This window comes from Peromyscus eremicus, chromosome 1 (genome assembly GCF_949786415.1).
Source record: "Peromyscus eremicus chromosome 1, PerEre_H2_v1, whole genome shotgun sequence".
Taxonomy (NCBI): domain Eukaryota; kingdom Metazoa; phylum Chordata; class Mammalia; order Rodentia; family Cricetidae; genus Peromyscus; species Peromyscus eremicus.
Window position 1 is genome coordinate 174,093,529 of NC_081416.1, and position 141,266 is coordinate 174,234,794.

General features: G+C 50.8%; 4 protein-coding genes across 8 annotated transcripts; all 4 read right to left on the reverse strand.

Moving 5' to 3' along the window:
• Window positions 1-6,601: 6,601 nt before the first annotated feature.
• Slc8a2 (solute carrier family 8 member A2) lies at window positions 6,602-33,982 on the reverse strand. The gene is made up of 10 exons (XM_059281273.1): window positions 33,886-33,982; window positions 29,479-30,169; window positions 24,936-25,600; window positions 20,253-20,675; window positions 15,183-15,286; window positions 15,035-15,052; window positions 12,989-13,113; window positions 12,611-12,710; window positions 8,977-9,255; window positions 6,602-7,312 (listed from the first exon to the last, which is right to left on the reverse strand). Exons 2-10 carry the CDS (start codon window positions 30,151-30,153, stop codon window positions 6,936-6,938), a joined length of 2,766 nt encoding a protein of 921 aa, XP_059137256.1. The 5' UTR covers window positions 30,154-30,169; window positions 33,886-33,982; the 3' UTR covers window positions 6,602-6,935.
• A 2,893-nt stretch (window positions 33,983-36,875) lies between these two features.
• On the reverse strand, window positions 36,876-46,618 carry Kptn (kaptin, actin binding protein). Of its 2 annotated transcripts, none has more exons than XM_059253581.1 (12): window positions 46,326-46,618; window positions 45,744-45,826; window positions 45,550-45,634; window positions 45,421-45,475; window positions 43,015-43,090; window positions 42,842-42,915; window positions 42,153-42,262; window positions 42,001-42,078; window positions 41,217-41,292; window positions 40,032-40,167; window positions 39,775-39,945; window positions 36,876-37,253 (listed from the first exon to the last, which is right to left on the reverse strand). In XM_059253581.1, exons 1-12 carry the CDS (start codon window positions 46,546-46,548, stop codon window positions 37,128-37,130), a joined length of 1,293 nt encoding a protein of 430 aa, XP_059109564.1. In that variant the 5' UTR covers window positions 46,549-46,618; the 3' UTR covers window positions 36,876-37,127. The 2 variants fall into 2 exon arrangements, with proteins under 2 accessions (XP_059109564.1, XP_059109565.1); XM_059253582.1 differs by lacking the exon at window positions 46,326-46,618 and adding an exon at window positions 46,255-46,299.
• A 3,007-nt stretch (window positions 46,619-49,625) lies between these two features.
• On the reverse strand, window positions 49,626-68,959 carry Napa (NSF attachment protein alpha). Its single transcript, XM_059281274.1, has 11 exons — window positions 68,708-68,959; window positions 59,181-59,260; window positions 57,458-57,574; window positions 54,075-54,121; window positions 53,533-53,610; window positions 53,300-53,355; window positions 53,145-53,229; window positions 52,368-52,472; window positions 51,299-51,367; window positions 50,982-51,032; window positions 49,626-50,297 (listed from the first exon to the last, which is right to left on the reverse strand). The coding sequence occupies exons 1-11, from the start codon at window positions 68,803-68,805 to the stop codon at window positions 50,196-50,198; spliced, it is 888 nt and encodes a 295-aa protein (XP_059137257.1). The 5' UTR covers window positions 68,806-68,959; the 3' UTR covers window positions 49,626-50,195.
• Window positions 68,960-71,509: 2,550 nt separating this feature from the next.
• Znf541 (zinc finger protein 541) lies at window positions 71,510-110,068 on the reverse strand. 4 transcript variants are annotated; one of them, XM_059281281.1, is made up of 17 exons: window positions 109,973-110,068; window positions 108,853-109,001; window positions 97,271-97,344; window positions 95,463-95,865; window positions 91,638-91,878; window positions 88,000-89,854; window positions 86,220-86,296; window positions 85,773-85,932; window positions 84,150-84,468; window positions 77,961-78,024; window positions 77,237-77,379; window positions 76,827-76,930; window positions 75,373-75,448; window positions 74,795-74,883; window positions 72,575-72,715; window positions 72,258-72,439; window positions 71,510-72,168 (listed from the first exon to the last, which is right to left on the reverse strand). In XM_059281281.1, exons 4-17 carry the CDS (start codon window positions 95,767-95,769, stop codon window positions 72,000-72,002), a joined length of 3,927 nt encoding a protein of 1,308 aa, XP_059137264.1. In that variant the 5' UTR covers window positions 95,770-95,865; window positions 97,271-97,344; window positions 108,853-109,001; window positions 109,973-110,068; the 3' UTR covers window positions 71,510-71,999. The 4 variants fall into 4 exon arrangements, with proteins under 4 accessions (XP_059137264.1, XP_059137279.1, XP_059137258.1 ...); XM_059281296.1 differs by lacking the exon at window positions 109,973-110,068 and having other exon boundaries at window positions 86,220-86,278; window positions 108,853-109,966; XM_059281275.1 differs by lacking the exon at window positions 109,973-110,068 and having other exon boundaries at window positions 108,853-109,966.
• Window positions 110,069-141,266: the final 31,198 nt, after the last annotated feature.

Sequence of the window (141,266 nt, forward strand, 5' to 3'; positions counted from 1 at the left end):
GGACGTGGAAGCCAAGCAAACCCTTTCCTCCTGGCAAGCTGATTCTGGTCATAGCGTTTATCACAGAAGTAGAAAGCAAACTGGGAAGGAAGGCGATAGACTAAAGCAACTGGGCAGAGGGAATTCCAGGCCGGCAGAGCACCCAGGCTGCTTTTAGACAGACTTCCGTAGGGATCTGGAGCAGAAAGCGGAGTAGAAGGACTTGAAAAGTGTGCAGTCTGGGTAGAGGAGAAGCACACTGAACGCTGTGAGCTGGGTGTGGTGGCCCACCATTTTAAGGCCAGCACAGCGGGAGGCCCAGGTAGGCCAGTCTGAGGCTATGCATGCTGACCAGACATGGCAGACACCCTAACTCCCTCTCAGCCCTCTTGGGTGCTTTGTTTTAGGACTTTTCCAGGGCAGACTATTTCTATTCTCCACAGACAGAGGGCACCGCCAGCCCCAAGAAAGGAGTTCATCTACGTGCAGCTTGGTAAACCAATAAGTTTAGGGTTACTTCCAGGAGTGTGGATAACTCTCACACAGCTGCTTCTCCAAACAGCGCACCCCAGACTGGGTATTAGCTCACAAAAACTGCATCCCTCGAGTTCCCTGTGCAACAAGCAGGCAGCCCCACTTGAAGAGCCCCATCTCGCCCCAGCAACTGTTCACTGCTTGTACGCCAAGTAGGGGAGGCGCCGGCCTTGTGAGCTTTCTGATTCTTGTGTCTCACGAGTCCTTCTTTAAAAAAAAATTATTACCCAGGTGGTGGTGGCACACATCTTTAATCCCAGCACTCAGGAGGCAAAGGCAGGTGGATCTCTGTGAGTTCAAGCCAGCCTGGGCTACAGAGTGATTTTCAGGACAGTCGGGGCTACCACAGTGAGACCCTGTCTTGAAAAACAAAACAAAAAAAATTTATTTTAATTTTATGAGTGTTTTGCCTATATGTATGTGCACCATGTGTGAGCTTAGTGTCCAGGGAGGTCAGAAGAGGGCACTAGATCACCTGGAACAGGAATTATGGATTGTTGTGAGCCACCACGTGGGTTCTGGGAAATCCTCTTCAAGAGCAAGTGCTCTTAACCACACAGCCATCCCTCCAGACCCTAATTTTAAAAAAAAAATATATTGTATTTTAAATTGTGTGTATGTGTCCGTGTGTGGTTATGTGCATCTGAGTGCAGGTACCTGTGGATGCCAGAAGAGGGCAGTAGGTCCCCTAGAACTGGAATTACAGGTGGTTGTGAGCCTTCTGACATAGATAGGCACTGGGAACCAAACTTGGGTTCTCTGTAAGAGCACTGCACGCTCTTAACGGCTGAGCCTTCTCTCCAGCCCCTCATGTGAGTCTCATGAGCCACCCTGCTTCCTTCACGAGTGCATGTTTCAGTCCCAGGAAACAGCCTGGCTGAGCTCTGCAGGAGTGTGGTGAGAGAGAGGGCCCTTAGATGCATTGCACTAAGACAGTGCCAGGCTGAATAATAGCCCCCAGATGTCCACTCTACAGTCCTCATAACCTGAGACTGTTTCCAAATGTGACCCCAAAAGAATCTGTAGATGTGTCCAATTAAAATTTGGGGGATAAGGAAGAAACATTAACTATCCAAGTGGACCATAAACGCCATCACCAGGGACCTTTTAATTAAGAGAGTGTCACAAGGCGACTGCCGGTACTGACAAATGCCATGACGTGGAAGGGGCTGGAGTCAGGGGAGGTGGAAATGGAAGCTTCTGGAATCTTAGAAACAGATTCTTCCCCCACGTCCCTTGAGAGCGCAATCCAGCTGACATCCTGATTTAATCAGACTTTGAAGAGAGTCTGTGTTGCTTTAAACTGGAAAGCTTGTGGGGAACAGACTTTTAGAAGGTTTCCGATCCTGACTGAGTCTCTCCAGACATGTGTCTCATCTGGAATGAAAGCACATAACTACTTGTTGTCCTGTGTCCAGCTGCCTTTTTACATACACTCAGGATGCCTGAGGGGAGCGTTCTTTCCAGAGAGAACTCGTAAGATTCACTCTCCCAACCTCTGATGTGTCTGGCACGTGACTCAGATCCCACTGAGGTCCTGAGTTCCAAATGTGCACCTTGCAGAAGAGGTCCCTGATTGGATCCATCTGTATGGATGGTAAGAAGAGGAAACATCAGCGTAAGAGGAAACTTGACAGCAATGACAAAGGGTATTGACGATCGGCTGTGCTTTGGAGTGCTAGGGATGGAACTTGCTGCATACTAGACAAGTGTTCTGCCTTTGAGCAACACCCTAACCCCTCACTGGGGGATTCTAGGCAGGGCCTCTACCACTGAACCACACCCCCAGCCCCTCACTGGGGGATTCTAGGCAAGGGCTCTACCACTGAGCCACACCTCCCAGCCCCTCACTGGGGGATTCTAGGCAGGGGCTCTACCACTGAGCCACACCCCCAACCCCTCACTGGGGGATTCTAGGCAGGGGCTCTACCACTGAGCCACACCACAGCCCCTCACTGGGGGATTCTAGGCAGGGGCTCTACCACTGAGCCACACCACAGCCCCTCACTGGGGGATTCTAGGCAGGGGCTCTACCACTGAGCCACACCCCCAGCCCCTCACTGGGGGATTCTAGGCAGGTTCTCTACTGCTGAACCACACCCCCCAGCCCCTCAATTGGAGATTCTAGGCAGGGTCTCTACCACTGAGCCACATCCCCAACTCCTCACTGGGGGATTCTAGGCAGGGGCTCTATCATTGAGCTCCCCTCAAAGCTCTTTCCTTTGGACCCAAGCAAGCCTGTCAGTCCTCACTCCCTTCTCGGAGCCTGGATGGACCTCACTCACCATGTCCCTCTGGAACATTCCCACTGTGCTCATTCATTCTTGCTAACATGGAACTGTTCTTGTCACTCTGCACCGCAGGTCTCATTCCCATCATTCCATCATGAGACCTTGCGTAACCTGCTGCATCTCTCTCAGCCTCAGTTTCCTCTTCTGGGGAATGGCTGCTGGTGGATTTAAGGAGACTGTGCGGTGTGTGTGTGTTGGGGGACATCCTGATACAGGTCCTGGTTCAGGGCGCTCCAACCTCAGCCACCTTCCACTGCCCGGTTCCCTCTCCAGATTTTCTAAAGTGTGGTCTGTGCATCTTGACTCAGTTTCCCAGCTCTACTCACTCCAGATTAGGCCGAGTCCACCGCCATGCTTTCTACCCCGACTCAGACCTCACCGAGCTTCTTCCAGCAAGGTCAAAGCTCAAATGCTTTCTTAAAGGAGATTCTTGCCAGAGGTGGTGGCGCACGCCTTTAATCCCAGCACTTGGGAGGCAGAGGCAGGTGGATCTCTGTGAGTTCGAGGCCATCTTGGTCTCCAAAGCGAGTTCCAGGAAAGGTGTAAAGCTACACAGAGAAACCCTATCTCGGAAAAAAAAAAAAAAAGATTCTGAGATAAGGTCTCCAGGCAGGCCTGGAACTCAGTCCTGCTTCTGCCTTCAGAGTGTGCTGGGATTGCAGGTGTGTGCTAATGGTCGAAATTCTGATGCCGAAGTGTCCCTGAGTCCTGCTTCAAACCCTTCCAACCAGACTTTTCCTGATGAGCATGACCACATCTTGGAAGCTCTCTCGTCACCTGGGTTTCCCTCTACCCCTCTGGTGTCTCCTCTGCCTTCATCTCTCATCCTTCATGCACTCTTTAAATGTCGGGGATACAAGGCATTATTTCTATTATTCCCTGGGCAGCTCATGCCAGCCTTGGCTTGCTGACGAGTCCCAAATCTTCCAGGCAGTCAGTTCCCTCTCCTTGGGGGGCCACAGGGTCCTGGATCTCTCTCCCTCCTGTTTCTTCTGCATTTGACACACCCTGTGTCCCTAGATCTGCCCTCTGTACCCTAGACTGACTGGCATCAGCGTTGATCTCTGGCTTCCCGTTGGGCTGTGCCAGTGGCAGCCGGAGACTGTGGGTCCCTGAGGCTAAGGTCGGTGTGCTAGCTCTCCACCCTGTTACTCTGGGGCTGGAGACCCCGTGTGCATCACCTATGCTACACCCAGCTCAGCTGCGGGTCAGGTCGCTGCAGCCTCTGCTGACCCAGTCCTGTGGCACTGCACTTTCCTTGTCCCTAACCTGGTCACTCCAAGGTCCCTTCCCTAAATTCCCCTCCGTTTCAACTGTCACCTCTTTCCAGCCTTCTTTTCCAGGTCTTCCTGTGCCTTCTCACTGCCCTGATTCGCCATCTTGGTTACCCATTTCTCACCCCCCAGCCCAGCCTCCACCCGGTTTCTCCTGCCTGAGTCCTTGGTTTCCAGCCGCTGGGATCAGAGGAAGCCACGAGGAATGCTTGAAAATATGAATCAGGCTGGGCGGTGGTGGCACACGCCTTTAATCCCAGCACTCGGGAGGCAGAGGCAGGTGGATCTCTGTGAGTTCCAGGCCAGCCTGGTCTACAGAGTGAGTTCCAGGCCAAGCTACAAAAACAACATAGAGAAACCCTGTCTCAAAGGAAAAAAAAGAAAAGAAAAGAAAATATGAATCAGGGGCTAGAGAGTCAGCTTGGAGTTTATGAGCACTGGCTGCTTTTGCAGAAGACCGGGGTTCAGTTCCCAGCATCCATATTATTGTGGCTCACAACTGCCTGTAAATCCAGTTCCCGGGATTCAAAGTCCCCTTCTGGCGGTGGTGGCGCACGCCTTTAATCCCAGCACTTGGGAGGCAGAGCCAGGCGGATCTCTGTGAGTTCGAGGCCAGCCTGGGCTACCAAGTGAGTTCCAGGAAAGGCGCAAAGCTACACAGAGAAACCCTGTCTCGAAAAACAAAAAAAACAAAAAAACAAACAAACAAAGTCCCCTTCTGGCCTCGGCAGGCACTGTATGCCCGTGATGTACAAACATACACTCAGGTACTCATACACATAAAAATAGATAAATCAGCGGACATTAATTGCTGGCCTGCTCCTTTCAAATCTCTTGCAAAGCATCCGTTTGCTTTTAAATATTACGCCTCTCCAGTGTGGTTGTTAGAGGCTCTTATAAACGGTCCTCTGAGGTTTTGCTTCTCACCCAACGCAGGAAGCACGTCTTCCGTTCCTGTTCATCCCTTGTTGCAGCCTGAAAAAGCTACTGCCTCACAGGTCCATACACCTTAACCGTGCCTGTGCTCATTCCTTGGAAACACCCCCCCCCCCCCCCCCCCCCGCTTGTGCACAGGCACATGCAAACACACATCCCTCCTGTTCCATGATTCTGAGAAAGTGGCCTGTTTTATTTAGGAAACTCCATCAACTTCAGCTCCTTCTGGCTCAGGAAAATTAGGGTCCTCCTCTTTTGTGTTCCCACAATACCCTATGAAGAGGAAAAGTGCGTGGCAGGTGAGTGGGGTGTGGCCAACAGAAGCTCAGCGCTGGCGAGGGGGCGTGGCAGTCAGGGCTAGGCTCTTGGCCGATGGGTGGGGGCGTGGCTAGTGGACGCTGTGATCACCCCTGAGCGCGGCTAGCACATCCTGGCCTCCTGCTGTCCGGCCACACTCTGAAGCACAGGCTACCTAGCCTTTCTCCTATTGCCTAGATGTCGGAGCTGTTATCAACCCTCTCCTCTTGCACCCCAACTTCCCACGGGAGGATCGTTCAGGCAGAATTTCAAAGTTTTATGGCAATTTTTACAGAAATCACAGAGAAGGGACAGCGGGTGGCGCTGATGTGTCAGAGGGTGAGAAGGGCAGTGGGTAATGGGTACGATGCACAACTGGACGAGGAAATGCAAAAATAAAAATAATAATAATAATAACTTAGGGGAAGCAGGAGATTATGAGGGCTGTAGGGTCACGAGGAGTGGGGAGCACTCCCCATTCCCCAAGGATGTCTTTTTGGGCAGGAAACATCAACAGTAAGAAAATGCAGGTGGCCTACCAACAGATGTGCGGCCCACAAAGTTAAAAATGCCCACCCAGAACCCCCCACCCTCCCCCCCCACCCCCGCCCCCCAACAGGCAGAGATGTGGCAGCATTTGCTGGCTTGTAGCATTGGTCCTCTGGGACCCTCGGTCTCCTCTTCGAGGGTCCTGCCCGGATTGGCTGGCACTGAGGGCAAAATGAACCTTCTAGAATATTGTCAGGGGAGGTCGGCTGGACTCCCTTTGTTTCTCAGTCTCCTCCACTACGCGGATTCTCAAGGATGAGCGAGTCGTGCTGCCCTCTCGAAAAGGGAAAGTCTGCCGACGCCCCTTCCCCCAAGACATGCACCCTCCCGTGTCCCCCCTCCCCCAAACACACTATATATACACACACAGGCCCCTCCCTCCAAGGCGTGGCTGGGCTCTCAGAGGTAGTGGAGGGCGAGTAGGGCGCTGGAATGTCAGAAGTGGTGGGTTTCAAGATGTGCCTCCTCCGGCTGAGCCTGGGGGACAGAAACTCCAAACGTCCCTTCTCCCTCTCCAAGCCTCTGAATGGGAGAAGTCAGGAAAAATGCGCGCCCGCCCCCCCCTCTTGCACACACCCACTATTCATTCCCCCTGGGGACTGCAGGGAGCTCCCTGAGGGTTGGGGGTAAGGGCGGGGATGGGTAGCATCCTGGGATGGCACAGCTTCCCTCTGAGGTACCTGGGGAGATGTTCTAAGGTCCGGGGGCACAGATAGAAGGTTGTGGCTGGGGGGGGGGACGACGGCGGGGCGGGGGGGGGGGGGACGGAGACACGGGAGGACAGAGTCAGCTGGGTGTCCAGGGAGGCAGAGAAGGTGGTGTCTGGTGGGTGGGTGCCTGGCTTCCGAGTTCAGATGTAACTTACAAGGGATGGGCTGGAGCGGGGTGCCGCTGAGATGGGAAGTCGAGGGATGGGATCCAGGCAGACAGGGAGGCTGATCCCAGGAAGAGGCCTGGCGAGGAGGGAGCCTAGGAGAGGAGTCCCAGGGGGCCCAGGCTGAGTCTGGACAGAGACAGAGGTGGGTCCAGGAGCAAATGCCATCGAGTCCCCAACCTCAGGGCGGTGGCTAGGGCCCTAGAAGCCCCGGATGTGGCAGTAAGCCTCGAGGCTGGCGAAGAGGATATAAAGGAACCAGAGGCCCAGGAAGAGCGCAGTGGTGGCCAGCTTGGGTCCCCGCGGGCCGCCCAGCTCGCCGCCGATGTGTGGCCGGCGCCGGTACAAGAGCACTGCGATGCCCACGAAGGCGAAGACGGTGAAGAGTGTGACCGAGAAGGCCAGCGTGCCTGTACGCACCTCGAAGGGGCGGCCCTGCACCGCCCAGTACACCGCGGCCACCGACCAGGCCACACCCAGACCCAGGAACACGTTCACCGCGTTGGAGCCGGTCACGTTGCCGATGGACGCGTCCGCACACTGGTCCTGCAGCGCGGCCACCTTGCTGGCGAACGTGTCTACAAGGACAAGGCACAGGGGTGAAGAGGGGCCCCCGTACTGCCCCTGAGCCCTCACCCACTTCCCGTGGGCTCTGTCTGCATGCCTAAAGTAGGCTCCACTGTCGGTGGAACACTTCTTTGGGACTTTCATGCAATCAGTAGGCTCCACTGCCTACTTTCAGTGTCCCTCTGTGAGGCTGGCATAGTGCTCTTAATGGGGTCCACGTTTTGATTTTGGAGGGCCTGCCGCTGTCCAGCCGTCTCCCCAACACACCCGCTCTGGAAACAGCTGTGTGTCCCCACACGTGCCCTCCCTGCTGATGAAGGGACAAAGTCTCTCCCATCTTGTCTCAAGGGCGCTTTCCTCACCCAGGTTTGCTGGGGTTGATTTGATCGTGGCCATGGCCTTCAGGCAGAACACAGGACACTGCCCCGTTTCTGTGGCAAGTTCACCCTCCCTGGCCGGACTCTACTCACATCTGAGTTAAAACTCAAAGATTCAGCCAGGGTGGTGTGCACACCTGCAATGCTAGCACTTGGGAGGCTTAAGCAAAAAGATCACCATGAGTATGGGGCCAGCCTGGGCTACATAGCCATCCAGGGCAACTGAAATGATAGATGGAGGCCCTATCTCAAAAAAAAAAAAAAAAAAAAAAAAAAAAAAAAAAAAAAAAAAAAAAACATGCCTGCAATCCAAGTTTCTTGGAGGTGGAGGCAAGACGATCAGGATTTGAGGCCAGACTCTTCTACATAGTGATTTTTGAGACCAGCCTGGGCTATCTGAGACCCACTACAAAAACCAAAACAATGAGCTGGCAAGATGGCTCCCTGGGTATAGCATGAGAACAGGAGTTTGGACCCCAGTGCTCATGTAAAAGGCCAAGTGTTGGGCTAGCAAGATGGCTCAGCAGGTAAATGCACTTGTCGCCGAGCTTGAGGACTGTGGGAGCCCGTTTTCGGGTTCCTCGTGGCTTTACCCAGCAGGTCCCCATAGAGGATGATTAGGACCACTGGCCTGAGTGCAGGTGTCTGAGATGGTCTGCACTTGGCTGTGCTGGGGGGAGGAGGTCTTTTGCTCCACCCCTTGGCGTCTCTATAAATGCCCTGGGGCAGAGTCAGTCGAGGCCCATTGGAAAAGATTCCAGGCCCTCTTGAGGCTATCCTTTATTTTCTATCTGTTTATCTCCGCAAGATTCTCCGCAATAAATCCTTCTATCTAATACTTCCTGCTGCTCACACTCAAGAAAACTCTGGGGAGCTGTGGGGTTGGTGGGTAAACGCCCCACAGAGGACCCAAGTCTGATCCCTGAAACTTACATGGCAGAAGGAGAAGGAACAACTCCCTCAAGCTGCTCTCAGATCTACACACACACACCTCTGAGAATCACTGCCCGGTTCTCACCACCCGGGTCAGTGAACTCACCCGGGGAGGACCTGTCTCTAGGGATCCATCCCCAACAATGGATTCTGTGAGGTTTTCCGGGAACCCTGAGTCCACCCCCAACCCCTGTGGCGGCCTCCCCTTCTTCCTATGGAACCCAAGTCTAATGCTTCCTGTCACATTAGCTCCCGTGACCCTGCCCACTTGCTCTGGGGTAGGGTCCGCCCACACACACGGCACCCAAAGGGCCCCTCCCTGGCCCTCTCATATCTTCCTGCAGAGCCGCCTCCCGGGGTGTTACCAGGGATGGAGGTGCCCAGGGCTACGAAGACCACGGCGTTGACTGAGTCCTTGAGGCCCACTGTGCATCCAAAGTGGGAGGCCAGGTCTCCAATGAGGGCAGTGAGTAGACCAATAACCAGGATGCAGACACCGAAGCAGGCCCAGCCATGGCAGTACTCCGTGGGAGGAACGCAGGCGAACAGAACCTTCCAGAACACCGTCAGGAAGTGCATCACGTAGTCAAAGCAGGATGGCAGCCGCTCCTCCCGAGACCCGTCCTCCTCTTCCTCCTCGTCCCCTGTGGGCACATGACCCAGCTGGGGCATACACCATGCCTCAGACTTCCTTGCTTACACAGCTCCATTGTGTTAGGTTTCCAGACAGTTCCAAATGAACTGCTTTCCCAGCATGCCTTGAAGCTAAGAGAATGTTTGTCTGAGAGGAATACATTTATTTCCTCAGAATCCCTTGCAGCTAAGAGAGTGTTGGGCCCAGGTAAGTGTAATTTCCCAGAATTCCTAGCAGCTAAGAGTATTGGGCTGAGGGAAGCTTATTTGCTTTCTCAGATTTGCAGCTGAGAGAATAAATATTGGGCTAAAGCAAATTCAGTTTCCCTGAATCCCTTGCAGCTGAGAATGTTGGATACAGGTAAATATCCTTACTTTCCCAGCATCCCTAGCAGCTAAGGGAGTGTTGGGACTGGGTAAACACAAACACACTTACATCCCAGAATCCCTTGCAGCTAAGAGTTGGATACAGGTAAATATACTTACTTTCCCAGCATTCCTTGCAGCCAAGGGAGTGTTGGACGGACCTCTCAAAGTTAGAGGAGGCCATATATCCCTTGCTAAAATTACTCTGTGTCTCACAAACCCTGGCTGCTAGAGATGACCATGTCTTGAGCTAAAAATAGTCATTTCTCCAAAAGTCCTCACAGCCACGGACAGCCATCTGTACAGCTAGAAATATTCACTTTTGTGAGGAGTCACCGCAGTGACAGGGGGCTTTGGCTCAGAGGTAGACTGCCTGCCTACCATGTGAGGGGTTCTGAGTTCCATAACCAGGACCACCAACCAAACAAATGCCAAGATCCCATAGTCGGCTAAACACACTGGCTTTCCCAGAGTCTCCAGGAGCAAACAGCTAAAATTAGCCAAGCTCCCAGAATCCCTTGAAGTTAGCAACAGCCACGTCCTCGGATAAAAATATGCCCTCTCCCAGAATCCCCTGCTTCTAGCAATGCTAAAATACATACTTTCCCATAATCCCTTGCAACAGCGCCCCACCACCACCACCACTCTGGCAATGAGACAAAAGGAGAGGTTCTGAAATGTCCTAGCTCCCTTGGTACAGGCACCCCGTGTGTGTTTATTTTCTGAGCTTTGTAGAAAGGCCCAACCTGTCCCTTTCTGTGACCTGATCGGCTTTTAGCACCCAGTGATTTTTGTGATTTGAAAAGTACAGAAGTATCTGGAACCCTCCTCAGCCTGAGCTGATAAGCAGGAGGCGATGAGTGAAAAAAAAAAAAAAAAAAAAAAGCAGCAGGCTCTTGTGTGCCAAGTATTATAGCTGGAAGGGTGCTGATAAGGGAGGTGGCCAGTGGCCAGCAGGCACCAGGCAGTGGGCAGGGAGGCAAGGCAAGGCTAGGCCAGCTGCTGAATCCTGAAATTGCTTGCCAGGACCAACCACAAGTTCCCAAATTTTCTCTCTAAGAAACAGGACACCTGCAGTGGTGGGGGCAGAGCGTGCCCCCTCCCCCCACAAAGGACTCCAGTCACGTCCCGATCTGTCTTTTCTAACTTGCTTAACCACAGGCTTGCCAAAGAAAGAAATAAGCTTGAGTTTGTACTTATCCAAGTGGGTTTTGTGGTTTCTTGGTTCTGCAAGAGCCAAACTTTTAGCCTCAACCACAAGTAAAATGGAATTAGAAACGAAAGTCGGAAACTCAGCAGACACTCTGACCTTTCTGGCTCCCCTAATTTCTTTTTGTTCTTGCTAGGACTTGGCACCTGGAGATGCAGCAGCCATTCGGCAACCATGAGGGTAAAAACCGAGGATGAGAAGGTAACGGAGGAGCCAGATCCAGGCATGGTGGGGCGTGCGTTTAGTCTCAGCACTTGGGAGGCAGAAACAGGAGGATATTGGAGTGTTTGAGGCCAGCCTGGTCTCCAGGAAGAGTTCCAGGCCAACCTGAATCACATAATGAGACTTTGTCTCAATAGACAATCAGATACGTAAACAAAGAAACAAATGAAATGAAACAGTCCGTGGTGAGTTTCGGCCATTCCTGATTGGGTTTTCTGCTGAATTCCTGGTACCTGAACCAGGTCGCAAGACAGCCGAGGCCAGTGCAGACAGGCCCAGGCTGGGACTCAAGGTTTCTCCGAGCTCTGCTCTGCATTGCACTAGGACTCACTACTGCCCTCACATCCAGACTCCTGCTTTCTAGCCTTGGGGCCAACCCCTTCCACATACCCCCAGTTAAATCACCATCTCCCAATGCTCAAAGGCTCGTGTCCTTGCTGCTCCCTCTACCCAGGAGGGCCATGCTTACCTTCCTCCTCCTTGAACACTATGGTCCCCAGTAGAAGCTTTAGCATGGTCCCTTCTAGGAAGCCTTTCCCTCACCTCAGGCTGGATCAGGAGCTTCATGTGGGCTCTCGGGGTCTCTCCTCCTACCTCTGTCTCCCCCTGGGTTGTCACTGTTTTGTGACATGTCTATCTTCTCCACTGTGAACTCCAGCTATTTCTCCATCTCCCTCAGACACATTAAAAGTTGTGGCTTCAGAGGGCTGTGCCAACTAGGCTGGCCTCATATCTCCACAGCCCTGACTTTGAACTGCACTCAACAGTTGTGTTTTTTTTTTTTTTTTTTTTAACATTTATTTATTTGTTAATTGTGTGTGTGATGAGCAAAGGAAAACTTACAGGAGTCAGTTATCTCCTACTGTATGAGTCCTGGGAATCGAATTAGTCTGTCAGGCTGGGCAGCCATTGCCTTTGCCTGCTGAGTCATCCTCCCTACCCAGCATTTTCTTGAACCATAATTCCTTATGTATTAGTCCCTCCAGTTCAGGCCACCCCGAAGGAAACCTGATATTATGTATGGGACGGAGCCCTGAGTTATAGCTCCAGATCTCATTATAAAATCTTTGGGAGACTTTAGGCCACCTCTTTCTCTATCTGAGCCTCAGTTTCCCCATCTGTGTCGCGATTTGTGCGACTTTCCAAGATCGAATCCGTGGATCCCGTTGCTATTGTGCCTCTGGCCACACGAGGGCGCTGCGGGTCCGCGGGAGAACTAAGAAGGGTGAGGACCACAGCAGGTGGGAAAGAACCCGGTGCCCTGGTGACTGTCTCCATGGCAACAGAGGAGCCCAGGGTTGTCCGGGGGAGGCCGGCTGCCATTTCACCTATCTATCTTGTAACTTCCTGATGCTACTACTAGGGTCCCCCACCTACCTCGGGTGGAAGTCAAAGCTAAAACCCACTGCACAGTGTCCTCAACTTTCTCCTTTCTGCTTCCATCTGACTGTGCTCACTCTCTGCCTGTCAGCTGGTCCCCATCTGTCCTCTCCACTCCCCCCTCGGAGTACCTTTGCGTCTCTGTCTCTCCATCCCTTCCCTTGGCCCTCACTGCCCCCTTGACTTACCTGCGCTCACCGTAACTGCCTCTAAAAACTGTTCCCTCCACGAGTGAGTCCCAATCACCAAGGCCAGGTTCGTTTTCTTTATGAGTTTATCCACGGTGTTCTGGGGGGGGGGGGGAGAGTGAACTGTTACCCATGAGTGCCCCAGGGTGGTACGAAGGGGGTCTCTGGGGCTGAGAATCACACCCACACACCCAGTCTAGGAAGGTAGTTAGGTGCTGTCCACCATCCAGTGCTGAAGCTGGCCCTGGAGACTACCCAGGGACCCCACCGTAGGACCCAGCTTTGAGGTTGGCATGTTGACATGCTCTTCCTTTCTTGAGCCGCACCCCTCCCCGACATAGGACAGGCTCTAGGAAAGGGAAGGCCCAGGACAATCACCTTAAAGTCATAAGACTCTTCAATGATGACCTCGAGACGACAGTTCTCCCCAAGAACTGGCTTGCCCATCTCCGCTATTCTCCGAGCCTCCTCCTCCTCAGCAGTCAGCTTCCTGTCCCCATCTCCTGCAGCGTGAGGGGTGGAGGTTAGATATCCAGGAGGCATGCCTAACAGGGTCGGTGATGACTTTACTATCTGTTCTCTCTGGGACATCAGTGAACTTGTCCAGCTCCATCTGACCACCTGTTCCCTCAGCCTATGAAGTTCTAGTAATGGACTCTGGGTTCACACGGTGGAGGCTGTGTGACCTCAGGCAGTGCCTTAGCCTCTCTGTTCCATATTTTCTACATTCGTTTGATGGGTACGGTTATCGCATCTACCTCATAGAGTGGCTGAGTTAAGCCTGGTCCCAAATGTCACTCTAACATCACGCTCTAGTCCTGCACCCTGCACCCAGCCCTAGGCCTCATTCCCAACTCCACTCCTAGACAACATGGCTAGCAACAAACTTAGCCATGTGGCAGAGACAGCTACCAGTTCATCCAAGTCTGTGGGCAAACAGGTGGACTACATTTCCCAACATCCCTTGCATCTGGGCATGGCCACGTGACTAAATTACAGCCAATAGAATGGGGATGGGAGAAGTGATGGAGTGGCGGGCCTCCAGGACCTCCCCTTTGATCCTGGGGATTTTCTTGACTGCCTGAAGGCAGCTGGGGGTCCAGAGAGGACACAAAACAAAGTTCAATGGCAGGTGGAGGCACAGGATGAAAAGGCCCCAGGGGAAACGAAAACCATCTGCTGCATGGGAAGACTGACACACTTTGCCTAAGCAAAAAAGTACTGCAGCAAGCATTTGCTACTTACTGTAGCAAACAGACAATGCTAGGCCTGTTTGTTACAGCAGCTTCATGACTTCTTGATACATCTTAGTCTCAGACTAATCCTAACTGTAAGCTACAGTGTAGCTCTTGCTTCTAAACGGTCACTCTATCCAAGCCACTGGCTCTAACCTCAACCCTGACCCCCAACTTCTAACCTTGGCACCATTTTTGGGGGGCATAGGGGTGGCTGTTTTGAGACAGGGATTCTATGTTTCCCTGGCTGTCCTCCAACCCACAGAAATCTATCTGCCTCTGCCTCCCTCCCAAGTGCTGTGATTAAAGGCTTCAGCTACCAAGTCTGTTTTTTATTTATTTATTTTTTTGATAGCCCAGGCTGGACTCAAACTCTGTGTAGTTGAGGATGACCCTGAGCTTCTTACTCTCCGGCCTTCATCACCCCAGTGCCGGGGATGGGACCAAGGGCTTTGTACGCACTGGGCAGGCACCCCACTGACTGAGCTGTCCTCACCCTGACCCCACTTCTAACCCAAATTCCTCAAACCCCAACTTCAGCTTTAAATTTTTGAATTGTGAGTGTGTGCGTGTGCATGTGCGTGTGCGTGTGCGTGTGTGTGTGTGTGTGTGTGTGTGTGTGTGTGTGTGTTCGCGTGCTTGTGTGCACATGCAGGTAATTGAGGAGGCCAGAAGGGGGCATCAGATGCCCCACAAATGGAGTTACAGGTGGCTGTAAGCAACCCAGCATGGTTGCTGGAACTGAACTTGAGTCTCCTGGAAGAGCAGCAAGTGCTTGTAACGGCCGAACCATCTCTCAGGCCCCCAACCTCAGTTTTAGCATAAACACTGACTCCGGTTCTAATCCAGTCCCATCTCAACCCCTGGCAACCACCTGTTGTGATTCTTGCCTTGGCCTAGTAGGAAGATGGATCTCATAACCCAAACCCACTCCACCCCTGTCCCAACCAATGCCAAACCTGATTCATACAGACCATGCCACAAGCTCAGATCTGATTTCATAACTTAGTTTCTTCCAACTTTGATTACAAACATCTTCCTGAACTCCACAACCCCCTCCCTTCCCAGCCCCAGCTGGCTCCAATCTTCACCCATCCCGAATCCACCTCTCACCTCCAACCTGCCCCCAAGTCCACCCCTGTGGCTCCAGTGGCTCCTCCCCTCCACACCCAGAGGTCCCTTCACTCACCTTGGTTGAGTAGCAGAGCTGGGGAGAGACAGAGACAGGGACACAATGAGAGAGTCGTTTCTCCTCAAAGCTCAGGCTCGCGAGCCCCCCGGGGGGTCCCCAACCCTGGGCCCCCTGCTTCTCCCATAGTCATCTCTTCACCCCTCACCTGAGATGCCCCTCTTAAGCCACTGGGGCTGGCCGAGCTCGATGAAGAAGTTGTCCTTCTTCTCATACTCTTCGTCGTCCACTATCTTGACCTGAAGGGTCTTCCTGGGGGAGGCACAGGCAGAAAAACAGTGTCAAGTTACCCCCACCCCAAAGCCACCTCAAGATGATACTACTGGCCCTTGGTGGAATTTAGGAGGGGCTCTATGAAAATGCAGCCACTCCAGGACAGAGTCATGACTTTGTCCCCATTTCTTGGTAACAACCCTAACCCCAAAGACTTAAATAACATGCATGAATGAAGCTGGGCCCTGGAAGGAGCTTGGAAGATGACTCAGTTGATCAAGCCCTTGCTATGACAGCATAAGGATCTGGGATCGATCCCCAGCACCCATGTTAAAAAGCCTGGCAGGGTGGCGTGTCTGTGGGGTGAAGACAGGCTAGACAGCATAACCTAATTATGAGCTCCAGACCAATGAGATCTGTCTCAAAAGAGGTGGACAGTGCCTCTGTAGATGACATTTGAGGTTGTCCTCTGCCCTCCACACATATGAGTGTGCGCGCGCACGCGCGCACACACACACACACACACGTGTGCACATAAAAAACAAAAAGCTGGATCTGTAATCCCAACTACTTGAGAGGCGGAGGCAGGGGGTTACCATGAGATCAAGTCCAGCCTGAGCTATAGGAAGGAAGGAGGGAAGGAAACAACTAATTAATTAAATCTATTAGTACAAAATATTCACAGCTTCCGCCCTCCATCCTGACCACATTTGGAAAATCAGCCTAATGTGCCCAGTTTCCCCCCCCACCCAGGTTCTCTGTTCCCATGGTAACCAGGGTGAGGCAGGGAATAGCCCAATGATACCTGTCCCCTTAAGGCACTGAACCCACACACCTCCTACCCCTCCTTGCAATCTCCAAGCCCCACAGCAAGGAATGTTCACAGATTGGGTGCCAGCAACTCTTGGCTAGAGGAACAGTGTACGTAGCCAGCCCCATAAGGCCTGGCCCCAGATCCCAGCCACACAAACACCCCACCCACGCAGTCACCAATAGAGGAAGCTCCACCAGTCACCCGCCCACATGCACAGCCATCCGCCCAGCCATCCCCCTGCAGCGCATGATCGCAGGGAACAGATGCCTGTTCGTTTGAGAGACACCCCCGGCACAGCCTGAGGCAGACACTGTCACCCCGTGGGACCCTCCTAATGCTCCTCCATGGACCTTGCTCTTTTGTGATTTATTGCTTTTGGGTTTTGTGAGACCGTGTGTCACTATGCAGCTCAGGCTGGGCTGGAACTCACTAGGTAGCCCATTCTGGCTTGAAATTCACTATCCTCCTGCCTCTGCCTCTAAAATTCTAGGATGGCAGGCATGCACCATCACTCCAGGCTGCCTTTCCTCTCTTCACGTCACCTGCTTGCTGTCTATGTCTCCCTCAGTCTCTCTCTCTGCATGTCAGTGTCTCTGTCCACCATCATCTCCCTGCCACTCTCTGTGCCTTTTATCTCTCTGCCTCCGTCTCTCCCCTCTCTTGGCCCTTCTCTGTCTGTATTCTTTGTCTTCGTCTCTCAGTGGAGCCCAAATGAAATAGAGTTAACACAATCAGGTGGAAGATTCCTAATCAGGCAATAATTCAATCAACACATCTCCACAAGTGAACTCACACAGCACACAGACACGGCCATGTAGGGACAGACACCCACCTCCACTCTGTGGGTTTGAACATTATTTATTCGAGACAGGGTCTCATGGACCCCGGTGTGCCTCAAACTCCATGTGAAGGGCTGGAAAAATGGCTCAGTGGGTAAAGGTGTAGTGGGTAGCCATTCCAGCTTTGATCTGGAAGTTCCAACCCCCATTGAGACTTTGGCAACTGTCACGCCTACAAGATGGAGCCAAGGGAGGTGCCTGGAGACCCGAGATCTGGATGGGCCAGCGCTCTCTCTGGTCCGGGACCCTGGACGGTGAAGGTGGGCCAAGCAGAGCTCCAGAGAACACCGCTGGACTGCGACACACCTTCCCCAGACCCCGCGACCTACCTATCCCTTAATTTGTAAGTTACGCCACTAAATAAATCTCCTTTTAACTACGTGGAGTGGCCTTAATAATTTCACCAATATAAAGGCACTTGCCTCGAAGGCCTGGTGGCCCAAATTTGATCGATAGAACCCATGTAAAAGGTTGAAGGAGAAAAGGGACTCCCCAAAGTTGTCCCCTACTCTCCACATGTGGCCTGTAGCATGCACATCTCCACACACATCATGCACACACCAATAAATAAATAAAAACTCAAACTTGAGGTGTAGACAAAGATGAACTTGAACACCTGACCCTCCTCCTTCACCTCCTGAGTGCTGGGATTAGAGATGTGGGCTACCGTGCTACTGAAACTGGACCCCAGAGCTTTAGGCATGCTAAACACTCTCCCAACCGGGCTGCATCCCCAGCTCTGTCCGTAAAACCAGGTTTCACGCTGTAGCTCAGGCTGGCCTGCACGTAATGGCAATCCTCCAGTCTCCAGCTTCACCTGTTGGGACTACAGGCAAGCAACACCATACCCAATTGGGTTTCAAAATAGTGTGCAGGGGCAGCTGGGGCCTCAGGAGTGCTTTGGGCGCTGTCCGCGGTGCTGAAACACCACATCTGGGAGTGGGGGGTTGGATGAGGAGGTCTCCCAAGACACTCCGGGCTCCTCAAATTCCCAAGCAGACCCAGTGACACACTGACATGGTGGCACACACTTTGTAGTGCGCTCTCCTAGACGCCCCACAAAACGCTAACACACAGTAGCTGATGCTTGGTGACAGGTATGTCAATCAGTGCTCTGACAGGCAACCCAGGACAATTCCAACAGACAGGACATCGAGAGAGTCTCGCGCCAGGGAACGGCTGTCCTGAGATCTTAGGGAACAGCCTCCCTCCCCAGCTACTCTTCCTTGGCTCCCAGGAACTCCACTCTACTACCTCTCACCCTTCTAAGACTCCGGTCTCTCTGCCAACTTGTCTCCCTCTGTCTTGATGACCCCGGCTCTTTGGGTCTGAGTCTCTTCCTACATTCAGCCCTTTCTCTCTCCTCTGTCTCCTTCTCCTTGTGTCTCCCTGTTAAGTCTCTGACTCCTCCAGTCTCTGTGTTGATCCTGCCCAGGCCTCCACTCCAGCCTGGTTGCTTCAAAGCTCCCCTAATTAGCGCCTGCCCGTCAGAGGAAGGATGTGTTTCCCTAAACGCTAATTAGCCTCCTGTTCTCTTGTCTCCTGTAGCCACAGCTGGAAGCTTGGGCGGAGGCGGGAGGTGGGGGAGGACAGAGGGTGTCCCAGGCTGGGGAAGCCGTGTGGGGGAGAAGAGGCCCATGGGACTGCAGCAGCAGGAAGGAAGCAGGTTAGACAATCAGAAGGACCAGAACCATAAAAGGACAACTCTGCCATTCCTTCTGCCTCTTGAGTTTTGGGGAGATGAGGCTAGAGATGCTGATAGAGCTGGTCACTCCAAGCGGCTGTCACATGATCTTCCACCCAGCCCCAAAGAGAAATGTGGACAGCTGTGCAGGTCCTATGACTAAAGCATAACCCGAGACAGCGAGCGAGAGAATCCTGACGACGGAGCCAGGATTCCAGAGAGACATAGCCTGGGAGGTCAGAGATTCAGGGATGGAGAGCCGTCACCGGCCAGATGAAGGCGAGGCGGAGGCCCCAAGGCTGGAGGGAGCGCGTGGGTGGAAGGAGGAGGGAGCCAGCCGCTGCGGGGGGGGGCGGCGGGCGCGGAGGAGCGGCACTGGCTGCGACGGGCAGGCGCGGGGGAGGTGAGCTCGGGCCTCCAGGGACTCTGAGGCGGTGCCAGGGACCAGTTTGCAATGCCCTGTCCGTCTGCGCAGCTACAGGGCACACGTTGCACGCAGGCACCAACCAGTATTCAGGACCCCGTGCCCCAGGACCTCCAAATCGCGTGTCTCTTCCCTGATCCCTGGGCCTCCCAAGTTTCCCAGGTTTTCCCCAGGCTCTTCCCAGGCTCTCTCAAGCCTTACCTCTCAGATCCCTCCCACATCTAAGGCCCCGCCCACCACTCGACCACGCCCCCTCGACTCAGCCAAGCTTTCTCTAGCTTGGCCCCAGTAGGCCACGCCCACCCCAAACACGCCCCTTTCTAAAGATCCTCTACCACCTCCTTGCTTCCACAGCCCAATTGACTCTCCCACCTAAGGTCCGCCCAGGCCCCGCCCCTTCTCAGACTTCTCTCCCTTCTTTACAGTCAAATTCCATTTTCCAGCTTGGCCCATTCAAGTTCTTCTCCTTCCTAAAGCCCTACTGGATCTCCTCAACCCTGTCTCCTCCCTTCCATAGATGAGCCATGATCCTTTCCCGAGCTACTCCCCTTGGCCCCATCAAACTTTGTCTCTGCATAGCTCCTCCCACCGTCAAGATCCTATCCCGTCTCTATCGACCTGTGCTTGGGCTCCACCCCTTGGCCCAGTCAGGGGCCCAGTCAGGCTCCCTTTGTCTGCATGGTCCCACGAACTCCCAGGAAAACCTGCACCCTCACCCTTCACCCCTCACTCCCCTACTCCCACTCCGTCTACACTGGCCCGAACCACCTCCTAGTCAAGTCCATTTCACAGGACCTGCCCTACTCTGGTGCCACACCGGGCCATAGCCCCATTCCATCATCGTTCAGCCGGATGCCATTTCTCAGGCTCTACTCATCTTGGCCCTGCCTATCTCCAGCAAAGACTATTTCCTACACTGCCCACATTAGCCCTGCCCCATCCCTACTCAAATCATTCTTCAACAACAAGCCAAGTCCATCTCTCAACGCCCACCTAACCCTAGCCCCACCCCATTGCCTGTCACAGCTGTCCTCTGTTCTCGAGACAGGGTTTCACTGTGTAGCACTGGCTGTCCTGGAACTCGCGCTCTAGCCTGGGCTGGCCTCGAACTCACAGAGATCCGTCTGCCTCTGCCTCCTGAGTGCTGGGATTGAAGGCGTGCGCCACCACTGCCCGGTTTAGGGCTGTTCTTCAGGCCCGCCCGCCCCTCTCTCAGACTCCGCCTCTCTCCCACCCGCGCTCACATGGTCTCGTCATCGCCGAATTCCAGCTCTCCACAAGCGTCCTCGTAGTGCACGCCGCCGCCACGGGCCGTGCCGTCCACTGTGCGGTAGGGGAGGCGCACGGTGCCGCGCGCACCGGAGCTGCGCACCACGCGCACGTCCACGGTGCCCATGCATTCGCTCACGTGCAGTAGGCGGTCCTGGAAGGAGAAGATGCCCGCGTGGTCGTCGTCTAGGATGGTGACGGTGGCCAGCAGCGGCGTCACTAGCCGCCCCTTGGGCCGCCCGCCGCCATCGGGCTCGAACATGCCCTGAGCATCGCCCACACGCAGGTTCAGTAGCCGCACGAAGAAGTGCTCGTCCTCCTCGAAGATGTCGTCGTCGATGATGCCGATGCGCAGCTCTTTCTGCGTCTCTCCGGGCTTGAACACCAGCGTGCCCTCGCTGCAGAAGAGAACCAGAGGGTGCCACTCTTGTTATGCGCACCTGTGCGTGCGGTGCCCGCAGAAGCCAGAAGATCCCCTGGGGCTGGAGGTTGTGTGCCTCCCTGCATGGGGATTGGGACTCAGATTCGGGTCTTTTGGAAGAGCAGCAGGTGCTCTTAAACCTGTGAGCCATCTCTCCAGCCCCCAGGATGGGCCTTAGGGTCCTACTCAGCCCTCAGGTCCGCTTACTATCTGCTGAAGTGGGAGTGTGGTGCTGGTCGCTCAGCTTCTAGATTCTGTAATTGTAACTAGCTCTGGGGGCTGTGGGTGGTGCTGGGAACAAAAGTTGAGTGGCAGAGATTTAGGGACTTTGGAATAGACCTTGTTGCTCCTCTGATTAAAAATAAATAAATAAATAGGTGGATAAATAGATAAATAAATAAATAAATACATAAAGCAGGGCTGGACAAGATGGTTTCGTGGGTAAAGGTGATTGCCACCAAGCCTGATGGCCTGAGTTTGATTTCTGGGACTCACATGGAGGACAGAGCGCAGAAACTCCCCTCCCCCCATAAATTGTCCTCTGACCTCCACACATGCACACACATGATACACACCCAGACACAAATAAGAAATGTAATTTAAGGGCTGAATCGGCTAAGGGCACTGGCTGCTCTTCCAAAGGACCTGAGTTTGATTTCCAACACACACACACACACACACACACACACACACACACACACACACACGGTAGCTCATAACTATTTATAAAATTCCAATACTAAGGAACCTGACGCCCTCTTGGGACTTCTGTGGGTACTAAGCATACACGTGGTGTGCACACATATACATGCAGGTAAAACACTCATACACACAAAACCAAACAAAAATAACTTTAAAAATGTAACCTAAAATTAAAGTAAAACAAAAAAACTCAAAAGCTGAGCATGGTGATGCAGCCATACCACAGCCCCTCACTGGGGAATTCTATGCAGGTGCTTTATGGATATGTTATACCCTCAGCCATTCACTGAGGGGATTCTACACAGGTGCTCTGTGGGTATGCCACAGCCCAGCTCCTCACTGGGGGACTCTACGCAGGTGCTCTGTGGGTATGCCACACCCCATGCAGTCTGACATGTTAATGAATTCTGAACCCTGCAGATGAGGGGCTCAGTACCACGTTGGATTGGGGCTCTAGGACTGGAAAGTGGTAGCTTCCATTACTATGACCAGCTTTATACAAAGGTTTTCTAGGAGAATCCCAGCCCGGTGGGAGGGACATAGGAAATCCAGGGTCCTAGAACTAAGTGGCAAGATCAGGAACAGAGGGGCAGGGGCTCCCGGTTACTGCAGCCCTTGCCTTGACAGACACTGTCCTCTGTGGCTCCCAGCCAACTGGGACAACCAGCTGCGAGCCCACCTCAACCATGGAGTCAGCTGTGTGACCTCTGACCTCAGTGTCTCAGATGTACAACAGAGCAGCAGATTATCCCATTGCTTGAGGCGGGTTCATTGAGTTCATACAGAAGCAGCTCAATGAAATTTACCTGGATGAGGTGGCTCACAGCTATAAAATTAGCACTTGGGAGGTGGAGGCAGGAGGATCGCCAGTTTTAAGCTTGCCTGGGCTATACAGCCAGGATGGTGTCAAGCAAAATAAAACAAATTACCTAGTGATATTTGCACATTAATGTTAGAGTCATAGAATTCTACAGGCTGGGATTGTGGCTTAGTTGGTAGAGCAATTGCTGAGCAGTCATGACAGGCTGGGTTCCATGCCCAGGACTGCATAAACCGGGTGTAGTGGTGCGTGCCTGTGATCTTACCACTCAGGAGAGGCAGGTGGATGAGGCGTTCAGGAGCACCCTGGGCTATATACAAAGTTCCAGACCAGCCTGAGCAACAGAAGATTTTTACCTAAACAACAAAAACCTGGGAATTCTAAAATAAGATATTTGAAATTCCAACTAAGGGGATGGCAGAACATGGGGATAGCTGCATCTTTATCAAATAATCGAACTGGGGCCTACCAGCAACAAAGGAGCAGACACTGTGTACCTGTAAAGTGCGCCAAGGATGCAGTTTTCCTTCCCTGGCCTCCAGCAGGAAGGCAGCAAGGTAGGAAGGGCACACAACTCCATCTCTTTGGGAGGAAATATAAGGTCAACTCAAAATGCAGATAGTTCTAGGACCTGGCCTAGCTTCAGATGCACAAACATACTTGATGCACAAGCCCGAGGGCCTGTGTTCAGATTCCCAAGGCCCACATGTGATTCCAGCCCCAGGAGGTGGAGATGGGATCCCTGGAGCAGACTGGCTAGGAAGACTAGCCGTATCTGCAAATTTTGAGTTTGATGGGACAACTTGTTTCATGAATGAGGTGGAAGAGAGATCCAGGGTGATTCCTAACACTGCATGCACCCCCACACGGATGCACTGAAACACATTCAAACATTCCTACACACACATATGCACACACCACTCACTCAAACACATGAAAATGGGAGAGAAGAGAAATAGAAACACAAAAGTTATGGTAAGTCTGAGGAAGAGCCAGAATGAAGGACGCCATTGAGATGTGGCATTCAAGTGCCATGTGTACTTTTGGATTTATGGGAGAAAAGGGAAGAGGATATGCCAAAGAATGCCATGGGGACCCTGGGAAATGCAAGCAGGTCCTGGAGAGTCACCATGTCCAGTCTTGTTGTGGGATGTTCTGTATGGCAAATGTGTTGCTGATTAGTCAATAAATAAAACACTGATTGGCTATTGGCTAGGCAGGAAGTGTAGGCGGGACAAGGAGGAGAATAAAGCTGGGAAGTGGAAGGCTGAGTCAGAGAGACACTGCCAGCCGCCATGATGAGAAACAGCATGTAAAGATGCCGGTAAGCCATGAACCATGTGGCAAGGTATAGATTTATGGAAATGGATTAATTTAAGCTGTAAGAACAGTTAGCAAGAAGCCTGCCACGGCCATACAGTTTATAACCAATATAAGTCTCTGTGTTTACTTGGTCGGGTCTGAGTGGCTGTGGGACTGACAGGTGAGAGAGATTTGTCCTGACTATGGGCCAGGCAGGAAAACTCAAGCTACACAGTCTGCTAAATTTTATTAAATTAAACAAAGAAACAAAAGCCCCCAGCATGCTGGGAGGTGGGGGTGCATGCCTTTAATCCCAGAAGAAGCAGAGGCAGGCAGATCTCTGAGTTTGAGGCCAGCCTGGTCTACAGAGCAAGTTCCAGGACAGCAAGGACTACACAGAGAAACCCTGACTTAAACAAACAAACAAACAAACAAACAAACACCATCATGGTCCAGAAATAAGAGGCACAGACAACTTGTGAATGTTAAAGGGAAAATCTCAAAGGCAACTTTGTCTTCCCCAGAATGGTGTCTGGTACATTTCGGGAGCGGGAAAATTGTGACATATGACCAACACATGTCCTCCAGGAGGCCAAGAACTTGATAAAGTTGTAGGCATTACAAAGGTGTGCCTGTGCACCAAGACAGGTAACTGGGGCAAGGTGGAAAGCAGTGTGGCTCCATCAACACATCACCTATAAGGGCATGTGGTAGGCACTCTGTAAATGTATTTAAGCAGCAGGGAAGTCGTTTCCTCCCAGACCGGAGTTTGGGTGTGGCTCAGTGGTAGAGTAGCCTCTGCCTAGAATCCCCCAGTGAGGGGCTGGGGGTGTGTCTCAGTGGTAGAGCCCCTGCCTAGAATCCCCCAGTGAGGGGCTGGGGGTGTGTCTCAGTGGTAGAGCCCCTGCCTAGAATCCCCCAGTGAGGGGCTGGGGGTGCGGCTCAGTGGTAGAGCCGCTGCCTAGAATCCCCCAGTGAGGGGCTGGGGGTGTGGCTCAGTGGTAGAGCCCCTGCCTAGAATCCCCCAGTGAGGGGTTGGGGTGTGGCTCAGTGGAGTAAAGGAATGAATGATGATTGGATCATTAAGGAATGAATGATGAATGAATGTATCCATACACTAATGCTACAGATCTGCATATAGTAAGTAGAGAAGGGAGACACTAAAGGCAGTCCTGAGCTCAGCCCAAGGAGGCACCATGTCTCCTTTCTTCTCATGTGACTTGCCCGGGACCCACCTATACTTGGACTCACTTGGACCTGGGATACACTGTAGTGAGATTTAGGTGGCCCTAAGAACCTCCTGGACCAGGACTCATCTGCATTTGGATCCACCCGGGCCTGAGAACCATCCGGACCAGGACTCACCTTGACGTGGGTCCCACTTGTACCTGAGTCACGTGTACTGGGACTCACCTGTACTCGTAGTCTGACCCTGCCTTGGCCGAGCCGTCCTCTGTGCGGTAGTCCACATAGAAGGTGCTATTGCCCTCCCCGCCCTGGCAGGCCACCGACAGCAGCACCGACCCGCAGTTCTCCAGGCAGTGGTAGAGGCTGGGCTCAAAGAAGATGCGGCTGGCGCCGTCATCCTCATCCTCGGCCGTGCCGTCGTTGGCCCCGGGCCTGCGGGCTGCATCTGCAGCGTGTCTTCGAAGCACGTTGCCCGCGCCTGTCATCAGCCGTGTGGCCTGGATGCGGTAGAAGGCACGGCTCTTCTGCTGGTGCAGCAGTGCGTAGTACTTGGCGATGCCCACCAGCTGCTCCAGGTCCTTGTCCGGGTGCTTCTGCTTCAGGTCCTTAAGAATCTGGATGACCTCACGCCGGCTGGCGTCCAGCTCACGTGCCTCGGCAGGACCCGTGCCCAGCGCGCCCAGCTCACCTGGGATCTCGGTGCCCACGAATGTACCGTCCAGCTCGATGCTCTTGGGCGGGTCGCCCTCTGCCCCAATGATGATTCCACTGCGAGGGTCGGTGCGGTAGCGCTTGTACACGTACTTGTAGAAGAGCAGCCGCTTGTCCGCCATCCAGGCGAACACCACGCACACCGGGAAGAAGACCAGTGTCAGCAGCGCCTCCCACACCTGTAGGCGGCAGACTGTGAGCACTCTGCATGCTGTGTCTCTCTCCTGTCCATATCTGTTCACTTCTGCTTTTCCTGTGTTCACGGTTCTCCACACATATACTCATCTATCAAGCCATCCATGTGTCTACCCACCTATTCATCCATCCATCCACTGACCCGCCCACCCACCCATCCACCCACCAACACATCCACCCATTTGTCCTAGACATCCAACCATCCCACTTTATACGTCTAGCCATCCATCCATCCATCCATCCATCCATCCATCCATCCATCCATGTGTCCACTCACACTTTCACCAACCTATCCATTCATTCCATCTACCCATATATACACCCACTCATCCATCTATCCATCCATCCATCTATCCATCCATCCATCTATCCATCCATCCATCCATCCATCCATCCATCCATCCATCCATCCATCTTCCATTCATCTATCCACATGTCAACCCACCTATGCACCCATCCTATATATCCATATGTCTACTCATCTACCTATCCACCCATCCACTCATGTGTCCACCCATACATCCACCCAAATATCCATCCAACCGTCCTATCCATCCATCCTCCATCCATCTATCCATGTATTCACCCTTCTAACCACCCACCTCATCTATCCATGTGTCCACTCATCCATTTATCCATCCATCCATCCGTCCGTCACCTATACATCCACCCACCTATTCATCAACCCCATCTGTGCTAGCTGTTACTATATCAATTTGACACAATCTAGAGTCCTTTGGCAAGAGGAAACCTCAATTGAGAAGATGTCCCCAGCCAACTGGCCTACGGGCAAGCCTTCTATGCACTTTCTTAATCAGTAGTTGATGTGAGCCAACCTAGTCCGTTGTGGGTGCTAGCTACCTCTGGGCAAGTGGTCCTGGGGTATATAAGAAAACAAATTGAGCAAGCCTGGGGGAGCAAGCCAGTAAGCAGCACTCCTCCACACCCTCTGCATCAGCTCCTGCCTTGTCTTCCTTTGACGATGGACTGTGATTTGGAAGTGTAAGTGTGGTGGTTTGAAAGAGAATGACCCCCATAGGCTCATATTTTTGAATGTTTGGTCTGGGTAAAGATTAGGAGGCGTGGCCTTGCTGGAGTAGATGTGGGCTCATTGGAGAAGGTGTGTCACCGGGGGTGGGCTTTGAGGTTTCAAATGCCTATGTCAGACCCAGTGTCCACCCCACTCCCCTTCTGCCTCTCCAGTGGTCTTTCTCTTCAACTCAGCTTACTTATACTCACTGGCCCTAGTATGAGGCTCCTCTGTGCGGGATGGATGTGCCGCAGCACACACGTTTACTTGGCTCTGTAAGAGCATCTCAGCCTCTCAGTGTTCACTCAACACTGACTTTTGGAGAAGCTAGTTGCATCGATGATTTCATTTGTGGGAAGCAAAGCTCCGTTTACTCTGTTCCAGACACACCGATTCAAGGCCTTCCTTGCAAAAGGATTTCAGTCATCCTTACAGCAGTCCCGGGAACTCAGCACTGGAAAGACCCACAGACAAAGGAACTTGTCCAAGGACATAGAGGGTTTTTAGCAGAGGTCAGATTTGAACCCAGACACTTGGCTTCAGGGTCTATGAACCAAGCATCTTTTTCTATGTTGACCTAGGACACCCCCTTTCATGGCTCAACTGTAAAAATGGAGGCCCAGAGAGGGTATGGGCTTTGCCTGAAGTCACATAACAATTGTGGGGACATCTGGAGCCAGGCTGATCTTAACTGAAACCCAGTCTCCTTGATGCTCCTGGACTCTGAGGGACTCTGGTCACCACTTCTCCATCTGGAGTTCTGCCATTCTCCATCTTCCCTCTGCCCTCTAGGTCACAACTGGCTCTCATGTGTTCTCCACTCTGGCCCTCCCTACCTCTCACCTATAGTGTCTAAAATTCCTTCTTCACAGCTCTCTCTCTCTCTCTCTCTCTCTCTCTCTCTCTAAAATATGTTTGACACAATCTAGAGTCCTTTGGCAAGAGGAAACCTCAATTGAGAAGATGTCCCCAGCTGACTGGCCTACGGGCAAGCCTTCCACGCATTTTTTTAAATCAGTAGTTGATGTGAGACAACCTAGTCTGTTGTGGGTACTAGCTACCTCTGTGTGTGTGTGTGTGTGTGTGTGTGTGTGTGTGTGTGTGTGTGTGTGTATGCTGGGGAAGTGGCTCAGTGGGTAAAGGTCTTGCCATGCAGGCACGAGGACTTGGGTTTGAATCTCAGAACCCCAGATAAAATGCTAGGTGAGGGGGTTGCATCTGTAACCCCAGTGCTGGGAAGGTGTGGAAACAGGAGGACCCCTGAGCTCAAGGGCCAGCATGTCTAGCCAATTGGTGTTCTCCAGGTTCAGAGAGAGACCTTGACTCAAAGCATAAGGTGGAGAGCAACTGAAGAAGCCCCCTGACACTGACCCCTATATTTGCACACATATGCACACTCACATGAAAACCTACACCTCACATACTCACACAAAGACTATTTTGGACCCTAAGCCAGGATACTGTCCTTTTTAAGAGAACCTGAAAACTGTCCAGGGCCCTATCCTGTACTTTTGCCAGGGCTGCTAGGAGCTCAGTATTGTAGCCGTAGTTTAGGTGTAAACTCTCTTTGATCCTGGAGTGTCTTTTTTTCTCTCTCTCTTCCTCTCTTCTTCCCTCTCTCCCTTCCTTCTTCCTTTCCGTACTGGGGATGGAACCCAAGACCTCATGAGGGCTAGGAAAATACTTTACCCCTTAGCTACATCTCCACCTCTTTTTGTTTTTCTGAAACATTCTCACTGTGTTACTTACCCAGGCTGAACTTGAACTCACAGCAAATCCTCCTGCCTCAGCTTTCCTAGTGCTAGGATTACAGGCATAAGCCCCGATGCCCAGATAATCCCTGCAGCCTCCACTTTGATGCCAACCCTAAAGCACTTTTATGTCTGAGTCCTTCCAGAGCAGGATCTATTAAGTGACAGGAGTTAACAGATCACGCACAGCGTGAATGAGTGAGTCTTGGGCACCACAAATAAATTATGCATGTGCAGGAACGAATTAGGCCAGACCCATGAATAAATTATGCAAATAGAGGCAGCCGTCTTAGAATTGTGGGAAATAAATTAACCAAATGTTGTAAAGGAAGCTGAGGACAGGCTGGGGTGCAGGTGAAGACACTGGACGTGGAAGAGGTGGAGAATTGTGGGAATCGGGGTGTGAGCCAGGCAGCTGTGAGTTTTGAGTTTGTCTCGGTGTGGAAATAAATTATGCAAAGTGGACACCGGCCTCTGCTGGTGTCTCTGCCAATTGGATGGGAGTATAAACGACACTGAATCTGAACTGAAGATGAATAATGAATGAGCCGTGCAAACTGCCCCTGTCTCTCCGGCCCTACGGAGAGATAAATTATGCAGATGCGGGTACCATAGATGCCAGTCCGTGGATATATTATGTAAATGTACCAAGTTATTCAAATTGATTTGCGCTGTCAGAACATGGGGTGGGGGGGTGGGGGCCGGCCTATGCCAGTGTAGTGTGAATTATGCAAATAGAGATGTCTTATTGCAAAGTCAGGAATAAATTATGCAAAAGAAGTGCTCTCAGGTAACTATGTGGCAAGCCAAGGCATGTTTTACATGGACCTTGGGCTCTGTTAGCCCTTGCACAGCCTTGGGAATTACCTTCTGGGTGGGCACCACACTCTCTGCTTGCACCTCATCTCTGACTCGGCTGCTTTCGGCTCAGCCCTCCGGTGCAGAGCGTGACTGGCACAGCTGTATCTGGTGGTTCTGTTCACACACACACACACACACACACACACACACACACACACACACACACGCTCGCAGCCGCTCCAAGTCATCAGGCTCCCCTGGGGTGTTGGTCATTACTCACCTGGACCACGCCTGGGGAGAAGACTGCTAGGATGAGATAAAGCCAGACGTAGGCAAAGATGCTCCAGGAGGCCGTAACGAAGAAGACCCTCAGATGCTTGATCTTACGGCTCTCGCCAGCCGGGATGACGTACACACACACAGCAATGACCACAAACATGTTGAAGGCAGCACTGCCCACGATGGTACCCGGGCCCAGTTCACCCGCCTGGAAGTTGTGGCCACAGACCTCGATGACAGACAGCAGAATCTCTGGTGCTGAGGAGCCCAGGGCCATGAGTGTGAGGTTGGACACTGTCTCGTTCCAGATGCGCACAGTGCCCACGCTGGTTTCTCCATTGGCCTTGGTGATGGTAATCTCCTTCTCCTTAGACGTGATGACCTCGATGGACGCCATAAAGCGGTCAGCAATGATAGACACGCCCAGGAACATGTAGACCATGGCCACAAAGTACACCACGGCCCTTGCAGCCTTGTCTCCCAGCGAGGGGTCGTCGGGTTCCCACACAGGCAGCAGCACCCCTGGCTGGCAGCGGTAGGAACCTTGGCAGCCGCCTGGGCTGGCGTCACTGTCGTTAGCAGGGGGAGGTGGCAGGGAAGGCGTTGGAGTGGCCTCCCCCATGCAGTGGGGTGCCCCCAGAAGGAGCACAACCCCCACCAAGGCCAGGGGAGCCATGAGGAGTGGTGGGGTCCTGAGGGGAGGAGCGGAAAATCAAAGTGAGTGGATCAGATGTCTCCCTGTCACTCAAAAGGCACAGTGTGGGCTGGGGTGTGGCTCAGTGGTCGAGCCCCTGCCTAGAATCCCCCAGTGAGGGGCTGGAGGAGTGGGTCAGTGGTAGAGCCCCTGCCTAGAATCCCCCAGTGAGGGGCTGGGGGTGTGGCTCAGTGGTCAAGCCCCTGCCTAGAATCCCCCAGTGAGGGGCTGGGGGTGTGGCTCAGTGGTCGAGCCCCTGCCTAGAATCCCCCAGTGAGGGGCTGGGGGTGTGGTTCAATGGTAGAGCCCCTGCCTAGAATCCCCCAGTGAGGGGCTGGGGGTGTGGCTCAATGGTAGAGCCCCTGCCTAGAATCCCCCAGTGAGGGGCTGGGGTGTGGCTCAGTGGTAGAGCCCCTGCCTAGAATCCCCCAGTGAGGGGCTGGGGTGTGGCTCAGTGGTAGAGCACCTGCCTAGCATGCAGAAAGCCCTGGATTTCCCACCACCAGCACTGTCAAACAATAAAGTCCTAGTTTGTTAGGCTACAAGACAGAGGTGAACTGGGAACCAGCACAGGAGACAAGGAGACTCAGGGAAACACAGAGAAAACCACAGGGACACCCAGAGGAAAAGACATAGGAATGCCCAGGAGAGAGGGGCCTCATGAAATGCTAGAAACCTAAATAAACCAGAATACCTTGGGAGCCTGTGGCCAACCATCACACACTCTATGATTCAGCAGCTCTGTTCCTAGGACAGGCTTATAATCCCGTCTCCCCAAAAGGTCCCCAGGAGAACGTCCACGTCAGCTTTATCTATAACAGAGCCAACCTTGAAAGAACCCAGAGGCCCTTCAACAATTAAATGCAGAAACAGCAGTGGAGTAGTATACTGCCCTGTGCAGGGAGGGAACGATGGCTGGATGTGATGGCACAGAAGAACCGGATCCTGAGACATGGGGCGGAGTGAAAGAGGCCAGGCACAGCGAACGCGGGAGGCCTCTGTGTGAGCCTGGCGCTGGAGGGCAGAAGTCCACCGGCAATGCTATTCATGTCAACTTGGCCCTTGAGGGGGCTGTGGTAGGTTCTGGGTCTGAGTGGCTATTTTTGTCTTTCTGTGTTTACTTTATGTTTTATTACATTTTATTTACTTGGGGGAGGTGGTAAGCACGCCATGGCTAAAGAAGAGGTGTGAAGAGAGAACTGATTCTGCGAAGTTGTCCTCTGACCTTACACGTGCACACAATAATAAGTTAATAATAAGCACCCACGAGCTCCCATCTATCCTCTTTCCAGAGCATTCCACAGCTCCAGTCTCAGAGGGCTGTGGCCCCCTCCCTCGCCTCTATGACCCCTCCCCCTCTCCCTTGCCTGACTGTCCCAGCCATTCTCCCCTCCTCTGTTCCTTGCGCACACCATTCAAGTTTCTCCCTGGGGGCCTCAAGGCCTCTCCTAGGGCTTCATTCATGCGTCACCTTCTCTGACTGTCCTTGCCAAGATGACACCTGGCCTTTGGGGAGGAGCCTTCCACTCAGTTCACAAAGTAGAAGACCAAGGCTCAGAGAAGTGAAGCAAATTTCTCAGGTCACCCAGCATCCACTCTCCCCAGAAGGGTGCCCAAGGTCTGAGCTCCCTTCCCGCCCTCATGTTGCTATGGTAACCCAGTTGCCTATTATAGAGAAAAGGCGGGCCAGGGGAGCTGTCACCTGAGTAGGCTGCCCTCTTAAGAGATGCCTAAGGGGTACCTCCAGCCTCAGGTCTCCAGGAATTTCCACCTTCCATGTCAGCCTGAAAAGTTCCTCTGGGAGTCTAACCCACAGCCTGCCCCGAACTCACACCCACAGACCAGGAGCAGGTTCTCTGGGGGAGGGAGGCAGCATGTTGGCAGAACTTCCCGAAAAGGAGTGAGCAGGGTGAGTGTGTGTGTGTGTGTGTGTGTGTGTGTGTGTGTGTGTGCAGGGGCGGGGAGAGGGGTGATTCTTAAAGGGCCACTGCACAGTTAGCCCCCTAGGCAAGGCCCTTAATGATATATCTAATTAGCAGCCCCTAATTAGCAAACACTCAGGAGTAATTATGAACCCACCAGGATTCCAAGCAGACTCCCCTTTGCTTCCCTCTCCTCCCTCTTTGGCTTTTGGGAGAAAGAGAGAAGACCCAGAAAGTCAAGAATCTATCTAGCCACATCTGACTGCCTCTTTTGGGGAGGGTGAGAAGACTGGGAAGTTCTCCAGGAAGACCAAGGTCAGGGGACTAGTGTTTGCCTGCCCAGGGGCGGGGTCATCAGTCTATTCAATTCCTTTTGCTGTCACCCAGATTTCCCTCCTCTCTTGCTGGGTCTTGGAAGAGGGACCCAGGAGAGAAAGCACTAGATAAATATTTGTGAAACTCATGGACAAGAGGCCTGAGCATTGTCTGTCTATGGCTGGGGCAGCCACACTTTCTGCTCCAGGCTTCCTCTTCCAAGCCTTGAAAGCTAATCTGGGTGTAGACTCAGCGGCAATAGGATCAGGTTGAGTCCAGGAGGAGCCCGCAGGGCAGATGGTAACATCTCAGGGCTTCGACAGACTGAGGTAGTGGCATCCCCAACCTGGTAGGCTGGTGGCCAGCTAGGTTAGTGGTGAGTGTCCTGTTCTACCTGGCCTTCCCAAAATCCCCCTCAAGGCAACCACAGCAGGATGAGGACCTGGTGTGTATCCTGACTGCTGGTGGCGGGGAGGGGTGGCGAGGGGGGAGGAGTGCAATGCAGAGTGGAACACAGAATTCAGAACACACACACACACACACACACACACACACACAGTCTGTCCCTCCATTAGCTACACAGCATACACAGGGTTGCAAATTGCAGAGAGGTAAACTGAGGCTGGTAGGAGAGAGAAAGGACTTGGCCAAGCCAGAGGCAGAACAGAAATGTGGTGTTAAGGCATGAGGCTCCTAACCCAGTGATCTTTTAAGCCATCTGGAGTTCCCACACGCCTGCCACACAGGGCGGGGACCTTGTGGGCATGCAAAAGCTCACCCCAGCTCTGGCCCAGGTGTTGGCCACCACCTCGCCCACCTTCCCCAGAGCCCTTCCTGGGTGAAGGAAAGCGTCGGCTGAGTCCCTCTGTAGAACCCCCAGAAGGTCTGTTTTCCCACCCAACCTTGCAGGTGTGAGGCTGGAGGGATGGAAGTGAGACTGTGGGAAGGACCTGCCTACCCTGACCTTAGAGCAATGCCCAGGAGTACGAAAGTGTCTCAGAGTTGTCCAAAGAATGAATGGACAAACAGTGAGAGGTATGTGAGTTAGACTTTGGAAGGACTGGTCTAATGTTACACAGGTTAGGCTGCAGGCAGGACCAGCCTCAGAATATCAGGGTTGGGAGGATGGGGAGACCTGGGCTAAGGAGGGGTGAGGAGGAGTTGGGGGCACTCCAGGCCCTCGGGGGAGTCCACACTGCGGGGGATCAGCCTCCTTCAGGTCCCTGTGCATCAGGGGCGGAGACAGAGGTGTGTGGGTGTGAATTGGCTGCAGCCAGAGGGAGAGGAGGGGAGGGAGAGACAGAGACCCAGGTGCCCAGAAACGGACAGATAGACACACACCATACACATGGCGCACGCGGAAAGCGGAAAGCCGGGCAGCCAGGACTCGGAGCCAGGGCTCAGGAAGCCCCCCGCACTTGACGATGCGGCGCAGCCTGGGTTCCCGCAGCCCCGGGCGGCCGCGCGGGGTTCTTACCTGCGGTGCGGCCGGTCCGGTCCCCGCTGGGCCGCCGCGGTGGGCGCCTCCGCCCGAGGAGGAGAGGGAGAAAGAGGGAGAGGAGCTGGGGACTGAGGGAGAGCAGGGAGGAGGGAGGAGAGGGGATGCCAGGAGGGGAACCGGGAGGAGGGCGGAGCCCAGGGGAGGGGGCGGGGACAGAGGAGCTGGGGGGCGGAGGGAGGAGTCCCGGGGAGGGGGGCTAGACAGGCGAGGTAGGAGAGTACAGCTCGGGAGGAGGGCGGAGGCCAGGGGAGGGGGCGGGGACAGAGGAGATGGGGCGGGGGAATCAGCGGAGAAGATGGACTGGGTTGAAGGAGGGGGAAGCCGCTGAGGGGAGGGGATGGAACAAGTGAGCAGGGGAAAAGACCACTAGGAGGTGGGAGGGAGGAGATTAAAGAGGGGCGGGGCGGGGACAGGGTAGTTGTGAGTTGGAAGACAAGGAGGAGCTGAAGGAGGAGAGAGGGTGGGCACAGGGGAGCTGGGGAAAGACCACCAGCAGAAGAGTGGCCGGAGGAAAAGAGGGAGGAGCCAGCGGAGGGCGGGGCTTTGGGGAGGGAGTGGGGCCTGAGAGCTCCAGCTAGAGAAACTGCTAAGGGAGGAGCCATTGAGAGGAGGCGTGGCCATTGGGAGCTGGGGGCGGGGCCACAGAGCTGGGAGGAGTTCTTGCAAGAGAGCGGGAGGGAGGAGCCCGGGAAGGGGCGTGGCCAAGGGAGCTAGGGGGCGGGGGGGGGGCCTGACAGTGGGGCTGCAGGTTGCCCCAGTCTCGGGGTTCAGCACTAGAGGCCGAGGACAGCGACGGAGGGCTCAAGTGCGTGCACCTGTCTGCGTCATCCCTGTTCCCCCTTCTGATTACACACGGGCAGCAGCATCCCGTCCATACAAGGGCCCAGGGATGCAGTCATCGCTACAAATAGCCACAGGCTGGCAGACCTGGGGGAGGGGGGGCAGGAATGTTGGGCGGGCGGCAGCTCTTCCAAGTTCACAGGCTCAGCTTGCTCAGGGCACCTCACAGAAGGCGGGAGCTGCCACCAGTGTGCCCAGGTACGATGAGAACTACTCCCAAGGCCCCTACCCCGCCAAAGCACTCTCACTAACAACCCTCAGACGTAGATGTCATCGGCTCCATTTCACCATTTCAAAGGTGGGGAAACTGAGGCAGCAGGCATTAGAGTGTGGCTTTGGGCTCTGTATCCTTAACCACGCACTGCTTCTGGGTGTGGACACGGTAGGAAGGATCAAGGCCACCTGGTGTGGTGACACACATTCCCGATCCCAGCGCTTGGAAGGCTGAGTGAGGCAGGAGGATGGCTGAGTCCCAAGCCATCCTCATAGCAAGACCTAGACCTAAAACAAAACAATTTGCGGGGGTGGGGGTGGGCGTTGAAGATGTGGACCAGTCGGTAGAACGCTTGCCTAACACGCACCAAGCCCTGGGTTCTACCCTCAGTACTGTGAAAACTAGGCATAGTGGTTCACGCTGCAATCCTGGCCACCGAGAGGCGGAGGTGGGAGGGTGAGGAGTTGAATGTCACCCTTGGCTGGAGGCCAGCCTGAGCTACATGAGACCCTGTCTCAACTTCCCCCTCAAACTGCAAAGTCCTGAGCCAAGTGTCCTAGGGTCCTGAAGACAAATTCCCAAGCCTACAGGTGGTTGAACACAACTAGCTGCACTCGTGCAGACACACCCGCAAAGTGTGTACACGCACACACCCTCACCATCACTACCCTCCCAAACCCTCTCCGGGCTCCCTCCCTCCAAAGGACAGGTGACAGGTGCTGGATGCTGGGCACAAAACGTGTAGCAGGGAGAGAAGGCTGCCCCTGCCAGGAGCCGGTGCCTACTGCCAGCCCTGGCGGGACTCTCTGGGGCCTGCTGCCAGGAGGGGGAAGTTCCAGCTCCCTGCAACTTCCCACGCCGGGGCCTGGCTTCTTCCAGAGCTTGGAGCCTGGGGAGTTGGAAACTTGGTATCTGATCTTCCAAGTCCTGGAGGCTGCACCTTTGTAGTGAGGGATGGTGGTCAGATTCACAGGGGGACTTCTCTGGTAGGAGTGACCGGTACCTACCCTACCCCACAAACACATGTGCCTCCAAGGAAGCAGGTGTCCCACTCAAGCCCCACCCCCAGCCTGGATTTGCTCTGAAACTCACCAACCCCACTGATTCCAATTCTATTTCTGGTCTGGGGTTGGGAAGGCAACACTTCCTGTCAGCTACCTTCCTCTGGGCCTTGGGTGGGAGACTCTGCTGGAACCATGGGGTGGTGACTGTCCTTGTCTTGCCTCTCCTGGGCTGTTTAGCTGTGCTGTACCCAGTACCTACTTCAGCATGGCATCTCTTGGAGTCTGCTTTGGTCTATCTTTGACACCTCTTACCAGAATCTATGCTCGATGATATTCTGCTTGGGGCTAGCCTTGGTTCTTGTCCAGTCTAATCACTTTTCTGTGGAGACTTCCTCCCAATTGGACCATTAACATGATCAAGACAACCTTTGGGCCGAGGGAGTCTGCAGACCCCTCACTGCTTAACTGGAGATGCTAAAAAGCAACCCAAATCCCCAAAGATCCCCTCAGTCTCCATGGGTCTCCCTCCTGGTCAGAGTCCTCATTTCCCCGTCACTGCTGATGCTGCATCTGTGGTTCCCTATTCATCCTCGGTGGAGACAATGAACCCAGAAGCCTCTGTCTGGCTCCGGGTGGCCTCAGTGGCATTTGTCTGACACTGTACTTCCTGAGTTTCGTTCACCAGTGCAGAGAAAGGCCCCAGAGCTCTCACAAATGCAAACCGACCGAGACCCCACCCCCTTCATCGTGACTTCCTCTTTCCTCTGGGTCCACTCCTGGACTCTGGCTGTGGAGTTCCCTCTTCAGTTCTTTGGGAGTGAATTCAGGAGAACTTGGCATACAGTAGTGCTCAATAGATGCTTGCCAGGCAAAGGAAATGAAGACAGCTAGGACAGCTTTGTTGCTCTGCATGTATAAATAGTCTTGAGGGGACCAACACCTGATGGGACTGCAGGGGGTTGCTAAGAACACCCCTCTTCAAATGGCTCAGGAAGGGGCGATCAGCTCGGGCTACACAGCACACCAGGGTGGGTCGGGGACTCCCAGCGTCCCCCTCTGGGGAGTCTGAGGGGAGCACTCCTTTTCTGAGATGCTTCCCCCACATCAACGACAGACATGAAATGCCCAGGCCTGAGAAGCGGGGGTGAGGGGTGGGGCGCTCAGGAGGCTGCGGGCTCCTCAGGCCTGGGACCCACTCTGTCCCTAAGGCCCTGCTGATGTTTCCTCTGCTCCACTTGATGACGAAGCCTGGTCAAGACCAGCTCAGAGGCCTGGTTCAGGCTGTGCTGTGGGGACAGAAAAGGAGGGTAAGTGGGGACAGTAGAGGGGCGCACGTCAGACCACACCGGGAGGCCAGGGGCTCAGCCACAGCAGGGCAGAGAGCAGACCACGGGGTGTAGGGTGAGAACGGGTCTCCCAGGTGGAAGTGGGGGCCGGACTCGGGGGCAGGGGCTTGGGTCAGTTTGCTGTGGGAGAGGCAAAGCTGAGACCTAAATGCAAAGAACTGAGAGTGGAAATCAGGAGACGCGCTTGGCAGGGTGTGAGCGTCGCCAAAGCAGGACTGTGAATTCTGGGACAGCCTTGGCTACGCAGTATGACTCAATCTCCCAGACCCACAAGCTGGGAGGACACAGTGGGTTTGATACCAAGTACCAGACACATAAACAAATAAGTGGAGAGAGAGAGAGGGAAGGAAGGAATACGAAAGTAATCAGCGGGAGCGGCAGACGGGGCAAAATGACAAATGACATTAAGGGATATCTCAGGTTCAACTATTTAGAGAGAAGCTGAGGTTAGACCACAGTGGAAAGGACAAAGGTGAGATCAACAGAGCAAGGACCACGTAGAAATGGGAAGCAGGACTTGAGGTTAGACCTCAGAGAAACTCCCCTGGTGTTTGTGAGCTGCCAGCCTAGCTCAAGGTCTAGTAAGAGACTCCACCTCAAGAGAGTAAGACAGAGGAGAGCAGGAACCCTGAAATCTCCCCTGGACTTCACACGCGCGCGCACACACACACGCACACACACACACACACCCCTGAAATCCTCCCTGGCCTTCACATGCACACACACACACACACACACACACACACACCCCTGAAATCCTCCCTGGCCTTCACATGCACACACACACACACACACACACACACACACACACACACACCTGAAATCCTCCCTGGCCTTCACACGCACACACACACACACACACACACACACACACCCCTCTGAAATCCTCCATGGCCTTCATACGCACACACACACACACACATGCACACACACATACACACCCCTGAAATCCTTCGTGGCCTTCACACGCACACACACACACACACACACATATCTGAAATCCTCCCTGGCCTTCACACGCACACACACACACACCCCTCTGAAATCCTCCATGGCCTTTATACGCACACACACACACACACACACACACATACACACGCCTGAAATCCTTCGTGGCCTTCACACGCACACACACACACACACACACACATATCTGAAATCCTCCCTGGCCTTCACACACGCACACACACACACACACACACACACACCCCTCTGAAATCCTCCATGGCCTTCATACGCACACACACACACACACACACACACACACATACACACACCCCTGAAATTCTCCGTGGCCTTCACATGCACACACACACACACACACACACACGCACACACACATACACACCCCTGAAATCCTTCGTGGCCTTCACACGCACACACACACACACACACACACACACACACACACACACCCCTGAAATCCTCCCTGGCCTTCACATGCACACACACACACACACACCCCTGAAATCCTCCCTGGCCTTCACATGCACACACACACACACACACACACACACATACACACACACCTGAAATTCTTCGTGGCCTTCATACGCACACACGCACACACACACACACACACACACACACACACACACACACTCAGGCACTCAAGAGTGATGGAGAAGTCAGAAACTGACCAGTGAGCTGGGGACTAGACTACATTACCAAGGGAAGAGGGGGGAAAGCAGGCTGTGGTGGGGAAGGGTAGGCTGTATCCAAACAGAGACACCTGGTAAACTGAAGGAGATCAAGACCAGCCCAATGACGGGCAGATCGGAGGTTAGCCCTTGGGAATGACTGACCAACAGGATTTGGAAGAAACGCCAGGGGACTACGGGCCTCAGGTGAGAGTAAAGAATAGAGCACATAGCATAGCCAGACGGCACGGCCTGTAGTCCCAACTACAGAGACTGAGGCAGGAGGATTGCAAACTCAAGGCCTTCTGGGCTAGAGTGAAAGCCTGTCTCAAAAAACCAAGAGCTGGGGGTTAGCTCAACAAGAATATCTGCTGAGAATCTCCCAGTGAGGGGTTGGGGTGTGTCTCAGTGGTAGAGCCCCTGCCTAGAATCCCCCAGTGAGGGGCTGGGGGTGTGGCTCAGTGGTAGAGCCCCTGCCTAGAATCCCCCAGTGAGGGGTTGGGGGTGTGGTTCAGTGGTAGAGCCCTTGCCTAGAATCTCCCAGTGAGGGGCTGGGGTGTGGCTCAGTGGTAGAGCCCCTGCCTAGAATCTCCCAGTGAGGGGCTGGGGGTGTGGCTCAGTGGTAGAGCCCCTGCCTAGAATCCCCCAGTGAGGGGCTGGGGGTGTGGCTCAGTGGTAGAGCCCCTGCCTAGAATCCCCCAGTGAGGAGCTGAGGTGTGGCTCAGTGGTAGAGCCCCTGCCTAGAATCCCCCAGTGAGGGGCTGAGGTGTGGCTCAGTGGTAGAGCTTTTCTCCTACAAATAAACAAGTAAAGGCTGGTACCTGGAGGATGTGCACCCCTTTCAGAGACACCACAGCCAGTTCTCGCAGCCCATCCCCAGTCAGGTCCACATGGGCCATGGCCAGCACGGGGCTGGCGAAGGTCCTACGCCACAGCAGGCGGAAGCCTCTGCTGGCCTCAGGCAGCCCGTGGTACTTGTAGCAGAGCAGCTCCTGTGGGCAGAGGTGTCAAGGTCACGCAGGCTGAGGATGGTCACTGCAGGAACACAGATGAGTGACAGGCTCATCTCAAGACCCACCTGTCCGTAGGTGGCCACCAGGACTTCTGGCTGTCCATCTAGGTCCACATCAGTGACCAGGCCACAGAGGACGCTGTCAAACTGGTCACTGCTGGGCAGGAGAAGTTGGTCCTCCAGCCCCCGCTTCAGAAGGTCCCTACACATGGGGGTGAGCCAAGGTCAGATGGCAGGGCCCTGCTGCCCTTGGTTCCAGACTGTAGGTGATGCCCGACCGGCTTCCCCTGAGGTCCAGACCCACTTCCCTGGGGCTGTGCACCTTAGTTTCAATGTGTATAACTTTGAAGTCCCCACACAGGGCCGACCTGTCACTCCAGGGGATGGCCTCCCGTCCGTCCTGCAGACCCCAGTCCTGGATGCCCACTGTGCTCCCAGGTGCACACACCCACAGGTGGTTCTTGGAGACACAGGTGCCCTGGTCCCTCACTAAAGCGCTCGGTGCCTTACGGGGCACGGAGAACTCTGCACTTGCTTCGACATTTTCACCCCCAACCCAGAGTGTGCCAGAACTGGATGGAACTGGCTCACAGGAGCTGATGATGGGAGGTGTGTGCACATGCATATGCTCATACTTGAGGGAGGAGGAAGGTGGAGTGGGAGAGGTGGGGGTGGGCGGGCTGGGGATGGAGTTTAGCTGGTAAACCCATGAATGAAGCCCTGGGTTTAATCCAGCACCACATAAACTGGGTGTAGTGGTACACGCCTGTAATCCCAGTACGCAGGTGGCAGAGGCAGGAGGATTGAGAATTCAAAGTCATCCTTAGCTACGTAGTTGGAGGGCAGCCTTGACTTCGTGAGACACTATCTCACCCCACCCTCAACACACCAGAGCTGACTGTCTTATTTTAGCATTACAATGTCACAATTTGGGGGGGGGGGCTTAAAAATCCAAGATGGTGGAAATATTGACACCACAGAAATTGCCAAGCACTGCATGTCTAGGCCTTCCCAACTGAGTGTCTGCTGGCACCCCTGGTCCACCCATGCCAGGGGTACTGGTATCTTTACGGGTGGGAAGACATAGCCACCCTTAACAAACTCTCTACAAGATCCAGATGTGAGCACTGCCACCTCCGCCCTGATCACAGCACCTCTCCTGACCCTACCCACCCCAAAGGGTTGACCATGTGAGACCACACCACATAGGCACGAGGCTGAGCTGCACCCAGAAGCCCCAGGAGTCCTCACCAGTACACCACTGCAGGCTCCAACATGCTGGCGACAAGCAGACTGTATCCTTCCTGCTGTGGGCTGTCCTCGGTTGCTATGGAGGAGGTAAGAGTTGGAGGGCCTATGGGGACAGGCTCTTCCTCATCCCCTTCCCTCCTGCAGTGAGGAATGAAGGCTAGACCTCAGGGCAAAGACCCAAGATGGTGCCTCACAGGGAGGGTTAGAGGCTGGACTATGAAATGCCTGTGGCCAGACATTAGACAGGTGTTAGATGAATATTTAAAAAAGAAAAAAAAAAGTCTAAAGTTAGAACACAACGGGAGAGACAAAGGTTAGATTGGAGTTGGAGTCTAAGGTTAGACCACAGTGTGAGGATGGGGGGAGGGAGGAGCCCCCGTTTAGAAGGCAAAGGGCAGGTCAAGGTAAATGTCAGTAAAGAACAGACCAGGGTCAAGGAACAGGAAGAAACTAGCACCTGGGAATGGGGTGGGACCATGGCTGACAGAACAGTTGTCAGTCCAAAGGGAGCGAGAAGGCTGGGGTCAGGGGAGTCAGTGTAAGACGATATGAGGAATGAAGGTTAGACCACAAAGTAGAGAAAAAGTCCAAGGCTAGACCACAGTGGGGAGAATGAGGCTGGATGCTCAAAGAAATGATGGGAGTCCAATCTGTGGCACAGCTTGCGGGCTAGAGGGGTTGCCAGGAGGAGCATGAGGATTCTTAGGGTGGGGGAAGCTGAGCCTGCAGAGTGCACTCTCCAGAGTGCACTCTCCAGACTCCACGCCTGGAGCAAAGAGCTCACCATCGGGGCTTGACAGGCTGAACACGATCACTCGGGAGATGGGCCCATCCTGCAGGACTGTCCACGTCTGCAAGATCTCTGTGTGGAGAGCAGGGGACTCAGGGACCTGTCCCCATCCCTGGACTTGTCCCCGCCCCAGGCCTGACCCTTACCTCGATTCTTCTGGTCTACGTGAGCCACACGCACATAACCACTCTGGCAGCCTAGAGCTGAGAGGCGCCGGGATGAGCCAGGCAGGTTGTGGACATCAAGCCAGAGGACACTGGTGGAAGGAAGGATGATGGATGGGCGGACAGACAGGTAGATATCCCAGAGCCCCAGCCCCATCTCTGCTTCCCAGGAGCACCTAGCCCCATCCTGAAGCATCAGGACTCTGCAGCCTGATTCTCTAGGGGGCCAGTCCCTACCACACATGCTCACTGAGCCGCATTCTGCTTGCTCTGGGGACATCCACCCATGAGTAATTTTCTTGAGATCCTGTTGCAACCCAAGAACATGCTACCTAGTTGCTTTTTTTTTTTTTAGACAGGATCTCATGATACAGTCAAGGATGAATTTGAACTCCTGACCCTCCTGTCTCCACCGCCTGAGTGCTGGGGTTACAGGTGTGCGCTATCCTGCCTGGATTTTGTGGTGGTCTGGATTATGGAACCTAGAGCTTCGAGCATGCTAGACAAGTGTTCTACTAACTGAGCAACACCCCAACATGCTTCCTGCTTTCTCTAACATCGTCCCAACTATGTATTGTACTAGAGGGCGGCCCGCTCCATCCGGCTTCTCTGCAGTCAGGGCCCTGGTCCCTTCTTTGGGTGCATGGTGGGTGGGTGGGGTCCCCTCCTACCTACTGGTCAGGTTCGTGAGCTCTGGGAAGAGGTCTTCCACGGGCTGCTCCTCAAACTGATGTAGTTCCTCGTCCTGGGGGAACGAGACCCACCCCAGTCAAGAGCCTCCTACACACAGGCCATCATTGCAGTGGGGGTCCCAGCCAGACTCTGCCCAGCCTGCCCACCTCACCTCCTTGTAGAGATGAATGGCTGGATCATTCCCACTCAGGAGAAAGACGGTCTCCAGCTGGTCCCCAACCTGGACTCTGAAAGCAGAGAAATCTAGAATGTGCTAGGACTTGAGTGGGGTTGACTTCTTCCAGGGATTTAGAAATGCCACTGTCAATTTATTTTGAGATAGGGTTTCATGTACCCCAGGCTGGTGTTGAACTCACTAGGTAGCCACAGCTGCCCTTGAACTCCTGATCCTCCTACCTGTACCTCCCACACTCAGCCTGAAATGTGTGTTTGTAAAACAAAACAAAAACAAAAAACTTTGCCAGCAAGAACCCTAACATTCAGAGACCCAGATGCCCGTTGCACGGCTTGGTGTTCTGCAGACTTCTGTACACCAACCCTTGAGTTCCACAACTTCAGAATCTCAGAGCAGCCAAGGGCAGGTACTGGGAGGCCTGTACTGACAGCCCCCAATGGCTAGAATCTTCACTCTAGGAATAAGGAAGGGTCCTCTAGAATGAGCCTGGAAAACTTCATAGCAAGGGCTGATGAGATGGCTCAGTGGGTAAAGGCAATTCAGGATGACTTGGATTCGATCCCCAGGACCACAAGAGGAAGGGGAGCCCCAACTCCCAAGGGTTGTTCTCTGACCTCCACCCACGTGCCGTGGGACCCTCTTGCACACAATTAAGTATAAAATAATCTCTCTCAGGGCTCAAGAGACAGAGGCAGGTGGGTCTCTGTGAGTTCAAGCCATCCTGGTCTACAGAGGGAGTTCTAAGACAGCCAGGGCTACACAGACTGTCAAAACGAAACAAAACAAAACACCCAGCAAGCTAGTAGCAACAGAGAATCACAGGACTGGAACCTCTTCCCTGTGGGATCCCAGGATTCTGAAGCCCTATTTCTTGTCTCCTCTGGTAGACCGGAACTCTTAGAAATCTCCACCCTGATTATCTCAAATCACACAAATCCTGACATCTGGACTCTTCTGAATTCCAAATCTGGCAGGGTAATGCTTGCCTGTAATCCCAGCACTGGGAAGGCTAAGGTAGGGGAATTTCAAGTTCAAGGCTGTCCTGGGCCACACAGTGAGGTTTTGATTCACAGTAAGGTATGCACACACATGCATGTACACCAGTACATACTTGCATAAGCACATGCATGCACCGCCCCCCCCCCCCAGCTTCATTTTTATAACTCTTACCTGCTAGACCAGAGAGGTTGGCTACTAGGAACCTATAGACCAAATCCAACTCACTAAGTGCTTTTTGTAAATAAAGGTTTTTTTCTTTTTTTTTTGGTTTTTCGAGACAGGGTTTCTCTGTGTAGTTTTGTGCCTTTCCTGGAACTCACTTGGTAGACCAGGCTGGCCTCGAACTCACAGAGATCCGCCTGGCTCTGCCTCCCGAGTGCTGGGATTAAAGGCGTGCGCCACCACCGCCCGGCTGTAAATAAAATTTTATTGGCACAACCCTAGCCAGTCATCCACAGTGTCAACTGCCGTTTGCTTGCTCCAGTGGCAGAACAGCGTAGTGGTGATACTAATTGAATGACCCTCAAAACTTAGCATTTACTAACTTAACTGGGTCTTGACAGAAAAAAAAATGCCAAAAAAAAAAAAATGTTGCCAATCCCTGTTATCTGTGGATTTCTGAATTCCTGGAGTAGAACCCACATGCTTTGGGGTTCTAGAACCTAAAGATTTTAGATGCTTTATATTGTACCTCCTTACAAGTCCTTCTACAGACTCTCTCTCCAGAGCTGCTGGGTTTGGTAAAGTCTTTTTTTTTTTTTTTTTTTTGAGACAGGGTCTACATAACTCAGGCTAGCTTTAAATTCATTATGCAGCCAAAGATGACCTTGAACAAAATCCTGATCCTCCTGCCCCACCTCCTGAATGCTAGAATTAGAAGCATGTACCACTGCAACTGTTTATATGGTGCTGGGGATGGAAGCCAGAGCTTCCTGTGTGCTATACAATAAGTGCTCTACTGCCTGAACTGTATCCCCAGCCCTCAACTGCATCTTTTAAATCTGGTGACCTCAGGGCTTATGACTGTAAAGAAAGACCCCAGGTCTGGGAAGTAGAGATCTAGAACTTCTGGAGTTGAGTTTTAGGTGCTCAATTAACTCTCTGGAATGATCTGCCCGAGAGGTGACGATGTGGTGGCCCCCTAGCCTTGGCTGCATTCACTCTGAAAAGCACCCTCAGAACCAGATTAGTGATGGCAGGTGTATGGGTTGCAGTCTGCTACCCTCCCGTGAGACCCCACTTCCCAATTACACTTCCCATCACTTCTTGGGCTCCTAACAACACCTGTTTCCAAACCTTAGTCTATTGAAGCCTTTCTGTTTGCCAGAGAAGGCAAGAGCCTCAGAGGAAGGTGGGAAAGCATGGGTGCCCGAGGTCACTCACTCTGCATGGCACAACTGGAAAGGTGTGAACTGGAGTTCCAAATTCAGGCAGCTCTCTGCAGAAAGACACAAGCTGAGCTCAGCAGCACCGGCCAGCCCAGTCCACCCGCTCCCCCCAGGCTCCACTCACCTGCAATCGAATCCAGGTTGTACTCTGAGCCAGGCTCATAGTCACAGTAAATGTTAAGAAAAGGACTGCCCTTGTCTCCTGAGTCCTGGGGGGTGGAAACTGCCCTCAGGGAAGGTAGAGGAGGTGAGAGGCATTTGGAGTAGATTCAGGGCACTTGGGACAGAGTTGGTGGGTACGGACAGGTGCTATGGTACCTTTATAAACGTGATGCCCACAACCAGGCCCCGCTTTGGGGGTGACTTGTTGAAGGTGTCGATGGAGACGATCTCAGCATCCACTACGAGTAGAGTTCAAAGTTCACCACCCATCAGGCAGGTCTCCACCCCTGAATCACACTGACTTCCTACCACTGTAGTAAAACCCTCGGGTCTACGGGAGTCCTAACCACCGTTACCATGACCTCTGACCACCAAGCACCAGGCTTTTAACCTCTATGTTCGCAGAATCCTGGACCCTAACTACTTTCAGGCCCTGACGACTCCTGGATCGGACCCTAATGATGATTACTAGGGTATTTTTGTTCGTTTGTTTGTTTTGTTTTTCAAGACAGGATTTCTCTGTGTAGCCCTGGCTATCCTGGAACTAGCTCTCTAGACCAGGCTGGCCTTGAACTCAAGAGATCCGCCTGCCTCAGCCTCCCGATTGCTGGAATTAAAGGCGTGCTCCACCACCGCCGGGCTCTTGATTACCAGTTTTAACCCTAACCTCGCATCACAGTGACCAACTCAGACAGTCTTAGACTCCAGTCCCGCCCCCGACACCACAGCGCCACGCACCGGGGATGTAGTTGAATTGCAGCTCTTTGGCCACAGGCCGGATTTTCTGTCGGAGGTCTTGGTAGCGGAAGCCGAGCACCTTGCCTTTAAGAGTGGCGGCTAGCAACTCCCCTCGCCCGTCGGCTCCTCCTGCCAGTCCGTACACATTGCTCTGCGACGAGAACCGTGTGAAGCTGTCCTCACGGAGTGGACAGGGTCCCGCCGCCACGGCCGCCTCCCCCATCCCGGCCCTCCGCGGTCACTCCCAGCTGGTCTGCGGCTCCCCAACCTGGAACATCCACTCACGCACACTGATGACGTCAGGAAGCTGCCGTCGTTGCCCTCTACAAAGATGGCGTCCGGCTTCCTTCCTGGGCGGCCCAGACAATGTTACCTTTCTGGGTCTCTGTTCTTTCCCATTTCAGAGCTCAGGAAAGGGTCTTCCAGGAGTTGGCATGGGAGATGGCCACAGCTCCTGGCCTTTTTGTAAGCGGTGTGGAAAGTAGAATAAGAATCACCATGATCATCACCGGGGGTGATGGTGTACGCCTGTGATTCCAGCTCTTGTTAAGTGGAGGCAGGTGGATCAGGAGTTCAAGGCCATCCTCTGCTACATAGTTTGAGGCCTGCTTTGAGTATATAGGTAGTTTCCAGGCCAGCCTGTCTACATGAGACACCCCCCAGCCCCATCTCTGTCTGTTTCTCTCTCTCTCTCTCTCTCTCTCTCTCTCTCTCTCTCTCTCTCTCTCTCTCTCTCACACACACACACACACACACACACACACACACACACGCACACACGTGCCTAAAAATATACTTATTCCTCAACAACATCCACCCGAACAAAAAAAAGAACTATAAAACCTAATTATTATCCTTTTGTAGAAGCACATTTTGTTTTTTCAATTTAATTAAAACTCATAATCAAGCTGAGGCTGAGGGACATACCTTTTCTTTTTTCTTTTTAGAGACAGAATCTTGCTTCATAGCCTTGGCTGAACTGGTAATTTACAGATCAGGCTGGCCTCAAACTTGTGACAGTCTTTTTGTGCTGAGAGCACAAACATGTCTTTGTAAAGTAGGTACTCTTATTATTTATCTTTAACATTTTATTTGTGTACATGTTTCTGTACTGCGTTGTTTCTTTATGGGCATGTGTACCGTGTATCATGTCGTGTGATCAGAGAACAATTGTGGGAGTCAGTTCTCTCCATTATGTGGGTCCCAAGGATTGACAGGTAATCAGGCTTGGTGGCAAGTGCCTTTACCTGCCATCTTTCTGGTCCTAAGATACTCTTGCATCTGTTTTACAGGTGTGTAAGTAAATTCCCTAAGACCACACAGATAGTATTAAACCAAAAAAAGTTAACTTCATACTTAAGCAATATCACCTTTTAAACAGTAAAGTGTTTTATCTTATCCCAGGGGAAAGATTGGTTGACCTGTCCATCCTGGTGGCCGATGAGACCATCTCCTTTATTGAACATTCATAATGATAGTCTACAGAACCACTCAGACTATACCTGGTGCCATCACACACTTTTTAGAGTCCCTTACAAACTCATCAGAACTATGCAAAGAGCTTTACAGAGGATGAGCCCGAAGACCAGGGAGAGTAGAGACGCTTCTTGATGATAGAGATGGGTGCAAGCCAGGGGCTCCTAATCTCGAGGCCTTCAGGGGGCCTGGGTTTGCACTTCATTGTCACTATCAAACCTCAGCACCTGGAATACATGGCCTGATACAAAGCAGGCTCGGTAAACATGTTAAAAAACCCTCCAACCATGGGCCGGGCAGGTGGCTCAGATGGTAAAGGTGCTTGTGATACAAGCCTCATAGCAACCCAAGTTCAATCTGTGGAATCCAGATTGAAAAAAGCCAGACGAGGGGATGCACACCTGTAGCCCCGGGACTCCTTTGGAGAGGTGGAGCTGGAAGCTCATGGGCCAGTTAGCTTGGAGTACTCAGCACAGAAGCATAAAGTTACATGGTGCGACCCTGTCTCAAACAATACAAAACAAAAAGACCCTGCCTCAACAAGGGGAAAAGAGAGGATTGACTGGCAACGCCCTCTGACCCACACATGTAGGCCATGGCATGTGTGCATACATAGAGACCTCCAATCGTGTGGTAGGCCCTTGGCCAATGTTAGTACTGAGACCTCACACGGGCAGTCTTCAGAGATAGTGTGGGTATGGAAGTAAGGAGCTGAAGCATTCCAGATTCCTGGTTTGGTGAGGAAGAGCTCCCCGCTGGCACCCAGCAGTTGTTCTGTGAATCATCCAGAGTGAATGGGATGTGAAGGCTGGCGTGGCCTCTCAAGCTTTGCGTCTGTGTATGTAATGAATGTGTCATGCACATGGGAGGATGGGACATCAGCTGTCCTATCACTCTTAGTCCCTTGAGACAAGGTCTCTTGCTGAACCTGATGCCAGGCTTCTGGCCACCTGTGCCCCCCTTTCCTGGGTCACAGGTATGTGTGGTCATGCCAGTGTATTTAAGACAGGGTTTCTGTGTAGCTCTGGCTGTCCTATATGTAAGTCACATAGATCCCCCTGCCTCTGCCTCTCAAGTGCTGGGACTAAGGGTGTGCACCACCATGCCCGGCCGTGCCAGTGCTTTTTACTGTGGTGCTGGGGATGGGATCTGAACTTGGGTCCTCGTGCTTGCTGCGGAAGTCCTTCTGCCCACTGAGCCATCTCTCCAGGCTGTGCAATTTGTTTTCTTCAGGCTGCTTCTGACTCACACGGCAATTTATAATCCACGTTCACACAATTTCCAACCCTACTGTGTATCTGAGCCACTTATGAAGCTTCCAAAACACCAGAAGGGTGGTGACCCTAGTCTAACCACAGAGCAGCAGGTGTGGCCCTGGCTGGTAGATGGGTCAGTGGTTTGGAAGCAGAGCCAGGGCTGAGACTCAGACTTGGGAACGGACAGCAGATCCTCACAGGCCTTCTTGGCAATGCTCATGGTGGACAATGGTCAGTCTCCAGCCTCAGGTTTCTCCAGAGCTGACGACCACTCAAAGTTAATCAACTGACTGAAGCTGTGGGGCACTGGAGGGACAGAGGAGCACAGCAGGACATCTGGAAGGCCACCTTTTTCTGCCAGGCCTGGCTCAGCCAGGGCAATCCCATAGGAAGGGGCTCAGCCCCGGCAGACCCAATGTGGGGTGGTGGGTATGCGGCTCCTGCCATCTCCTTCTGGTAGTGTGAAGGGAGAGGAGTGGGACAGCAATCGGGCCAGTCCACTCTTCAGCTGATTCGGAGGCTCACCTGGGGACAGGACACCACGGGCAAAAGGGACAGCAGAAGAGACTCATGCAAAAGTGGCAGGTTTTATTGTCCTGTTTGGGCCAGCTGCAGCTTCAGGTCAACAGACAGACCTGAGCGCAGGGAAAGAAGCAGGCGTAGGGCAGGGCCCGGGCACTCCCTGTGAGTTCCAGAACTGGGTCTAACCTGAGAGGTTGCCATTGTAGGGGGCAGGGGAAAGCTCCAGGGGTTGAGGTCAGCACTAGCCAGAAAGAGCAAGTCTCAGGGCTACCTGTATTCTTATCTCTGCTAAGGGACAAGGTAGGAGAGAAAACGCCTTAGCATACAGCTGGTAAGGAGATGGGACTGGATGCTGACCCAGGTAGCACACGGAGAGGTCTGTATTGGAGATTTCTGTCCAGGTGGGTTTCCGGGGCAGGAGGACACCTTTGGGGGCTTAAATAAATGGCAGGGTGAGGGATGCAGCGGGCATAGGTGACCATCCAGCCAGCAGAGCCTGACTGGTGCCCTGGAGGATGTGGCCTGCATTGCACCCACTCAGCCTGCAGACTCCTGGCGGAGGTGTTGGGCCCCACCTCTCTGACTGACAGATGGGTGGAAGGCAGTGGCTGGAGGCCTAGCGCAGGTCCTCCTCGTCACCCTGGATGGTCTTCTTGATCCGCAGCAGCATGGTGGTGAGCCACTGGTCCAGCCTTGAGATGGAGTCATATTCCTTCACCTGTAGCACAGGGAGGGTGATCTGTTACACTTTGCTTTTTCCTCACACCCTCCCTGGCCCCAGGCCCAAGGTTTCCAAGAGGGCACCCTGTCACCTTGGTCTGCAAAGCTTGGAGCATGAGTTGGCAGTAAAGGACTTTGTAGCTTTAAGACCCTCCCAGTATCTTGGCTTTGTGGGTGGAACTGAGGCCCGGAGGCACGAAAAGACGGCCTCTTCCATCCCTGTACCAGGTGGGATATGGCCAGTCTGACTTCTGCTCTCAGGGCCACCCAGGGAGAGATGTCAGTGGCCAGTACCAGCTAGAGAACCAGGACAGGACACAGCTGGAAACAAATGGCTTTCCAGAATGTTCAGAGCAGAGTGGGAACGGGAAATAATCCTCCAGGGCAGCCGGGCGCTAAGAGGAGCAGAGGAAGAGCTTGACCTTCGCTGCCCCCAGGGGCTCTGAGGAGTTATAAAGACCTTGATTTGGGGAGCAGAATGGACCGTCTCTGAGGAGTACCAGCCTCTCCTCAGCCTTTGTGCCACTATCTATAAAGTGGGGCAACAGTGAAGGTTCTAGGGTGAACCACAGGGAAGAAAATTACAGCCAGGGCCCAGAGCCTGGAGTTCAAGTAGGGCAGAATTTATGAGAGGCACAGTGGAGAAAATCCAGTGGCCAGAACCCTTGTGCCAGCCACTCACCGATTCTGTGTAGCTGTCCACATTCTGTTCCTCATGGGCTTCCAGCAGCTTCTGCAAACAAGGTCAGGGTCAGCCAGACCCAGCAGATGCTCTGGGGGACCCCAGGCTCCTGGCCAAGGCCACTTCCCTCCACTGTCACTGCATTAACTTATCTCACATAGAAAGCAGAGCAGAATGGCAGGAGAAACCAAACCACACACAGCCCTTTGAGAATGTCTCTAAACAATCTTGTGTGGTTACCCCAGCTGAGACCCAGGCATCCAGGCATCCCTGCCCATTCCACCCCCAGGTCAGGGCGAGCCACATCCAGGACTCACTTTTATCAGCTTGCATTCCCGGGAATCCGAGAAGGCCGGGAACAGCTCCTCATACTTCTGAACAGCAAGCTGAGCGATGAGAGAGGGTGAGAAACGCTAACAAAGACTGGGGCACTGGAAACATCCACTGGCAGTTCTGATTTGGTGCTCTATGCTGTGCCAGGGTCACCTGACTCGTGACTGATGGTGCCATCCCTAACTCGGCTGAATCCAGTTGGCAGAGATGGTTGCGGGAAGGGGGCAGGCTTCCCAGGCAGAGGGGGTGGAGAAGGAGACAAAAGAGCCCATTCCACACACCAAGCCTACAGCTGGGCCTTCACACACAGAACCCTTCTGAGGACCTTGGGTGGGTTAAGTGACAGTGGGAAAACACACACTGAGGATGCTAGGTGAGTGTGTGTGTGGTGGTGGAGGTGGCGGGTGGATCTCTCCTGCTTCTAATTCATCAGTGAGGGCTGGGATGAGGCTCAGCGGCAGAGCACTTGCATAGTATGCACGAGGCCTCAGGTTCCATCCCCACCACAAAAAGTACGAAGAGCAAACTGTTCCACCTCCTCCAAAAAGCAAAGCTGCCAGCTGTACTCAGGCAAGTGGGGGAGACTGTGGAGCAGCCACACATCACATAGCCCCAGTGGTCTGATCAGGAAGCACTAGAAAATTGAAATCTAACACCCAGTTTCCAGATCCTCCCACCAACCACTGCCCTCCCTATCCCTAACCTCTCTTGCCAGGAAGCACTGAAAATCAGTGGGTAGGCATACAGCCAAAGTTAAACCCAGGCCACCAGGAACCCCAGGGCCTGGCCTCAGCAGCTTCCACATTACAACTGAATGGGACAGTCAGGATTTACAGTAGTAACCCACGGAGAGGCCAGGAGCTGGGAACTCACAAAAGCATCCAGGCCAAGGCAGGGACCCCAGGGTGAATAACACCAATGTCACATTATTCTCCATCCTAACCAAAGGACAGGGGCCAAGTGGAGAAACTGTCCTCTAACACCAAGAAGTGACTTGGTCTGGTAACAAACGGACAGCAGCCTGTAAAGGTGGCCTGGCTGGTGTGGGCTCACCTTGGCATTGAGCATGTCAATGCAGAAGTGGCAGAGGGCTGCCTTGAAGAAGTAGTCTTTGGCGCTGTACTTGAGGAGGGGGCTGTCCATGGCGCTGGTCCCTACCTATAGGCACATATCACCATGAGCTCAGGCAGGCAACTCAAGGGTGAAGGTCACTCCAGCACTGAAGTGTGCTAGGAGCTAATCCTGTATCTTACGGGGAGGGCTGGGAACCTCAGGATGACAGCGATCAGGGACAGCTCAGTAAGGTCACCAAGTGTTGCCAGAATGACCAGGACATGATGAGGGTGTGGGTGGAGTAGGGGAAGCCAGGTGTCTGTGGGCCTCGCAGGCAGCTCAAGTCATTTGGGGAGGAGGCACCATTACTAGCCATACAGGAAATTGGCACTTGGTGGGCAGAGGGGTGACAGCTGTAGGAGTATGAGAAGCAATGCCCGCCCCTCTCCCAGGGCCAGCTGCCTGCCTTTTTCTGGCCACAGCCTGGTCCTCCCCACAAGCACTGTGTCACAGGGGCATATGACACCTGCTGTTTCCCATGGATCAGAGTCCCTGCCCTGCTGGTTCTTCTCCCTTGCCCCACTTTTTCTGCAGAGGACACCCAGCTCTGGGGACAGCTCCTGTGTGGAGTGGCAGGAACCATCTAGGACAAGGTGGTGACATGCACAGGTTCTAGGTGAAGAAGCACTTGGTGAGGGTGGCCTGGGAGAGAGTAGAGACTGAGTGGGGTGGGTGGAGGGGGGTGGTGGGAGAAGCTGACAGCCAGGCAAAGCCCACCTGCTCATAGATGTCGATAGCCTTCTGGTACTGCTCCAGCTGTGCGGCATAGCCAGCCACCTTCAGCAGACACTTGTTGGCTGAGCTGTGGGGAGGAGGAGCATGAAGGGACAGTGGCAGGTCCCATAAGGAGGGGCAGGCTAGGGAGGGGCTACCTGTTGGACTCTTCGCCTTTGTAGTAGTCTGCAGACTGCTCGTAGTGGGCGATGGCCTGGGGAGACAGGACAACAGGGTAACCGGAGTGGAGCACAGGGTGCAGCAGAATCTTAGCACAGCTTCCCCACCTTCTGTAAGCACTTGGCAGGGACTCCCTCCCACTCTGAGCATCATGGTGGGTGGGAACAGGAACACCAGAGGCCCCAGCACAGCCAGCCTGATACCAGCTCACCTTCTCCACGTCCACCAGTTCTGTCTCATAGATCTCAGCGATGGAGATGTGGTGCTTGGCTGCAATTGTGAATCTGCCCTGGGGGACACAGGAAAGGAATGCTTATGACCAGAGACGTTTTCCATGGCCAATCTCACCCCCATCCAGTCCAGCATCCTTGGGTTTCCACCTTGGTAAGAGGTCTGACCACAGAGATGGAGGTGACAATGTGAAGGGGTGGACAGTAATGAACTGACAGGAGCAGTAGCCTAATGTGGCCTACTAGCAGCTGTCTCTCAGGACAGTGTCCCTGGAACAGAGGGAGGCTGCGCATTCCTCAGGCTCCTAGGGATACCAGGGCAGGGCCGGGCAAGGGGAAGCTCCTGCATGGGCACTGCAGGAACAAAGGGATGGACAAGGGGCAGAGGCAACATGTGAAGGGGGTGTGTGCTACAGCAGACACCCCATTCTGTAGCCCAGCTCAGTGACCAAATCCCCTGCCTCCCACAGCACAGCAAACAGGATGGGACACTGAGCAAGACAGACCAGCAAGCAGCCCTTACCATGTCTGTATAGATCTCAATTGCTCTCATCAGGCAGTTAATGGCCTCTAGGGAGGAAAGAGAGGATGGAGAAGTCATTACTGCAGGTCCTGGAGACAGGAGGTAGACTGTTCTCCCCAGAGGAGATGACAGGCCTTGGCTTCAGGGCTCTTGGGCTCTCTCAGAGCAACCGGAAGGAGAGGGTGGGAGCCCCAGGCCCCAGGCACCTGGTCAGCCTGGGAGTCTCTGCATACAGAAACATGATGGGCACATCTTCCCGGGGAGGCACTCTGTCCTAGGCAGCCATACTTGCAGCTTTCTAGTAGGATCAGGGCCAGACTCCCACAGAGTTTGAATCAGACTAGCACAGCGCTGCTGTCAAAGGGCAAACTGATGACCAGAGCTGAGCTGGGGCAGAGGCTACCATGCCCACCATCTGTCCTGGAGGCTCTACCTTGAGTAGGTCTTATCCTTGTTATTGGCTTGACTGGCCTCTCTGGCAGAGAGGGCTGGATGCCATGAGCACTGGGACCCCTCTATGGGGGCTCTGAACCCCTAGTGCTGAAGAGCACCGTCCTCTCCTCAGTTCCCCTAAAAGGTGCCAGCACTGCTGGTTGCTCAAATATAAGCTGTACCCAACACCAGGATGGCACCAGGCTACCTTTGTTGTACCATCTCTTCTAAGATTTTAAATTGGGGAAAGGCATTTTTTTTTTTTTTTTTTTTTTTGGACAAGTTATTTGGAGGAGAGAGGCGTTGAGTGGGAGGCATTTTCCAGCAGATGGAAACGATCTCACAGTATCTTTTAACTTCTTTAGTGTATCTCAGGAGGGGAGTACTGGGCAATGAAAGGAGCTGGGGAAGGCACAGGGTCGAGGGTCAAGGTGGACCATGAGGTATGTACTGGGAAGGCTCCAGGTCTGCCCACTGGGCTGACAGTGGACTGGACTTTCTTGGCTCGAGGGGATTTCAATAGCTAAGGCCTGTTGGCATAGGCTCTATTGGTGGGATAGCCCCTGCTGTCAGTGGGGGAGGAAGATGGACTCACAGGGCCTGGTCCTCTCATGCTGACTCCTTGCTCTGGGAACAGCTTGGAAAGTTGTAGGCTGCCAGCTGATACCCTGGCCTGCTCTCACCACAGGGCTTATCTGATGCCACAGACCTCAGTGTACCCCTGAAGGTAAATAGTAGGGCCCTCGGTCTGTTTCTACCCTCCGGGTGCTCAGCCTGTCTACAGCAGGTAGGGAGTTACCCTGAAGCCCCTGATCACATGCAGATCTAAGCAAGCACCATCCACAATAAACTAGGGACAAATTGCAGGCTCCAATAAGGAGGTGGGATGGGTGGAAAGACGTCAGGTGTCTTGTACACAGTGGGCTCCCAGGAAACAACAGTGGGTGTGGGGTGCAGAGAAGACATGTGAGGCTGGACTACTTCCCTGCCCATGCACATTCACAGCAAGCTCCTGCTATAAAAGGGTTAAATTCCCAGGTCTCAGGCAGGCAGCTGCTGCTAATGGAAAGTCTTAGGTGAGACTCCTAAAGAGCTGATGGACCAGACCACAGGGCAGATGATCAGACAGCTAAGGGATGTCCCTCCTGAAGAAACTGGGTGTTCAAGCCTCCACTGGCCACCCGGCTGTTTCCCAGGGCACCCAGCCAGCAGGGAGGCTCTGGGGCCAGGGCTGCCCCCCTGGATGTCAGGAGCTGCTGTGCGCACCTACAACAGCTCTGTGCTCTCTGAGGGGACAGAGCACAGCAGAGGGATGGGCTAGGCGCAGCTTAGTGGGGAGTCATCTGCTCAGGCCACCCAGCGTGCCCTCTCCTGCCTGGTCACTCTTCTGTGAGCCCTGACTGGCCCCAGACAGAGCAGCTCCACCCGTGCAAACGCGTTCCCTTCCCCTCATCTGTGGAACTGTGACTGGGGAGGGCACCAGGGCAGTAGGGCTGGATGCCACATGGCTGTCAGCCCTCCCTGCCCAGCCTGAGTCCCCAGCCCTTAACATCAACTCTCCCCTCACAACTCTGTTTCCCGACCATGGAAGGCAAATCTACTCTCGTCACCTCACACCTTGCCTGTAGCATCCTCAATACACTTTCATCGCAGTTTGCCCTTGCTGAGGCCGGGGCCCATCCTGGGTCCCCAGAGAAAAGGGACACGACCACAAGCTGGGAGGTATAGTTCTGTTCAAAGAGCTCATGACGCTATGGCATCCTGCAGGTTGGCAGCCACTACCACCCAGGAACGAGCCCTCCCGGCCACTCCGGATGGAGCAGCAGCTGAAGGGCACAGATGCCAGGCATCATCTCCAGGCCAACCAGTTCCCCAGGGAGCAGAAGGGAAAGTATGGGGAGGGCGCTGTGGTGGGGAGGACTGCCCTGAGTAGTCACTGGGTGTATCTAAGCCTTACCTAGCTGAGAGGTCATCGTCCCTCTCTGCCTGTCAGGCCTGAGCCCCACCACATCAAAGCTAAACAAACAGGAGTGACCGGTCAGCCTGGGAACAGAGTCAACAGTCATCTCTCTAACTGGGAGTGGTCCTGTGACAATGACGGCAGCTATCCACTGATTCTAGGGAGGGCAGGGGGTGTTTGCCTTCTCCCCAGAGGTAGGCCTTCATCCAAACACTGAGCCTCTCCTTTGGGAAGGAATACTCACTTCTTTTCCACTCCCAAATGCTGGGACGATAGCCATGAACTGCCATGACTGGCTTAGATGGTCAATTAAAACAAATACCTTTGCTTGCTGAAATTTAAACTTAGTAATCTATGTGGCTCTAAGATTTAAAAAAAAAAAAAAACATTCTAAGGACTGGGGACATGTACAGCACACTCTCAGCACACAAGAGGTCCAGGCTCCATCCCTAGCACCACAGAAATAACGAAAGCAAACTCCCCAGCCAGGAAATCCAAGTCTGAGGTCCATGGACTGTGCTTTGGCTGAACCAGGCTCCTGTCCCCACAGGCTGTTTTTAAGGAACTGGGCCTTGGTGACTCATCCGAGGCTTTGCTCTCTCTACTTCTTCGTGGGGTGCAGGGAAGGCAGGTCAGGCTCATTTCTGCTCTACCTGGTTCATCTTGGACTGCCCTGCCCCCTTCTGCACGCTAATTCTGACAACTGAACAGCTTTGCCTGGCTCCCTGGCAAGCAGCGGGTCTGAAATGCAACTCCCACTCCCAAATGCTCGAATCCCAGGAGAGGGTGAGGGTTGCAAACCAGGGTGGGGGAGGTGGGGATACAGGGCAGGATGCCAGTGCCAACCAAGGACCAGACAATTCTCAAGTTAGGGCTTGTTTTGCTCCTGGCCTATCATGTGTCAGCCACTGGAAAAACCCAGGTCTGCAGAGACACCAAAGGATGTGGGGACGTGCTCAGCTCAGCCATCTGTGGCTCACAGAGCCCTTACCTTGGGGGTCGGCTTTCTTGAAAGCGTTGCCTGCGTCCACGAAGCAGGTGGCTGCGTCATGCTTGCTCTGGAGCTGCAGGTGCAGCTGGGCAGCCTGGCAGAAAGCGTTCCCAGCAGCTGGAACAGAGCAGATTGTCCCAGCTTCAATGCGGCTGCAGTCATTGCCCCAAGACTCACAAGAATACAGCCAGAGCCCTAGGCAGAGGCCAAGACCAGCCCACTCCAGCCCAATGGCAGCCTGAACCCCTCACAGAGCTTCCGGGTGGTGCTCTTGGTAGAATGAAGACACCAGGCAGCTGCCTTGGGGAAGCCGAGCCCATGCACAGAAACAGCCAGGGTAAACCCAGTGCCAATCCCATGTCCTGCACCTGGCCTCTGCCAGCCCCTCCAGAGCCATCACTTCCACAGAGAGGAAGGAAAGGCAGGCAGAGCTAAGGGCCGAAAACAGACGAGACATGACGGCCAGGCTCTTGGGCTTAGAGCTCTCCCTTTGGACAGGGAGAGCCTGAACAGAAGGTGGAGATGGGGCAGGGTAGGAGGGGTGCTCTGGAAAGGTTCAGGCGAGATTAACCCCTGTGACACTTCCCACTTGCTCCCTTCCCTAGCCCACTTCTTTCCTCCACAATTCCCCAAAGCTCTCGGGTGCATCCCTGCAATGAGTCCTTGCCTAGAAAGGGAAACAGGACATGGACAGCAAGAGCCAGAGTCCATGCAGACGGTGCTCCCGCCTGAGGCCCAGGCCATCCTGTGCTCGGTCAACACCGTAGGCCCCACACCATTTTGCTCACATACCTCCTCTAGACTGGCTAAGGGGAGGCGGCAGGGTCTTCCCTGCTGTGGGCAGTGCTCCAACACCACCTCAGCTAAGGTGATACCCGGCATGCTCCTCCAGTCCCAGCTGAGTGGGAGCCTCCAAGCTGTGGGACACACAAAGCCTGCAAAAGCTTTGCTCTCCTATTACCTGGTCATTATGATCACCTTGTAGGCCCAGGGGTTGAAACCACACCTCCCAAGTGCCAGGCTAACATTCTGCCCAAACACTGTCATATCATCAGTAACAGTAGTAATATTCATCATTGTCACAGTCGTGCTTTGGTTTTCTGAGATAAGTTCTCTTTTATTGCAGAATCATCTCAAATTCCCAATGTAGCCTAAGAGGGGCTTGAACTCCTGCCCCTCCTGCCCCACCTCTGGAGTGCCAGGATACTATGCTAGGCTCCAGAATTATTTTTAAGAATTCCAAATACTTTGAGCAGGGGACAGATGGACTAAGACTTCTGTTGTGATCATGGGGGGCAGGCAGGACAGCACCTGTGATTAAGTAACAGTCCGTGGAGTGCTGGACTTCGGTAACTGCACTCACAGGATGTGGTAACAACTGAGTCCACCTTGAACCTCTGCAACCCACTGTCATCCCCACCGCGTCCAGAAAGCTCCTCCCTGAGCGCCGAAACCGTCTCTCGCTTCAGTTCCTTGGACCAACCTTGCTGATAGTGGAAGCCATACCACAAAATCAGGTGATGGGCTGCCCCAACAGATCTCATCTAGAGGCCTGGTGGATTTCCTCCCTGCCTCCTTTCCTGAGAAAGGACTGCCCCCCTCCCCCATATGCCCCCAACTTGGGGGCAAAGCATCCCACTGGTCTCATGCTGTGGACTCCTGATGCTGGAGAAGGGACTTCAAGGCCACACTCTGGGCCGGGTTGTGGGTTGAAGGCACGCACCGCTCCAGTTCTTGGCCATCTTGAACATGTTTGCCGCTCTGGCATAGATCTCGCATGCTTCCTCTATTTTGGATGAACCTCTGGGGAAAAGGAAAGGAAGAGGTGACGAGACCATCCAGTCCACTATCAGAAAGCAAACCCACACTCTGCCCTGCCGACAGCCGAGCTGTGTCTTGACCCCTGCATCTAGGCAGTCTGCAGGCAGAAGGCTGCTGGTACTGTCCCTGGAGGGGATGTGTGGATGCCCATGGTAGTGGTGGTGGTGGTGTTTCCTGACCTCCCCTCCTCCACAACCTGACTCTGTGGCCTTTTCTACTTCCTGCCTAGGTAGTAGGTGACCACTGGGACCTAGGAAATCGACAGATTCCTGTTCTTCAGGAGGCTGCAAAGCATTCTGGGGGATCCCCAGGATCCTGATCCTGAACCTGTGCTTTGCAGAAAGACCTCACTACAGTGTGTTGTCACACTTCAGAACAGGGCAGATATGGCACATGTCAGCCATACGGAGAAATACTATCACAAGACATAAATACAAAATGCTCCTGTTTATATAAAAAATTAAGAGAGTGAGAAGAAAAGACACACACATTTATATAAACACTGAATATTTCGGGAAAAATACACCCAAACCTAGTAATAGCATTGTTTCCTGAGGTAGAGCCTGCAGAATTGGGGCTGGTGGGGGGTGACATTCACGGTACATGTTTGCTCTGCTAGTTAGTTTTGTACCATCTGCACATTTTATCTCCTTCAGAAAATTTAATTTATGTATTTCATTGTTTTATTTTTACATAGGCTCTCGTGTAGCTCAGGCTGGCCTCAAACTCTGGATCTTCCTGCCACCACCTTCTGCGTGCTGGGATTACAAGCATGCACTCAGGCCCATGTGGTGCTAGGGATGGAACTCGGGGCCTCGGGCCTGCTAGGCAAGTGCTCCACCAACTCAGCTCTACCTTCAGCCCTGTGTTTTAATATATCAGGACTTATATTTGACCTGCAGCTCAGCAATGAATAACAGCACTAGCAATTTATCCTAAGCCTTAACCAGAAGAGCTGCAAAGGCATTTGGCACAGCATTCTGAAAATGCAAAACCACCCTTCTACACTCACTGTGCCAGGGTAGGAGCCTGGGAGACACACAAGTGGAGGGGACATTTTAGTCTGTTTGCTGAGTCAGGGTCTTACACAGTCCAGGCTGGTCTCAAACTTACAGCACACTGACGGAGGTGACCTTGGACTCCTCATCCCACTGCTGAAGTTATGGGCTTGCACCATCACACTGGGCTTCGGCTTGACAAGCAAGTGTTCTACCACTGAGCTACATCTCCTACCCCAGTGGCTTGTAGTCATTCTAAAATAAAGAACACCTCTTTGGGCTTTACCCTGGCATCTCAACCTCCAAGAGGTTCACATGAACCTCCTCCTTGGACAGGGGGCAGGATGCTTTTTTATTAGCTCAAACTCCTAAGTTCCTTCCTAATTCTGTCTTCCAATGAAGTCTAGCCATGAGGACTGTGACCCAACAACTGTTCAAAACTCTCACCACCCACATCAGCAGTCAAAGAAATTCAATACCCCAGTGTCCTCAAACGGATTTCAAACCCTTCCCACACTGGCAGTGTTTAAAAAACAAAAAGGAACATTTCCCCATGAGAAGGCACAAACATCATCCTCACTACCTGCCCTACATCGACCATGTCAATGGACCCAGCATGGATGACGCTTGGGAGCTTGGCCTTATCACACAGCTATGGGGGTCTGGAAGCTGTTCATGTGTGACCTGAACCAGACCAGAGACCTGCTCAGTGTGGGGTAAGCACCCATAGCCCTGAACAGTGTGAGGCAGCACCCACAGCCACATGCCTGAACACTTGCTCAGCAGGTGGGTGGCCCTGCACTGGGCCTTTTAACCACTCAGGTGATTTGGGTGACTAGGCGAGACTGAACACTGTGCCAAGGCAGCAAACGGCCTGAAGGAGGACTCCTGAATCCACACAGCATCAAGTGAAGTACTTCCTCAAACAGAGTCCACCCTCTGCTCCCAGGCACCATGCTCCTCCCCCACGTTACTGGGACCTGGTTTCCCTTTAGCCACTCCCAGTCATGATGAGGTCAGAAATGTCCATGTTGCTGTTGGCATAGATTAAACCAGAAGGGCCCCTTGGACCTGGATGCAAAACACCCCACAAGGACCATCTTTGGCATGCTCTCTCTGGATGTGCTGGAGATACAAAGCAGGGCCTGGCATGTGCTCAACTGCTCTGCCACTAACAACCCCAGTCCCAGGAATATTTGTACTGTCTCTGACAGGGTCTCACGTACCCTAATTCCCAGGCTGGCCTTCACCCTTGCTACAAGCTGAGGCTAGCCTTCATGCTTGATTTTATGTGGTGCTTGGGATGGAACTTGGGGCTTTGTGCATGCTAAGCAAACTCACTAGCAACCATGCCAGTAATGTTTGTTTTTACATTTATTTTATGTGTTTGAGTGTTTTGCCTACATGTATGCATGTGCACCACTTGGGTGACTGGTGCCCAAGGATATCAAGAGGGCATCAGGTACACTGGAACTGTAGTTATAGACAGTTGTGAGTCACCATGTGGGTGTCGAGAATTCAACCTGGGTCCTCTACAAAAGCAACAAGTGCTCTTAACTGCATCTCTCCATCCTTTGGAATAGTGTCTGAACAGGGCATACTCACAGACATTAACCACAGATCTTTCCATCCCAGTGATCCCCCGGTTCATCCTTTCCTGGTTGGTGGAACTAAGTTCCATATAGCCCCAGACACTCCTGGCAGAGCAGCTGTGTCTGGTGTTATCAAGCACCCTGAGGCAGAGTGGCAATGAGAGCCGTCACTGCTGGCTAGGTTTGATTCAGCTCAGCACAACAGGCAGACTCAGCACAAAGTCTGCCAGCTGCCGGCTGAGACTCTCTGATCCCACGCTAAGCTGGGCTGACCCGTCTACTGCAGAGAAAGCCAGAGGGATTACTGCCTGCTCTGGCCCCAGGCTGCCTCCTGCCCTGATACCTGGTCCTTGCCCTGCCTCTGTGAGGTGACAACAGAAGATCTCCAGAGTCCAAGCTCCTTTCACAGACGGGAGGAAAGTCCCCAGAGGGCAAATCCACTTGCGTAGTTTACCCAACAATCCTGAAGAAGCCATGCACATACTTCCTCTGCTGTGAAACAAGTATCTGAGGATTTAACGATGGCTATTCACAGAGGAGGAAGCCTGTTCTCCACAATATCAACATGCTTGCTCACAGACACTTGGTGTGAGGCCAGGGCTCAGTCCTCAGTGGCCAAGGAGCTGCCCCAGAGGAAGGAGGGGTACTAGAGGTGAGATTCATAGCATGTGCAAAGGCTGAGTCAGAAACATGCTGGAGGAGCGGAGGAAGGGAAGTGGGCTAGTCGGGTAGGGCAGGGCGTGGTACAACTAGGTTGGAGCAGACAGGACACGCAAGAGTGGAGGCCTTGCTCTGACATGAGAGTGACCAGAAGGAAGATGCCCTGAGATTCACCACCCACGCTGCTCCTCTGCTGGTTCACTGGGGCTTCCCATCCCAGCTGGGGGAAGCTGTTTCAGTCACCTGTTTACTGCGGCCTGACTGAACTGCTGACCCCTGAAAGGATGCCTCCTGCATGATGCACCACAGGCTCACTGCCTTCTGACGGGCCTGGGTAGCACTGCATGTGACAGCTGTCAGGCCTCCCCCACTGACCTCCTCCGAGCTGCCTCGGTTGCACTCTTCAGCCCACAGCTCCGTGCCTCACTGGGAATAGAGGGAACTGGTTGGGGCTGGCCTGGTGCAGGCTGTCTATAATTACCGCTCAGCTTTGCTCCCCAAGAGGCGCGGAGGAAGCAGCCTCGGGCCTCCCAGGCACAGCTGCCATATGGAGTGCTGAATGGTGCCAGGAAAGTGCAGGCGCTGTTGGCAGTGGCCGGGGCTTCTGCAGGACAGGCTAGGCCTGCCTACCTCCTGCCTCCGTCCTCTGGACACTCTGGCTCCCAGAAGCATGCCATTTCACTGCTCCTGTGGTCCCCCACCTTGTGTCTGAGACACCTCCTGTCCCTCTGGCATGCATCCACAGCCACCGGTCCCCAGTTCTCTCCTAGGACTTAAGGCTCACTGGCCAGATTATCCAGCCAGGGTACTCAGTTTTCACTAACACGATGGACCCAAGGCCTGCCACAATCATCCATGGCTCCCAACTGGTGATGATGCTGGGAGACCTACAGGAGTGTGCCCAAGCTGACACTGCTTGTCCCTTGCTTAGCACCCCAGAGTCCTCTGGAAAATGAGGAGGGTGCCCAGGTGCATGCTGGCCTCGAGTGTCCACCAGAGAACTAGGCTGCTGAAGGAGGACCCTGCTCCCTGCTGGAGCTGCCATGCATCCTCTAGGTAAGGGACATGTCATCTAGCCAGCCCTCATGGGGTCACCACAGTTAGAAGGACCCAGAGGCTGGGAAAGGATCACCAGCTCACCACTGTGACCTGTAAGACAGTGATGGGCAGGGAATGCTTCAAGCACTTTGCTGTATCTGTGACCATGGGTGAGGACCCCAGAGCCTGCCTCTCCTCAGCTGCACAATGGAGACTGACCTGACCCCATGACCTGGGAGAAATCTGAGAGACAGCACACACTCAGTAGCTGGCCCAGACGCAGCATCCAGTGGGTACTCAGGTGGCCACAAAACCGAGGAAAGAGTGCCCCTCCCACTGGGCACTTTAGAGTGGTTTGTAGCGATGCAGCCTTGCCTTCCCTGTCACAGGGTTAGGGCTCTGCACCTTGCTGGTGAGGGTGTCACTGTCATCAGACCCCACAGAGCTCAGACTCAGAAATGTTTCCCCACTTCAGCAGCTCAGCGTGGGCTCTGAGGCCTCCCCCTTCCGGTGAGCTGTGCACTCCTCTTTGCTTCCAGAGTCCCAGGTCTCCCCTTCCTGCACCAATCTCCTAGTGCTGACGGGGCAGTGGTTTATGTCTTGGGGTCCGCACCCATGGAGTCAACTCATCAGGATCACAAATGTTCCAAAATCCTACACCTGCTCTCAACATGTCCTAGCTCCCCCCCCCCCCCCCGCCCCGTCACTGTTCCCTGAACAGCACAGGGGAACAGGCAATCCTACCACACTGACATTGCATGAAGAGGTGACCTGCAAGTGACTCAAAGGGTACCGGAATGGGGCTGTGTGTAGGTTTATGTAAATGCGACACCCTCTCATGGAAGGGATCTGACTGAGCAGGTGCTGGTGTCTGCGGGGATGGGGTGGGGGTGGGGGGTGGTTAGGGGAGGACCCACTGGGACAACGTTGTACGTAATAGTGGGTCTGCTGTCCCACGAAACTGCCAGCCCAGGGAACGGTCACACAGCCTGGAAGGCCTCCTTTCGGTGTCCTGACAGGATCTCACTCATCACAGCCCAGAATGCCAACATTTGCTTTACTTAAAAAAGTGCTGGGAATGCCCCTGGCCTCTCAGCAACTTCTGCACAGGAGGAACCGGGGATCCTCTGTGCAACCAGTCAGCAGAGGCCATTCTGTGATTAAATCAGGAGCTCTGGGGTTCCTCTAGAAACCTCAGCTGCCCTGTGGACTGGGCAGGAGATGCCAAGCTTTCAGCTGTGTATGTATCCTGGCAGCTGATGCACTGTGGTTCCTACTTGGAAGGATACTGGGGCTTCTGCAGATGGCAGGGGAGCAGATACAAAGTAGAGCCTGTCCCAGGCTCTGCAGAATGCCTGTGGGCCCAGTTGGAGGCACCCTCCCTCCCCTAGTAGTCTTGCTCACTTCCAAAGCTGGCCTTTAGACTCCTAGTGCCTTCAGGCAGTTCAAATGGAACCAGCTTGTCAACATGTCTTCTTGAGGAACTGGCTGTTTGTATACAGAACACTCTGCCACCTCCTCCAGCTTCCCAGCGCCTCCAGCTCAACTTGCAGCAATGATATCAAGAATCACACCGATGAGCATCTCATATACACACTCAAAGTCAACAGTACTCACCATGCTCCAGATCGGCCTGCTTACTCCATAGAAAAACGGTGGGAAGAGGGGTCACTCTAACCTTGTTTCCTAGAGGAAGAAACTCCCCAACAATACTGGCATCCCATACAAAAGGATCTCGCTATGTAGACCAGGCTGGCCTCAAACTTACAGAGATCTGCCAGCCTCTGCTTCCCAAGTGCTAGTGGTCACCAAGACCCACCCTGATTTGTTTTTGAAGAGAAGGCTGCAGGGAGAAGGTAGGTATCAGGAAGAGCCCTACAGAACAGAACTGCCCTTCAGGACATGTTCACTTCCCATGGTGCACATCAGAGGAGCCAGAAAGAGGTAAAGAGTACCCAGACTCTCGGGCAGGAATGCCCATCACCCAGGGAAGGCGCTAAAAAGACTTTGATGGTAAATTTGACTGGTGTTTCAAAGCACCCTAGTGTCTACCAGCCCAGAAATCCAGAAGAGTGAAGATGGGTGAGCACCAAGGCTACCACAGCCCAGATCAGGACAACCTACATGGCCCATACAGCCTGAGCAGAGGCCTCTTAACTTGAGAAGCTGTCACCACTGACATTCCCAAGAGCAGAAGAAGCCTTAGGGAGCAGCTGAGTGAAGGCCACTTATCAAATGTTTACCTGGCAGCCCCAGCGCCAAGAGGAAGGGCCAGAGTAGCGCCCATCTGGTGGTGAAGTGGTTTCTCTCCAGGTGATCTCAAGGTACATCTAAGCCCGCCCCCCACTCTACCCCCAGGTCCAGTGGGCCCTGCTCACTTCCTTACAGTACCTCCTCTATTCTTCCTGGAGGGACCAGAAGAAACCCACCTGTTCTTTCAAACGTTTACAGAAGACTGCTGTGCGGGGAGGCAGCAGTCAAGGGAGGCAGCACTCCAAACTGGTCTGTCATGCCCTCCTACACCGGGTGTCCACAGTAGGCATGAGTGTCTGGGCTTCAGAGGCACAGCACCAGGCTAACGGACCGAGCTGTGGAACTACATGGACCAGGTCTGACTGCCTGGTGCCTCCTTTGCTTCCTGCCCCCTTTATCCTTTACCCACCTCCACAGTGATTTTGTGGGGACTAAATAAGGTTAACTGCCTGACCCAGGCAGGGCTGAGCAGCAGAGTGAGCAATTGGCAGCCATTATCCACCAACACTGTAACAGGTTCCCACATTACTGTCCCCCAAACAGCTACTGCAGTTCTTTCTAAAGGGTAAATAAAGAGCAACCCACTGGGACTGGCCTCCAATGAAATCCTGCTCACAGGCCTCATCTACATCCAGCCTCCCCTCCCCTTCTTCCCTTTTAAGGTCATAGTCTGACTAGGAACTCTTGTCTGTACTAACCCTTCAGCACGCAGGCTTCTGGGCCTTTTCTCAAGCTTGTCCCTTCTGCTGCTCCCCAACTGAGAGAACGCCCACATCTTCTGCTCAGCCTCTGGATGGGAACCTGTCCTCTAGGAAGCCATCTCTGTCCCTGTCCCATCCTTCTGGGCAGAAACTCCTCTCACACCAGACCTTTGTTCCCACTGTCCCTGCTGCCTAGATCGCCCTCCCAGGCTTCCGTTCCCTGCCTCACTCCTTACCAAGAGCCTCCTTCAAACCTTCCTGTCAGCTCTGGAACTCTGTGTGAACGACACAAGCTGGCCCTTACCCCCGACAGTTCTGCTCTATCAGTGGTTGAGAAGTGGAAAACAGGTGGAACTCACAGATGCTCCCCTGGGAGCAGTCCAACTCTACACTTATCTCTCTGGGCCAAAGAGACCAGACACAGAGCCATCAGGAAACCTACCGCTGAAAACTGAGCCCGAGGCACCACCCCAACACTGCGCCTGAACTCCTGCCCTTGTGCAGGCTGAAGAAACACTCACACCTCTCCAGTGAAACATTCCTTGTGTAACTGACACAGCCCATCAGAACACGGATGTCTTTCTGTGCGGCAGGTACAAACTGCGGGCACAAACGTTCTGCAAGTTCCTCTGCTAGACATTATCTGACCTCAAACAACAAGGGACGGCTTCAAGTTCTCCCTCCCCTTCATTTCCTTCTGTCCTCCACCCAGCTCCTGACAGTCTCCCCTGGAATCCAGGCCCTTCTCCTGTTATGCCCAGACCGCGGGGATGCCCAAAACACCCTCATGGAGGCTGAATCCCCTATGTAAAAGCAAAGAGCCTTTATTCAAGCTTGAGCTTGGACTCTCCATCTGTCTGACACAGTGGTGAGAGCAGAGAGCCCTAAACCCAGGTGGGGTAGGGTTTTTTTGTTTTTTTTTTTTATCATAGCAGAGGTTGGGGTGAGGGGATTTCCAGGGTTCAGGACCCTGACTGGCTGACATTTGTCAAGGGGTATAGGTGTGTGCAGGGAATGTTTGGAATGTCAGGTATTTCTCCTGAGATGCTGGCCCTCCCTGGGTGGGGTCAGCTTATGACTTTTTCTGGGGACTGGGTGGCACCTGCTAGTAAGCCTGTCATGGCAGCTGTGTGGTCAGGCTGTTTTGTGCCCCCCACATCTCTCAGCCTTTCCCCAGCTTTCTGGCAAGCTCTTCATTCTTCTCCAGTCCTTGCTTCTGAGGATTCTGATTCTGTGCCCCACCCCTAGCACGAAGTTCTTCCTCACAACCACCTGCCTGGGCCCTTTCCCAATGTGCCTCTCTGACTGTTTCTTCAGCACTCTTGCTGGCTCCTTGTACTGTTCTCTCCCCCTACCCCTCCTATATCCCAAGGCATGGGGCCCTCTCCCCTTCATAGCCTTTCTCCAGATCCTCTCAGGCTCTCCAGTCTCCACATCAGCCTCTTACACTCTCTGAGTCTGCTTCCTCCTAGCTAGTGAGCCTTTCAGAGCTCTGAGCCCACACCAGACTCAGTTCTGAGCTCATTACACATAGTTCATACTAACAAAAAAACTTCCGCAGTTAGTTTTTAACCAATAAGCCCTTTCATGAAAATAACTTCCCTGCGATAAAGAAGCCTCCGAATCACATGCCAAGCTTGGGCTCTGCTGCTTCTAAGTTAATATGGCTGAAGAGGGCCAACTTGCATGAACTTTGTGTGAGGTGCCTGCCACCTCCTGGGCGTGTGTTCTGACCCCAAACTTGAAAACCACCCAGTAGGCCTCTATCCTACTCTGGTTCTCTTGGGTGCCTCATCCTCCCATCGCCATTTCCGTGGCCAAACCAGTGTCACCATCCGTTCATGCCCTCCCCTGGGGGGCGGGGGGCTGGGTCTCCATCTTTCAGGCCAGGCCTCCTGGCCATCAGTCATTCTTAGCCAGAGCCACACTCACACCTCATACTCCGTCTCATCATGCCCAGGGTCGCCCCAGCCCGGGTCCTCTCGGTCTGATGTCCTTACCCCGGCAGCCTGGGCCGCAGCACAGACCCATGGGCACCAGCCTGGGAAAGGCGCGCCCACCTTCAGCGGGTGTGGTCGGCCTCAGGGCCCGGCCAGGGTCTGCAAGGCCGTAGAGGGGCTTCCAGAGTACAGAGGGCAAGCGAGCCCACTCTCCCCCGCCGCGGGCCCAGCATCGCCCGCCGCTTACCCGAAGAGGCCGGAGAAGAAGGACTGCGAGTTCTTCACCTTGCGCTCCGCCTCAGCCAGCAGCGCCACTGCCTCAGCCTGCTTCCCGGAGGTGTCCATGACGCCGCAGCGCTGCTCGGCTCGGCCCGACACAGCCGGGCGACTACTTACAGGCCCCGGACACCGCGCACTAGGCACAGCTCCGCCCGCTGCGTTGACGTCCTCCGACCCTGCTGCGCCACGTGACCCGTGCGGACCAACCAGCGGGCTCGCGCTGCGAAGCGCGCCCCTCCAGCCACGCCTCCTCCGGCCACAGCACTCCGCCCCTTGACCCGCAACATAAGCACACGCCCGCCGACTGACGCCACTTGCTTCCTAAGAGCCCCGCAGCGCACTGCCACGTGATAGCACAAAAGCCAATCATGATCCCGCACTGCCAAGCACTCTCCCCCCCCCCCGCCCCCCAAGCGCGACCTTTGACTCCTCCAACCAATCAGCAGGCGTCATGGACTAGTTCCGCCTCACCTCTGCGGAACTGGGACACACTAGTCAGCTGACCAGTGACGCGACGCTCACGTGACGTCTTAAGGTTCACGCTCCGGGTTTGACAGATCCAGCAGTTTAGCTCCGCCTCCTGCTTCACCTCACTTCAGTCACTTGGGAAAGGCTTTGTGGTTAAAAAAAAAAAAAGAAAGAAAAAGCAAAAAGAAACTTCGTACGCCCTCTGGCGATCATCTCTGGAATTGGCTTGGGAGTCCAGAAGGTCTCAATTTCTAGCTGGCGGGCTGATGAGATGGCTCAGCTGATAAAGGCACTTGCTACCAAATTTAAAGACTACAGTTTGATTCCTGGGACCCACAGGGTGGAACGTGAGACCTGACTCCTGCAAGTTGTTCTCTAACCTATACACACGAGGTTGGGGCATACACAGAATGGCATGGGTATGTCAAAGGGGCACAGGAGCAGCTGGGGAGATGACCTCGACCCACGTAAAAAGCTGAGTATGTCAGCGTGTATCTGTAACAGCAGCAGTGGGTGGGTGGGAGACAGGCATATCCATGGAGCTTGCTGACCAGCCAGTCTAGCTGAATCAATGAGCTCCAGGGTCAGTGAAAGACCTTGTCTTAAAAAAAAAAAAAAAAAAAATAAGATAGAGAACAATCGAGAAAGACTTCTGACATCAACCTCTGGCCTACACACACACACATACACACACACACACACACACACACACACACACACACACACACACACACAAACACACGAGACAGAGACAGAGACGGAGAGAGAGAACAGAAAAAAAACCAGTTTTAAAAATTAGTGAGCCGGGCGGTGGTGGCGCACGCCTTTAATCCCAGCACTCGGGAGGCAGAGCCAGGCGGATCTCTGTGAGTTCGAGGCCAGCCTGGGCTACCAAGTGAGTTCCAGGAAAGGCGCAAAGCTACACAGAGAAACCCTGTCTTGAAAAACCAAAAAAAAAAAATAAAAATAAAAAAAAAAATAAAAAAATAAAAATTAGTGAGAACATCTAAAAGCATGGGCAGTCAGTTAATAGTACTGACAATGGTTCAGTATCTGTAGCAAATACACTATGCTATAGTATGAAACTGGCATGTGGAAATTATTGGTACTATGCTAGTTTTCTGTAAACCTACAGTTATTCTAAAAGTCTCATCTAGAAGATCAGCCTCCAGGGCTCGGCCCACTATGATTCTAGTCCCAACAGTGTGGTGTGGCGCAGGAACCTGTATTTCTTCTTTACTGCACTTTACTGCTTAGCTAGCAGAGAACATTTGAGGAAAGTGTTATTCGAGTTGGGTGTTAGTGACAAGAAAGGGCAAAAGACAGCTTCCCATGACCCTTTCCCACTGACCTCTTGTCTGAATGTCCTTATGCTCACCACTGTATTCTGACCACAGAGCTGGTGAGTCTGGATGGCCATAATCAATTCTAGTTCCACTTCCATTTGCTGCAAGGCATCATCTTTTTTGAGCAATGTGCTATGCAGCAGTAGATGACTATATATCCTCAACCCATAAAGCCAGGCTTGCATTTCCACTCTCGGAGTTGGTCACTCAGAGCAGAGCAGTGGAGTGCTCACTGCATAGCCATGCTCAGGTCACTGGGAACACCCACCAAAAAAGTGCATTTCCTCATTTACCAGCTACACATATTGGAAAAACATGTTCAAGCAGGAAATCAATTCGTAGATTACTAGGAAGGAAGAGGGGCAATTCTGGTTCCTGGGCTGCCCTGCCTACCCTCTCAAACGGCATCTCACCAGCTCCAAAATAAACTCCCTCCCTGCCTTTAATCTTTAGCTGAGATGTGGTCCCTTGCTGAAACCTTCTCTGTAGTGCTGGGATGGGGCCTTGAGACACAGGAGGTGAGGCAGGGCTCTTCTCTGTCCTCTTGCAAGTTGAGGTTAGAGCAGAGGTTCCTGTTCTTACATGGGCTGCAGCCAAGGTACCATTCTGCCTGCTGTCATTTCAGGTTGAGCAGCTGTATCCACATGTTCTTCTGGCTTCAGTCTAGCCACCCCTTCCATTATCATGGCCAGAGCATGCCTACCATCACCGCCTCCTCACCTGTGTGCCCATTCACAACTGCTACAAGTCCTCTCCTAAAATGAAGCTCTATGAGGAAGGGGCTTTTTCTTCTGTGTATGTGTTACCATCTATAGCCTGGGAACTGCTGGTGTATGCTGCTCAACAGAGCACAGCTACCTGCACCCACTTTCTCCCCTCTCTCTGCTCACCTCCTGGCCCCAGCTGTGGCCCTGAAGCTTTGGCAGAGCACACAGGCTAGAAAGTTGTAAAACAGCTGTTTAAGAACCCAATTTAATAAGATACAAGCAGACACATAAAAAACACACCTAACAATATACAGTCATTGCAAGACTAGGGATGGTGGGAATGCAGGGAGGCCCCACCCAGAGGAGGGCCCAGCTCACTGGATCTCAGGTGTCCTCACTGATTCTCTCTAACCAATGTCAGTCCCATGCCTACAGCTCAGATCTAAAAGCTACCTAGACCAAACCTTCTGCTTCCCAGGGTCCCTTGCTCCAAGTGAATGGGACTGCAAATAAGCAACTATTAACCAGGAAAGAATGGAGCCTCTGGTCACCTACATGACTTCAGAGCTACCTGTGACAGCTTCTGCCTGTTCGTGTCCAAATGCCAGCCAAGCTTGCTAGCAAAGCTGGGCATTTAGAGGACAGAGAGGGTAAGGGTGCCCCAAACACTTCTGAGAGACCCAGGGCACTGGCGCAGGGCTGGATCCTCCCTCCTTGCAAACCAGCTTCCAGCAAGGAGTCACCACTGCAGAGGGCCCATGTCAGCCCCTAGCTCCTCCTCTTCCTCCTCCTCTTCCTCCTTCAGTGGGTAAGGCTTCACAGGCCACTTGACCCTGACAGGTTCCACGTGCTCCTGGAGGCGGTGGCGCTTCATGTGGGCATTCCGACTCTTGATCTTGTCGAACACTCTGTGGAGTCACAGGATGTGAGACAGAGCCAGAGGAGCTTGGGAGGTGAGGCAACCAAGAGGGTGGTAGTCCAGAGGGAAGGCTGGTACCTCTCACACTCTCTGCAAGGGAACACGCCTTGGCTCTCCACACTCCCTGGAGGCTCAGGGGTACGCTTCGGGGCTGCACTTGGGCTGGAATGAAGGATAGACTCCCTCCTGTAACTCTTGGTCTTTATCTTTAACTCAGGAGTTGGGCGGTGGGTGGGTCTCTCCCGAGGGCTGCAAGTGACCTGCAGAAGGGGTAAAGATGACTTAAGACACTAGTGTGGCAACATCCTCTGCAGGGAGACCTTCCCTTGGGAGCCTCTACCACCCTCTGGCTGAACCACAGATGCACCCAGGCCACTCCTTCATGCATCCTCTACCTTGTCTTCAGTCCTTTCTACCTCATCCAGCTCTCTCCTGCCCCTCTTCTCCAGCCCAGGAGCTCGGCCACAGTCAAACTTAACCATCTTTTTCCAGATGTAGTAGTATTCAACGCACTGTGCTACACTCTTAGTCTGGATCTGGTGGGAGAAGACATAGAAGCAGGCTGTGGGCAGTACCTGACATGTGAACTCCACCCTGGAAATCTCTTCCCTAACACCTCTGCCCATGGCTGGGCAGAGACAGGGATCTTGGTCCTTCTAGGTGGTGAAGGATCCAAAATGAAGCCACATAGTAGCCACCAGCACTAAGTCCGGCATGCTTCTTCCCTGTAGGAAGACACATAAAGACCCACAGGTGAGGAGGCTCACTGTGATGTTACAGCAGGCAACAGCCACACTTAGTGAGATTGTGACTAACATAGAATGCTCTTCCTCTGTGGTGAGCACACAGCCATCACAACTAAACAAAGCCTCAGAAGCCCTCCAGGGAAAGTGGCCACATGAGAAGGACAGCTCTGAGTGCTATGGAGTTGAGAGTACTCAGGCCCAGCCCCTTGCTCTTGTTAACATATGACTCCTGGGCTGAATGTGGTGGTGATGTCTTTAATCCTCTGGAGTCCAGGCAGGCTGGACTACATAGTAAGTTCCAGGCCAGCCAGACTATGTAGAGTGACCCTGTCTCAACAAACAAACATGACTTCTGGAGCCAGGTACAGTGAGTGATGTGGGACTGTAATCCCAGATCTCAGCAGGCTGAGCAGGAGGACTGAAGAGTCTGAGGCCAGCCTGGGCTACACAGTGATGCTTTATCTCAAGAAAGAACGAACCTCTGGGCGGGGGAGGGGTGAGGAACACTAACAAAACGGAGAGCTGGAGGTAGGACCTAGTGGTAGAGAGATTGCTTACTATGAAAGAGGATGTGGATTCCCTTCCCAGCACAAGAAGACAGGGAGGAGGTAGGAAGGAAGAGAAAGCTGAGAAAGCTAAGCTGCTCAGAAGGAAACTCTCAAGAAATTAACTGGTCAGTGAATGCCAGAACACACTTTCTCTACATGAATCTGAAACTGCTTGCGTGTTGTCGAAAACTAGGAGTCAAGGCAGCATGTCTTCTGCTTAGGAAACAGTACCAAATTAAAAAGAAAAGGAAGCTCACTTCTGCTCCTGAACAAGATAAAGCAACAGGAGCAAATTCACCTTCCAGCCAAAAAACAGTGAAAGAAGCAATGCTGGGAAGTGAACTCTGAGAGCAGACTTTGTACATGACACTCACAACATCTTTATTTGATAATTGCCCAAACTGGGAACACTCAAATGTCCATCAACTGATAAATAATTAGATACAACTGTGGTACAGCCATGCAGTAGACTATTATTTAGCAGCAGCAAGGATGAACTATTAATAAATTCAGTACAAAGGAACTTCAAAGTAAGTATGCTGAGTATAAGCAGCTAGATGAAGTGTGGAGCACATGCTGTCTGACTGCCCTAGTGATACAAAACACCAGAAAGTGCAAACTTTCTTACAGATCAGGCTGACCAGGGACATGGGGAGGGGCACAGTGGCATGTGTAATAGCTGCCAGGAAAGTAGGAGGTACTGGGCATCACAGAGAAGTTTACTGTCTTGTCTGTGGTGACAGTCCCATGGGTGCACACATATGTAAAACATACTCAGCCTTGTACCTTGTTTATGTGTAGTTTCATGTACACCATTTTTTTTAAGAACAGAAGAGAGAACTGGGCAGTGGTGGCACACATCTTTAATCTCAGCCCTCAGGAGGCAGAAGCAGGCAGGTCTTTGTGAGTTCTAGGCCAGCCTGGTCTACACAGTGAGTTCCAGGATAGCCAGAACTACACAGAGAAACCCTGTCTCAAAAAACCAAAACCAAAAAAAAAAAAAAAAAAACAAAAACAAAAAACCAACAACAACAACAAAAAACCAACAAAAAAAACCCCACCACCACCACCAAAAACAAACCCAGAAGAGAGCATTAGGTTGTATGTTCCTGTGTGTTTCCACACCTGCACACGTGATAAATCAGGACAGATAAAGGCAGCAAGTGCTGAGCTGGAGTGATCAGCACTTACTGACCAGAAGCAGGGCATCAGCAGGACATCTGAGGTAACAAGCTGCTTACAAGGTGCTAAGTGTGCTGTGGGCAGGTGAGGGGCAGTTGTGTGAGGCAGAGCTTGCTGCCCCAGCCCTCTGTCATCTTACCGTCTTGTGAATCAGGTAAAAGTCCTTCTTGTGGGCACAGAATGCCTTCTTGAAGAGCCTCTTCTCCATGGGGGTCCAGATGTCTGAACCTGCCAGGGGGCACAGCCAGGGAAGGGGAGGTTTTTCCTCAAGGGACCACAGTCTGACTGACATGTGGACCACGTTTTAGCACTGTCATTATGAGCATCGATAGTGTACTAATCTCAGACAGTCTTCCCAATCCCACAAAGCTGGAGTCTCACTATTCTCATGTTATATATGTGGGCAACTGACTGGGGCCTTGGTGGCCAAGGGTGGGTGGGCCCAAGCTGCCTGGCTTTGCTGTGCTCAGCTGCACAACCTGAGTCCACATCCCTTGCCCCGGTCAGGAACGCTAATCTTGCTGGGACGAACTCTGAGGGAACGATGCAACAGGGCTGGTGGGGTCTAGTGAACTTAAGGCAGAGGCTGCAGAGTACCTCTGGAAAGAACAGGCCCCTTGATAAAGTCAGGCAAACGCCCTGAAAAGAAGGCCGAGGGGCAGAGGTGGAGGTGGAGTTTCCTAGGCCTCAGTGTCCAACAGCCCTTTCTCCAGTTACCTGTGTAGCGATAGTCAGCTAGCGGGTGAGTCCGGGGCTTCTGGGGTCCTCTGAGTAACAGAGTCTCCAGGGCAACCTGGAAGGACAGCAAATGTGGGCCACTCACGGGGCATGGGAAGTGGGAACTGCCTCCATTCTTCTTTCATTGAAAAAACATGTCTCTAAAGTCATCTGGTTCAAGGCTACCTACAAGTGCTTGGTCCTTGGGCTGGTGGACAGTCTGTGGGCCCATAACCTCACTGAGCACCCCTGTGAATGCCATCTTTGCCTTCAAAATATGACTTTTTCCATGAAGGACACAGTAGGTGGGTTTGTGAGGCACATACTCTTGCCCCTCCAGAGCCTGCTGCCTAGAAGAGTGCCATCCCACCTAGCACTACATTTTATTCCCTCTTCTGCACTCCTTGCTAGGGTGCTTTTACCTTTCAGCAGTGCTGGGGATGGAGCCTGGGCCTCACATGAGAGTTACACCACTAGCCTTTGCCTTTCTGAGACAGAACCTCATACTGTAGCTCAGGCTGTTCCCAAACTTATTACCTCCTGCTTTAGCCTTCCAAGTGCTGGAAGTACAGGTGTGAGTGACTGCACTCTTCAGCCAATACACTTACACAAAAACTGTCTCTCTTATACCCTGTGAGGGTATGGACCACTCTAATCCTAGTAAGAGCCAGACATGGACTTTCTAGGGTCTGGTACAAAATGAAAATGAGGATTTCCACTGGGTGGCACACACCTTTAATCCCAGCACTCTGAGTTCAAGGCCAAACTGGTCTACAGAGCAAGTTCCAGGACAGCCAAAGCTACACAGAGAAACCGTGTCTTGAAAAACCATAAAAACAAAACAGGATTTCCACTCAGAAAGTCTGAAGAATCCCCAGATGAGGACAATGAAATATTAAATCAAAGACAGAGCCCTGACATGATTGACCTCCAGTGGGTGTTCAATATACATGTGCCAGGTACTGCCCCTCAGCTTGGCAGAAAGCATGGCCCAGGATTGAATCTCAGGTCTTGAACACTGGTCCTCTTGCACTGCCCCAGAATCCCTTCTCTTGGAGCAGTGGCTCTCAACCTTCCTAATGTTTTGACCCTTTAATACAGTTCCTCCTGTGGTGACCCTCAACCATAAAATTATTTTTGCTGCTACTTCATTTTGCTACTGTTATGAATTGTAATGTAAATATCCATGTTTTCCGATGGTCTTAGGTGACTCCTGTGAAAGGGTTGTTTGAAAACCCCCCCCACACACAAAGGGGGTCTTGACCCACAGGTTGAGAATCACTGTCCTGGAGACTTCACTAATTAACAAATCCTGTAACTGAGCGGCTTTCACTCCCCCCCTCTGCTATGCCAGCCTCAAAGGACTGAAAACATGGACCCTCACCTTCCGTCAGACAGGTAATCCAAGGCCCAGAATGCCCAGCCCTAGGAGTGCAGGATGCCGAGGGTCTCACCTGAACACTGCCCTGGGCTTCATGCAGGCAGTGGAGGGCAAGCTCTAGGTTGGTGCCCCCTCCTGGCATTACACTGGAGCATGCCACATTGCAGAGCTCTATCACTGTGGTCCCAGCAAAGCCCAAGAGCATTAGGAAGAAGAAATCGAGTCAGGCCATGCAAGGGAGGTAGCCTTCCCCTTAGCACAGGGGCTCCTGGTCAACTCCCCTTTCCTTATATCCCCAGAGAGGGCAGGCTAAGTAAATGGAACAAGGAGGAACAATAGGAATTCAGGCCTGGTACTTGCACTGGCAAGTGAAAGGTGGGGCAGGGCAATGCAATGTGGAAGAGAGATGCTGGGCTCAGGCACAATTCCTGGAGTTGGGTGGGAAAGGAGGGGTCTTGGGATCTGACCCAAAGCCTCAGCCACCTCTGTCCTGGGTCTCTGGGTTGGTCATCACATCTCCCCATGGCTTCCAGACCAGAGAAGCTACATTCTCATCCACTCTGGCCAGCGGCCTCTCCTGCAGTTCTGGGATCTCCGCCTGAAATCTGCTTCCTACGTTGATGTGTCTGAAATGAGGCCACATATACACATGGGGATTCAAAGGTGACTAAGCCAGGAAACAGCAGAGAGGTACTATGTTCCCTGCTCACAGTCACAGTCTGCTCCATGGCAGCTTACTGCCATCTCTCAGACATGGTGGCTGCTCATTACTTTCATCACCCAACTGACACAGGCATTTCAGAACACTCTTCCTATCTTCTTCATTTCTGATTTCTGATTTCTGGCCTTGGGTGCCTCTCCTGGGGTCCAGGACAAGGAGCTACTTGCTGACACTGGCCACCTGTATCCAGCCACATCCCATAAATGCTCTATCCTCCTACACTATGCTGTCACCACTTCTGTCTAGAAGCCCAGGTCCACCCAAGAAATTCTGCCCCCACCCCAAGCTCATCTGTGTGAGTTCAGACAGAAGTAACACAATGGGAACTTTTGACCTACTCCTAGAGAAGACCACAGCTTCTCCAGAGAGTATCTGCATCTGGCCTACCCTCCCTGGGAAGACAAGCCTGGAAAAGGAGACTTTGGAGCCCAAGCTGATGAAAGCCCCCTCACTAGAAGGATTTGTGCACAAAGTGTCCCAACTCACGGTTCAATGCTGATTTTGGTGTCATCCTTCACCACACAGATGCCAAAGGAGCCGTCCATTTGGTCTAGAAAACACACAGAGAAGAGCCTCAACAAGACTGACCCGATAGGACCCTCAGGATCATCTACCTGCCTTTGTGGACATAGAAGAAAACAAAGCTGTATGGCTCCGAGGAGGGGAAAGATTTCTGAAAAAAGCAGAGAAAGAAACTCAGTAATTTAAAACAAAACAAAACGAAAACTATTTTCCTGGCATGATGGTGAGTTCCAGGCCAGCCTGGTCTACATAGTGAGTTTCAGGCCAGCCAGGACTACACAGACACTGTCTTGGGAAAAACATCCAACCAAACAACTGATGAGGCTGCTAAGAGGGCTCAGCTGAGAAAATGTCACCGAGTCTAAAGAGCTCAGATCAATCTCTGGGGCTCACATGGTGGAGACAGAACTGACTGTTGCAGGTTGTATTCTCACCTCACATGTGTACCCACAGACAGACCAGACGGACGGACGGACGGACAGACAGACAGACACACAAATAAGTAAATGTAAAAAACTGATAAAAAAAACCACACACAGTTATTAAACAAGGAAGTTAACCTGCTAGTGAGATTGCTCAGGGGTAAAGACACTTGCCCTAGACCTGACAACTTTGATTCAATTCCCAGGACCCATATAATGGAAGGAGAGAACTGACTCTCACAAGTTGCCTTTTGACCTCCACATGTGGCACCCATGAACATATGCTCAACACATAGAATCAATCAATAAATGTAAGATTTAAAAATTAAAAGGGGGGCTGGAGAGATGGCTTAATGGTTAAGAGCTCTTCCAAAGGACCTGGGTTCAATTCCCAGCACCCACATGGCAACTCATAGCTGTCTGTGGCTCCAGTTCCAGGGTATCCAATGACCTCGCATGGACACACTGCAGGCAAAGCACCAATGCACATAAAATAAATAAATAAATCTTTTTTAAAATTAAAAAAAAAAACGACTTCCTCTTGATAAGATTGAGAGTCCATCACTCCTAAGCAAGCTTGACTTTCTTCCCCATATGCTCCTAGCTTGAGTAACTAAAGCTCATTCCCAAAGACTCCACATGAAGAGGAGGCTACCTCACAACACACAGCTCATAGGCTTAAGAAATTGCAGAAGGGCCTGTTAGATGGTTCAGTGGGTGAAGGTGTTTGCTGCCAAGCCTGATGACCTGAGTTTGATCCCTAGGACCTATGTGGTAGAGGAGGAGAACTGACTCCTACAGGTTGTTCTCCGACCTCCACATGTGCTCCACACAAATAGATGTAATTTGAGAAAATGAATTTTAAAAACTGTACAGTTTTAAAAAGCAAGGAAACTAAAATGATGAATTCCCATCAGGGAATAACTTTAAGAGGTGGAAATTCTGGAGTTAAAAAGTACAATGACCAAAGTTAAACTCAACAGGTTTGACTGAGTTGGTAGAAAGAAATGGTCAACAAACCTGGAGGTGAATGAATAAAGAACCTGAAGAGGGAAAAGAATGGGGAAGGGTGGACACCACTAAACACTGAAACCACATGCAATGGATGCACCAGGCAGAGAAGAGCAGGAAATGGAAACATATTTAAAGAGAAAATGGTAGAAGGTCCCCTGGATTTGGTGAGAAACAATATGCACATCCAAGAAGCACAGCGATTCTAAATAGGACAAACACAGAGGCAAAGGTTCAGACTTCAAAAGCAAAATGAGAAAAACAAAACCACCTCACCCTACGCAAGGGAACTTCAGTAAAACTTACAGTTGACTTCTCGTGAAACTGGTGGTCAGAAGGTAGGGGCACATATGCTGAAAATAAATGTCAAACAAGTCTTATGCCAGAAAGTTAACCTTAAAAAGTAAAATGAGCCGGGCACTGGTGGTGAAAGCCTTTAATTCCAGCACTTGGGAGGCAGAGGCAGGTGGATCTCTGTGAGTTGGAGGCCATCCTGGTCTACAAAGCAAGATCCAGGACAGGTACCAAAACTACACAGAGAAACCCTGTCTCAAAAAAAAAAAACACAAAAAAAAGTAAGATGAAAAAGATTCCCAGATTTAAGGAAAATTGAGAAAAATCTGTTGCTACCAATCTTGGCTTCTGAGAAATATTACAGGGGGGATATTCTTCACCCTTAGGAGAAAGACTGAGACATCCTACAGCCCAGATGGAATCTGAACATGATGGAGTGAGGGAAGCCAAGCATAAGGAACCACATACTGTGACTCCATGTGTTTGAAACCTTTTAAGCAGCCAACACTACAGAGAAAGAAAGTGGATGAGCTCAGCTCAAACCTGGGCAAGAGGATGGGAAAGGAGTGGTGGCAGAGAATGGAGTTTCTTTCTTACGTGAGAAAAACACCTAAAAAGCAAGTATACGATGATGGTCCTGTATCATTACTAAGAACCACTGAGCCATTATGCAGTTTAAAATGATAAGTTGTGGGGCTGCAGTGATGGCTCAGTAGTTAAGAGCACAGATTGCTCTTGCAGAGGGCCTGAGTTCAGTTCCCAGCACTCACATAAAGTAGCTCACACCCACCTGTAACTGTAGCCCCAGGGGGTCCAAAACTCCTATCTAAACTATACAGGCATCTCCCCTCACATGTGCATATAATACCCTGAAACACACACACACACACACACACACACACACACACACACACATCCACATAATTAAAAAAATTAAGCTAGGCATGGTAGTGCATACTCTTGATCCCAGCTCTCAGGAGGCAGGAGCAGGCAGGTCTCTTCAAAGGTAAGGCCAGCCTGCTCTACACAGTGAGCTCCATGCTAGCCAAGACTACACAATGAGACTTTTTTCTCAAAATAAACAAGGATAAATTGTAGAATATGAGAATTGTGTGCCTTAAAGCTACGATACCTTTAAAAAGAGATTGTAAAGAGTGCTCAGGCAGTGGTGTGGTTCCACCCTCTTAAAGTGAAGTGCTGGCAGAGATGATTACTCAGGTAATTATAAAAGGCAGTGTAATTGTTGCAGTTTATGTTCTTTTTCTAATTAATTTAACGATCAGCCACATAAGGCAATGTTTATTATGGGCCTATAACATTTAGAAATATATGTTACAGTAACAGTACAAAGGAGCACAACTGTGCTTCTGTGGAGACGGTCCAGTCAGTGAGAAGACCTCAGCTCAATTCCCAGAACACCTATAGAAAAACAACAGAACATGAAACAAAACAAAACAAAACAAAAAGCCCTGTGTGTCATGGTGCATATTTGCAACCCCAATGGTGGAGAGGCAAATAGAGTCCCTGGGCCCACTGGCCGGCCACCCAGCCTACTCTGCTGGATGAGCTCTCGGCCAGTGAAAGATCCTTTCTCAAAAGAGCGAGCCATGACAGTCGCTGTTGTTGTCTAGCCTCCGCACACACACGTGCACCTGTATACACATTAGAGTGCATACACACATACAAAAGGAGAATAGCCCCTGATGGTAACGGGCTCACAGGAGTTACAGAAAGGACATGGGGTGGCAGCGAAGGGTAAAGCAAACGCTGCAGGCAGTGCTTGCTTTCTTCTACTCCCTTGGCTTCTTCATGTGACCAGATCTATAATATTGTGTGTAAGGTAGTGAGGACAACAGTGAAGAATGGGGTCTACTGACACATCTGCTTAGGAAACAGCTGAAGCAGGAAAAACCCATCAGATGGAGAGCACAGTGTCTCTGCTCTTCACCATTACTACACGAGCACAAAGCTGAATGGATTCTGCTAAGGAAAGATGTCTGCTGCGCAACACATGGCGGCATGTGCCTGCCACTCCACCACTTTGGAGACACAGGTAGGAGGATGGTGAGTCCCAGGCCAGGCTGGGCTGTATAGAGATCCTATCTCAAAAAAGCAACAAGCAAAGATACGTGTGACACACGCTCACAAAAATGAGACAGTGCCACAAGACCTAAATAAATGGGAAGATGGTCCATCACAGATAGAAAGGACTAAATTATTTAGGATGGTAATACTTCCTAACTTATCTACATATTAAACAGAATAACTATCAAAATCACCACTCATCCTAAAATTCTACAGCAATGCAATAGGCCTGTCGCAGCTAAAACAATGCTGGAAGACAGAACAACATGGGAGAACTCAAATACATCTATTTAAGAGCTTGCTACAAAACTACAGTGGTCAAAACACTGTGGTACTAGCATAAGAATAAGCATGCACACCAACAGAAAAGAACTAAGGAGCAAACCCATCCACTGTTGGTTAATGGGGGTATGTGTCTGTAAGTGCAAATGTATGCAGATAAGCATGCAAGTGTGTGTGTGTGTGTGTGTGTGTGTGTGTGTGTGTGTGTGTGTGTGTGTAGGCCAGGGGTAAATGTCACGTGTTGTTCCTCAGATAGTCCCCACCTTGATTTTTGAGACAAGATCTCTCAGTGGCCGAGAGCTCACTAGGCAGGCTGCACTGGCTGCCAGACAAACCGCAGGGAGGCACCTGTCTCCCTAGTGCTGGGATTACAAGTGCATGCCACTACACTCAGCGTTTCTTACATAGGCTCTGGGGACTGAGCCCAGTCTTTGTGCTTGTATAGCAAGTGCTTTATCAGCTGAGCCATCTCCCCAGCCTTGGTCACCTGATTTTAATAACGGTGCCTAAAACAATTCAATGGGAATGATCTTTTCAGCAAATGACTGAAGCAAGCGGAATCCATGCAAAATAATGAACTTAGATACTTACCTCATACAATATCAAAAAGCTAATTGGAAACTGACTAAAGATGTAAATTTAAAAGGCAAGATTAGGGGCTGGAGAGATGGCTCAGAGGCTAAGAGCACTGGCTGCTCTTCCAGCACCCACATGGCAGCTCACACCTGTTTGTAACTTCAGTTCCAGGGGATCTGACACTCTCACACAGACATACATACAGGCAAAACATCAATGCACATAAAAATAAAAACCATAAAAATAAAAATCAAAAATCACTTTAAAAATATTTTTAAAAAAGAGTCAAAATTAAACTCCTGAGGTGGGGCATTGTAAGACTGAGGCAGGAGGGGTGTAAACTCAAGGCCTGCCTGAGCTACAGAGAAAAGGAGAACGTCCCTTTATGAGCCCATGCTAGCCACCTTGTCACATAAAACACCCGGAACACAAACTGCCAAGGGGCTCCCAGCAAGATGCTTGGCACCAGTAGCTGTCAGGACAACACAAATCCAAACACAGCAAGAAGCACCTTTCACCTGACAGGATGGTTTGAAAGAAGCACAGTCTATAAGTGCAGGCAAGGAGCAGTGGTATCAGAACTCCCCTGGATTGTTGGTGGGAATCCAAAATGGGACAAATACTCTGACACATAGTTTGGCAGTTTAGAAGGTTAAATAGAATTTCCATGTGACCCAGCACTTCATTCTAGATATTTTACACAAAAGGAATTAGCACATAGACTCCCCACAGGAAATTGTTCACAAATGTTCTTACAGCATTATTTACAATAGCCAGAAGGAAAATAATACCCATACTCATCAACTGATGATAAAAGAAAAAAGTGTGGTCTTGCCATCCAGTAGATTATTACTCACCAAGAAAAAGAAAGCTCTAACATATGCTACCACCTGGTAAACCCTGAAAACATCAAACTAAGTAAAATGAGTGAAACATAAAAGGCTGCAAGTGTATGATGTCATTTATATGAAATACCTAGCATAAGCAAGTCTGTAGGGACAGGAAGTAGATGAGGGGCTTCCTGAGGCTAGAAGGTGCATAGGACTGTAGGGATGACAGCTGGGAGGGTGGTAGAGCTGCCAGGAGCACAGGTTTCTGGGGTGGTAAAGCCCTCTAAAGAGAGCATGCAGGGAGGCTCAGAGCCCTGAGAGCAGCCTCAAATCACAAGCTTGAAATGGCCGATCTGCATGGCAGGCATGCACAGTATGTGCCTCTGTCTCCATACAGTGGTTATGAAAACAAACAGAGGGATGATTGAGCTAAATGGCATCTATGTGTTCTTTCTGACTGTTTGAAAAAAAAATCTAGAAGGTTCTTATCCAAGAATGGTCTTGGTATGTTTCTGAATAGCACGGAGTCCCCCAGAGCAGGCACATACAAGGTTGGAAAGAACGGCTGGACCAGATACCACAAGATGATGTGATTATGGGCCATAGGAGATGCAACCTAGCCTGGATCAGAGTCATGCTCTGGCCTCACTCACCAAACACAGGGCTGATGAGATGGGGCCCAGCCCGGGACGTGGAGCAGAGGGTGTTGAAGTACAGGCCAGAGCCCTCCCGGATGGGGCTGAGCATGGGTGGTGGTGTGTAAGGAGAGCATTGAAACAAGCCCTTCAGGAGGTGGTCCACCAGGAACACAGGAGAGCGTAGGCAGCTCTGGTGGCACCCTCCTGGGCCTGGCTCCCCAAGGGCAGAGGGTGCAGGAGGGGCAAACAGGGCCTTGGGCTGGGGCCGCTTCTTCCGCTTTCTGTTCTGGTTGTTCTCCTTGCTGTCTCTCTCTTCCCCATCTTTCTCTTGTCCCTGAAGAGGAGAGGACAGAACCACAGGTGTCACCTGAGGCCACCTGCTGTACAAACTCAGTCTTCAGCTTGTTCAGGGATAGGAAAATGGAGCTGGTCATGGTGACAGAGGGAAGCAGGATACTTATGCCTGCCATGGCCATATCCAGGCCTTAGCATAGAGGCTGAGCAGAACTTTCTGCTCACAGCCCAACCCCACCTGAGCCAGAGCTGACCAACATACTGAATATGGTGAAATCCTGAGGCCCAGAGCCTCCTCACACACTCACACAGCGATGTATAGGGGCAGTGCAGTGGTTCAAATGACAAGCATTCCAAGAGTGAGGGCCAGATACAGGGTGCATTGTTGGTACATGCCTTTAATCTCAGCACACAGGAGGCAAGTGGATCTCTGTGAGTTCAAGGCTAGCCTGGTCTACATAGCAAGCTCGAGGTAAGCCAAGGCTATATAGAGATCCTGTCTCAACAAAACAAAACATATATATAAAAGGAAAAAAAGAATGGGAGCCAGAGACATAGTATTATGGTGTGACAAAATAAAAATGTATTTTCACAGATGCCAGTGGCTCTTATGAGCCAACAGTAGCCTAGCAGTGACACAGGAACTTCAGTCCAGGGTCCAACAGTAAAGAGATGAGCTTCAGAGACCCATCACAATGACCCCTCACATCTTCCATTGCTCCTTCCTCCCTGCCAGCCTTCCTGCCTGGCCCCTCAGCCTTCCTCGGTTCCTTCTTCCCCCATATCCCAGCCCTGCAAACTCTGGGCCAGTGCTAGCTGGGGTCAGGGCCTGGGCTGACAAGGTCATTGCTGTTGCCAGCACTCAAATCGTTAGGCTTGACATGGGCTCTGCTAGTGTTAACTGTGAGTGCAAACCGAGCCTTCTAGAGTAAGGACTTCTGAGTGCTTCTGGTTTGGGGTTTTCCCAGGACTTCCACAGCAGGTGAGAAACACCACCTGGAGAAGCACCCACCTAGGCCATGTTCTCCAGCTGTGGCTATGCTGACCAAGGACATTTTGGCTTCCGGGGGACCCCATCCCCATCAGGCCTCAGTGCAAAACTGTGCCAATACCTGAGCATGGAGAGTTGGCAGCTTTAAAAGAAAGAGCAGCCACGGAGAAGAAACTGCCCCTGATGATATAGAAAGGCCAGGAGGCTGGTGCAAGGGCCTGCACAGATGGTCCTGGCACTCATGTCACCCCCATCATCCCTGCCAGAATGCTGCCTTGAACCTGGATGGATGACACTGTCCTTTCATCCATTCCCCAAAGCCTGTCCAACCCTGTACCACAGAAGTCCTTCACCTGCTGCTCCTGCTTTCCCCGAGGAGATGGCCACTGGTCACTGTGGAAACACATGTGGCTGCTCAGCCCTTTCTCGGTATAAAACATCTGGCTGCAATTCTTGCACACAAAAGTGCTCTTTGACTCCATCCAGTCTGTGGGACCCCCATTTGGCTGATGGCTGTGGGTAGAAAAGGCAGGGGGCAAGAATGGAAGCATGAGACTCTACCACTGACTGCTGCTGCTGTTGTTGTTTTTGCTGTTTGTTTGTTTATTTATGTAACCCCAATCCACTGACAACTCTTACTAAACAATGAAAATGGAAGACCATATTCAACTTTCCAAGGGCTAAAGTGCCCTCTGCAGGGCTGGAGGCATCTGGCTCCTTCACCCAAGACAGTGCAGAGAAGCCGGAGGACTTGCCAGGGGCAGTGCCCTCCCTGGTGGGGCATGGGCTTCTGAACTTACCAACCGCCTGTCAAGCTCTCTTCCTTCACTGGATGGGGGAGCCTGTAGATGTTTCCACCCTGGAGATGAGAGGATATCTGAGCCAGCAGAGCCCAGACAAGGGAATAAGAAATACGGCATTGGGGAAACCTGCATGATGGTGATTGGGCAATGGTGTCTCAGGCTTGACACCAAAGCAAAGCAGAAAACCCATCAGACACACACCGGATTCACTGAAACTGAAAGCTTCAACCCCACAAATATTCACACATACGATAAAAAGACACCCCACACAAAGGGAGAAAGCACTTTATACATATACATATATATCTTTGCAAGTTAGTAAGATAACAGTTCCCAAGTGGCCTATAAGCACATGGGAGGATGCAAACTTCAGCAGCACCAGGGCACAACAGTGGCAACACAAGCAGACACCACTGTACATCCAGAGTTACTATGACAGCAAAGAGCATGGAGAAACCAGGACACTTGTGCACGGCAGAGGTGCTGGAAAACAGTGCTGCTCTTTAGAAAGCAGTCTGGCTACTCTTTAAACACTGAGCAGAGATTCTAGGATCTGGTGATTCCAGGCCTAGGGTCTAGCCAAGAGAAACGAGAACATGCACCCACACAAAAGCTGCACACAGCCTTCCCAGCAGCTCACTCACAAGAGTCAAAGAGTGAAACAGTCCACTGATGCTCAGCCAGAAAAGGAATGGAGTAGGGTAGTAAGATGGCTCAGGGGGTAGAGGCACTTGCTGCCAAGTCTGATGATCTGAGTTTGATCTTTGCAACCCACATGGTAGAAGGAGAAAACCAGCTCCTACAAGCTGTCCTCTGATTTCCACATGAGCTCTGTGGCATGCTCATGATCATACACACACACACACACACTGTGCCAAGTGTGGCGGCACAGGTCTTTAATCCCAGCACTTGGGAGGCAGAGGCAGACTGATCTCTGTGAATTCAAGGCCAGCCTGGACTACATAGCAAGTCGCAGGCCAGCTAATGCTACATAGTGATACCCTTTCTCTAAATAAGTAAGTGTAAAAATTGTTTTTAATTTCTAAAAAAAATTATGAAGTACTGACAGATGCTGCCACATGGATGGACCTTGATCATGTAATGTAAGCAGACAGTGCTAGACACAAACTACCACACAATGTGTGACTCTGACATGAAATTCCCATAGCAGTTAGGCCACAGAGACAGGTCTGTGGGTGGAAGGATAACGGTAGAGGGACCAAAAGACTGGCGTGATAACTAAGGGATGCAGGGTATCTTCTGGTAGTGATGAAATGTTCTGGCCAACAGTAATAGTTGTGCCAGAACCTGCAACTATACCAAAATCTGCTAAAGCACAAAATTTGAAAGGATTCATTATACAACATTTGGCCAACAAAAATGTAAATGTTTACAAAATAGTAGCTGTGAGATGGTGGGAACGATGCTGCTCTCACAAGAGGAGTGGCTAAGTGCCACTGCATACTACACAAAGGACCCAGGTTCTGTGCATGCGTGTGGAATGCACAGCCATCACATGCAGTTAACAGTTAAGGGAGGAGGCCTGTACCTTGATCTCCTCTCAAGAGTTGAAGGAGGCAAATCTAGGAAGAAGTAGGAGGCAAAGGAAGGCAGGGAAGAGAGCTTAGTGAACAACAGTGATCAGTGCTTTTCCTGGTAAATCACGTCTGAGGACTCACTGCAATGGGGGAAGTGCCTGCACAGTTAACCAATGCTATACATCCAAGGACATACACACACCCTGCCACAGCATAGGGTGATAGAGGGGTACAAATACCTGGATTCTGTTGAAGATTGTCAGCTTAGACTTCATGTCCCGGGGGGGATCTGCCAGAGGCCCAGCCGATGAAAAGGAGGCCATGGCCACCTGGCTGGGAGAAGCTGCACAGCACACATCCATCTTTACTTTTTCCTTCCGGAAACCAGAGAATCTCTGGGCCCTGGGGTGGCCTGAGAAGAGCCTGTAGCCTCCGCCTCGTGGGCAGGCTGGGCCCTTCTCACCTCTCATGGCCCCCGGAGCCAGGGCATTCTCACCTTGCCCCTGTTTCCCAACCAGTTGGGTTCCAGCTGGCTCATCTCCACCTAACTGGGACTGCCGTGAGCCTGCACTGGGGAGAATGTCCCCCAGGTCCAAGGTCCCTTTGGCCAGAGAAGAGCTGTCTGGATTCCGTGATGGGTGCAGAGCTGGCCCTGTGAGGGACGGTGGTGCAGAGGCCACTTTGGGTCCTCCTTTTGTGTCTCGCCTCGGGCCACCAGGAGATGCTTCTCTGGACACTGCAGGCATGGTTTTCCTCCTGCGGACTGGGGATCCCTCTGGCTCTGAGTGTCCAGGGCCTATCTGGAAGGAGTCCACAGCAGGTACTGGTGGCAGGGCCTGTGGTGGCCATGGCCCCTGCAATGGCTTCAGGGCTGACTGCTTGCCCTCCGGCCCTGGTCTCTGGGCTGAGGCTGTAGCCACCTGGGTGTGGGAGAAGATCCGCTGGGACTTGGCAATCATTTGGAGCACCTGCATCTGCTCGTGGCTCACCAGAGACTCCTGTGACTTCATGAACAGCTGCCGGAAGAGGGGCGTGGCATCTGAGGGGAGCCCACCTGGGTTCTGTGTATCTTGGAGCCCAAGCTCTGGGGGGCTCTGCCATGGGAATGGCTCACAGTCGGGTTTGCTCTTCTTGGGAGCCCAGCCATCATCTTCCCCGGCTGTCTGTCGGACGTCACTGGAGGTCTCACCAGGTGCCTTCAGGAGTGCAGGAGGAAATGGCAGCAGGTCCTCCTGGCTGGTGCCCAGGCTGGGTGAAGGCTCCACTGTGGTGGGGATGCTGCTGGGCCCAGGGCCCCCCTCAGAGCCCTCCCGGGATGGCACTGCAGGGGCCTTGTGGACCATAAACACATTGCTGCTGCCTTTGTTCTTGGGACAGCCAGGCAGGTTCCGGAGCCATTGGAAGTTGTGGCTGGATGGCTGGGATCCTGAGGGAACAGAGTGGCCGCGGAAGAGAGGCAGGCAGGCAGGAAGGGAGCTGCCCTCCGGCCAGCCCTCCAGGGAGGATGGCCGTTGAAGCCGTGGAGACTCTGACTCCAGCTCTGACTCTGGTGGGTCAGGGGCACCATTCTCAGCCACCCTTGACTGGACAGCTGTGAACACTTCAGTGGCAGGTTCCTTCCGTGGGGGATGAGTTTCCTCAGGAACTTCAGAGCCCAGGGTTCCTGGGGCCACTGGGGTGCTGGCTGGTATACAGGATGATGACCCCAGTGAGGTGGGGCAGGCACAGGCCGAGCTCCTTGCCTCAGTGTCAGAAGGACCCACTGCTGGGCCAGGAGAGGGAATCTTCTGGTGGACAATGCTGCTTACAATACAGCGAAGGAGGTCTCGGTTGGGCAAGACAGAGCCAGGGGATCTAGCTTCTGGAGGTCCCAGGGACCTCAGGCCACTGGGTGGAGGCTGGTTGGCCACATCGTGGTTGTGGGTTGGGTCTCCATAGCCCTCCTCTTCTGGTGGGGCCTCCTTCAGGATGCATACTCCATGCTGGACCTCATAGTGGCGGCGCAGGGAGCGGTAGTCACAGTAGCTTTTGCTGCAGCCCTGCTCAATGCACACAAAGGGCTTGGTCTTCTGGTGGGTGAGCATGTGCCCGGTCCTGCAGTGAGACATGGAAGGGAGATCACTAGGCAAGCCCCACACCCCAATACAAGAACTGCTTGGGTCCCTTACTCTGTCTAACCAACTGCGAGAGACTCAATTCCCTGCCCTTACCACTAACAAACCCTGTGGGAAAAAATAAGTCCCACGAGAGCCAGATCAGGTTTCCCCAAAGAGGGATCCCAAGGGACAACAGTTCTCTAAAGGTGAACCCTGGGGACCCGGGCACGGCTGGGATGTGTTAAAGCATGCATTCACCCCCCCAAACACACACCCCACTCTACTCTTTGAAGGTTCAAAAGCATGTGGGGGGCATGTGGCGTGTTTAACCTTTACTTTCATATAGTTCCACCAGCATTCCTGAGAAGCAGAGCTCTGGAGAATACATTTGAGGAGATGCCAATCTGGAACTACCACAGGACTGTCTATGATGACAGTTTCCTGGAATCCCCCCCTACCCCACAACTCCAGCCAAGAAACCAACTTACCAATAGTCAATAAAACCTTCCTAGAGCCAAAAGACTAGTATGTCAATAATCAGTGCAAGTGTAAATGCATGTTAATGTGTGTTGTGTCCACTCCTGCCTATGTGGACTGTGACACAGCCAACAATGAGCCCTTACCCTCGGGATCCTGACAGTCTAGCTTTGAACAATCCCAGGGTTATATGGCTAGGACATTTTAATGATTACTGTCTTTCTACAAAGAATGTCGATGGTCTTGTGAGGAAAGGACTCAGAAGACCTAAGTACTAGTCCTAGGAGAAAGCTACCTGCTTTGCCTGAGGTGAGGACGGACCAGAGGGTGAAGAGAAAGCCCCTCCTCCGTCCACCCAGCACCCTAGCTAGGCTCTGTCCTCTCCCACTTTTGAGCCTCACAGCAACAAAACTTGTTATTCTTAAGGCATTAACTACAAGGGAGCTTGCTCTAAGCTCCTTTTTTTTTCCTTTCCTTTTTTTTTTTTCTGGTTTTTCGAGACAGAGTTTTTCTGTGTAGCTTTGTCTGTCCTAGAACTTGCTGTGTAGATCATCTCAAACTCACAGAGGTCTGCTTGCTTCTGCCTCCTGAGTGCTGAGACTAAAGGTGTGCGCCGCTGCCCTCACCACCACCACCACTGCCCTCACCACCACCACCGCTGCCCTCACCACCACCACCACTGCCCTCACCACCACCACCACTGCCCTCACCACCACCACCACTGCCCTCACCACCACCACCACTGCCCTCACCACCACCACCACTGCCCTCACCACCACCACCACCACTATGTGGTCACTCTAAGCTTTTATACAGACTTTTTTGGAAAATCCTCAGGGGTTGCAGACCCAGTGTCCTTAGACACCTGCCAGGGACTTGGGACATCTCTTTACCAAGTTAGCCAAACTCATTTGTATTGTTTTTTTCTCTCATGTAATCCAGGTAGACCTCAAACTTGCTATGTATGTAGTTGAGGTCAGTCTTGGACTCTTGCTCCTCCTGCCTCCACCTCCCCAGTGTGTCATCATGCCTGGTAATCAATCACATTTATAAACCACAAGAGTCATGTCTGCAAATAGAGGCAGAGATTTCCTCACTGGTATAAATTTGGGGGCTCAGTAAAGAGACCTGCCCCAGACAGTAGCAGTGTGAAGAGAGCAGAGTCCACACCAGAGGATAGGGAACACACATCTGGGTAGCACAGAGGTGGGAACTCAACAAAGGACAGGATGGGTGGATGAGAGAGAGCATAGAAGGACAGGTGCATGCCCCCTGCCCTTCTCCTGACCAGACTCTTGACATACAGGTGGTCCTGGCGCTTGAAGGCCTTGCTGCAGACTTTGCACACGTGTTTCCTCTCCTGGCTGTGTGTCAGGTAGTGCTTGCTCAGGGAACTGGCGCTGCTGAACACCTTCCCGCACAGGCTGCAGTCCAGGAGCGGGTTCTGAGGGGAACTGTGCTGCCGCTTGCCTTTCCTTGTACTCCCAGTGGCCCTGCCTCCTTCATCAGCCTCTTTAGGTACCTTGAGTGCTCCCAGCCCCAGGTCTAAACAAAGGGAGAAAGCACAGATTATGTCAAGCTAGGGTTTGGGAGTCCTAAAGCAATATAGAGCCTTAGCACGGAGCCCTGTCCAGGTTGCCTGAGACCCCTCCACGTCAGCGCTCTGCATGGGCAGAAGACAAGGCACAGCTGGAAGGGAACCAAGGTCCCGAACAGGCCATATCTATAGGACTGCACCTGGTCTTGGTGCAAGATGTGGAGGGCTGGGGATGGCACCAGGCTGAGCTTCTAGGGCAGCAGCATGACCAGCAGAGCTGGAAGCCGACCTGGTACTGATACTCACACAAGGTCTATCTGGAGCTACATTATCCAAACCCGAGAAAATAATGCAACTGTGCACTCACCCATTTAGCTCTGCTCTTGGGTTCTCAGCTTTTTACAAAAATCTACCTGCTTTTTCTAGTAAAATGTTAAAACAACCTTATATCTGACAAGAGAGCTTGGAGGTGAGTGCATTATTTGCTGTGTGTGTGTGTGTGTGTGTGTGTGTGTGTGTGTGTGTGTGTGTATGTCATACACTGGGGGTTGAACCAAGGGTCTGACATATGCTAGTGCTTGGCAAGTACTCTACAAGTGAGCTATACACCAGCCCTGTATTATGACCTATGAAACAGCATTCCAAACAAAAATTGTAGAAATACCCAAGAACATGGAAGAATGTTCATATTATACTACTAAATTTAAAAAAAAGAAAGAAGGAAGGAAGGAAGGAAAGGAAGAGAGAAAGGAAGGAAGAAAGAAAAAAATAGAGAAAACAGCTTATTTGAAAACAGAATTACCCCAGATGTGAAAACAGAAAAGTAAATTTAAGTGGAAACAGGTAGACTGGGGTTCACTGGCAGAGAGCTGGGCTGGTTTTACCCCCTCCTCATACGTGTCTCAATTTCCCACATTTTCTGTATCTCTTGGTAAAATGACAGCTGGCATTTTTATGAATTGTGTCTCCTGAGGAGCAGCTGAAGGAAATAGGGACATTCAGGTGGCAAAGGGAGGTGTCTTCAAGTACTGAAAAGGCCATCGTGTGGAGAAGGAGCAGACTGACTCTGTCCTGATCCAGGGGGCCAGAGAGAGGCTTGGGACAAGACTGAAGGGAGAAAAACCACTGTGGTGAGTAATCGAAGAACTCTAAAAGTATAGACAAGAAAACCCAGGCTCCCTAGGATACGGTCCTCAGCCTTGCTGGGTGCTTTGTGTGCATATCAGAGCAACTGTAAAACTAGAAAACAAACTCCATCAACACAAAACTGACAAGGACACCAGAGCCAGGCAGTTGGTGGCCAAACAGTCACCTGAGCTTTCTAGCAGTGTCATGAAGCTGAGAACTGTGAGCAGAATGTCAGCCAACTAATACAAAAGAAAATTCAGTATGTCAAAAGTTGTCCACAAGGGCTGGAGAGAGGGAGGCAGTTCACAATTGCTTGTAACTACAGCTCCAGGAGCTCCAATGCCCGGCTCTGTCACAGGCACCCACATACATGTGGAATATACACTCACAGACATTAACACATACACATAAATAAAATATTTTAAAGCTGTTCATAGAAACACTTTAACAGACTTTTAACAGTCCAACAAGACTGTGATCTGACAATAACAATCAATTCAATCTTACATAGGAATCCAAATACACCAAACTTTTTTTTTGAGTTTGGGTTTGGGTTTTTGAGACAAGGTTTCTCTGTGTAGCCCTAGTTGTCCTGGAACTCATCTGTAGACCAGGCTAGCCTCAAACTCATAGATCCACCTTCCTCTGCCTCCTGAGTGCTAGGATTAAAGGCGCGTGTGACTATCCCCCAGCACATTTTACTTTTCTAATTTACAACATTAATATAGCCAGAAGTTGTAGCTCCTGCCAGTGGTCATCAGCATTTGGGAAACTGAGACAGGAGGATTACTCAGTCTGAGGACAGCCTGGAGGACACAGTGAGACCTTGTCTCAAATAAACAAATAAAAATGAATGAAAGTTGGACATGCAGTATATGCCTGTAGTCCCACATACTCAGGAGACCAACGCAGGAAAATTGCTTGAGCCCAGGAAGTCAGAGCCAGCTTCATCAACAGCATAGTGAGACCCATGTCTCAAAAACAAAAAGGAAGAAAATGACATAAACATATTCACATATATGGACCTAAATTTAAGTTTCAAAAGCATGGAGTTGAAATTTAATTTTGAGGGGGCAGTATAACAGTTGAATATTAAGGAAGGCTAAACTAAGCGGAACCCTAAGAATAATTAGGGTTCCTGTACCCAGCAAAATGTACACATGCCCACCACTAGTGTTTTTCAGTAGTGCCATACCACAGCCCTGGGCCTGGTTAGTGCTGCAAACAGTCTTCCCATATGAACAAACTCTCATGATTCGAAGACTTCCTGCTCTGCCATCATTTCAACACAGACACAGGCCTGACACTGCTTCAATATTTGTTTTGTGGAGTGGGGCCTTCAGAATCTTTCATGGCCACAAGTTTTTGGAACACTTCCTCAGACACAATCCCAATAGATTACTATCTGTGTATACTGGCATTTATATGTGGACTTCCCTGATTATAAACTGCGATTATAAACTCCCAGGAGCTCTAGCCCAGTCAACCCATTGAAGCAACTTGCCAGGAACCAATAAAGATGGTCAAAACCAAACCAAACCAAACCAAAACCAAACAAAAGAATTCTCTTCTACAGGAGGCCAACAGAAAACTAAACTGAGACTTACCCAAGCTGTTTAATCATTTCCCTAATTCCCCCTTTGTTCTTCCATGGCTGAACAGAAAAGTTTGGAACTGAGTACATTGGAGATGAACTATTACTGACAGTATCCAGTATAGTTGAACAGACAGCTAGCTGGGCATGGTGCCACAACCTATAGTCCTGGCTCCTGGACAGACTGAGGCAAGAGGTCTGCTGGAGCCTCAGTGTTCCGAAAAGACTAAGCAGAAACAAATCAAGCACCTAATTCCTGTCTGGTACATTATGGTCTGTGGAAGGCTTTTGCAGCCTTGTCCTTTTTCACGTCTCACTATGGTTGTTTTGGGGCAGGGGGCATGAAAGGATTGGGGTCCCCTTACTTTACGGGGGAGGACATGAGGCCTGGAATAGTTAGACAAGCACAGAACTGAGTGGACAGGATCCTGGCCCATCCTGGAAAAATGAAAAGTGCTCTTGCGATACGGCAATGACAGGCAAGTCTCCTACAAACCTGATGCTCTGCCCACACACCCACTTCTCAGTCTTGTTCCCTAGGGTTAGTGTCCCCTTTCCGTCAGAAGTCAGGAACAATTCCAAAGTAGGCCAAAAGCCTCCTGTAGAAGTAGAGATTTTTGTTTCGTTTCCCTTTCTTTCCTTCCTTCCCTTTAGTTTAGGATGTTTGGTTTTGGAGACAGTGTCTTACTATGTAGCTCTGGCTGGCCTCACATTTGTAGTGTTTCTCCTGCATTTATCTTCTACATGCTGAGATTATGAGCAGCATCACCATGCCTAGTTAAGGAGGAAAATTTTCCTAGCCAATGCTAGCAGATTCGATCCCTGGCTGGCTGTAGGAACTGTGGGTGCTCTGTCCATGAAGAGCCTCACCTTGTAAGGAGGTCTGGGATTCGGAGTCTGCATATTCTTCCAACAGCTTCACAGAGTCGCTGTCCTTCCCTGAGTACAGGGACAGGGTGTCCAGATTGTCCTCCAGCACCTCGCTGGGCATATCCGATGTGGAGAGACTGGGATCAAGGTCCAAACCACTTAGGCCAGCATAGAGCAGGTCCCGTGTGCTGGGGCCCAAGTCCCGGTTGAGTGTGTCACTGCAGTTGAGCCCTTGACTCTCAGAGAAGGAAGGGAGGTGCCCTTCGGACGGAAGGGCTCCCTCCTCCCCAAGGCTGTATGGCTCCATAACTTTCCACTGCCAGGTCCTGGCCAGAGCCTGTCTCCAGACAAGCAAGGTCGTGTCCAGAGTCAAGAAGGGGGATCACTTGCTGGCAGCTAGCTCCTGAAAATGAACAAGGAGGAATCAGAATTAAGAGGTGGTAGGTGTGGTAGGCAGAGTGTAGGTTCTTGGCCATCTCACAGCTGTCCCACCCTGGGTGGGTCCTATGAGCCCCATTTCCTTAGCTGTCAACTGGACAGAAGAATAGCACATGGTGGACTGAAGAGTCCTCTTCTCCAGCTATAAACACAGGAGACCGCAGACAGACTTTAGTGTGTGTCCAGGCAGAAAAGACAAGGAAGGAAACCCCAAGTACCAGCAACAAGAAAACTCAAAGCTAGATGTGAAGGCACAAGTCAGCACACTGGGAAATTCAGGCCTGGGCTTAAGCTTGGGACTGCTTATCCATTTGTCCTGTGTGGCCAGGAGACCCATGAAATACCACCGCCCAAATAAAGACATGCTTTGTGTGTAAAACAGCCTGGACTGGCCAAGTCTAGTAGAAAAAAAAAGAGAATTAACATAGATTAAATGTTGAAGTTAGGCTGGGAATGTGGCTCAGTTAACAGAATGCTTGCCTAGCACACACAAAGTTCTAGGTTCCACCCCTAGCATCACATAAACCAGGCATGCCCATAATCCCAGCACTTGGGAGATGGAGGCAAGACATCCTTGGCTACATAGACAGTTTGAGGCCAGCCTGTGTTTCATGAGACACTGTCTCAGCTGTCCTCCTGCCCTGCTCCCCAAAAAAGGAATAAGAGAGGTTTCACTAACCACTTTCCAAAAATAAAAAAGGATTACAATGGAGTACTATGAAGAACTGTGTTTAGACAGTGCATCCACACAGTAGATCAGCTACAAGACACACCCATTACCTTAGTCATCCAACTCAGACACACAAAAATCAATGAGCAAATTCCTTGAAATAGACAAATTACCAAAAGTCACTGAGAAAGAAGAAAGTATGGGGGTTGGGAATTTAGCTCAGTGGTAGAGTGCTTGCCTAGCAAGCACAAGGTCCTGGGTTCAGTCCTCAGCTCCAAAAAAATGAATTAAAAAAAAAAAGAAGAAAGTATGTGAATGATCCTATAGCAAATAAAAAGGTTAGGGAATGTGCAGTGGTGTCCACCTATACTCCTAGCACTCTGGAGGCTGAGTGGGAAGAGCCCTTGAATCCAGGAGTTCAAGACTGGCCTAGGAAACACAAGTGAGTGGAGAAGAAAAGAGAACAGGGGAGATAGGAAGAGAGAGTAGAGAATGGGAGGGGAAGGACAGGTAAGAAGAGGAGGGGTAGAGAAAATAAAGGAGGAAGAAGGAAAAATATTGAATTACTAATTCAAATACTTCCCATCTATCCCATCATAGAAACACCAACAAAAAATTAACTTTATCAAAACTCTCAGTAACGGAGAAGGAAAAGGTAACCCACTGGATGGAGCACAGCTCTCGGGATACTCTAACTTACCCTAGCCCATCCCACTCCCTGGCTCAGCAGTCTTCTTGAAGAGGCGACTGTGTATCTGGTGTGGGTTCCTGGTGCTGGAAGGAACAGAGTAGAATTTGTTCTTAAAGAACCACAGCCTCCCATCTGACCTGTCCTGGCTCCATGAAAGCCCATAGCAAAGGCCTTCATCTTATTTTGCCCAATTTAGAAACTCCTCAGGGTGGAGATGGGCTGTGAGAGGACAGCTTCTGAAGCTTAGGGCAAAGAACTGACTTGCTAAAGCCAGAAAGAAAGCTGGGGTGACAGTGTACTACAGGATAAGAACTGAAAGCTTTCATCCTTAGGTTTCTCACAGTGCTGAACACAAACATATCACACCACCCAGCAGCTGCTCTTCCTGGAACTAGTCTCTGTAGCTCAAAGTGCATCACCACACACAAACATGCATACACATGTTCATGACAGTTCTAATCACAGATGTCAAACCTGGAAGCTACAAAGAGTCTTCCACAGGTGAATGGACAGTGCATCTTGAGAACAGAATGCTGCACATAGTGATGCATGCCTTTAATCTCAGCGCTCAGGAGGCAGAGGCAGGCAGATCTCTATGAATTTGAGGCCTGGTCCACCTAGCAAGTTCCAAGCCAGCCAGGGTGACACAGTGAGACCCTGTCTCAAAAACAAACAAACAAACAAACAAACAAATGGACAAAAAGCATTTTTGGAGATGGCTCAGCAGTTTAGAACACTGGCTGTTCTTCTAGATCAGTGGTTCTCAACCTTCCTCATGCTAGGACCCTTTAATACAGTTCCTCATGTTGTAGTGACTCCCAACCATAAAATTATTTTGTTGCCACTTCATAACTATAATTTTGCTACTGTTATAAACTGTAATGTAAATATTTGATATTCAACCCCCAACAGGGTCACAACCCACAGGTTAAGAACTGCTGTTAAAGAGGAACTGGGTTTGATTCTCAGTACCCACATGACAGCTCACAACCATCTACAACGCTAGTTTCAGGGGATCTGATGACCTCTTGTGACCTCCATGGGCACCAGGCATGCCCAGACATATGCAAGCGATTTACCCATACATGTAAAATAAAACAAATTTGGGGGAGTGCATAATAAGCTATCAAGCCACAAAGGCATGAAAGGACCTGAAATGCATGGATGATAAGAGCAAGCATAAAAAGGTCACATATTGTATGACTCTACCTATGTGGCATTCTGGAAGACAATGTTAAACAATGGTATCTGTCAAGGTTGAAAAAGGATTAGCAGGAAAACACGCAGAAGGTATTGGGGTGGGGGTAGAACTATTCTGTGTGGAGAGCTGTGGCAGTAATGGTGGAAACACCACACATTAGTCAGGAACCACAAGAATCACACCACATAAAGATAGGTGCTAGTGTAAACACGGACTTAGTCGTGCTTACCCCTGAAGCAGCTCTACATAATTCTGAGACTCCAGAAGGCCATACACTTACAGTAGGGTGAGCACATGCTCTGAAAAGACCTGGCAAGGCTCCAAGTGTCCCCTCTGTCCAAGCTTTGCTCTGCATAAGCAGGAAATGAAGGCTAAGGCAGAGCTCCTGTGTAGCGGCTGAAGGCTGCTTCATACTCTAACAGGATTAGCTACAAGCACCACTTGTTTTAGTTTGGTTATTGTTGGGTTATTTACTGAAATCTTTGCCACTACCTCACTATTAGAACTAACAGAACTGTTCAAGCATGAGGACCTGACTTCAACCCTAGCACCCACGTAAAAGGCCAGGTGTGGCAGTGCACACCTGTAATCATAGTGCTGGGTGTGGGGTTGGGAGGATCTGGGGCTTGCTGCTCTGCCAGTCTAACCAAACTGATAAGCTCCAAGTTCATGAAGACATCCTGCTTTAAAAACTAAGGTGAAGAAGGGCTAGGGATATGGCTTAGTGGATAAAGTGCTCACTGTACAAGCCTAAGAACCCGAGTGTAGATCCCCACAACCCACATAAAAAGCTGGGCTAGTGGCCTGCTTGTAATCCCAGTGCTCAGAGGCAGAGATGGGGAACCGCTGGGGCAACTGCTGACTAGACTAGCCCAATCAGCTAGCTCCAATTCAATGGCTCAAGTGAGAGGGCCCTGCCTCAGCAAATAAAATTCAGAGCGAGTGAGGAAGATAGTTAATGTCCACCTCTGGTCTCCACAGCACATACACATGCAAAAGTGACAGCACACATGTGCACTCACACACACGTACACACATACATCCACAAGATAGATAATACAGGTGATTTAAAAAAAAAAAAAAAAAAGGCCGGGCAGTGGTGGTGCATGCCTTTGATCCCAGCCCTCCGGAGGCAGAGGCAGGCAGATCTCTGTGAGTTCGAGGCCAACCTGGGCTACAGAGTGAGTTCCAGGAAAGGCGCAAAGCTACACAGAGAAACTCTGTCTCAAAAAACCAAAAAGAAAAGAAAAAAAGAAAAGAAAAAAAAAAAGGACCAGCAAGATGGCTCAGCAGGAAAGGTACTTGCTATCAAGCCTGAAAACCTGAGTTAAGTCTTCGGCACCCATGTGGTAAAAGGAGAGAATCAGCTCCCACAAACTGTCCTGTGACGTCCATACATGCACACATGCATGCATGCATACATACACACACACACACACACACACACACTAAATATAATAAAAAAAATTTAAGGTGAAGGGCGATTGAGAATGCCGTATGTCAACCTTGGGCCTCTACATGCACACACACTTGAACACATACACACATGTACACAGCACCATGTGGTTCAGGTGTGTACACAGCACCTTGTGGAAACTAAATGGGAGTTGAGATACCTCCGGATTCTCAGAGCTTTCTGGGTTTCTGAAAAGCAGAGTGAGAGTGCACCTATAAGCAAAAGGGATCTTTCCACCATTGCTGAGCAGCTTCTACAGAGCAGGGCTACCAGTGGTGGAGAAAAGGACCCAAGCCCTTCATCAACCAGTAAAAATGAGCTCATTAGTGAGCTCAATCACTGGGCAAGCTTTAGTGAAACATTTCACTATTAGGATAAGAACTTGTACCATATCAAGCTGGTGAAAGAATATGCTGGCTGTATTTTCAGGAGGGGAGGCTAAAATCTTTTTAGATTATAGATTAGCCTAGAGAAAAATGTCCGATGTAAATCAAACAGTGAAGGGGAAGATGAATAGGAATCTCACACAACTTAAGTAAAATATAGTTCTCTGAACAGATGAAGATAGGTTTCTTCTGTATCCCAGAATATAATCAATATTTATAAGTATAATTCAGCTATTATTTGGCTTTAAAGGGCTTATTGGGAAACGTTATCATTTTTAGTATTTTCTACAGAGAAAATATTTTCCACTTTCAAATAACCCTGGACTCTTGAATTATAACCTGTTTTTAATGTTCAAGCTATCTGTGTATTATTTCTCCTGCAGTTGTACATAAAATGTTTTACACTAAAAAATGACAAATACTATAGAACTGTATTACATGAAATATATAGAATATACAAATTCATAGAGACAGAAAGATTAGACATTATCTCAAGATGGAGAAGAAAGGAATATAGAGCAATGATTTCCTAAGTACAGAATTTCTGTTTTGTGTGATGGAAAAGCCCCACAAACAGACAGTAGTACCAGGACATAATATCATGAATGTAATAAATCAATACAATTAATGTAATTAGTGAATATTATAAATACAGTTATTGAATGAATACTGCGAATGTAATCAATGAATACCACAAATGTAATTAATATCATGAGTGCAATTAATGAATATCATGAGTGTAACTAGTATCTTGAACGTAATTCATGCCACTGAATTGTGAACTTAAAAATGGTTACAATTGCAAATATTATGTTCATTTAAAAAAGTAAGGTAGAATGTAATTACCATACATTATTTGTGTTAATGACATTGAAGACAGCGATGTTCTAAAATAGAAAGTGGTGATGGTGTCATGGGCCTATGAGGATGCTGGACTAAAGTCTATCAAATTGTGCAAACAGGCAAATTGTATACTATGTGAATTACTTGTCAATAAAGATTTTATAAAATGTAAAAAAAACAAAACAAAACAAAATGCCAGGCAGTGGTGGCGCACGCCTTTAATCCCAGCACTCAGGAGGCAGAGGTAGGCGGATCTTTGTGAGTTCAAGGCCAGCCTGGTCTACAGAGTGAGATCCAGGAAAGGCACAAAGCTACACAGAGAAACCGTCTCAAAAAAAAAAAAACAAATCACTCCTATTGAGGACTGGAGAGATGGCTCAGTGGTTAAGAGCACTGACTGCTCTTCCAGAGGACCCAGGTAAATTTCCAGCATCCACATGGCAGCTCACAACCATCTGTAATTCCAAGATCTGACACCCTTACACAGACATACATACATGCAAAACACCAAAGCCCATAAAAAATAAGGAAATAATTTAAAAAAGCATTCCTGTTTAGCACTTTCTCTGAGTCAGGTTTGGAACCAAGGGCTTTCTGAGCATTTAACTCACCACTTACAGCAATCCACAAGTAATTCTGTTATCACTTCTATGGAACAGTTCGAGGAATTAAAGGATTAACCCAGAGTCACTAGAGAATAGGTAGGAAAGCCAGACCAGAAAACTAGGTATATATTTTAGGTCTTGCATTCTTCTTTTTTTTTTTTTGGTCTTGGTTTTTTTGAGACAGGGTTTCTCTGTAGCTTTTGGAGCCTGTCTTGGAACTCATTCTGTAGATCAACCAGGTTGGCCTCAAAAACCCTGAGACCCACCTGCCTCTGCCTCCCTAGTTCTGGGATTAAAAGCATGCTCCACCACTGCCCCATTGCATTCTTAAAAACAAAACAAAAAACCAACCACCACAGTGCTCCAATTAAACTAGAAGGTGCAAAGCCAGACAGTAGCACATGACTGTAATGCCAGCACTTAGGAGGCTGAGGCAGAGGAATCACAGCAAGGTCAAGGTGGGTTTGGTCTGCACAGAGAATTCTAGGCCAAAAAGTAACACCAATAACCTCAGCAGACCTATAAGGTATCCAGGGTTGGGGCATGGGGCAGGATGACATTTGCTTTTCAACATATTCCTGAGTCCAGAACAATAAGCTTTCTCTGAACCTCAGGCATGGTAAAACCCAAGGCCCAGGCTCCACACTGGCCATTTGCAGGCAGTAGAGCACATCTGATTCATTCTGTCAAAAAATAAATCCAACAGGTATTTTAGCACATTCTAAACTTGGAATTTGAGGCTAGTCCTTGGGGGCAGGACTGGTAATCCCCTATGACTGTGTGGATCTATTCCCAGGGGCCCAAATACTCACTCAACGTTTTTTTTTAAATGAGTGGTCCTGGTGGTGGTATTGGGTATTGAATGGAGGGCCTTGTACATGCTAGACAAGTGCTTTATCACTGGCTACAGGTCCTGCCTTCTAAGAAATTTGAGACCTTGAACTTGCTATGTAGTGGAGGCTAGCCTGGAACTCCTAATCTTCCTGCCTCCACCTCCCAAGTGCCATGAATGAGGCAACCCATGTGGCTTCTAAGAATCTTGTAATTTTCTTTTTTACTCTGAAGACAATTTAAAAGAAAAAAGCCCAGGAATACGTGAATCACTGAATGAACCGTTAGAAAGAAGCACTATGGAGGCAGTCTGTTTTTGTTCTCTGCCAGAAAGCACTACTTTGACTGTTGTGGGCTAAAGAGAGGAAGATGCAGGTAGATTCAGCTAACTGAGGTCCAAGTGATATAATGACCTCTTCTGGCCTCCACAGGCACCAATACACACATGTGCACATACGTGAGACAGGGTTTCTCTGTGTATCCCTGGCTATTCTGGAACTCACTCTGTAGATCAGGTTGCCACAAACTCAGAGATCCACCTGCCTCTGCCTCCTGAGTTCTAGGATTAAAGGCGTACACCACCATTGCTCTGTCAAGATAAATCTTTTAAAAAATGAGAAAAGGGGTTAGAGAATTGAGATACCACAGGGTCTTGGCTAAAGCCAAAAAGGGCCAGCAAGACAGTCAGCAAGGGAACTCTTTCCAGGAACATTAAAGATGCAGTGAGATAGCCATCCTCTCGTTAAATTAATGTTTGCAATTTGATTAAACTGGCTGGGCTGCCGTGTTTGCATTTCATTTGCAAATTAATTTTAGCTTTATAGCTGCATAAGGGCTGTGAGCTTTAGAACCTTATGCCTTATTTATCATCATGGATGCCTTGTTGAATAGTTTAGGAGACAATTTAATTCAACACTGGGGATCCAAGCAACGCTATTATTTTTTCTTCTAAAAAGGCCCATCACAAGCCGAGGAGAGGGCTCAGTCGGTAAAGTGCTTGTTGTGCATGCATGACAGCCTGAGTCTGGATCCCTGAAATGAACATAAAATGATGGGCACAGTGGCATGTGCCTGTAACCCTGTGACTGACAGGGTCCCTAAATTTCATTAGCCAGCCAGTTCTGTGAGAGATACTGTCTCCAAAAATAAAGGCAGGGAACAATTGAAAAGAGACATATCTTGCCATATCATGCAACATAACACACACATTTATATTAAGAAATACAACACACACAAAAATAAAGGCCAATCAAGCCAAACATGGTGGTGGCTCATATCAGCCCTTGATAAGAGACAGTGCTCTTAAGAGAGCATAAAAGATTACTGTGAGCTTAAGGCTAACCATGGTGACACAGTAAGAATCTATCTCAAAATAAATAAACACATAATTATAATAAAATAAAGTTGAGCATGAGAGCAGATGTTTGCAATCCCAGCACTTAGGTAGAAGTATCAGGAGTTCAAGGCCAGCCTCAATTACTATATAGTAAGTATAGTAATATGAGGCAATATGAAACCTAGTCTCAAACCACATACTAATAAATGAATAAATAGGGCCTATTATAGACTATAGACCCATTTTCTCTGGCCTATACAATGTTTTTGCTTATTGGATTCATCAGCAACATTTTTTTAAATGAAGAGACTTTTATTTTCAGGCACAGTGGCACTTGCCTGTCATCCCAGTACTTGGGTGAAAAGGTCTTAAGAAGATCAAGGCTAGTCTGAGCAACATAGTGAGATTCTGTCTCAAAAATCAAGGGCTGGAGAGAGATCTCAGTGGTAAACCATTTGTATAAATGCTCAGCCCCTGTTCTATCACAGCACAATTAGAGAGGATTTCCTGTACATATACAGACTTCTATCATCTCTTTAAACTATTAGATTTAATATTTCCTGACAGTGAACAACAAAACAGAGCCAGAGATAACTATCATCTCTAGCCAGGGCTCATGGCCTCCTCTGCCCATAGTCTCTACTTGTCTCCCTGGCAGACCCTTGTAATAATCATCCTCATGATAACAGCATGGACATTATTGAGGTTTTACCACAAGCCAAGTACTGCTGAGATCACTCACATGCCATTTTTAGTTCCCTCGACCCCTCTCTGAGGCATGTGCTACATTATTAACCTTGTCATGGGTGACATAAAGAAAATCCAGATAAATAACTCATTCTAATTCAGTGTTAGAGTCCTGCCCTGAGCAGTCTGATCTGGAAGCCTTCACACTTAAGCACTCTGCTACGCTATTATCCCACACACGACATTAGACTCCTGCATTGCACTCTGTACCTACATTGTCAACTTGAATAATCAAGGAAGACCTCCTCTTCTGGCCATATGGTTTTAACCAGAGGACTGACTTGTTTCCCCTGAGCACTTATTTAAAGACTGGATTTTGTCTTGTGTAAAAGTGGCACATGACTATATTTCTAGCACATGGGAAACTAAAACAGAGAATTGAGAGTCTGAGGCCATTATGGACTGCATAGCAAAGCTCTGCCACAAGAAAAAAATGAGACACAGAGGAATCTGAAGGACACTCACAAAGAAAATCTCTGGCATTGAGTCAACTAAAGGAGGAAAGGAGACACAGAAGTTCCTTCCTTCCCACAAGCTGTCCTAGCAAAGAATGCAAGGAAGCACTGACATCTAGAGTAACAATCAGGGTATGGTGGCATACACCTCAGTTCCAGTCACTGGGATCAGGGTGGAGGCAGGACTACCAGGAGTTCAAGGTCATCCTCACGAGTACACAGTGAGTTCAAGCCTGGGACCCTGTTTCAAAAAAGGGGAAGACACAAAATAAAAATCTAGAGCAGCATTTTTTTCTTTCTTTTAAAAAATATATAATTAATTTTATGTTCATTGGCATTTTGCCTGCATGTATGTCTGTGTGAGGGTGTCAGAAGCTCTGGAACTGGAGTTACAGATAAGCGTGAGATGCCATGCGGGTGCTGGGAATTGAATCCCAGGCTTCTGGAAGAGCAGCCATTGCTCTTAACTGATGGGCCATCTCTCCATTTCACCAGCCCTTTCAACTTTTTTTTTCCAAAACAGGGTTTCTCTGTGTAGCCCTGATTGTCCTGAATCCATTTGTAGACCAGGCTGGCCTTGAACTCAGAGATCTGCCTGCTTCTGCCTCCCAAGTACTGGGACTAAAGGTGTGTGCCACCATGCCCAACTACATTTTTCCTAATAAGGTAAATGCAGGGTCTCCCAAGAATTTTTCAGGAAGTTCAGAGGTCAAAGCTGTTTTTATTCTCAGTGAAGATACATGACACAGTATCTCAGCTGAGTGCATGATGGCTATACATGACTATAGAAATATGTCAATAGAATCCTTTGTACTAAAATTTTCTATCATATAGTTTTTAATTAAGATGTCATATATATTCATAAGCAATGGCTTCATTGTTATTGTATTTTGCCATGAAGAACAGAATGTGGTGCCAGGCAGTGGTGGCACACGCCTTTAATCCCAGCACTCAGGAGGCAGAGGCAGGCGGATCTCTGTGTTTGAGGCCAGCCTGTGATACAGAGTGAGTTCCAGGAGAGGCACAAAGCTACACAGAAAAATCCTGTCTTGAAAAACAAAACAAAACAAAAAAAGAATAGAATGTGGTATTTAGTGTTGTTTTGAAACAGGGTCCTAGTGTGTAGCTCTGGCTGGCCTTGCACCCGCAGAGATCTGTCTACCTCTGCCTCTCTGATTGCTGGGATTAAAGGCAGCCACCACTATGCCCAGCCTGTTCTTATTTTTTTTGTAACAGGGTCTTACTGTTTCCCAAGCTGATTTCAGACTCAAACAATCTCTAGCCTCTAGTGACAGGAATTATAGGCCTGGCCCACTGTATTCACTCGGATTTTTTGGCCTTGATGTATTTCTTGTCCTGCATACTTCATACAAACAACAAAACTTTCAGCAAGTCACATTTGACCGTATTTAATACTAGCCTCCTGAGTGGCTGGGCTGCTCCACCAGGTCTAGCCACTATCTTAATTTTTCTTTGCTGGGGATCAAACTTAGTGCTTTGTGCATGGTACACGATTGCAAGACCATGGATTTGCAAATTTAAAGATTAATTCAGAAATGTTTGAGATAATATCTTCAACATATTTAATATCTCAGGAGGGTGAATGCAGATATCCAATGACTTAATTGAAATTCTAATAGAAAAATACTAGTCTACATATTTTACATAAAGACCCTCTGAGATCCTCAAGAATTAAAGGTTTTTGTTTTTCCTGAATCAGGATCCCACTGTGTAGCCCTGGCTGACCTAACTCTCAATTCTCTTCCCTTAGCCTTAGTTGGGGATTATTGGTATGTGCTACCTTACCCAACTAACAGGTTACTGAAGACCAAAAGTTTTTTTTTTTTTTCCAGAGCTGAGAACTGAACCCAGGGCCTTGCGCTTGCTAGGCAAGCGCTCTACCACTGAGCTAAATCCCCAACCCCAAAAGTTTAACATCTAATATTCTAAAGAGAAAAAGTCCTCTAAGTGTGTTTACTCTGGTGAGTGTATTTCCTACAGGAAAAAAAAATCTCTAGGTCTGGTGGTGTAGCTCAGTGGCAGACTGCTTGCTTAGCATGCTCAAGGTTCTGGGTTGGATTCCCAGCAAAACTAACAAAATTCGTAAGCCTAAAAGTTAAAATATGGCAGTAGTTAAATATATTTTCTTTCCTATTTATTTATTTATTTATTTATTTATTTATTTATTTATTTATATTATTTGTTGTTTTTTGATACAGGGACTCTCTACATAGTCCTGGCTGTTCTGGACCTCACTATGTAGATCAGGCTAGCCTTGAGCTCAGAGATCTGCCTGCCTCTGTCTCCAGTGCTGGAATTAAAGGTGTGCACCACCACAACCAACTCAAAAATATATTTTCTAAGGCTTCACATTGTCTTTCTTTTTTTCTTTTCTTTCTTCCTTTTTTTTTTAAACTGTTTTCTTGAGACAGGGTTATATGTATCCCATTTGTATGCTTCAAATTCATAGTAGAGAATGGCCTTAAACTTCTGATCCTTTGGCCTCCATCTCCCAAGTATTGGCAGGATAGGTGTGCACTACCACACTAGGTTTTATACAGTGCTGGGGATCACATCAGGGCCTCATCCACGCTAGGCAAATACTCTCACTACTGAGCTACATCTCCTGCCCTGCCATTAAAAATATTAGTATGTTTTGCCTGCATATATGTCTTCGTACCACATTCGTTCAGTGCCTAGGAAGGCCAGAAGAGGGCACTGGACCCTGGGACTGGGTTAACCGATGGTTATGAGCCATCATGTGAGTGCTAGTAATTGACTCCAGATTCTTTGGAAAAGCAGCCAGTATTCTTAAGCAATAAACCATCTCTCCAGTCCCTGCCCTGCCATTTGTAAACTATTAAGCTAGTTGTTAGCATTAGTTTTTGGGTTTTTTTTTTGAGACAGGGTTTCTCTGTGTAGCTTTGTGTCTTTCCTGGAACTCACTCTGTAGCCCAGGCTGGCCTTGAATTCACAGAGATCTGCTTGGCTCTGCCTCCCGAGATTAAAAGGGTGCACCACCACCACCACCACCCCCTTTGCATTAGAATTTAACTTTCACATAAAGACAGTTTATAAGCCTTATCTTAAAAAAAAAAAAAAGTTCTCTTCTTGCAAATCTGGCCCAGCATTTCTTTTTTAAAAATTTTATTTATGTATATAAGTGCTCTATTTGCATGAATGCTTGCATGACAGAAGGGGGCATCAGATTCTATTACAGATGGTTGTGAACCACCATGTGGTTGGTAAGAATTGAACTCAGGACCTCTAGAAGATCAGTCAATGCTCTTAACCACTGAGCCATCTCTCCAGTCCCCCTGGCCTGGCATTTCTGATTGGTTATCTGCACTAGCTGTCATCACTCAACGGAGAGAACACAATTTGGATTGTTATAATCCCTCCTACTATGATCCCTCACTTGCTTGTCCCTGTAGGGATCTGAGTTGCTACCCTGAACCAGCAGAAAAAGTAAAAGTTTTTTTCTTTTTCAATGAACATCAACAATGAAAACATACTTCAATCTAATAAAAGTCTGCCTCAGAAGAGGTCAACCGGCATGTGCCCCGAGATCTCTTTCAACGATTCCTTTATGCTTATACTTATCCTTCTGCTGATTTTGCCAGCAACGTGTATGGTCTTCATACCGGTGTAGAGATGCTCAGAAACGCTGGAAGAGTGATCCACACGACACAGCACGTGTCTTTGAACAGGTGCAAAAGAAGGAAACTCACCCCAAAAGCAAGTGAGTGATTCTCCAGGAAACAGGAGGGCCTGGCTTAGGCTCCACAGGAAAGGGGGTTCAGGTGGAATCGGACCTTCGCTATCTCCTCCTGGAAGGGTGAGGTGGTAATTTTTGAAAACTCATCCAATATCTTTTGCCCTGAAAACAGGTAGTGAAAAGGAAGGGACAGTCAGAACTTGGATCCCCAAACAAGCAGGGAAACAGGCATGAAATTGAGAAGAAAGACAAGTGAAGCAATACTAAGTTGAAGAGATAAAGATGGAGGAAACTACTTTCTTTTTTAAAAAACAAAAACAAAAACAAAACAAAACCTTATTTCTTCTCCACCCTCCCAGCCAGGTAAGAGGAACCTAGAGGCTTTTTTAGGGGAAAACAATCTAATTGTGGCAGAATTGATGATGAAAAGGATTTTTGTCGGGAAAGTAAGAAGGGAGGTTTGGAGAAGCGAACACATTAGATGAAAAACTGGAAGAAATGAGTTGGTTTCTTGTAATTGGGAAAGTATTCCAAAAGGGGGGGACTGTAGTCTCGATATTATTATTATTATCCTATTTTTTGCTGGAAATTGGGGAGATCTTGGCTGAAAAAAAATAGTATTTTTGCTAGAAAAAGCACAAGGAGAGGCATGATCAAGGAAGAGAGGAGAGTTTGTTGTTCCTGCTCCAAGATCTTCAAAAAGAGATACATCTGGGCCCCCCAAAACGGGACACCTGAGGAGGAAGGGGGCGGTCAGCAGAGGGGCCTGCGAATGCAAGGCCGCGGTGCAGAAGGCACAGAGGTCGGGTAGGGCCCGCGGCGCGAGCTGGGGCGCTGCGAGGGGGCAGTTGGGGGGCCTGCCAGGGGCCGGGTAGAAAATAAAGGTGGGTGCAGTGGCCTGGGGGCACCCCAAGAGTCTTCTCCAAGGAGGAAGGGGCTGCGGGGGTGCAGAAGGAGCGTGCGCGACGCGGAGCTGAGCGGCGTCCTGGGACCGGGGCCCCAGAGGCCTGAGCTTGGGGAGGAAGATGAAGCCAAGGAGAGGGTGAAGAGGGGTCGAGGTGAGAGGAAAGCGCGGGCAGGCAGGGCTAGGGAGAAAGGGGAAAGGGGCAAGGGCAGCAGCAACCGGGTTTTACCCGCCCCCGGGGGCTCGCGCGCCGGGCCTCGTGCCTCGTGCCTCGCGGGGCCTTCCCAGCGGCCGCCCGTCAGCCGCGAGGCGCCCGGACGACGCCCGGCGGCGCGCACGCGCAGCCCGGTCCCGGCCCCGGGCGCGTGCGCCTGCCACGGGGTACGCGCGCGCGCGCGCGTGCATGGCCCGGCGTCGTCGCGAGCGTGCCACGTGCGGCCCGGGCTCCTGACGCGTGCCTCTGGGCCGGACTCCCCGAGGCCTAGAGGCAGGGGGCGTGGCCTCTGCGGGGGCGGGACCGGCGGGGGTCATGTGACCCGCCGCCGGGCGGGAAAGGAGGCGGTTGGTCGCCATTTTGGGAGGCGGGCGGTTGGAAGGTGCGGGCGGGAAGGCAGAGCCCTGAAAGGGCTGCAGGGGGCGGGGCCAGACGGAGGAACTGAGTCCTCATCAGGCCATGCCTGTGTGCCCTGGACACCCTCTCGGATCCATCCCTGTTGGCAGCAGCGGTCCCTGGGTGATGGAGATGAGAAAAGCCACTCTGCGCATGCTCGTGGGCAGGCTGATCCCTGGGAGCCGAGGAGATTCAGGTTGCGCCCGGCTGCAGGAGCTGAAAGACTGGCTTTTTAAAAATGATTTAATATTTCATTTTAAACAATGCCGTGGATTGAATCCGGGGCCTCGTGCATTGTTGTGCAAGTGCTTTTGCACTGAGCCACGTGCCCTGCACCTCGGAGATTCTAGGTAGGGGTGCTACCACTGAGCCACGCCCCCAGCCCCTCCGCCTGGGGATTCTAGGAAAATTCTTTGCTGCCGAGCCATACTTCCAGGTCCTTATTGGTAAATTCTACCCTGTTGCCCTACCACTGAGCTATATCCCTCAAACTAGTGAACCTCCTGCCTCAACCCTCGGAGTAGTTTCGATTACAGGCCTTCCTCTCTGTTCTTGATCAATTAAAAAAAAAAAAAAAAAGAGATCTATTTATTATCCTGTATGTCTCACAGAAGATTCAGGAAACTACATTTTACTGCGTTCAGTTTTTCTATCTTTGGTAATTTTACAAATATGGATTCCAATAAATAGACTCCATACTGATGGCTGTATGAAAAGTACTGTGCCACTCAGCTCTTGGGATTCTGTGGCAGGAGAAATACTACGTTTGAGGACAGCCTGGGCTATAAACAAAACAAGCCTCATGAGATTGCTCACCCAATAAAACACTTACTGAAATCTAAGTTCCATGTCTGAATTACATGGAAGGAGAGAACCAACTCCCAAAGTTGTACTCTAACCTCCACATACCACTCTGGCACACACACACACACACACACACACACACACACAATTTAAAAATACATCTTTTATGTTTGTATGTGTATGCTCACATGTGTGTGGTTGTCAGATCCCCTGGAGCTGGAGTTCAGGTGGTTGTGGGTGCTGGGAACTGAACTTGGGTCTTCTGGTCCTCTGCAAGAGTCGCAAGAGCTCTTGACCTCTGAGCCGTCTCTCCAGCCCCAATAAAAACAAACCCACAAAATAAAACAAAACCTTTCTTTAAAAACATAAATCTGTGCACTGACTGTGGAAATAAGTACGGATGCTCTTTAGAAAATTGAGATCCCTGTCTCAAAAGAATTTTTGTTCTGTGTTAATTGGTGTCCAACTCTGAATGAGCCAGGAGTTCAACAGTATTTGCTAGGACTCTAGTGTGTCCGTGTACAGTGATGCTCTGAGCCTAGTGGCCCTGATAAGGTGTGAGAGGGTCAGACACAGAGGACGGACAGCCTGACAAATGCTCACACATGTGTCCCTCTGGACCTGTTTCTGCTTCACAACTTAGCTAAGCAGAGACATCTTTAAAAACAAAAACAAAAACAATATTCGGGGGGCTGAAGAGATGGCTCAGCAGCTAAGAGTGCTTGTTGCTCTTGCAGAGGACCCAAGTTCAGTTCCCATCACTCACACAGTGGCTCACAACAATCTGTAACTCCAGTTCAGGGGGATCCAGTGCCCTCTTCTGAGTCACTAGGCACTATGGACATGGTGCACACACATACCTGCATTTGAAACACTTATAAAATAAATACATCTAAAAATATATAGAAACAAAATATTAGTCCAGAAGATGTGAGTGGATCCCAGAGATGCCTAGGTGGATTTACCTGCTGATCATGTATGAAGCCCTGGGTTCAGATTCCCAGTAGGCATGTAAAAAGCCAGGCATAGCGGCTAGTGTTTGTGATGCCAACTCTGGGAAGGCAGACACAGCTGGATCCCTGAAGCTCTTTGGCCATTAAGTGATCTCCAGGTTCATAGAAAGACTGTCTCCAAACATAATGCAGAGGGCTGGGGACATAGCTCGGTATTACAGTGCTTGTCTCTCACTTGGAGACCCTGAGCTCAATCCCCAGCAATACCAAAAAGTAGATTAATAAGAAGATGAAGAGTGATTGAGGAAGACAAGAGGCCTATATCTCTGGCTTCTAGCAAACACAGGCTCACACACACACACACACACACACACACACACACACACACACACACAGGATAAGGGGTGGGGGATTTGTTCTGTGTTTTCATTTTGTTATAGTTTTTGTTTGTTTCTTTGAGACAAAGTTTGTCTGTGTAGCCCTGGCTCTCCTGGAACTTGCTCTGTAGACCAGGCTGGCCTCGAACTCACAAAGATTCATCTGCCGCTGCCTCCCAAGTGCTGGGATTAAAGGCGTGAGCCACCATGCCCAAAAGTAAATCACATTTATTTTTTTTTTCTTTTTTCCGAGACAGGGTTTCTCTGTGTAGTTTTGCGCCTTTCCTGGCACTCGCTTTGGAGACCAGGCTGGCCTCGAACTCCCAGAGATCCGCCTGCCTCTGCCTCCCAAGTGCTGGGACTAAAGGCGTGCGCCACCACCGCCCGGCTAAATCACATTTATTTATTTTGGAGGGGCTCCCACCATACCATACCATATGTGTGGAGGACAATTTGTGCTCGTCAGTTCTCTCCTTCTACCGTGTGGGTCCCAGGGAGTAAACTCAGGTCATGAGGCTTGGCAGCAAGCATCTTTATCCATGAGCCATCTCACCAGCCCCATCTGTGATTTTATTTAATATATACAGCCATTAGCATTTGAATCTAAAATGGGCCCCTATAAAAGCATTATTGTGTGCACTTGTTCCCCAGGGGTGGTACTGTTTGGGGAAGTCACTGGGAAGCAGGCCTTTGAAGGTTATACTCACCCCTAGTTACAGTCCTTCTCTGCTCTCTGGTCCACCGTGATGTGAACTGTGTCCATATGTTCTGGTGGGCACAGACAGAACTGCTGTGCTCTGCTTTTCCCACCACGGTGGGAAGAGATCTCTCTGAAACTGTGATCCAAAATTAACTCTCTTCCTTTACATGGTTTTGGTTACATATTTTGTCACGTGACCCCCATATAGCACACCGTGTCCAGATCTCCCCTCTGCTCGCCTTGTAGCCCAGGCTAGCCTCTGATTCTCAATGCCATGCCTCAGCCTTTCTGTGCGTGGTGAGGGCAGACCTGTGTCACAGCGCCCACCTCACCCTGGCCCCCCCCTTTTTTTTTTGAGTCACAGTCTTGCATAGCTCAGGTTGGTCTCAAACTCACTAAGTAGGAGGATGACTTTGACCTCCCCCACTTCCCCAGTGCTAGAATTACAGGTGTGCAACACCAGACCGGTTTCCGTGGTCCTGGGAATGGAACTTGAGACATCGTGCATGTTAGGTAGCCACTCCATCAGTTGAATGGCATTCCCACTTCTTCCTGATTGCTTCTTTGGTTTGTTTCTCTTTAAATTTTTGAAAACTTATTCATTTATTTCACATGTATGAGTGTTGTGCTTGCATATATACTGTGTGTACATACTTCCTGTGGAGGTCAGAGAGGACTTCGGATCCCCTGGAACGGGAGTTCCCAATGGTTGTGAGCCTTCATATGGGTGCTGGGAATCAAACCCGAGGCCTCTGGAAGAGTATTTATGGAGCCATCTCTCCAGCTCTCTGAGCATAGTTTCAATGGAGCAAGTTTTCCATGGTCCTTCAGCCACATGAGTACATCGGGAAGACAGGGCAGAAAAGGAAAGGCTTGGGGCACCCCTCATTTGCACTATGAGAAGGACAGGCCTCTGAGAAGCCCACCAGTGTGAACACTGAAAAAAAAAGGACCCAAGGAAATGGAAAGAAAATCAGAGTTTGCCCCAGCAATGCATGAGGTAGAGATAAACTCCAGCAGCACAGGCCTCCTGCGCTTCCCAGCCATCCTTGGCTAAGGTCGCCACCTGTGGGCATTACTCAGCCCCTCTTTTGGTCGCTCATCTTTTGAATCACTTCTGTCAAGCATGCCTGTCCTCCTCACCCTACTCTGGCCCTCCCAGTCACTCACCTGCCAAAAGCCAGCTTTCAAACCTCCTGGCCTACAGAGCAAGTTCCAGGACAGCTAAGGCTAAACAGATAAATCCTGTCTTGAAAAAGCAAGCAAGCAAGCAAGCAAGCAAACAAACAAACAAACAAAAACCAGAAAACTAAAACCAAAGAACAAAAATAACAACAAAAACCAAACAAACAAAAAGGCCAGGCGGTGGTGGCTCACGCCTTTAATCCCAGCACTCGGGAGGGAGAGACAGGAGGATCTCTGTGAGTTCGAGGCCAGCCTGGTATACAGAGTGAGTTCCAGAACAGGTTCCAAAGCTACAGAGAGAAACCCTGTCTCGGGGAAAAAAAAAAAAAAAGACCATCAACAACAAAAAACCAAACAAACAAAAAGAAACCTCAGACTTGTGGTGGGCACAGGGCAGTCGCTCCCAGTAGACTGGAAAGAGGTAATTTGGCATTGTCCCACCTGCCCTCCTCTGCTGACTGGCTCTGGACTTCCCATGCAAGGGGAAGTCATTGCGTGGAAACCCCAACACCCATCTGCAGAGCACAGAGCACCCCTCATCTCTTTCACGGCTGCCTCCCAGGGGAAGCTCTTTCAGTGCTCCAAGCCCTGGGGTCCATCTACTCTCAAAAAACAGAGGCTAGACGGGGTGTGGTGATACACACTTTTAATCTCCCCACACAGCAGGTGGAAGCAGGGGCATCAGGAGTTCAAGGTCCTCCTGGGCTTGAGATACAGGACACCCTGTCTTAAAACACCAAAATACGTAAACACCCACAGAGGGAGGGGGAGGAGGGAGAGAGAGAGAAATTAAATATTTTTTAAAAAGAATAATTTGTGCTATAGAGATGGCTCACTGTAAGAGCACCGGCTGCTCTTCCAGATGACTGATTCCACTCCCAGCAGCCATGTGGTGGCTCCCAGCTGCTTGTAACTCCGGTTGCAGAGGATCCAGTGCCTCTCCTGGCCTCCATGGGCACTGCATGCGTGTGATGCACAGTCATCTATACAGGCAAAACACCCGTACACATAAAATAAAAATAAATAAATCCTTAAGACAAGAATAATTTAGGCCAGAAAAACAGCTCATCAGTTAAGAGCACATATTGATTTTCCAGAGGATTAGAGTTTGGTTCCCAGCACCCAGGCACCCATCTGCTGCAATTCCAGCCCCGGGAAATCTGATGCCTCCTTCGGGCTTCCATAGGCACTGTATGCATGTGATGCACAGAAGTGTGTGCAGGCAAAACACTCATACACACTAAAAAAAAAATAGAATATTTTTAAAAGTATTAATCTGAAACACTTGATATGAATTTATAAATAGAATTTAAGAACAAAAAAAAGATAGTCTTACAAAAATTAAAAAAAAAAAAAAGTAGTTCACTCACAGGCCTGCCTGTCCTCTAGGTGATTCTGGATACTGTTAAGTTGACTATTAACACTTACCATCAGAGTGTGTGTGTGTGTGTGTGTGTGTGTGTGTGTGCGCGCGCGCATGCAGGTGCGCACACGCATGCTGGCAAGTTTGCATTCGTATGTGCATGCAGGTGCCAGTGCATGTATGCATGGAAGACAGGTGGACATCCGGTGTCTTCCTCTATTGCTTTCCATCTTATTTTTTTTGAGATAGAGACTTTAATTAAAATCTGAAACTTGTTCAATGGTCTACCCAGCAATCCCCAGGGATCCACCTGTCTCCACTCCCACCCCCGCACTAGGGTAACAGACATACGCCATCACACTCAGCTTTTAAGTGGGTGCTGTGGATCAGAACTGAAGACCTTCTCTTCACAGGTCAGGCACTTCCCCCCGAGCCACCTCCGTGCCCTCTACCTATTTGACTGTGGTCACCCTGGTATGTGTGTATTGCTGTCACAGTGCGGTTTTAACTTCTACTTCCCTAATGACTAATGATACTGAACTTTTTTCATGCACCCTGGTGCTTTGCTAACCAAGGTTTGCAAGCTGGCCTCAACCCCACCATCCCCAGAACCCTCATTTCCATGTTTACCAATCCAGTGGCCTCTCTCTCTTTCACCCCCCCCACCTTACCCCCTCCACAACCACTCTTGTTGTTTCTTAAAGATTTATTTTAGGCTGGGTGTGGTGCCACAAGCCTTTAATCCCATCGCTGGAGAGGTAGAGGCAGGTGGATCACGTGAGATAGTTGTGAACCGCTGGGAACTGAGCCTGGGTTGTCTGCACAAGCAGCCAATATTCTTTGGTGAATTTCAGACCAAAATCTTGTCTCAAAAAGCCAAACTTGGAGCAAGGTGGTGGTGGTGTATGCCTTTAATCCCAGCAGTCAGAATGCAGAGGCAGGTGGATCTCTGAGTTCAAGATCAGTCTGGTCTATAGAGCAAGTTCCAGGACAACCAGGGATACATAGAGGAACCTTGTATGTGTGTGTGTGTGGGGGGAGCCAAACTTAGGGAGAAGGGTTGGAATGGGTGCTTGGTGGTTAAGCCTTTCCAGCAATACACAACTACCTATAGCTCCAGCTTCAAGGCATCCGGTGACTTCTGGTCTCTGAGAGCATCCACACTCTCCCAGCATTTATTCACACAGACACACATGCATACACATAAATAGCAGTGAAAAGAAATTTTAAAACAAAAACAATCCCAAGGCTGGCAAGATAGCTCATCAGGTAAAAGGATCTTGCTGCCAAAGCTAATGACCTGAGTTCAATCCAGATGCCAACATAGAGAAAGGAGAAAACCAACTCCTACAACTCAGTGGCATGCACACACACAACCATACACACACACACACACACACACACACACACACACACAGAGAGAGAGAGAGAGAGAGAGAGAGAGAGAGAGAGAGAGAGAGAAAATGTAATTAAAAATAAAAACATAAAATATAAAAATTAGCTAAGCTGGGTGTGGTGGTGCCTGAACTTGGGAAAGCAAAGGCAGGTAGATATTGATGAATTTGAGGTCAGCCTGGTCTACACAATGAGTTCTAAGACAGTCTATGTAGTGAGACTCTGTCTCAAAAATACAAACAAAAATTAGTTAAGTTCTAAGAAATTTTTATTAAGTCTGTTGTTCCAATGGCTCTATTTTGCTGTTATGTTAATCTCTTATTTTACCTATTTATTTTGTTTATTTTAAGACAGGGTTTCTTTGTGTAGCCCTAGCTGTCCTAGAACTCTCCATACAGACAAGGCTGACCTTCAACTCACAGAGATCCACCTGCCTCTGCCTCCCAGTGATGGGTTCAAAGGTGTGTGCCACCACACCCTAGTTATGTTAGTCTCGTCAGGTGCCTGTCTTGGTTATTTTCTATTGGTGATAGAAATACCATAATAAGGCTAGGCAGTGGTGGCGCACACCTTTAATCTCAGCACTCAGGAGGCAGAGGCAGGTGGATCTCTGTGAGTTCGAGGCCAGCTTGCAGAAAAACTCTGTCTCAAAAAAAAAAAAAAGAAAAAGAAAAGAAAAGAAAAGAAAAGAAAAGAAAAGAAAAGAAAAGAAAAGAAAAGAAAAGAAATCCCATGATAAAATACTGTGAACAAGGTGAGGCATCAGTTTTTGAGTCTATGGTTCCAAAAGAATAAGAGTGTCACCAGGCCAGCCGGGAAGTGTGGTTGCAAGTAGGTGTGGCAGCTGGTACTGGAAGCTGAGAGAGCAAACTGGGCATGGTACAGACTTTCGAAACTTCAAAGCCACTTCCTTCCAGCAAACATACCCTTCCTCCAAAACCTACCCAAACAGGGCCTCCCAACTGGAGACCAAGTACTGAAATACTGGAGAATATGGGAGATATCTTCCTTAAACTACCACAGTGTCTCATTAATAAGTTAAACTGGGTCATAGGTATGTATGTATAGAGGAAAGGAAAACAAACAAATAAAACCCAAGCCTGGAAGACGCCCATCTTAGCAATCTGGAGGTTGAGCCAGGAGGATTGCTAGAAATTGGAGGCCAGCCTGGGCTACATAGTGACTTGAAGGCTAGCCTGGGCTACAGAGTGAGAACCCCGTGGTAGAGCACTTTCTTAGCAGGCACAAAATCCCGGGTTTAATCTGGTGCATACCTATAGTTTGGGAAGCGGAGGCAGGAGAATTTGGAGCTCAAGGACAACCTCGGCTACATGAGACCCTATCTCAAAATAATTGGGAAAACAAAGGTAATATTCAGTGTTTAATATTAACTGTTTTTAGATATCCATGGGAGGCTTGGAATGTGTCCCCAGAAGATAAGGGTGCGACTGCTACTGTACATAATAAATTTTCTCTTCTTTGGCTCTGATACAGCATTGATGGCCTAGGATGAATAAACTCATATCCCAGAAGTTAATTTTCTACTCCTCCTTCTTCTTCTCTTTCTCCTCCTCCTTCTTTTTCTTCTTCTAATTATTATTATTATTATTATTATTATTATTATTATTATTTCATGTTCTTAAGACAAGGTCTCTCTACATAGCCTTGGCTGTATTGAAACTCACTATGTAGACCAGGCTAGCTTTGAACTCAGAGAAATCCACTTGCCTTTCCTCCCAAAGTGCTGGGTCCTGGCTTAAATTTATATTTTACTTATTTGAATTTACAGTATATTTATTTGAGTAGGTGATACAAATTCTAACTTCACGAAGTTACAAAATGACCTATAATCCACCTGTCTATCTATTTCCACTTCGTAAATTATTCTGTGCAATACATCAGCAAATAACTTGTGTCTTTTCACCCATACTTTTTGTATTTTTTAGAAACTCAATTCTTCTTGAATGGGTGCAAAAGTTGTTCTGTGTCTCCTCGTTTATTACAGTGATTTCCTGTTTCACTGTGGGCCTGGATTACAGGTGATTTCAGATTCCCATTGTTGGGTAGTTAGGTTGCATCTACATTTTTAAAATTTGTTTATTTATTTACTTTGGTTTTAGGAATTTTTTTTTTCTTTTTCCGGAGCTGAGGACCGAACCCAGGGCCTTGCGCTTGCTAGGCAAGCGCTCTACCACTGAGCTAAATTCCCCACCTCGGTTTTAGGAATTTTTATGAAAGCGTGCACCTCAGTTTCTTGGCTAGCCTTTCTTAAGGAAGTTGACAGAAACCCCAACAAGGTTCTGCAGAGCCAAAGCTCCATCAGCTTTCCGAGCTGTCAGCCGCCGGCCCCGCCCTCCGAAGCCACGCCCCCGCAGCACACCCGCTCGGTCCGATTCAAATCCAGCCAATGGCAGCGTGTAAACAAACCTAAACCACGCCCACTCCGAGAATAATTTCGAGCATCAGGGCGCGAAGCCTACTTTATCTTGTGGAGGGGGTTAGAGGTGGGGCGGAGCTGTGACCACGCCCCCACGCTTGGGCCAATCGAGGGCCAGGCTCCGCCCCTCGCACTTGCGGCGCTAAGGACCCCTGGCTGGGCTGGGCTAGGCGCTGCCTGATTTCGCTGCGGGATTCCTGCGCTCTGACCCGGGCTGGGCTCGGAGATGATGCAGTGCAGCCACGGGGAAAGGGCATGGCTAGAGGGCAGAGACTACGCAGGAATCAGTACCTTCTTTTCCTTCTCTTCCTCTTCCTGGCCAGCAAGACCCAAATCCCTGAAAGTCTCGTGAAAACTTTCTCTCCTCGCCCCTATTTGAAGCAACCTGGAAAGGCAGGAGTGTTTCAGGATGGGAGTCAGGCTTTTGTTTATTCAAGTGTTACATGCACAAGGAAAAACGCACCAATAGTGTGCTAGCAGGCTCTCGGATAGAGAAACAATTGGGGAGCAAAGTTTTAAGCTCCCACTGCCAGACAGGAGCCACGGGGAAATGTTTCTACTTTCAGTGGTAGAAACCATTTACTTAAAAGGGGGAGGTGGGGAAGTGGGAGGGGGCTGATGCAATGGCTCAGCGAGTAAAGGCACCTGCCACCAAGCCTTGATCTGAATTTTATCTCCAGAAACCAAGTGCTGCAAGGGGAGAGCCAGTTCTCACACACACACACACACACACACACACACACACACAATGTAAAACAGAACTGGGGATGGATATGGTGCAGTTGCTCAAGTACTTAACCTAGCATGCAGGAAGCTGTGGTTTCCCATCCCTAACACCGCATCATCCTGGCATGGTAGTGAAAGCTGTAATCCCGGGAGGTGGAAAGGTCAGGAGTTTCAGGTCATCCTTGGCTGAATAGCAGGAGTTGAAGCCCCTCTAGGCTACAAGAGACTTGTCTTAAACGGATGCCATTGACACTTTCTGTGGACAGATGGCGCTGATGAGGTTCTTATGGATAGGAGCTAAGCTGTAATGAGCCGGGTTTCTGCGAGGCTCTGGGCTCTAAAGGAGCTAGGCCATGGTGCAGAAATGTGAGAACGGATGCTTTCCTGGCTGGGGAGGATCTGGTCGACAAGATGATGTCAGGCCCCCAGGGAAAGGAAGTTCTCCAATATTTGGACCTGTTCACAACAAGAACATGGGGCTTCTACCTTTCCTTCCTGCTATACTGTCATAATGAAAACAATCAGCCCAGCCTTGTGGTGCAGGCCTGTTATCCCCTGCTGCTAGGGAAGCTGAGGCTGGAGGACTGCAAGTTCAAGGCCTGAACTTCAGCAGCTTAGACTCTGTCAGAATAAAAAGTGAAAAAGAGGGCTGGGGATGGTGACTAGAGTCCTTGCTGTGTGAAGCACCGGGTTCAATCCAAAATACTGAAGTTTAAAAAAAAATGAAATAGACAGTAGCCTTCTATGCTCTTTTTTTTTTTTTTCAAGATTTATTTATTATGTATACAGCCTGTATGACTGCAGGCCAGAAGAGGGCACCAGATCTCATTACAGATGGTTGTGAGCCACCATGCGGTTGCTGGGAATTGAACTCAGGCCCTCTGGAAGAGCAGTCAGTGCTCTTAACCTCTGAGCCATCTCTCCAGCCCCCGCCATATATGCTCTTTAAAAAAAAAAGACGTATTTCTTTTTCTTCTCCTTCCTCTTCTTCAAGACGGGGTCTCTTTATGCAAGCTGGCCTTGAACTCAGAGATCTACCTGCTTCTGTCTCCCATTTGCTGGGACTAAAGACATGCTGGGTTGTATATAGCCCAGGCTAGCCTTCGATTCACTATGTGGCTGACCTTTTTTTTTTTTTTAAAGGATTTATTTTTATTGCAAATTATGTGTATGTGTGCCTGTTTGAATATATACTCATGAATCCCAGTGCCTAAGGATGTAGACAAATTTCTGGACAGTCTTATTAAACAAGAAGCATAGAGCCAAATACAGAGGTAATAGCCAAAGAGATCAGAGATTCTCTGGGAAACGACAGTGGTGAGGTGGTAAGATAAGGTAGTCGTGGCTCTTCACTAATTCTCTGATCTCCTGGGCTATTACCCCTGTATTTGGCTCTGTGTTTCTTATTCACTACGATTGTTCAAAATTTAGTCTACATAAGGAGGCTAACAGAGGGCATCACCTCTCCTGGGACTGGCATTAAAGGCTGTTGTGAGCCGCCTTGACATGGGTGTTGGGAATAGAACTTGGGTCCTCTTGTAAGAGTAATTCAAACTCTTAATTAACTATAGAGCTATCTTTCCAACCACAGATCCTGAACTTCTGATTGTCCTGCCTCTACCTCCAGAGTGCTGGGATTATAGATGTGCACCACCATGCCCAGTGTGTGTGGAGCTGGGATTAACTCCAGACCTTTGTGCATGCTAGAAAGGCAACCTAGCAATTGAGCTATGTCCCCATCCCCACCAAGTGATTTTTTAATAGCACTGACACTTGTCACCAGCTCTGAAGCCTGGATGGGCTTCCAGGAATGCTCAGGGAAGATGACATTTGATCCAGCAGGGCTGTGCCAGCTGTGACTCAGCTTGGGGGCTGGGTTGTCATGGTTCCACCACATCCAGCCAGAAACCTCCAAGTAGCACGTGTTCAAAGCCCTCTCCTAAAAGGTCTGGGGTATGTATAAGGACCAGATCGGTGACTTAGTGATAGACGATGGCTTTTCAGCAAACCTTTGTTTTTGAGGCAAGGTCATATGTAGCCCAGGCCTTGAACTTTACTGTATATCAGAAGATGACTTTGAACATCGGATCCTCCTGCCTCCACCTCCCAAGTGCATGACCACAGAGGATTTATGCAGTGTTGGGGGTGAAATCCAGGACTTCTTGCATGCTAGGCAAGCATTCTACCCTTGGAGCTACATCACCAGCTTATTTTCTCTTTATGACACATGGTCTTCCTACGTGCCCTAGGCTGGCCTTGAATGCTCCACAGGCATGTTGTCACTGAATTCCTGACGCAGGCAGTTAAAACACATTTCCCATATGAATGAATGAGCAAATGCAAAGTCAACCCCTTGGCCTCAAGCCCTCCAGCCCCTTGTCTGTCAGGACTTAAAACTTTCTGAGTTTTCCGGACCTGGTAGCTCTAATAGACACCCAAGTGCCTCCCAGGTCAGGTCACTTTGCACAGAGGACATTTTTAGCAGAGGGTCGGGCCTCATTTCCTGAAAACACTTTCCTTTTGGGAGCCAAAGCTGAATTTCTATACAGTGTGACCATATCTAGATGGGGGCTCTCAGGCCTGTCTCTTGTGGGCAAGTTGTGAGACTGAGACAGGCTCTCATATAGGCCATATGTAGGCCAGATTGGTCTACACTTCCCTATGTAGCTGAGGATGACCTTGAACTATTGATTTTCCCGCCTGCATCTCCCAGGTGCACCAATTCTGCAGGCCCAGTCCTCTGAGGGCAGTTCTGATTAGAAACATTCCCAGCTCAAATCATTGGGCCAACTACACAAAAATAAGAGCAATGTGCACACTGCTTGTTTCCCCGAGTGGTTCACACACCTCCAGTGAGCTGTGTAAGACCACTGTGTGACTGAGAGTGAACACTTTCAAGACATTCACTTCTGCAATGGATAGTTTTCATTTTACCAAGTCACCATATAATGGCAGCAGCTAGCACTTCCTTTTCTTTATAATGGCTCTATAAAATGAGCCCATTGCATTAAAAGACATTTATTAAAAGCATAGAGCTCAGAGGACAACTTATGGGTGCTGCTAGTTCTCTCTTTCTACCAATGTGGGTCCTGGGGATTGAACTCATATTGCCAAGTCTGAGATGGCAAGACTCCTTACCCACTGAGCCATCTCAGCAACCCCACGGTCAGCATTTTAGAAAACAGGAAATGGAGGCAAGGAGAGATGAAGTAATTTACATCACAGCACACAGCAAGCAAGTGGCAAAGGCCATAGTGAAGCAGGATGTAGCTTGTTTGATTCAGGGCCCATAACCTCAGCCTCTTACAATTTTTCATTGTTGCATCGGACCTCCACATATTAGAAAAGCATTCTTATCACTGAACTATATCCCCCACCCTCATAATAACAATTTAAAAGAATTAAGTCAAGCATAGCGACACACAAGTGTAATCCCAACACTTGTGAGGTGAAGGCAGGTGGAGCGTCCAGCCTGTGCCTCGTAGCAAGACCTCGTTTAAAACAAAACAAAAAACCCAAACAATTAAAATGTATGCTGAAGTAAATATTATGGGTAGTGACAACATGGGATCAACGATAAGGCTGAAAAAACAGATCAATCAGTCGTTTATGCGACACAAATTTATTTGATACCTACTGTGTGCACCAGGTTTTCTAGGGCCCGGGAGTAACAGAAGGGTATGTGAGACCTGAATGTTAAGTGATCAGGTCAGTGCGGTCGGGGAAGGCAGGCCAGAGAGGTCTGGGGACGCGCTGCTCAGGGATAGAATGCCCGCTCACCAGGTGCTCTGCGAATAATCAGACTTGTGACTCCAAGCGTCGCGCAAAGGATTCTAAGCTTCAGATCTGCGCTGTCCGAAAGCCATTGAGCAGGCTCTCTAGCAGGTCCGACCATGGTCCCCGCGCCACAGCCGCTCACGACTCCTAGGCTCGGAAAGACTTGATACGCCACGCCTGGAGTCCCGGTCACCCTCAAGGTTTCCATCCCCGGCACTCTCTGAGTCCGACGCCGAGCAGCAGCACTGTCTCACATCCTCCTGTAGCCTCGACCGCTCTATCTCAGCACGTCTTCTGAGGTGTCTTGGGGCGCATCACCCCGCAGAAGCCACCATCTTGGGCCAGGGAGCACAACACTTCTTCCCTAGGCGGACCTGCCGCGGGGATGTGGACCGGCACGAACAAACCCTCCAGCTCCTCTTGCACCACCACCAACCTGAACCCAGCTGCTAGTTTCCGACCCACTGCACCGGGAGCCGAGCAGGCACTCCGGCAGCCGAGCCGTGCCAAGAGAAGGGGGCGGTGCTGCCACTCCGTGCTCCCGCCCACAAAGTGTGCACCCTTTTATTGGCTACCAGACCCGCCGCTCTAGCTCTCATCGCCACGATTGGTTATCTGCTACACTAGAGGCGGAGCCTCTTGATGCTCCTCCTCCTAGCTGGGCGGAGGGGAGGAAGGGGAGGAGGAGGAAGAGGGGGGGGCGGGACACAAAACAGCAAGAATTTTTTTTTTTTTTGCATTTAATTAAAAAAATTTTTTTTTTTTTTTTTGCATACCCGAGGGGCGCTCCCCGGAGCGGGGCGCGGGGCCGGGCCGCGCGGGGCCGCTTCGTTGCAAGGGCGGTGGCGGGCCCGGGCGCAGCGGAGCCGGGCCCCGCCATGCGATCAGGCAGTGCGCTGACCGGCCCGGCCGGCCGGCCCCTTCTGGGTCCTCCCTGTGCAGCCCGTGCGGGGCCGTCCCGGAGACCCCGCGCCGACGGCTGCTCAAACATCAGGGTGAGTTTCTCACAATGTAGCAATTTCTCTTTAAATCTCTTAACTCTCTCTACCTGCGAGTCGGGGCTGTGACAGGGCGCAAAAGCGAGGGAGGGAGTGGGGCTCGGCGGCGAGGGTGTGTGTGTTGAGGGGGGAGAGCCGGAGCTGGGGCCGAACCCACTCCCCCCCGACACTCCACACTCAGCCCCCCAACCGGGGCGCAGCGCCCGCCGCCGCTGCTGAGACTGGATTTTTTTTTTTTTGGTGATCGGCGCCCACCACTATCCGCGCACCCCCATCCCAGGTCTCATCTCTCCCGCCACCGCCGCCGCCCCGATCTTGCAGGGATCTCCCCCTTCATTGCGCCCCGATCCCAAACCTTGCGCCCCGGTTTCCTCTCCGGGATACAATGCAACGGAGGAGAGGGGCGAGCGCGAAACGTCCCACGGGGGGAGGGGCGGGGACCCCCCACCCGCCTTGGGGACCCCCTCCCCTCCTCGTGCTCCCCGCCTTTTCTGGGGAGAGGCGAGAGCCATAGAGAGACAGCTGGATCCATCTCCTCCCCCTCCTGTCGCGCGTCCCGTGCGCCCCCCTCCCCAAGTCCTTCTTGGGGGTGCCTGGGAGAACTGGGGGTCCTCTGCAGGCTTGTAGGGAAGTGATGAACTGGGATGCAGGCCACTGGGTCTCCCTCTCTCCATCGCCCCTAAACAATGAGAGGAGTTGACTTGGTTCCCCTACCCCTGGCAGGGAGCGTAGGGGACCCCCGCCCCCTCAGCTGTCTGGTCCCGCAGGGGGCCTGTTTCTGGGGATCAAAGGAAGGGAAAAGGGGAGCCTCCACGCCTGTCACCTCCTGGGATTTGGGGTGGCCCCTGAGCTCCAACTCCGTGGGCCTGGGAATGGGAGGCACCAGGCCCAACCCGGGCACCGCGCTCCGGGTGGTGACCTTTAGACAAAGGCAGTCCTTTCCCCGGGGTGATCCCGGCCAGGTCCCTGCGGAGGGCTGCCAGGCCGCGGGCTCGGAGGGAGAGGAATGGGATGGATGGCTGGGTGGGTGGGTAGGTGGGAGAGGAGGGAGGGAGGAGGAGGCTTGGGACCATCTGGTTTTCCCATCGCTTTGGCTACCCCGGCTGCTTCCCCAGCTCCTGTCACCGGCAGCCGCGGGGAGACAAGGGACCAGGGAGCTGCCCAGCCAGGCCTTGGGCCTCCGCCAGTCGGCGGACCCGGTGACGAGCCGCGGGAGGGCGCGGGCTCGGGCGCCCGCGGTGATTGGAAGGCATAGTGGTTCCTTCCTCTCCGCGCCCCTTTGTTTTGCTTTGTGGTTCGGAGCAGCTGAACGTCCCTGGAGGTGGGGTCAGAGGCTGCCGGGTCAGCTCTCCGGGGGTAGTTTTGGTGACAGGGCCCTCTAAGGTCCCCAGCCTGTGCGCTTGCATTTGGTACCCCACCCCAAGTCTTAAGCTTCCATCCCCTTTTGTCGCTCCCCTCCCAATGTAGTGTAAGAAAAATCTGGGGATGTGTGGAGAACACCCAAGACTGCGGGCTGGAAGTCAAGAGATCTTTGGCACACAGCCTCTCCCCACACCTGCACGCTGGGCCAACTCTGACCCCAACCCCCAAGATGAGGAAACAAGGGAAGCCACGCTTTGAGACCACCCCTTTCCTCTGCCCCATGGGACTTATCAGTTGTTTACCTCGGTACCCTGCCTTCCTCTGTAGCTCCCCCACCTCCCAGAAGCCGGAAATAACCACTCTCTACCCCGGATTGGCTACTGCTAAATGCATTCTACCCTGGTTACAGTCTGAGGAGTGAGTGAGTACAGTGAGTGTTCCCATTTTCCAGGCAGGCTCACTGAGGCCTAGAGTGGTTAAGAGACTAAGGTCACACGCCTCGGTCACTCTGAACCCCAGTTCACGACACCCTAGCGTTTATCCAGCCTAGTTCAAACCGGTTGCCTCTCTCTCTTAGTACTTTGTCCTTTTGATTTCAGTGGACCTGGGTTTTTGGAAGGATCTGCCAGATGTTTTCCCCTGAAAGCTGATTTGGCAGAGGAGGATGAGGGCTCAGCTCGATGGATCATTTCACCTGTGTCTAGTGTGTGTCGGGACAGGGGGACCCCCGGTCTAGCTGGATGAAGGCTTGGCACTTGGCATCGCTTGGGACCCAGCCCCACTGTTACCCACCACTGCATCTGACTGGGACTTGGCTTGGTTGCTGACACTTGAAGAGAGGGAAGCCGCCCCGATTGTTTGACTGGGACTGTTGTAGTGGTGTCTGCTGCTCTGGCCCCGGGACCCACATGGTATTTTGATAACAGCTGAGAAAGAACTTGTATCTCAGGCTAGCCCTAATCTTAGGCAGGCAGGTCTGGAACCTGCCTGGGTCAGTTTCCTCCTCCTCCTCCTCCTCCCCATACACTGTGAAAATGAAATTTCTTTGACCTGACCTGACCAGAGGGAAAGGAGTAGCCAAAAGTGTGATTTCTATTTAATCTTAGTTTAGGATAGGCATGGCCTGGGGGTGTGGCGGAGGCATGAATAGTGTGAGAGAATAGAATAAGCGTGTTAGCCCGACACTCTTGTTCCAGTGCTGGGCTGTGCTCACTGGGGGAGAGTGCTGCTGAGTCCCAGCTTCCCCAGTGAGGGAGGTGATATAGATGATGTCCTTTTTCAGGAAGGTAAACTGAGGCCGGGTTTGTGCTCAGCTGTGTCGGCCAGGCAGCAAGGGCTAGTGTTGAAAGGGTTCTTCATGCAGCATAGGGTCTGATTCTAGGGGTGTTGACAGACCCATGCTCCCCGACTGATCTCTTCCCTTGTTAACGATAACATAACTAGCTAGGCGGTGGTGGCGCATGCCTTTAATCCCAGCACTCGGGAGGCAGAGGCAGGCGAATCTCTGAGTTTGAGGCCAGCCTGGTCTACAGAGTGAGTTCCAGGAAGGTGCAAAGCTATACAGAGAAACCCTGTCTCCAAAAACCAAAAACCAAAACAAAACAAAAAGGATAACATAACTTTAGGATAACCCTGGGGCAGGGCTCACTAGGAGGAAAGGGGCTTTTGGGAAACACTGACTTCTGACATTCAGTGTGTCCTGAAAAGAAGTGCCCACTTGGGGAAGATGGGAGAAACTTGAGTTAGACCCAAAGGGGGACAGTCCTGCGTCTTGTCTACTTCCCGGAAACCTCTTGACACCTTTGTTAACCTTCCTCGGGATATGGAGGGGGTGGTCGGCCTTAGCCTACAGAAGGACCAGGAGACAGTATCAGGCCTTCGGGTCACCTGGGAGGGGAGGGGGAAAGGAGGTTCTAGGGTCTACATCGGGTTCTCTAGCCCTAAGGCCAGACACCAGCCAGCCTTCCAGGAGGACCCCCCCCCCCCATTCCCCCAGGCTTCCTTGACTCCTAGTCTCAAGAATGCAGAGGGCTGCTGCTGGGGGATGTTAATTGGAAACAGGAAAACATGGCATTCCTTCGAAGGAGCCTGGGCTGGAAGCAGGCAGGCCTGCCATTTCCCTGCTCCCACCCTGCAAGGCAGGAGCTGGGATGGGAGGCCTAGGTCATCTCATCCTGGTCTCCTCCCCTGATTCTTGGATGCAGCCCTGGCATCCTCTTTGCACCTGGCTCCCTCTCCCCAGCAGGGTCATTACCCCCCCCCCCCCCCAATCTCTTTGCTTTCTGGGTTGTTTTTTTTTTTGTCCCGAGCTATGAAGGATATCCCACACCATAGCTTCAAGCAAGGTCGGGAAGTGCTGAATTGAGTGGTCCCCAAGGATTCCTCCCCCCACCCCTAGTTCCTTCTCTGTCCATAGCAGCCCCTGTTTGACTGGTCCCAATTGACTGAAGCCTTTGTGTCTCCAGGACAGGCAAGGAAGGCTCCCTAGCAGACGGCCTGAGGAGCTTTCTGAAGGCATTTCCAGTTTGGGGGACAATGAATTTTGTGTATGCCTTGTGTGTATTCCTGGGATCTGTCTGGTGGCTGAAGAGGCAGAGGGTGTCATTGTTTCTTCTATTGTTTCCAGTAAACTTGCCTAGGAGTGTGGGGGGGGGGAGTGGGGGGGCGGGGGGTGCTGTTAGGGGCCAGGCCCTAGGTGCTGTGCTGGAACCCAGGTCAGCAGATGATTTGCTGGACTCCCTGCTGCAGGGCTTGATTAGTTCTGTCTGGGTGGCTTGAGATACGCCAAGGAGGAAGTTGAAGCTGGCCCGCTGGATCCTCCTCCCTGCTTCAGAGTTTTGTGTATTTGTTTTGGTTTTGACTTTTATTTATTTATATGAGTGTGGGCATGCACTTGTTGAGGTCTTATGGACAACTTGCAGGACTCCGGTCTCTCCTACCATGTGGTTCCCAGGGATTGAACTCTGTCTACAGTCGGGCTTGACGGCAATCACCTTTATCCTCTGAGGTATCTCACTGGCACCCATCCCCCTTTTAAGACACTGGTTCCACTTAGCCCAGGCTAGCTCTGAGAATGACCCTGAACTCCTCACACTCCTACCTCTATCTCCAATTGGCTGACAGTCTGTCACACCAGATTCATTTTCTTCCCCTGCCTTCCATCTTTCCCCCTGGCTTCCTCCCCAGGGACAACTTCTCAACTCTAAGGTTGTGTGCGCGTCTGTCTCCCGAGAAACTGATTTTGTACAGCCTGTCCCACATTCTCCCACTGTCCTGCCCTGTGCCTCTTTCACCTTATTTTTATAGAACACCTTCAGTGTGACTTTTCCATCTTTTTGGGGGGCTCTGTGGTATTCTACTGGCTATACAAACTTCGTTTCCTGTGACGGTGCGGATATGTTACCGTGTCTTGCCAGCCTGCTGGATCAAGGCCTGGTAGCTCCCAGAGGCATCTGGGATGCTGTACCTTAAGGAAGTCATTCTCCATCCTGGATGTCTTATCCAGCCTGTCTGCTGAGCTGCATTAACAGGCCTCATAGTATTTGCATCCCATGATGTCCTTGCTTCATTCCCCTGCTCATGGCCTGCATCCCGTGTGTGATTGTGCAGAACAGGACCTTGGCTCTGGAACCCAGCTGTGGGTCTGAATTTCAGTTGGCAACTTGCTGGCCTAATAGGGTTTGTTGGCTCTGGACCCGTCTCTCTCTCTCTCTCTCTCTCTCTCTCTCTCTCTCTCTCTCTCTCTCTCTCTCTCTCTCCATGAAACCCAGGACCTGCCTTAGCCGGTAGCTTGAGGGAGTACAACTCTGGTGAAGTTCATGAGTCACTGTGTCTGGGGTCTGTCCCATCTCAGCCAGTTCTTTTTCCAAGCAGCCTTTTCAGCCTACCTGGCTGGACTGAGAATTTGTAATGGAGAGGCACAAAACAGGATGTTAGATTTCTCAGTGCTGGATCTGGAACTCAGGGTCTCCTTGCATGCTAGTAAGTCACACCTTTAGCCCCTCACTTAGGGATTCTAGGCAGATGATCTAACACTGAGCCATGTCCCCAGGCCCTTACTGGGGGATTCTAGGCAGGGGTCCTAATACTGAGCCACACCCCCAGCCCCTCACTGGGGGATTCTAGGCAGGGGCTCTATCCCTGAGCCACACCCCCAGCCCCTCACTGGGGGATTCTAGGCAGGGGCTCTATCCCTGAGCCACACCCCCAGCCCCTCACTGGAGGATTCTAGGCAGGTGCTTTACCACTGAGTCACTCCCTGACACATCTTTTTATTTTAGATTTTGTTGCCCACACAGTCCTTGAACATTTTAGAGAACATCTATTTGCATGTATGTGTCTGTCCATAGTTGATGTATATGAAGTTCGGTGGGCAGTTTCACCTTCCACCTTGTTGGAAGTAAGGTCTCTCTTACTGTTTGCCCTGTTCTGGGTGCTCCAGACTAGTCAGCCTGAAAGCCTAGGGGAAGGTTTCTGTATCTACAGCCCATCTCACAGTGGAATACTGGCATTGTAGATACTGTTCGGCTGTTACATCCAGGGATTGAGTTCAGGTTGTCAGGCTTGCACAGCCATCCCCCAGGTCCCAAGTCCCTGAACCATTCTTTTTTTTTTTTTTTTTTTTTTTTTGGTTTTTCAAGACAGGGTTTCTCTGTGTAGCTTTGCACCTTTCCTGGAACTCACTTGTAGACCCAAGCTGGCCTCGAACTCACAGAGATCCGCCTGCCTCCGCTTCCCGAGCTTGAACCATTCTTTCAGTCAGTTCCCCGGTGGTTTGGATGTCAGGTCTGTAGAGGGTCTTCTCTATTTCTTACACATGCGGTGCCACTGAGCTCCACCCAGTGCCCCAGGATTGGCATTTTATTTTACTTTACTTTCTGTGTGCGTGTATGAGTGTATATGTGGGGTGTGTGTGTGTGTGTGTGTGTGTGCGCGCGCGCGTGCACGCACACATGCCTGTGCAGGTGCAGAGGCCAGAGGGAGATACCTGGTGTCTTGTGCTATCTATCACTTTTCTCCCCTTATTCTTTTGAGACAGGGAGTCTCAGCTTGGAACCAGTTGGCAGCTGGCAGTCACTACTGTGTTTTGTCTCCCTTCCTCTCCCTCAGTGCTGGGGCTATCGTCTTGCCTGACCACACCTGGCTTTTTTTTTTTTTTTTTCCAGTTCTGGGCATCTGAACCGGAACTCAGGTCCCCGTGCTTGCACAGAGAGCACCTTTACCCGCTGAGTTATCTCCCCAGTTGCAGTCTTGCATTCTGTTGATTGATGATTGATTGATTGATTGAATGTGTGGGGATGCAGGAGTGTCCACAGTGAGTGTGTGGAGGTCGGAGGACAGCTTGAGGGAGTCAGTTCTCTCCTTCCGCCACGTGGGACCTGGGGATCAAATTCAGATCATCAGGTCTGGCAGCATGTGTTGGTTTTGTTTTGTTTTTGGTTTTTTGAGACAGGATTTCTCTATGTAGCCCTGGCTGTCCTGGAACTCGCTGTGTAGCCCAAGCTGGCCTCGAACTCTCAGAGATATGCCTGCCTCTGCCTCCTGAGTGCTGGGCTTAAAGGCATATACCACCACTGCCCGGCTGGCTTATTTTTTCTTTAAGGTTCTTGTTTTTTTTAATTTTTGATTTTCTGTACAGGGTCTCCCTATGTAGCCCTGGCTGGCTTGGAACTCGCTATTTAGACCAGACTGAGGTCTCATACCATCTAGCCTCAGTTGCCTTTGGGTAACAGAACTCCCCCTTGCTTGGATGGCTGTGGAGTTTAAATGGTTGAATTACCAAAGGCTGCCAGCATAAGCCTCACCTCTGAAGGAGACTCCCGGGCTCACTTTGTTATAATTATTTTAACATTTTGATTTTTTTAAAATTATTTTTATTTTTAAATTACATGTATGTGGGAGGTAGTGGGAGTTGTGCACATGAGTGCAATGCCCAGGAAGGTCAGAGGTGTCAGATCCCCTGGAGCCGGAGTTAAAGCCGGTTGTGAGCCAGCTGGCGTGGGTGTTGAGAATTGTACTTGGTGAGCTCGAGTCTTCTGGACCTACGGTACACCTTTTTTTTTTTTTAGTTTTTCAAGACAGGGTTTCTCTGCATTACAGTTCTGGCTGTCCTGGAACTCACTCTGGTAACCAGGCTGGCTTCGAATTGAGAGATCCACCTGCCTCTGCCTCCCAAGTGTTGGGATTAAAGGCGTGCGCCACCACTGCCCCGCTCATACAATACAATTTTAACCACTGAGCCATCTCTGCGGTCAGGATTTTCACTTTCTGTTAGGGAAATGTAAAAGTGCTCACCCAGAGTTCGAGGCAGTTGGTTTATTACCCCTCTTCCACGAGTCATTTAACTTTCTGCTGGGGTGTTTATACTGACATTTCAATGGTATCATAGCCTAACACCCATTGTTATTTGTTGTATTGTCTGGGGTCTTTCACCATCTCCAGGGAATGTCCTGTGCTGTGAGGGGGTGGCACGAAGCCCATTTCTCAGGTGGGGGAAACAGATCACAAGGCGGCATGTGGGTTTGGGCTTACTTATCCAGTCTCCGAGTTCTCCATTTGGGCACTTAAATGATTTCTCTGTCTTGAGCTTATCGGGTCTCACCCCCATGGGCCTCTGTCTGAATGCCTAGGTATGGGGATTCATGCCTTGGATGCATGGAGTGTGGGGTACAGGTTCTAATGCTGTGGGCCAAGTGGTGTGAGCCTGAAATCCCAACTACTTGGGAGGTTGAGGCAAGAGAATCCTGAGTTTAAGTCCTGCCAGGAATACAGAGGAAGTTCAAGGTCAACCTGAGAAACTTAGTGTTAAAAATAAAGAGAGAGTCTGGTGGTGGTGGTGGTGGTGGTGGTGGTGGTGGTGGTGGTGGTGGTGGTGGTGGTGGTGGTGGAGGTGGCGCACACCTTTAATCCCAGCACTCGAGAGGCAGGAGGATCTCTGAGTTAGAAGCCAGCCTGGTTTATAGAGCTAGTTCCAGGACAGCTATGGCTGTTACACAGAGAAACCCTGTCTCGGAAAACCAATAAATAAAAATAAAGATATAAAGAGGGCCGTGGATGTAGGATATCAGTAGTGTACCCAGAGTCCCCCAGTGAGAGGCTGGGACTGTGAACCAGCAGCATGTGTGAAGCCCTGGTTTCGACCCATTGTACCATAAACACGCAAGAACAATTACATTTAAAAAAAGAATTGTTCTCATCAGGGGGTGTGGAAGAAGTGGGGCTGCAGCCTCTGTATAGTGATATGTCCCCGGCGGCGTGACTGGGTCAGCTGCCTGGGGTTTAGGCCTGGCTCTGCTCCTTCTGACTCTGGCTAGGTGGCAGGGCTGGTCCTTTCCTCTAAGCCTCAGCAGTGTGAGAACAATAAGACTTGCTTCTCTTGAGAAGCCCATTGTTAACCGCAGTCTTGTGTGGCCAAGTGTTCTGCATGTGCCAGGCTCTGCACCGGCATGGGGAGTGAAGTGTGTTGGTTACAGCGGGTGGAAGCGCGCTAGAGATGGGGGACAGAGTTGCTCTTTCTGCAGTGTGATTGGGTCAGGGAAATAAAAGGTTGATGACTCAGGATCCCTCCCTCCCCCAGCTCCAGCCAGACTCAGCTGCCTTTGCCCCTTTCCTGTTGCTGGTGTTGTCCTGCCCTCTGCTCGGAGGGAACTCATGATTCTTGGGTGACCCTTCCCTAATCTCCTCTGTCCTGAACTGAGATACTTGTCTAAGGTGGTGGGACCGTTGTTAATGATGCCAGGGACTTTGACCAAGTATGGGCACTCCTGCAGCTTACCTGTCCAGATGCAGGGTGGGCTGACTTCCACAGCTTAGGTCTCACCAATACGCTGCACCTTAACCTCTCTCTTGCCTCTCCTGGGGTACATGCGGTGCCTTGAATGCCTGGTGTAGGGGAGAGAGGGCTCTTCAGGGGGATTGGTAGTTCCTGAGGTGCCTCATGATGGCCCCTCTACTTCATGGTTTCAGTTACTCAAGTTGAGCAAGAGGGGTGAATACAGTGTAGTAAGATGCGTTGAAGCCGGGCATAATGGTACACATCTGTCCTCCAGCACTTGGGGGGCTGAAGTAGGAAGATCACAAGCTAGCCTGGGCTACAGGACAAGACTGCCTCAGAACAAACAAACTTCCTGAAAATCCCAATGTAGTGACGTATGCGTGAATCTCAGGACTTGGTAGTTGGAGGCAGGAAGATCAGGAGTTCAAGGCTATCCTTAGACACTTAGCAAATTTGAAGCCAACTTGGGGTACAGAAGATACTGCCTCACAAAATAAAACAAAGAAATATGAATAAGCAAAAATGAGCTAAAAATACGTCCACGGTTTGGAGAGACGGCCCACTGTTTCCTGTTAAAGTGGTTCTGCACAAGCATGTTGACCTGTGCTGGAATCCCAGCACCCACATCAAAGGGTGGGCATGGCCACTTGCGTGTCGGTTACCCTAGCACAGGGCAGAGTTGGGGGCTTCCTGGCTGTCAGCCTAGCTCCAGGTTCAGTGAGAGACCCTGCCTCAAAAGAGAAAGGCAGAGTGTCATAGAGCAGGGCACTGCACATTCTCCATTGGCCTCTGGGCACCTGCACATGCATGTACACAAATACAGGTCTACACATACACCAGGATAGGATGTGGCTCAGTTGGTAGAGTGCTTGCCTATGTGCACAGAACTTTAGGATCAAGCCCTGACATCTCAAATTGAGCGTGGTGTGGTATGCTTGTTATCCCAGTGCTTGGGAGATAGAGGCAGGAGGATCAGAAGTTCAAGATTTTTCTCAACTACGTAGGAAGTTTATGTCCAGCCTGGGCTACATGAGCCCTTCTCTACCTCAAAATAAAATATATGGTAAACGTCTTGAAAAACCATCTTCATTGAAATAACATCCACGTCATTTCTGGTAGATTGTTTAAATTATTCCATTTTACAATTTTATTATTATTGTGTGTGTATATACACAGGCATGGCAGGCATGTAATGGTCAAAAGACAACTGTGGTCTGTTCTTTCCTTTCGTGTTGACAGTGTTTGGAGCTTGAACTCTCTATCTCCAGGCTTGTGTAGCAGGCACCTTGATCCACGAACCATCTCACCAGCCGTGATTGTTCTACCTGATTTGTTGCTATTAATCTCTTGCTATGCCTAACTTATAAATTAAACTTTATTGTAGATATATGTGTATATATAATATAGTTTTAAAGATAATTTTAAAAATAGTATACATTGTTTATATTTTATAAAAAAATAAATAATTTATACATAAAAGTATTCTATATATTAATTAAGTATATATATACAAGTATATATGTATATACACACACACACACACACACACACACATACACACAATATATGAAAGACCATATCAGTAGTGTCTGGAAACATCCTCTAGAGGTGTCTTGGACTTTTTGCCCCTCGGGTAATGAAGGAGTGCTATGAATCTTCTTTCTCATCATCATTTCCCCCCGGGGTGTAATTTACATACAATAAAATATACAGAGTCCACCCTTGTCTTTTGACAAGTCCTGGCCAGCGCATGCTCTGGTGTAAGTCACACCTCATCTAGACACAGCACATTCCAGGCCCCACCCAGCTAACACCCTCCTAGCATCTGTCCCTGATGGCTGTCATCTGGCTCCTGGGCCACCGAGGGGGGGGGGTGGTCGTGGTGATGGCATCGGTGTTTCACAGTTGTGGAATGCCACCTGTCGAGTGCTGTCTTTTAGTGTGCTTGTAAGGACGGGGTCTCATGTAGCACAGGATAGCTTCTAGTTTGCTATGGAGCTAAGAATGACCATGGGCTCCTGCGCCTCCTAAGTGCTGGGATTACAGGAAGGCATCACCACGCCTGGTTGCCCTTCAGGTCCAATGCCTTCTGTGTGTGCGCGTATGACATGAGTTACTATGTGTGCGGGCATGCGCTTGCCAAGACATGTATGTTTATGGAATTCAGGACAGCCTGAGGTGCCCATCCTTGCCTTCCACCTGCTTTGAGGCAGGGTTTCTTGTTTTGCCAAGCTATCCGGCTCATGAGCACTCAGGGAGTCTTGTGTTCCCACCTCCCATCTCATCAGAGGATCACTGGGATTTAGACATGTACTACTGTGCCCAGCTTTACCTGGGACCTGGGGGTTCGAGCTTAGATCCTCACACTTGTTCAGCAAGCACTTTACTTACTAGGTCCTAGGGTGAGCACCCTTCACTCAGTATCGTTCTTTGTAGACCCACTGTGCACGTATCAGGGGTGTGTTCTATGTAGCAGCACACGTGCACATGTGTATGCCTCTGTGTGGAGGGCAGAGGTCAACAGCAGATAGCTTCTCAACAACTCCACCTTTTTTTTTCCTCTTTAAATTTTATACTTACATTTATTTTATGTGTGGATGAGTATGGGCATACGTATTCCTTGGTGTGTAGTGGATTCTAGGCAGGAACTCTACCACTGAGCCATACCCCAGCCCCTCACTGGGGGATTCTAGACAGGGGCTCTACCACTGAGCCACACCCCAGCCCCTCACTGGGGGATTCTAGACAGGGGCTCTACCACTGAGCCACACCCCAGCCCCTCACTGCAGGATTCTAGACAGGGGCTCTACCACTGAGCCACACCCCCAGCCCCTCACTGGGGGATTCTAGGCAGGGGCTCTACCACTGAACCACACCCCCAGCCCCTCACTGGGGGATTCTAGGCAGGAGCTCTACCACTGAGCCACACCCCAGCCCCTCACTGGGGGATTCTAGGCAGGGGCTCTGCCACTGAGCCACACCCCCAGCCCCTCACTGGGGGATTCTAGGCAAATGTTTACTACTGAGCTATGACTCTAACCTTCACTTTTAACTTGGGACAGGCTCTCACTAAATTGCTCTGGCTGGCAATTAACTTGCAGCCCTACTTTGGCCTCTTGAGTGCTGGCCTCATAGGCTTCTGCCAGGCTTGGCTCGAGGCTCCTTCTTTTGTTTTGTTAGAGTTCCTGGTTTCTTACTTGGATGAGCAGAATTCTCTGGTGTCCCCCTAGACCTTTCCTTTCCCGAGTGTGACCCTTTTCATGGCTCTCTACTGTAACTTAAATTAAAGGAAAAAAAAAACTTTTCAGGTTACATTTTAGTGTGTGTGTGTGTGTGTGTGTGTGTGTGTGTGTGTGTGTGTACCACCCTCTGTGTATAGGTCAAATGCAAACTTCTCTCTTCTGTGGGCCACAGGGATAGAATTCAGGTGGTCAGGCTAGGTGGCAAGCGCCTTTACCTGCTAAGCCATCCTGCCAGCCCTCACCTTGATTTTTAAGAAGCCTGGAGCTAGCTGTGACTGCCTTTTGTTACTGGAGAACACGTAGCCCACTTTGTACCTGAACATCCCCTTGCCAACATAGCAGAAGTGAGAGGTAATTATTTAACTCAATTTCTAATAAAAAAATCTACTTAAAAAGTATATGGGGGGCAGTGGTCCCTCGATTGTTAAGATTGCTTGCTGTTTTATTGTGAAGACCAGAGTTCGAAACCTAGCACCCCTGTCAGACAGCTCAGATGTGCTTACAGATCTAGTTCCATACACTCACTCACACACATACTCACACACACACACACACACACACACACACACACACGTGGAAAAACAAAGTACATTTTACCGTATGTGTGTATGTGTGTGTGACAGGTCACATGTATAGAACAGATGTGTGGATGTGCTGGGTGTGGCTCAGTGTCTAAAGTGCTTGGTTTGCAAGCAGAAGGACCCAAGTTCAGCCCCCCAAAACCCTGTAAAAAGCGTCAAGTGTCATAGTGCACACTTCTAGTCCCAGCACTGGGGAGGCAGAGACAGGTATGAACTCCTGGGGTGCTGCGGCCAGCCAGGCTAGCCTAGTCAGTGAACCCTCAGTGTCAGTGAGACCCTGTCTCGAGAAAAGGTGAGGTCACTCAGCTAGGAAAAGGCACCTAAGGACCTGAGTTCGAGCCCCAGGACCCACAAAATATTTTATAGGGGTGGAAAGTGCCTGGGAAATGACACCCTAGGTTGTCCTTTGACCTCTACCTGCACACATGTGTACCCATACACATGTTGCATGCGCACACACACACACACATAGAGTGGATTCCATCTCAAAACAACAACAACAAAAGAACAAAATTACGTGTGATATATGTACTAGTCCAGATCCATATGTACATCTATATACATTATATGATCGGTTATAATTCGGCTAGAAACGTAATGACAGTATGAAAACATCCCATTATACATCTCCCTTCTTAGGCTTCCCCATGACTCCCCACTGCTCTGGGCTGTGGCCTCTCACCATATTGGTGTGTGGCTCGTTCTTTGCCGTCCCTGCAGATGACTTTGTGTGGAGATTTGGCTGGGTCGTCTTCCTCCCCCGGTGCTGCCTTTCAGACACCGCATGTGTGCTGTCTGTCGTGGGTTGCTTTCCTCTAGCCTGTGTTCTATGAGCACAGACACTGCTTGGCTCAGTGGTAGAGCATTTTGCTCTCCCTTTAAAAAAAAAACAAGCCGGGCGGTGGTGGCGCACGCCTTTAATCCCAGCACTCGGGAGGCAGAGCCAGGCGGATCTCTGTGAGTTCAAGGCCAGCCTGGACTACCAAGTGAGTCCTAGGAAAGGCGCAAAGCTACACAGAGAAACCCTGTCTCGAAAAACCAAAAAAAAAAAAAAACAAAAAACAAAACAAAACAAAAAACCTTTATGACATTTATGTATTGATTTGTGTGTCTGAAGAGGGAGTGCATACCACAACCCGTGAGGGGAAGTCAGAGGACAGTTTGTAGCAGTTGGTTCTCCTCTTTTACTCTGTGGTCCCAGGGTTTGAACTCATATCCTTGTGCTTAGCTGCAAGCACCTTTCGCTTGCCTCGCCATCTTACCTCCCTGTAGAGCGTATTTTTAGATGCAGGAGGACCTGAGTTCATCCCCAGCACTGGGGTGTGTAGGGAGGATGGGGGCAGGTAAGGAGAGGTAGTTGAAAAAAAATCGACGGGCTAGACTCCCAGGTTACTTCTGGCTGGCTGTCTTTTCCACAGGCAGAGAACTGACTTCTCCAAGGCCCCTTGCCAGATTGTTGCCTGAGTTGAGATTTGCTGCTGCTTAGTTCTGACTCATACTGAGGTGTCCGTCTTCCTGGCCTGTGGTGGGTGGCCCCCTAGAGTGCCGTGAGCCAGAACTTTGCCTCCCAGGCAGGGGAGGGAGATCTGGATCCATGTTCCCGGACCAGGTTGGGCAGAGGTTTCCATCTGGGGTCTGCATCCTGGCAGGCTTCTTGAAGTCGGGTGTTCTCTCCAGGCACTGGACACAGTGGCTAACAGTAAGAAGTGGCCTGGGCCTGGGGTGTTTTGCTCAAAGCCACCTGCAGCTTCCCGAGGGAGGATGGGCCTCCGATGATAGAACTGGACGTGAGTGTTGTGGCTTCGTGGATGCAAAGGGTGTGAGAGAGAGTATCAAGCGCGAGCCAAGGCTACAGGTCTGCGTAGCTGGTAGCTGGAGATGTGGTATGAGGGGCAGCCCTTCCACAAGAGAGCTCAGACACCCCTGGGTTGGCAGAGGGAGGCAAGGCAGAGGTTGCATGGGGGCAGCTCCCGAAGAAGAAACTCACAGGACTGAGAATCAATGCATCCGTCCATGCTGTGTGCTTGTAGAGGGGGAGAGTCTTGCCCAGGTGTGAAGGTCAATGTCTCCTCCTGAGCAAAGCAGGGAGTTTCTTGGCTTAGAGGGACTAAGGTCAGGTCCTCTGGGTTAGAGCAGGTGTTCTGGAAACCCTGGGTCAGGGAGGGGACCAGCCTGAACCACTGTTAGGAGCCCAGGAGGGTGGGAGGATCGGCCTGTGGGGAGGCTCAGTGAGGCTGGTGGGTAGGGAGTTCAAGGCCATCCTCAGTCACAGAGCAAGCTCCAGCGGGGCTCCGTGAAACCCTGTCTCAAAAAAAAAGAGTTGAGAAGTGGGCAATGAGATGATGGTTCTGTATGCTTGCTGCCAAGCCCGACTCCCTGAGTTTGGCTCGTGGGACCTACATGGTGGAAGGAGAGAACTAACTCTCTACTCTACAGATTGTCCTCTGATCTCCACACACACACCACATTGTCCATGCCCGCACACACACAAATAAATGTAAAAGGAAAAGAAGAGAAGGGATGAACGATGGGTGCCTGCGTGGAGAGAGGGCAGGTTGAGGCGGCCGTGATGCTGGAAAACAAGAAGACATTTTTGCCACCTCTTGTGGCTCCAGGTTCTCTGAGGTGGAAAGCGCTGTCCTTCCTTCCAAAGTCCTTGTGACCTGGCTTCTTGCCTTGACATTATCTCCTGCCCTTTTATCTGCTTTCCCCACACCCAGGCAGGCTTCCCGATCCTTCTCCCACCTGTCTGTGGGGCTGTGCCTGGACTCACTTCCCCAGTGCTCCACTGCTGGCTCCTAAGCAGGTGTCTACCCAGAATCCCCCATTCCTGTTGGCACAGAGTCTTCTCCATGCCCTCCAGGACCTGACCCGTCATCAATCCGCAGTCCATACTTGTTAGGTAGAGGAGGCTATACTCAACTTGCACACAGGTAGTAGAGTGTGGGGGGCACCCCGGTCGATTTCTAAGAATCTGAATGGGTTTCCAGAGTGTGTGAGAGGAAAGGGTGGTGGGATGTTCTGAAAGAGACCGGAGAGTGTGGGGCTGAGCTTAGGAGAGCAGCTTTCTCACAGGTTTGGGGGGCCGGTGTGTATTTGGCTGCTGAGGCCCCTGAAGGCTAAGAATGAGGGGACTTGAGGCCACCCTAGTGGTGAAAACCGCTTAGGAATTCTTCCTGTCTGGCCTGGGCCAGGGGCCTTTGTTTCTTTGTGCCTTCTATAAGCACATGCCGATCCGG

What these genes read in the sequence shown, in the direction of transcription:
- Slc8a2 (XM_059281273.1), bottom strand. Translation starts at nt 30,153, where the DNA reads ATGGCTCCCCTGGCCTTGGTGGGGGTTGTGCTCCTTCTGGGGGCACCC. An exon ending in AAGAGTCTTATGACTTTAAG is followed by an intron (nt 12,711 to 12,988) that starts GTGATTGTCCTG and finishes CCCCCCCCCCAG; the next exon opens with AACACCGTGGATAAACTCAT. An exon ending in CCTGGGCACCTCCATCCCTG is followed by an intron (nt 7,313 to 8,976) that starts GTAACACCCCGG and finishes TTGTCCTTGTAG; the next exon opens with ACACGTTCGCCAGCAAGGTG.
- Napa (XM_059281274.1), bottom strand. Translation starts at nt 68,805, where the DNA reads ATGGACACCTCCGGGAAGCAGGCTGAGGCAGTGGCGCTGCTGGCTGAG. An exon ending in CTATCGACATCTATGAGCAG is followed by an intron (nt 52,473 to 53,144) that starts GTGGGCTTTGCC and finishes ATGTGCCTATAG; the next exon opens with GTAGGGACCAGCGCCATGGA. An exon ending in TTGACATGCTCAATGCCAAG is followed by an intron (nt 51,368 to 52,367) that starts GTGAGCCCACAC and finishes CTCATCGCTCAG; the next exon opens with CTTGCTGTTCAGAAGTATGA.
- Kptn (XM_059253581.1), bottom strand. Translation starts at nt 46,548, where the DNA reads ATGGGGGAGGCGGCCGTGGCGGCGGGACCCTGTCCACTCCGTGAGGAC. An exon ending in GCAATTCAACTACATCCCCG is followed by an intron (nt 45,827 to 46,325) that starts GTGCGTGGCGCT and finishes CTCTACTCGTAG; the next exon opens with TGGATGCTGAGATCGTCTCC. An exon ending in CTCACGAACCTGACCAGTAG is followed by an intron (nt 42,263 to 42,841) that starts GTAGGAGGGGAC and finishes TCCTTCCACCAG; the next exon opens with TGTCCTCTGGCTTGATGTCC.
- Znf541 (XM_059281281.1), bottom strand. Translation starts at nt 95,769, where the DNA reads ATGGAGCCATACAGCCTTGGGGAGGAGGGAGCCCTTCCGTCCGAAGGG. An exon ending in ACCAAAATCAGCATTGAACC is followed by an intron (nt 77,380 to 77,960) that starts GTGAGTTGGGAC and finishes GCCTCATTTCAG; the next exon opens with ACACATCAACGTAGGAAGCA. An exon ending in CCTTGCAGAGAGTGTGAGAG is followed by an intron (nt 72,169 to 72,257) that starts GTACCAGCCTTC and finishes GTGACTCCACAG; the next exon opens with AGTGTTCGACAAGATCAAGA.